Source organism: Cryptomeria japonica, chromosome 5 (assembly GCF_030272615.1).
Source record: "Cryptomeria japonica chromosome 5, Sugi_1.0, whole genome shotgun sequence".
Lineage (NCBI taxonomy): Eukaryota > Viridiplantae > Streptophyta > Pinopsida > Cupressales > Cupressaceae > Cryptomeria > Cryptomeria japonica.
Genome location: NC_081409.1, coordinates 476,288,072 through 476,432,250, shown reverse-complemented (window position 1 = coordinate 476,432,250; position 144,179 = coordinate 476,288,072).

Genomic DNA, 144,179 nt, shown 5'->3' with positions numbered 1-144,179 from the left:
CATTGACAAAAGTTTCTTCATGTCACAAACTATATGAAGGTTGTCCAATTTGTGGGTTAATGTTTTCCAACCTAAATCATCAAAAGGATCTTCAGATAGAGAAGGTTGATATTATTAACATGATGCCAAAACACATAATCAATATCATAGAAAGTGGTACCCAAATATTTCAAGAGAGCCCAAAGATTTATGATGAGATATGGTTGTTTGGTATGTTGTTCAAAGATATTTCTTATCTTATACATGTTGATCTTCAACCTATGGAGCTTCAAGGTGTTATACAAATACTCATCACTTTTTTGGATAGGTTCCTATTTCTCCCAACCTATAAATGGCTTTGTATGACTATCTTCAATAAATTTGAGGTAGGCTTTGCCTGCCATGTACATATTTTAGTTAGGAAGTTTTGGTTGTGTTTGTCCCATTTTTGGTTTGTGTCTGGCCTCTCCAATTAGTCTCTCTTGTTCTCTCCTCTTTTTGTGACTCTATTGCCCAATTCTTAAGGTACTAATCCTTTGTGAAGATTATGGATTCATCCTACATCTCTTGCGATGCTTGTCCCCAATCAAAGCCAGTTGTTAGTGTAGTTTTTAAATTTGAAAAATATTTAACTTTTGGCATGTAAAATATCATGTGGGATATGTTGGTAGTGGGCTAGCGTCCCTCGTGGGGATTTGCGACATGGTTTAACAGCCTCCTGTGGATTTTATAAGTCTGGTGGTTGTATCGGGCATTGACAAGTTGATCTTTTGGTGCAACGACAACCCTAGCTTGTAAAAAGTGGTATCAGAGCTTGGTCATAGGTTCAAATCATGCAGGCCAGAGTGAGTGATGCCGGGAGGGGGGTTGTTGGCAGTGGGCCAATGTCCCTTGCGGGGATTCACAACATGGTTTAATAGCCTCTTGTGGATTCTATAAGTCTAGTGGTTGTATCAGGCATTGATAGGTTGATCTTTTGGTGCAATGACAATCCTAGCTTGTAACAAGATAGTTCTTTAAGTCCCAAATCATCCTCAAGTGCCAAGTCTCTTTCCATTTTAAATTAAAATAGCTAGCTATTTTGATGGAAGATCCTAACGAGCATTGGTGTGACTAATAGAAAATCATAAAAATTATTGGATTTGAAAATTGATACACTATGGTGTAAAGCCTAATTCAATTATGTTCTCCAACATTGTCCCTTCATGACAAAAGAAAGAATGGGTAGCCATGGCAAGTTTTGGATGGTAAGGAAGTTAATCAAAGTTGAAGAATCAACATATAACTTGATGATAGCGGGTGGTTATAAGCTTATTCAGTGCCTTTGAGTAAGTTTATAATATCACTCAAGACACTATAGAAGCATAGTAATTGGTCTTTCCGCATAGTTTTCAAAGCTATCCAAATAACCAATGGAAATGAAGTCGTTCGCAATGCCAATGAAGCCTTTATTGAATTGGTTGTTTCTTTCAAATTGGTTTTGAAAGAGCCCAATAAGGATGCCAAAAGAGTCCCATATCGACAACTTGCAACACTTTTACAAATGGCCGATAAGCTAAAGAAAGATCGATTCAAAGTTGTCACTCCATCATCCATCTTTATTGGCAACTTGGCCAACTTTCACAAATCACCAACAAAGGGAGTTTCTCATTTGTTTTCAAAGGCCAAAGTGGAGGTAGTTATAATAACTACTTGCAAATAAATACTTCATCAAAGAGTTAGGTGCAAGATTCATAGAAATTTTTTTAGAAATTTATAGTAAATGCAGTTCCAAGCTTAGAACTGAATTCCACAACCCTTTTCTAGCATCCTTTTTGCCCGTGCCAAAATGTGAGTTTTGGAGTAGTGAAGAGATATCCATCAAAGCATGATAAAAGGCAGATCTCTTTCAGATATTATAGTTAGAAATGCTCAAGTTGATATGCACACAGTGAACTATGGACATGAATGCAAAGTCTACAAATAAAAACAACACACTTGACTTGTTGACAGAATGTCTTATAGAGGTGTCATCCCACCACATGCCTAGAAGAGTGAAGACAAAGCCAACAAACTATTTTAAAGAATTTCTAGAAGAGAAAGTCCACTCAGTTTAATATGGTCTCTGAGCTCGATATGTTGTAAAGTATACATGGAATGTGTTTGTTGATAAAGGCTTTAAAAACTTTTAAGCAAATGTAACCAGGAGGAGAAAAGCCAAATTCAAATTGCACAACATGGAAGCACAAACTAGGAACATGAAGGTTTGAATATCATCTCATGGAGTACAATGACTGCAGCATAAAGGCAAAATAGAGTCATTGAGAAAGATTTAGAAATTATCGAGCAAATGCACTTGGTAGCCGCAAAACTAAATTCAACAAGCTCTACCTACAATCTTCCTTTCACGTACAAAAATGGGAGCTTTGATTAGATTATAGAAATCCATCAAAGAACAAAGGATAAAGTACTTTATCAAGTGTTGTAATCAGAAATGTCTTGTTGACATATATCTAGAATTTGAAATCATCAACAAGGCACAATGAACTGTTTGACAAAATGCCTCAAATCAATGTCATCTCATGACATGTGATAATTGCAGCAATTGTACAGTGTTATGTTGAGTGACTTTTAAACATTCAAGCTTATACAATAGGCAGGTATAAACCTAAGGTCTGTGCACAATGGGAGCTTTTGAACTAGTTATAGAAATGCATGCAAAATGTGGAGCATAACTAACACATTTGAATTCTTTTATAGACCACCCCAATGAGTTATCATCGCATCAAATGCAATGATTGAAAGATTTGTAAGAAACACATTCAATGAAAAGTTTTAGAAACTTCAAATATATGCAATTGATAAAGGATGCCTCAGGTGGATGTATCAGATGGAACACAAGTTATTTGTCAGAATGGCTCGAGGGAGAAGAGTATTATATCAAGGAATGAAATGAGATGATTATAAGATGAGTTTGCACAAAATGAATTGATTAAAAATGTTGTCTCACAACCTTTGTCAGCACTTGCATTATTGAGGACGTATTTTCTTGGTCCATATAGAAGATAGTTAATTATTAGATCCTAGACAAGACATATGAATGTTGGACAGATTCCTTCAAATAGACACCAACTCATGAACAAATGATTGTAGGAGATGCTCAAATTAAGATGCAATTGGTTGCGGTGTATGTGTGGATGTGCTCTCTTGGTGCATGCAGATTTTACATAAATATCAACTGAAATGTTGAAAAAGCTTTAAAAACCTTCATGGAAGTAAAATTAATAAGTGTAAAGCTCATTCTACAACCTATGTCAACATCCTTGGAGCCCATGCTGAAGTGAAGTATTGTTATCCATCAAATATGAAATGATGCCTGCAAAATAGATTTGATGAAAGGAGATTTGAAAGATTTCATAAAAATGTGTAGATAATGGATGTAAAGCTATTCTCTCTAGCATTTTCCAGCATCTTCTCACAGTTGAATGGGTGTCTTGAAACATTAGCCATGCTATAATACCGTGGTATACATGTTAAGAAAACATGTCTTCAAACTTGAGAGATTTCAAAGGAAGGTTAACATATAAGAATGAGACATGCGAGCCCAAAGTTGCTAGAGCCTAGAATGTAAGGGTAAGTTGTGACACCTAATGAATATTTGAGAGGTTGTGTTTGTGAGCTTAATTTGAAGCGGGATCCAATCCAAATCTTTAGTGATAAGTAGAGATGACTAAAGTTCATTAATTCAATGGTTCTAAAGGCATAGATGTTTGAGTATGCAATTATATTTTGTAGTACAAACAAAGAATTGATGATGAAATGGTCACAAAGATGAATGAAGAAAATGAAGATGGATAAGCACCTCGCTACAATCCTAGCTTGAAATTTATTATGTTTCAAGATGTTTTTTTTTTAAAATTTACCATGTCTCTCATTATTATACAAGTTAGAATTCGAAATCCATTTTTGTAAAAAGTTAGGTAAATCCTAACTTGTCTCCAAAAAGGGTAGTTATCCCAAGTGATTACAATAGGTGGTTATCCTAAGTGATTACACTAGGTGGTTATCCTAAGTAGTTACACAAAGTGGTTTTTCTAAGTAGTTATGAGGTAGTTATTCTCTCAAGCCTATAAATACAAGGCTTTTGCACTGTAAAGGGAGACTGGGATAGAGGGGAGACTATGGAGAAATTCTTAGACAAGTAGTTTGATGGATTTTGTGTTTGCACTTCGTATAGAAGAGTTCTTGAGATTGTTTAATTTCATGAAGATAATAAAGGATGAATTTAGCTTGTATGTGCTAGATGTGCTTCTTGAGTTATAATTACTAATCTTTCATATGTCAAATTAATATCTTTTGTCTATGTGCAAATCATCTGTCATCTATTGGAATTCTTATAATTCATGCAATTGATGTAATGGAGCACAATCAAGTTTTGGTATCTTGTTTGGATGTGCTAGAGTTACCCATCTCTTCGTATGTTGAGTTATGTCACTATTCTTTCATCATCATTGTGAGTTAAAACTTGTTTTGTGCTTAAACCCCCTATCTATCTATCATCAATCGTGAAATCTCAGTGTGTATTCGTGTGTCTGCCATTGGGGTTTATGTTATCTACTTTCTTTAGTTTTGTGTTTTCCTTCCTTTTTGTACTTTCAGGTAAAACATACACAAAAATCCCAAATACCCCCATCATACGAGGGAGCTGCCCCTCTCAAATGCAGAGGAAGATTGTGGCTTCACCATAATCTCTCCAACTATTGGAACGTTTGTCACTACTCTTCGAGAAAACAGGGTCAGTTTCAGATAAACAACTGTAGTGACAAATATGTTTACCAACAATATATATATATATATATATACATATATGTATGTATGTATGTACATATACATACATACATATGTATATACATATACATATATATACATATATATATATATATACATATACATATATGTATGTATGTATATGTACATACATACATATATATATTTATATATATAATTAATATATATATATATATTGATATATTTAATATATATATATTTAAATAATTATTATAATGTTGTTATATGGGGCCTAATTAGACTCAGAGGTTAAATTTTTCCCTTTTCTTGGTACACTTTCCCCCCCAAATTATTCAATGGGGGTTTGAGGGTAGTGCCCCCAAGAGGGGCAACCTTTATTATTTTATAAATGCGTCAAGAGTTCTTTTTCTATTGGACGACATATTGTAACCCTATTTTTGTAACCGACATAAGTCTTGATAAAGATGGCTAAGGGTTTGGGTTTTTTGTGAGAATTTTGTAGCATTTTGCAGCGGTATTGAGTTGCAAGAGATTGCTAGTTGTAATCATGTTTGATTTGCTAGATAATAATATTGGACACTCTGTTTGGTGGATGTAGCTCGAGTTTGGGTGAACCGCATTAAAATTTGTACTTAATACCATTGTACCCACCATGGAGTTAATTTTACTTAATTATCTTAATTCATTATTTATTTTTTCTAGCCAAAACCTCATAAGTTGAGTATTGATTTTCATCCATCAGATTGCTTTGATTTCCACCATTGGATCTTAGGGCTTCATTGGGAAACCCTAACTTTTATTATGATGGAAAGAAAAGGGGAATTCTAACCTTATTTTCTCATTTGAACAATTTCTCTATATTTTATAACCCTAGCCTCCTTCTTGGAAGCCATTGATGCAAGTTTTTCAAGGGTGTTTTGGCTTCATCAATTCAGCCATGAAGATCAAAGGTTTCTCCCAAATCTTCTTTCTTCCTCTCTGATTTTTTATTTATCTTTAGCTTTGATTTTGCTTTGTTTTTTTTGTTTTTCTTTGCAGATCTCCAATGTGTATTGAGGAGGAATGGAAGTCATTCTATATCTCAAGGGTTCAAATCCCCATTTTTTGTATTGTGCAAGGTTTTTTTTCTCATGAAATCTATTGTATTTTATTATTTATTTATTTTTGTTTAAAAAAAAAAAATTTGCAGAGAGGGGGATTGAACTCCCTTAGCCCATGGAATGGAGGCAGCCCCTATGGGGATGCAACCCTCATTCCGTGGCACCCATGGGGACACAACCCACATGCCATGGGTGTTGTGGCTATGGCCCCCCTCCCCCACGCTATGGCCTACAACCCTAGGTTTTTTTTAATAATTTTTTAAATATATATATAATACAATATATATATACATATATATATAGATATATATATACATATATATACATATATATACATATATACATGCATACATATATACATACATACATATGTATGTATATATATGCATGTATATATGAATATATATGTATACACATATGTATATATGCATATATGTATGTACATATATATATATACATATATGTACATACATATAAACATACATATATGTATACATATATATATATATACATACATACATATATATATACATATATGTATATATATGTATATGTATATGTGTATATATGTATGTATGTATATATATATATGTATGTATGTATGTATATATAATATATATGTATGTATGTATGTATGTATATATAATACATACATACATACATACATATATATACATATATATGTATGTATATATATACATACATACATATATAGATGCATATATATATATATGGATATATATACATATATATATATATATGTATATATACATACATACATACATACACATACATACATACATATATATATATATATGTATGTATGTATATACATATACATACATACATACATACATACATATATACATACATACACACACACACACACGCACACACACACACACACAAAAACATATATTGCAAAGAATACTATATATAAAACTTAGGCATATTTATGTGTATGCATCTTTTCATATATATTTACTTGTTTATATGTTCTCACACTTAACCAAAACTTTCCAACATCTAGATTAAATGAAATGGTATTCAAATGACAATTAATGATTATAGTGACTAAATAAATGACTACCATGACTAAATAAATGACCAGTTAACAAGAATCAATAACTTAATTAACCATTAAATATACTACCAAATTGATGACTAAATTAACCACTAAATATACTAATATACTACCAAATTGATCAATCAAAACAACCGATAAATGACCAAAATGGTTTAGTCATAAATTTGGTTGCATTATAAATGACTGGCAATAAATTACTAATGGTCACGTTATAATGCCCCGCCAAGAAACCCAAAAGGAACACACTAAAACATAGGAATAAAAGCGGATTTTTTTTTTTTTTTTTAAACATAACATATAATCAAGGTGCATTAGGTTATAACATTGCACTAGTTAATTACACTAGCAGAAGACTTATCCATACTCCTAAAAGGTTTCCAACGAAGATTACTTTAAAAAGAAACTGAAAGCCTATGGTTCACTTAACCACTTATGATGCATGTTAACTATCCCTAATACATTGTAATGATATTCATTTAAAGAACTAAACTAGACATGTTAAAAGTTACATACTTGCATTTGATTTCATTACATACTAATGATTACACACATCTAGTTTACTACAATAAATCATTCAATAACCTCATAATTATCATTACAAAATTTAACAACTTATAATATCTCACATACATTGCATTTAAATTACAGGGTAACATATGAATTAAATAAAGATCATATAATGAATTACATGTTTTACAACATGCCAAGAAGGCATAATAATACAATGATACAACTAAACCCATAAGGTTCAAATAGGTACAATAATGAATCCAAGGAGTACAAAAGAATCCAACTGGAACAAGAAGATGATCAAGACCAGAGAGTAACTGGAACACCTGCAAAGACAACCCTCACAAGAAGGAAGTGAACATGATACCAATGGAAAGTCGCACTACCACCTGACCATGTGGCTCAAAAGAACCACCCCTCCATGCTAGGAGATAGCAGTAAGACCCACTAGAAAACAAAGGAAAGAATACATGGTTTCACAAAACATCGGATCAACTCACAGACAATAAACTTGCAAAACATGACTCCACATCCAAACATGTGAAATCAACAAGACTAAACACTAGTGACCATATGGAAAGAGTGTCATCACATTGGTATGGTTATCCTGGCATGCCTCCATAGGTCCCGACCCCCATCATGGGTTATCCTAGTAACCTCTCCCGAGCCCCCGACCTCATCCAAGTCTCATGTGGACACAAAAAATCCTTTCATGAGGACAAGGTTGTTGGTTTGGCATTCCAGGCCTTCTCACCACATCCTGAGTCTGTACTAGCACTCAACCATGAGTGAGACATAATTATCTTAATTAGTGTTTTATATACCAAGCCCCCTAAATATTATTAAGTTACCACTTACTTAAACAAACTTTCAATGGGCTACCCAACTAACCAAAATCACATGAACTCCCAAAACCAAGGTATACACATGAAAGAGTACACAAATTTCAAATGGTAGAAAACCCACTTGGTTGAACAAGCCCTTTCTCGACATGACCAACTGATAAATCCTCATCACGAGACATAAACGACCACGTAAACCACTACACGACAAAATTCACTAATACATTTGGCCTCAATTTTGACAAGCATTTCAGACGATCTATAGGATTTCATTTGCTTTGTCGGATTGATTTGTTTTTTTTCAAAAATTGCCCTATGTTCGTCAGAATTCCGACATGGTAACATCGAAATTCGGACTAAAAACCGACATCTTGAAATTTCACCTCGGCATTCCGACAAACATGGATTTTACATGTTGATCAACATATGTTGGTTTGATGATTTTCAAAGCCTCTGGATGTCTTCTTACTCATCAAGACAACATAAGCCAATGACCTCTCTTCCTGCTAATCGGTGCGAGTTATCTTGCTAGTCTCATCGGCCATCGGGATAACTTAAAATGTGTTCAAGCGATGGGCATGATTTCCCCGATGTCTTTTCCCTCGACGTAGCTCCTCTCGATACATTTTGTCTCCTTAGCATAAGATTTGACCCTATATCATATTAACCTTTGCCGATGCTTTTTACTTTTGCCAGTGTCCATCAGGAAAAGTCTTACCGATAGCATCATTGGCTATCGGCAATACAAGATCTCTACTTCTTGGCTAGTGTGCGTTATGCTGATGGACTTCTCCTGTGTATTATATCCTGATGACATTCTTCTAGTTGTGTTACCATCAAGTTGAGTTTTGCCAATAGTACAGATTTCATATTTCACGTTGGAATTTCGACAAACACGTGATATTTAAAAGAAAAAAGTAATTACACACCATCATTATATGTGGGCTCATCAGGGTGCAAAAATTGGGAGGAAGCGGGCACAATTTATGTAGATAGATGATGATGAAGAATTCACCTATGGAAATGACAAGTGACCTTTTCTTGTTCACAATACACTCTTTCTCTTTCTCATGAGTCCCTGATGAGAATCGAACGTGGAACCTCTTCCTTGCAAATTCACTGCGCATGGGAAGCAACCCATTGGAACTGGAAACCCTAAACCCTAGGGAATTCACTCTACTTTTACTCACCAAATTCAAATTGAAGAAAATTGCAGCAGCAGACAATGGTGCCATTGACACAATGGTTGTCACCATTATTGTTACTACCTCTTACCTCTTGTGCTTCATGTTGTGTATTGTACAAGAGGTTGGTTCTTTCATTCTTGTCATTAAGATTTTTTGCAAGTTCCTTTGCTTTCCTTGCATTCTCTTGTTCACTTTGTCTAATGGTATCGACTTTGGCAAAATATGGATCCTCAACCTCCTTAACCTCTCCATTTTGCGGCTCCCAATTATAAAGACAAGTCATTGGACATACCAATCGCCCTAGTTATGATTCACTATCTTTCTGTCATCAAAATATTTAGGTCTTGATTTAGTTATAATTTGATCTTGTGTAATGAGAATCTCAAATAGAATTCCATAATTGAACATGTTGCTCCTCCCCTTGGTTGTTTCTGACGTTAAGCCTCAATTCCTTGAGCCACATACCCCTAAAACGTCCATAGAATAAGATTAAATGCATCAATAATGAGTAAAACTTAAAATTAGGGAAATTATTAGGGTACAATTTCTGTAGATAGATGCTCGACAACAACTGTACAAGTGGTTGGTCCTTTCGTTCTTGTCATCAAGATTTTTTTGCAAGTTCCTTTGCTTTCCTTGTATTCTCTTGTTCACTTTGTTTAATGGTATCCACTTTGGCAAAATATGGATCCTCAACCTCCTTAATCTCTCCATTCTGTGGTTTCCAGTTATAAAGACAAGTCGCTTCATAGCTTCTAGAGGGGTGAACAATTCTCTGCGACTGTAAACCCTTCTAGCCCTCAAAATAGCCCTTTGTATGGAAGCAACTTTTCTAGGTCCAAGGCTAGCTACAAATTGCAGAGGATAAAACATCCATTCATGTGATGCTGCTAGGTTTATGTCAACACCAACTTGGTTGGTTACTATAACCATTACCTGTTCGATAATTCTCTGTGAATGTAAACCCTTCCAGCCCTCAAAATAGCCCTTTGTATGGAAGCAACTTTTATACGATTATTTAGGACTCTATGGGCAATTAATTGTACAATTTTCCCCATTGAGTGGGTCTCTTCATTTTCTCCAGTTAGCAGATAAAATTCCTCATCCTGGGATGACTCTTTATATCATAGTAGCCAAAATCGTTTGGGGAAAAAATCAGCAAACCAAAAGTATTAGATTTTTTTTGAAAAAATCGGGAAAAATCAGAAAAAAAATCAGATTTAAAAAAAAACATAACAAATTATAGAAAAAGAGACAAAAACTATTTTAAAAAAAAACTTAAGGGTATTTCTATAGCATAGAGATATAAAGAGCAACTAATATAGAGTTTAACCCATGAATTGTAGAAAATTATTTTTTGTTGTTTATATTCATATTGTTGATTCAATCTTTATGTCAGCAAGAGTTTCCCGCTTTTTATTGGATGTTCGTTGTTCCACACTTCTAGCATATTCATCAATATCAAGGGTCTTTAACACATGGGGATATTTTTTGACACATTCAACTACCATTTCTTATGTTTCCTCATCCATATCATCTATATCCTGTCCTACATCTTCACAGTATACATCCTTAGCCATTGTCTTGGTTAATTCATATGACACAAGGTGAAATGAGTCCTAATGGATATTGGTTCTATCATGCAAAATCATTTTGAGTTGGAGGCTTGAAATATGAATAATTTATCTCATTTTATTTGTTAGTTGCATATTTTGTTATGGGTTAATAGAAATCTAGCTATTGTATAGAACTTTAAAAGAAAGTATAATCTAGTCAAACACTATATTTCATTTGATGTTATCAACAATTTTGATTAGTTTTCTTGATAATGTGTATCTTGTATAGTTTATCTTAATATTGTCTTTCTTGTATCATGTAGCAGTTTTGGAAGAATTATCATAACTTTCATTTGAACCATTGGATCTTTCTATAAATTGGAGGATAAGTTTTTAACAATGATATCAAGAGACTGACCAGAGCGATTGGATTCACTAGAAGGTAAGGGCAGCCTTTTTCATGTTTGTCTTCCTCAAAGTATGGCTGGTGTCTATTAAGTTGTCTTGTAAGGGTGTTTTGAAGATTGAGAAGAGACTTTTGATGGGTATTCATCCCATTGTTACCAAGTATTCTTGATTGGAATTGAATGTTTCCAAGGTTTATGTGCATTAGAGGGCAAATAATTCCTGAGATTGTCACTTCAATTAAATAATTACTGAAAACTTTGAAATACTTGTTTGTAAATGAATTCTTTAAATAAAAGGTTACTTTATTATAAGTATGATTTCTTAATTAAGATTACTCTGAAAGCACCTGATTAAATTATATTTAAACAATAGTAGAGCAGTACCTTCACCCCTGACATAATGATGTAGTTAGTCTTAGTGATTTAACTTTTCTCTGAAAGACCAATAAGACAGAATGAAGCTTGACATCCAATCCTTCAAATAGATAATCAAACAGAAACTTAACCCAAACTATAATAACATAGGATAGAACATTGAAACGATATAAATGGATAAATTTATCATAGGGAACTAATCAAACAATCAAAAAGATAAATACCATCAGAGATGAAAAACACTTGATCACTATATTGAAATAAAAATAAGATAATCAATTGATTACATATAGCATAATGGCTTTTCACCAGTTTGGCATTTCTAGAAAATAAACCAAGATCATCACGTCAAAGGCATTATTGAATTTATTGAATTTAATATGTAGTTAGTCTTATTGAATTTAACTTTACTCCGAAAGATCAATAAGACAATTTGAAGCTTGCCAACCAATCCTTAAAACTGATATTAAAACTGAAAATTAAATTTCAATCACAATAACATAAGATAGCACATTGAAGCAATCTAATTGAATAGATTTATCATAGGGAACTAATCAATCAATTGAAAAAGTAGATACCATAAAAAATGAAGAACACTTGATCTCTATATTGAAAATAGATAATAAAACCAGTTGATTCAATAAATATTGTCATCCACCAACTTGATATTGTGTTTCTTAAAAAACAAACTTGCATAAGCACTTCATAAAACATTATCTTGATAGAGTAAAAAATATAGCCGAGATTCAGTTCCACAATGAAAGGGAATACCCTTTCATTTGGAATTAAACTTAACTAAGACTAACTAAAGACTAACTACCTAAAAAACTAACATTTCCTTGAGACCTTTTTAAAAATCAAGTCTGATCTCCCAACATCTTGCCACATTTCTGAATGTGCTCTAGGTATTTATCCGACTTGTATGTATCTGCATCATGAATTATGTCCCTGACAATGATCTCCAGTGTGACAAAATTCTCCATCTGTTCTATAGTCTTTTTTAATTCAATTCCATTAGTCCAAGCAATATTAAGGGCGACATTGAGAAGACTTTGGCATTCTGAGATCCATTTATCTTTATCTTTAATCTCACCTTTTTGATCAACCAATTCTAGGAAACCATGCTGAGTTAGTTCTTGCACTCATCATACTCAATTTGTAAATGTTTATCAAATTTATTGTGTCTTGCCAACAACTTCTTTATCTTTTCAATCTCTCTGGTTTCTACTTTGGCTACTATTCTATCATGCAGTCTGGTCCCCAATATGTTTTGAATCCTATTGTGTAAGACTACATTATCCACATTCTTCTAAAAAACTATCCAGAACTCTTCCAAAAAGCCTTGCAAAGTCTCAAATCTTTTGGTTAACAATACAGAGGCATTATCTATCCTCACACTTTGCATCTGTTTAAGAATCTTCTTGTTTTCTTGTTGTAAATCCTCGTACTTTCTTCCACTGTGAGTTATCAAAAGAAAGAACCATTGGTACTAGTTGCCCACTTGTTCTCAACATTTCTTCATACAATCCTTTATATTGGTTTCTTTCTCTTACTATCCTGACCATTTGTGCCTTGTTAAACTTTGAGATATATACTCCAATATCTGCAGAAATGATGAGATCAATCTCCCCAACTTTAAGCTTCATCATATGGCCAAAGGCCTTAACATCATCAATAATCTTAGGTCTTTAATTAGGAGGATATAAATCCCATAACAATAAGGCTTCCTCATCTTGATCGAACCTTGACCCAATGAACACATCATTTACACCCTCTTTATCTAATTTAAACTCCTTTTTCTTTGAATGTAATAAACTATCAAAAATAAATGAAGCAATAAGATTCCATCTAGGAAATAAGATCACTCCAGCCTCTGTAAGCAGTTGTGTCCCCTTTTGAGGAGTCATTGTGGCCAATTCAACATCTAATTATTCTTTTAACTTCCTCAATAGTTCAACTTCATTTTTCTGGTGTAATGTTGGGAATAGAATCCCTCAACTTCTTTCCTTTGAAATTGTACAAAAATGATTTAAATTCTTTTGATTTTATAAGGACATCATCTGCAACAAAGGCAAAATATTCCTCCAACCTGGAATCAGCATGAACCTCCAATTTTGTCACAATTTTCTCTTGCACATTGGGCTCTTCTTCCCTTTCTAGTACTTGATACCTAGAGATGGCTGCATTTTCATTTGATTCACTTTCTGCTTCCTCCTCCTCAGTTTCCATTTCCAGCAATCTTTGTCTCTTTTCTGCCAATTCTCTGTTTAGTATATCAAAATCTCTTGGGCTTTTGCATCCTCCATATTCCTAAACATATCTTCAGCCTCCAGACTTGAGTGAAGATAATCTCTCAAGTATTTCTTTTTCTTGCAAGAATGAATATAACCTTAAGGATCATAATTCTTCTTGGTAGAGTGCTCAAATAAGTTGTTGTCTTCCATCAATTTTCTATCAATTATATCATAAGCTTTAGTAGACACTATTGTAAAATCACCAAAACTTAGTGTTTTAGGAAGGAAGGCTTCTTTGTGCAGATCCACAAAATGTTTAGCATTTGACACACTCAACTGCCTTACAATCTCTAAGTAGGATATTTTGTCTGGAAATAATTTAGGCAACATTTAAGGGCTTCCCTCAAATCCATATATTTTGAAACATGTGAAATATTTATTTACAAACCAGTCTCCCTAGTTATGATCAACAATTCGCCTTTGATCACAATCCTTAGGCCTTAAAAATATCTTAATTCCATCAGAGATAGATCCTTCACATGGAACCCCATATATCTTGTATAGTGGTTTCACTATAAGTTCTTCAAACTTAATATAATTGGATCTCATATACCGAGAATCCCAAAGAGATGTCCATAATTGCACGAGTTGTTCTTCACCTTCCCTGTTCGTTGTATTCAATTTTAAATCTTCTGGCCACAAACCCATCACATGTCCATAGAACAAAACCAAATGCATTAACATTGAATAAAATTTGAAGGTAGGGTTCCTATTATCTTTAAGGTTTAGAAAAACTTCATGTAACTTCTCTAGTAGATATGCAACAAAGTCAAAAGGCCTGGGCTCATACATTTGTATGTTAGAAGCTAAAACCAATGGCCCAATACTCACCAAATCAGTCACCTCGACTCCTCCTACTTGCCCGCATGACATGTATGTATATTGCAATTAGAGTCTAAATAAATCAATGCTAAATGGTAGCCCATCTTCCTTAGTCAATTTCCCTGGCTACCTTTTATGAATAGCAATTTTCCAACCAGTGTATGTAGTGTCCATCCTAAGATATTCTTCCTCTAACTCCCCAAAGGATAGGGGTTTGTTGGGGTTGGGACCTAAATTAAAAACTTCATTCACAGTACTCATGGAAAACCTAATGAATGCATCACCATTTGGGAATTGAATGTATCTCTTCACAAAATTGTAATTTCTAACCAAAACCTCCAACAACCTTACATTCATAAAGACATTTGGGACACTTAACTTACCCAAATTCGTCATCCAAGGATTAAAAAGCGACATTTCCTTGTTTCTTCTCAGATAATAGAATAGGAACAATTCATGTCCCCTCACTTTAGTCCAGACATCTCCGACCTCTTTGTATCTATCTTCCAACTGGTCCCTTCTAGGCAGGTGTTGCTTCAACCTTTTGGACTTTGGGGTGGGTGCTTGCATTTGGTAAATCATGTCTTGATTTAGTATTCTAACAGGAGGCACATCCTCTATCTTACTCTTCTTTCCCTTAGATTCTAAGCTCTTTGCTGCCCTTTTATTTACAATTGAACTTGAAGCATCCATCTCTATAATCACAATTCTTCGCTCTGGTTTTCAAAAACTCAAAGTATTCTCTTTGTGAATTATCTTTCACTTGTGTGACACTCAGATTAGGAAATTTTAGTTTATATGCCCAATACATCTACATACAGATTTGTATTGATTAGTTTCTCAAAAAATTGCCTCGTGTGAACCATAGATGTACCTGTTGCAAGCATTAAATAAAAAATCACTATTTTAATTTTGAGTTTAGATATGGCTATGACTCGATGACATGTGTCTCTCTGATGTATACTTCCTTTTGGAACCACCTACAGAACCCTTCTTTTATTTTGGTAATTTACTCTCCTTTATCAGAATATCCTTAACCGATAACTAATCTTCTGTTGTATCGGTGTAAGTCAACCTGATACTCCCATTGGGCATCGGGTTATATCATTAGATGTCATAGCGATGAGCATTTTTTCCTCGATGACTTTCTCCTTTGGCACAAATCTTGCCGTTGTAGTTGGTTGTTGGCACTATGGATATGTGTGGCATTGATGTTTTATCATTGATGTCAACACTAGCTGTTATCGACAGACAAATTTATACTGGTTGATATCGAGGGTTATTGGCAGATAGGTTACCGGTATAAGATCTAGTGTTACTGGTAGAAGAGATTATCTGGTTGGCACTTCCGACATGTTTGGATCAGTAAAGTATATTAGATTTCATGGGTTATATGCTCCATAAGAATGTATTGGTCAGTTGGTATTGGATTGATAATTCAATGTTATCATACACACTGATAAACCCTTACCAACATTGGTTTAAGGCTTTACCGACAAAGCTTTCATTGAGGAATCATGACAGGATGCACAATTGGTGTTGATGCAACTTCTTCAAGGATTTCAGGATGTTGAAGATGTTCATTGATCATGCTTCAATTGCTTGAAGACATTGCTTTGGTGTGGTGGACCCAGAATAGGTCTGGTACCTATCTAGGTTATGGACCGATATCATGCTAGCGTGTACTCTACATGTTACCTGGATGATTTGATATGTTTTATGGATTTGTTATTATTGTTTTGGTCTTAAGACGACATGACATATCATTGTAATAAGGAATTATGTAATGATATTATTGTAATATCTTTAGGTGGCTGACCTAATTGGTTTAGGCCTCAGGGTTTGTATAAATAAGAGGTAGAAACTCTTTGTAAAGTATCATGATTATGGAAAAAGGTCATGGTCAAGGAATTTAATGTGCGAATATCGTAATATCATTTAGGCAAAGGAGTTGATCGATCATTGGTGATCGGATTGGTTTCAGAAGAGGATTTAGTCCTTTGGCATTGAGCTTAACCGAGACTATAATTAGGCTTAGTAGATGCTATTTCCAGTAGTTCACTCGATTGGATTGTTGTCCATTTATCTTGAGAAGGTTGTATCCTCTTTGTAGTCAGTGAGAATCTTTTTTAATAAGAAGTATGCTCTAGGCAGCATGCCTTCCTGCAAGTGCATGCCTGTCATTGTAACACATACTTTCTGTAGAATTATCATCTGACTGTGGGTAGGCTTCCCACCATGGTTTTTCCCTTTCCGGGTTTTCCACGTACAAATCATGGTGTTATGTGGTATGATTGCTTTGCATTGATTATCTGGTTAATTGTTAAGTTGTATTGTTTACTGATATTTGTTAGTATCAACATCTGTTTGTACCGGTACTTGATTAGTTTAAGGTTGTATTGTGAATTAAAAGTTATAATCTGTTAACAACTGATTCACCCCCCCCCCTCTCAGTTGTTCACTGGTTATCCTAACATCGGTTCCATCATCATAAGTCTTCCCAATGATATCCTCGTTCCACTTAATTGACCAACTCTTCCATCAGGTATAGGAATAGCTTGGAATAAATTACAATGATAGGCAAAGAATTCTCGATGAATTATGCTCCATCGGTACATGCTTTACCGATGTCTTTTTCGGGCATCGGGGTAACTCAAAATAACACATCCTGATCCCTTTGGTTATGTCGATGACCTTCTTTTCATTATAACCTTCATCGATGGATTTTCTTTGTTTCCTTTATTGGTATATGATACCCTCATCGAATGTTGGTCTTTTTTGTTCAAGTGCTCTTATCAGGATAACTTAACCCGATAATGCAATTTTTAATTATTTGCAACTTTTACTTCTTCTTAGGAATATGAATATTAATAATCTACTTAATGGATTCAATATAAATTGAATAAAACCTCTAACATACATAGGAGCTCTGATTTTTCTCATTATGTTCCCTGAGATGCTTTTGAAATACACATTTTGCCAAGTCTTGTCAAAGTGAAAGCTCATCAATGTCAACCATCATGTAAAACCTAGTAGTAACTATTGTTATGATATAAAGTGTTTAATGTATAAAATCAAAAGAAGAAATATAAGAGAATAGCATTTTAAAGAGCATAATTAATTTGAAAAATTATGTGCTATCAGATCTTATCAGAGTGCTTTAACATTGTTGTAATATAGTTGTTGCTCTTGTGATCTATCAATGACTGTTGTTCATGATGTTATTGTGTGGAATGTTCAATGGTTTCAGTTCATTTTGCAATTTTTCTATGTTTAAGTATTTAAATTTGGTATATTATATTGAAACATCATTTCATAACTAACATTTCAAGCTCTTTATAACTAGTTTTAAGAAGACTACGTGTGACATCATTTTGCTTAGTTTGTGAAGGTTATAGACTGAAGCTTTTTAATCTGAGTATGAAATGTGAGTCTACAAAAAGACTCAGTAAGGGCCCTTTCTATCCCTTGATACTTCTCTAAATTTCTAATCCTCCAAACGTACCAAAGAATTTCACATGAAAGCAAATTCTAGAACTGATTAGTGTCTTTTTTAAGTCCTTTAATAAAACTAGATACAACATCAAGTATGCTAATATGCCAAGGAATAATAAACCCAAACAACTTCCAAACCTCCTTAGCTACAAAGAAGTCAAAGAAAATATGTCTAACTATCCCTTTAACCTTGCAAATGTTACACAAATCATCATTAGAATGTTTAGATCTGATAGGTAACTTATCAAAAACAAGCAACCATTTAAAATATTTCATTTTAGGAGCAACAAGAGAGTTCCAAATATTCTTAAACAACTTGCCCCATTGAGTAGGGGATGAATTAGAATACCAAACAATATTAACATGATTAATAATACTCTCATTATAAATCAAAGAATTATAAGTAGAAATAGATTTAACATCGCATCTTTTGGGTAACTGCAAGGAGATCATACAATTTTAAGCATTTGCCCCCTTGATTTTTGGTAAATTTGCAGTTTATAAATGTGGACTGTGCCTCTCATGGGATGAAATTTTTTACTCATTTTGATAGGAACCCAGGTTCTAATTATTTTTCATTTTGTCCAATATTAGGGCATTTACCTTAGGAGGACTTGAATCAAATAAATTGGGAAGGTGAAAAGGCCCTTTATTCAAATTGAAAATTTAGTTAGCAATTACATACTAGATATACAAGAAACACCACATGACAAGGACAAAATGCAAGTGATTTACCTTGTGGAAAACTGAATTAGGAAAAAACTCTAATAAATAATGTATTATCATAAATATACTAGTAAGATCCCCTCTAGGAAGAAACTCTAGACACCTTATAAAATTCAAACATGTCCTCACTTCTCCAAGTAATTTTATCTTACTTGTAACATAGTGAATTACTAAAATTATGAGTTCATTCCATTCTCAAGGATAACTATGAACACCTTAAGGCACCCTCTCACTTATATAGAAGGTGATAATTTTAGTGATCAAAAGTAATAATAAAACTTAGAAATAAACAATGCAAGCAAAAAAAAAAGACAACACACGTAGATTACCCTAGGAAAACCTCTAGATTGGAGGAAAAACCCAACATTAAGTTCAGATCAAAGATTTCAATATAATGTTCAAATTACATGAGCAGATATTAGATATACTTATCTGATTGGTGACTAATCACAGTCATTGAAGTCTAATGTGTTCAGTGCCTAATCCAATGGATGCAAATCTGACTGTTGAATTGGCTATCCTCAATGAATGTGCCCGATTCACTCAAGTTGACTGCACATGGAATAATTCTAGTGCATAATTGATGGCACTTATAATCATCTCACTCCAACTGTTTGCCTCCTTATGTATTTTTTTAGACGCCATGATGAGGGCAATTCTATTGATTCCATTTAGCATCTGCACTCATCATCTTTTGCTGGGAGGGAGAGAAAGAGGGAGGGAGGAAGAGTTGGTGGGAGAGGAAAAAGAATTTATGTTGAACATCTAATGATTGAACATCTGTCTCAAAAGAACTTGTAACCACTAGCTACATTAAATACGTTCTCTATTAAGTTCAATGGTTTAAGATGGAAAAGAAGAGTTAAAAGTTTTTGGTTTGATTTGCAATTTTTTCATAGCCTGTGAAGAAAGACCATGTCAGAGAATATCAGTGAAGAACAAAATAAGGAGACAATTGCTAGATTGGGGTCTGACTTGAAAACAAAAGGTGATGAAAAATGTTATTTTCCTTGCAAAATTTGTAAGGGCTTAAAGACTAGAAGACTTCTAATCAAAACAACTAAGAAACATTGGAGGCAACATGGTCACATTGAAGGGGGACATGATTATCATCCATTTGTAAGTTTTTCATTATATCGTTTTAATAATTTATATACATATGAATTCACTTGATGATGAGATCATGATCATGGTTTATTTATGTTGATCATTTTTATATAGGTCAAGCACCCTAGGGCACATGATATGGACCAACACAACCCGAAGAATATGGTTTTTGAAGTGGAGGAACATGGAGGTGTGAATATTGAAGCTAAAGATAATGATCCCATGGAAGATGATGATCATGCACTAGAAAACATAATTGAAGATGATGGTACAAATATATTGATCCATGACACATTTAGTACTGGAATAGGTGATCATGATGATCAAGATGACCTTGATGTTGTTCATGATTTACCTCTACTTGAGAAGGCATATGAGGCCCTTTACGAAGGCTCCCAAAAAACTCTTCTCTCCGATGTATTGTTGTTGGTGAACTTGAAGGTTACGAATGGTTTATCCAACATAAAAATCTCACGTATGCTAAGGTATATCATATATGTTTTTATAGTTAATAAATGGTGAATCATGTACCATTAATATTGTTTATATTAACAAATTATATTTTTTTCTTTAGATTGATAGGTGAGTTTTTGTTACCACCATCAAATATTCTACCTCGCTCATACCGAGAATTATCTGCCATTATGAAAGATATTGGAATGTAGTATCAAGGAATAGATGCTTGTCCCAATGATCATATTATATATCATAAACAACATGAATTTAGAACATAATGTCCTGAATGTCATATCAATAGATATCGAATGATCAAATAACAAAAAAGGTGTCTCACAGGGTTCTTCGTTATATTCCCATTATTCCACTTATGCAACAATTATTCAGGTGCACTAGCTTGGCACAATTTATGAATTACCATGCATGCAATAGAAGTCAAGATGACATTATTCGAATGCCTGCGGACGGTTCAAAATTTATGGACATAGAGGAAAAGTGGCCACACTTTATAGAAGAACCTCGTAATCTCAAGCTTTCACTGGCAGTGAATGATGCCAATCCATTTGGAGAGTTGAGATTTGTTTACTTGGTGTGGCCTATTTTTGTTATCAATAATAACATTCCTCCATGGATGTCAATAAAGATGGGGCACATAATGTTGGAAATGATTGTTCCAAGTATTTTCTCATCTAATAGTCATCTAAATTTAATTATAAATATTGCAGTAAAATAGTTATAATAATTATGTAATGTTTTTGTTCATTCAACTAGGTAAGTACCAAGTTAAAGATATGAATGTATATATTGAGCCTCTTATGATGAGTTGTTGGAGTTATGGAATGGTGTCACCATGTATGACGTCTCTAGACCAATAGGACAAAGATGATTTTAATTCGATGCAATGCTTGTATGGACAATATATGATGCCCCAGGGCTAGCACATTTTTGTGGTATGTTATAGTGTTCAAGTTGTGCATGATAATTATAATTATAACAATTTACATATTTAATCGAATTATACATTATCTTATAGGTCTCCAAACAAAGGGAAAATTTACATGTCCAGTTTGTGGTCCAAAGATGAAATCTTGTCATTCAAAACATTTACTAAAGTAGGTGTTTGATAAGTATAGGCACTTCCTCCACAAAAATCATAAGTATCAGAATACTAAAAAACATTTTTTCAATGGGAAAGAAGAGTCTACATCAAAGCCACGAAGAATGACACCTCACCTATGGAAGTTGGAATATAATAGAATTAATCATCAAGGTAATGTCATTCCATCTAATGGTTTATGTTTGGAATTTGTATTTTTCTATCGTGTTTTGTTTACTGATGATGTAATTGTTGATCGTGAAGGTCATCAAGGCATGGATGACCACCTTCCAAAGGGACTAAAAAGTTATCCCAGACAATTTAGTAGGTTGCACTACTATGAGAAGATACAAATTGTGCATTTGTTTGATACTATACATATTGGAAAGAATATAACAGAGACATTATGGAAAATATTGGATGGAAGGCGCGACAAAAAAAAATTGTCAAAATTTTTAAGGACATTCAAGAATCCAATCATGTAATGAAAAATGTCATTCAATCAAATAGCAATGGAGACCGGATTAATATAAGTGCCCTTCCTTGGTTATTAACGGAGCAACAAAGCAATGCTATAAAAGAAGTCATATGAAAAATTTGATTTCCCATAGGATTTGTTGCAAACATAAACAATCTCATATCAAAGAAAAGTGATATTGGGCCAGGGATGAAAATGCATGATTGGAATACCTTCATTAAGGTAATTCATGTTCTTGTGTATTTACTATATATTTGTATACTGCATGTGCACTTTTCATTGTATTATGTTAGAAAACAATGAAAAGATCATTTTATAATTGTTGCAGTACATTCTACCTCTATCTCTCCCAGACCACTTCGATAATAATGTCAAGCAAGTCATATATGATCTTGGAAAATAAATGAGGTAAGTAGTGATGTTTGTTCAATTTGTTGTATAGATATTATATTTTGCGATTTGTTTTACTTGTTATGTATTATATTGTATATTATTTTGTAAATTCTCGTTTATATATTTTTGCATCTTGAATCTCTTGTAGGTGGTTGTCATCTAAAGAAATCCATAAAGAAGATATAAAATATTGGAAGAGAAAAACTCCTCATCTAATGTGTGAAATGTAAAAGTGTCTACCTTCAACTTTTTTCAATGCCCAAGAACACTACCTCATACACCAAGTTGAGGAGATTGAATTGTGTGGACCTGTACACCCTAGGTCAATGTGGATGGTTGAGAGACACTTGAAATTTTTGAAGGCTTTGGTTTGACAAAGAGAACATCTTGAGGGTTCTATGGTGGAAAGATATATGGTATACTGGAATATGGTGTATATTACTGAATATCTTCCTAAGTTTGCAACAAAGATCCACATAGATCGCATTTGGGATCCCAACCCCATTAACAAATTTGAAGGGGAGTACTTGATGGGGAAAGGTAGATTGAGGAAAGTGAGAGGTAATTATAAGATTTTATTGTAATTAACTAATTCTTAATCTTCAAAATAAATTGATTGTAAGTCATCTATTTATTTTTTGTACAGTGGGTCGAGAGTGGAATGCACTACATTTGTATATTGCAAACAATCTTTATTGGATGATGGTATGGATTGAATGATGTCAATATTTTGGTCGCACATTAACATGGGAAGGTGTGTCTTCATTGGTTAAAGAAGCTCATCGTAATGGAGATTCCAATGTTATGCAAAGGAAAATTTATTTAGCATATGGTTTAAGAGATAAATAGGTACGTATAAATTTATTAATCACCCATATGTTTATCAACTCATGATGCAATAATTTTTACATGTTTGACATATTGCAAGTCAAACATCACAACACTATGTGCTTCATTGGTCATAAATTTTGCATCAAAAAGTTGGATGAAACGAAGAAAACTTGTGATTTTGGGATAACTGCAGTCTTTGAGGTGACCAATATTTTATCGAGAAATTACATACATTCTCAAGAGTCTCAAAATTGATACAATGGCATTTTGGATGATATACTTGAGTGTGACTTTAATTCCTTCAAATTAGTTATATTCATCGTCAAATGGTATAGGCTACGACTGAATAAAAATGATCTTGATAGAACTACTATTGAATGATAATGGATTTACAATGGTTAATATAAGGTCGTTTGAGCCAATTGGGGATGAGCCCTATGTTCTTCCTGTCATGTGTGTGAAGTAGGGTGCCTGTAGCTATAACACAAACACTCAATAGATCATTACAATCATGGTTAGAAAATTGAAAGAAAACGGAAGATAAACTATGACAAAGCGACCTATCACCTCCTAAGAGATGCGAGTATGGATTTGCTCTCAGATTTGGATAAGCAATCCCAGTGACTTGACTACACCGAGACAAAGGATTTGAAATGATATGATATGCAAGCTAGATGAGATTGATTATGATAGATTAATCCAAGAGTCTAATTAAGCTAATGATATGCATGATTAAATGATGATGCAATTAAGCTATAAAAGAGATTGATTAAGCTACATGATTCAACAATTATGCTAGAAAATGATCAAATTAAACTAGATCTAAGATGAAATTGCCTATAATAACAATGCTCAAATGATATGCTAAAATAGATATGCCTATAGTAACAATGCCTAAATTGATATGAGATGGGATCCTTTATGCTCCAAAATGAGGGATATTTATAGGACTTCCAAGGCTAGGAGTGAGGTGGTTGGAATCAATGGTCAAGATTGAGTCTGAAGATATCAAGGGTGAAATTGGAGGACGTTGGACAAAAGGTTGGAGGTAGGGACACTTGTCATCTCTGTGGTGACAAGTGTCAAGGAGCCTTGCTCATAAGAGGGAAAATGTCCAAGGGAGGAGACATGTGGCCTAAGTGCCATGTGTCTCAAGGGGAGAATATCCACACCATAGGAGGTTAGGATAAGGAGGTTAGGATGTGAAAGATAGGATAGGGTTAGTTAAACCTAGGGTTAGGTGAAATGGGTTAGGTTAAGGGATGATTAGGTTAGGTGGTTCAAAATTAGGAGGCATGTGGTTAATTTGAATTTAAAAATTCAAATAATAGGAAAAGGCTAATTAACTTTCAACAACTCACAAATTGATTTGTTTTAATTAAGGGATTAGAAGAAATGAATTAGATGGGGGGAGGATTGATTAATTTAGATTAATTAATCAAAGGGGACTATTGAAATTAACATATTAAATAAATCCTTAGATTTATTAATAAGTAGATGAAAGGGATTTAATCAAATTGCTAATGGATTCAATTAAATTAGGAAGGGGGATTAATTAAATAATTGCTTATTTTATTAATTATCTTCAAACCATTTTCAGGTGTATACATTTTTCCCCTCTTTGAAGTGAGGTGTGATAACGCGTTTATTAAAAGAATAATCTCATTTTGATGATGATATTGGTTCGATAGGTTCCCTAGACATTGATTGATAAATTGCAGTACGATGATGGCCCCTCGGGAGATCAATTGACATAATTGACCTATGGAGTGTTTGGATCATTGTGAAATTGATTTCCTAATTAGAATTTGATTTGATTTCTGTAATGTTGATTGATGAAAGTGTGAGCTCTTTGATCACGGTGATGTGATTCTTGATGTGATGATTGATAAAGCTTGATTGAATTCGACAAGATTGATTAGATTGATAAGATCAAGATTTAGTCTGGTTTCAAGAATGACACCTCCTGTATAAGACAAAGATGATCAAAGCATCTAGTTTCAGGAACGATATATCTTGTATAAGACTTGATTAGAACGTTTGGTTCTAGGAAAGATACATCCTGTATAAGATATGATAGAATAGATCAGATGAGATCGATTGATAGAAATGATAAGTTTGATTGGATAAAGAACTACCATTTTGTTGATATCAAGTTGTAGGAAGATTCAGATATGCTGATGGTGGCATATTTGAGGGAGTAGCATAAGATTCATGTTGGGTTGACAACATCGAGAGATTGATGAGTCATCAGTCTGATTGTGTATACACTTATGATGATATATTGATGATTCCTGTGATAGATTTGACCTTGGATAAGATGAGCTTGTGGGTTCCTATACAAGAATCAAATGCAAACAAATGTACATGCGAATGCAATGCTACGATCAGACTACTTAGTAGGTTATTGTGTTTTGTCATCATTGAGATTTTTTAAAATGTGGGAAGTGAGTGCAAACATCGATGGTATAATTAAACCATGATGACCTGAGCACTACATTCCTAGATTTTGATATTGCAAGTTATCACAACCATCAAGGTATAATTGAACCAAGATGACCAGAGTGTTATTTGCATAAAATAGGTAGTATTAACCATTTCTATATGCAAATTGGAAATTTCTTCAATGATACTCTGATGATCATATCTTGAGACAAATTTGCACATATTAATAATTAATTTATAGACAACAGACAAGAAAAATATCATGTTCCTTCCTTGTTCCTCTAGTCAAAGACACCATGGAGTCACTTAGACATCATGATAGTGAGAAACAAGATAGAAAAGTTGAACAATCATTGATTAAAGTTCAAAAAAATCATTAGTCAAAAGATATCATTCATTGATATGTGTGTCATGCTTAGACTGACATGTGATAGTTTTGATGATTGACAATTTGATCTCATGTTCAATGTTGGAAGTGTCTCAATTTTGCTTGACAAGAGCTGCCTAACTATTGTTCTTCTTGTTTGATTAAGCTCAAAATGATCAAAATGTTTTACCCCCAACTAGGTGCAGGATTTTGCCCCAAGCCTAGAAACAAAGTCATTATGATATACCCAATGATCCAAACCATGGTGAGAAATCAGCCGCGATGCCTGTGTATGTACAAATGCTTATTATGGATATGAACAATGCTGATGGAAAATGAATACAAGTGGAAGGATGCATGAACTAATAGATGGAAGAGCTAGCAGACAGATAGCGTCTGTTTGCCAGGTTTTTACCATTTGTTTTTATTGCACTTTTTCTCATATTTGATTCTTTTTGTTTATTTTTCACTGTTTTTGTATTTTCTGATTTTCCACTATTTTTTATTTTTCTGTTTTTTCATTGTTTTTGGATTTTCTACTTTTTCACTATTTTTGGATTTTTCTGCTTTTTCAAACATAAAACTTCTTCAGGTGCATGCTATTGATGGGTTCCTTGAGTTGATCCCCATCCTGTGTTGATACCTGATATGCTCCTGACCCAAATAATGTTGTGACCATAAACAGACCTAACCAATTTGGTTCAAACTTCCCTTTCTTTTCCTGATCTGCTTGGTTGAATGAATTTTCTTTTAGAACTAGTTCTCCAACTAGAAATGCTCTCAGTTTGACCTTGTGATTATAACTTCAGCACATTCTTTACTGATATACCTTCAAATGATCAAAGGCATTTTGTCTTCGTTCATGGATCAATTCTAGTTCTTGCAGTCTAGATACTATTTGTTCTTCATTAGGGATAAGGCCTTTTAATGATACTCATAGAGAAGGTATCTCTACTGCTAGTGGCAGTATTGATTTTGATCCATAGATAAGAGAGAAAGGTGTGGCACCTGTTGGTGTGTGGATACTGGTATGGTAGGCCCATAAAGAAGGGTTCAATTGAATATGCCAATCTCTGCCAACATCATTCACTATCTTTTTGAGGATTTTCAGAATAGTTTTGTTTGATACTTTGGCTTGTCCATTTCCTTGTGGATAGTACGGTGTGGAGAATCTGTGTTGGATCTTGAATTTCTCACATATCTCTTATAGATTTTGGTTCTTGAATGACCACCCATTATCAGTGATAATGATCATGGGTATGCCATAGCGATAGATGATGTAGTTCAAGATAAATATAACAATTTGTTTTCCTATGATATTGATGAGAGGTACCGCCTCAATGCATTTCATGAAATATTTTGTAGCTACAAGGATTCATTTGTGACCATTGGATGAAGAAGGATTTATCTTTTCTACTACATCAAGACCCCATTGGCAGAAAGACCAAGATGTTTCCAAAGCATGAAGTTCTTGTGCTGGTGCATGAATTAAATTTTCATGGATCTGACAATGTTTGCATGTTTTAGCTATCTGAAAAGAATCTCGTTCCATAGTTGGCCAATAATAGCCCAAGCGTATGAGTTTTTTTGAAAGGTTTAGACCACTTGAATGAGTGCCACAAATGTCATTATGGACTTCATTTAAGGCTTTCTCAGATTCTTCTTGCTCGAGACATCTTAAAAGAGTACTGTCCAGATCTCATTTAAAAATGGTATCCGCGACAAGAGTATAATGGGAGGATTGGCGAATAAAGTTTCTCTTTTGGTTCTTTAATAAGTCAAGAGGGAGGATATTATCTTTTAGGTATGTCTGAGTATGTCCATAGTGGGAGAAATCATGCCCAACAAGGTGACAAATAGTTTGGGAATCAGGGCAATTATGTGCAGGGTAAAACAACTCTTCCATCAGGAATTCGTAACGCTCTTCATTTTCCTGTGTCTATAATAGAGAAGCAAGTGTTTCCATGGTGTCTACTACTTTGTTGTCATTCCTCAGAATCTCCTCAAAAGTTATTTCTACAAAATATTTCTTGACATCATCTACCATCTTTTTATAAGGCACCATTTTTTCATCCTTTGTTTGATAATCATCATTGATTTGATTGATGACGAGCTGAGAGTCTCCAAAGAGCTGTAGGTGTGTAATGTTCCATTCTATAGCCATGTTGATACCTGTAACCAAAGCTTCATATTCTGCTATGTTATTGGTGCATGGAAATCTTAATTTGTATGCTTTTGGAATTGTATGACCTTGTGGTGTGATGAATAGAATGCCTGCTCTTGATCCATATTGTGTTCCATTATTGATGCCTGCTTCTAGACTGATATTCGAGTGATATATTATAAGATCTGGATCGAACCTTGGAATGTCTGCATATGACCATATTTCGATTTCCCTTCTTTTGAAGAGTTCCAAATATTTTTGCCCTTCATGTTCTAATAGAGAGATTGCTGGATGTAGATCAATTGTGCCAATGGTAATTGCCTCTGTTGGTTCTATCAGGATAGATGACCTCTCTTGATAGTATTCAGGTAAGGTGTCAAATCTCCCATGTTCCGGTGCCTTGAGGAGGTTTTCACCATTAGATGCATCCTTTCTTTTTACTTTTTCTAGGTCAAATGTTGCCAATAAATGGTTTTCAACATTAGACTTGATATTGTTTTCTTTATTTTTACTTTTGCAACTAGGAGATTTGGCACCCACTTGACTTGAAGATATGTTAGTGAAATCCCTGGTGAAATTTGTTGTGGGTTTGATTGCATTAAGATATAAAGATATGGCATGGTCATTAATTAGGAAAGGCATCAATGTTAGTATGTCTTTCATTTTCCTAGTCCATAAGTTCAGGATGGATTAAGGGTAAAGGATCATCATGTTGAATTGTTTCAAAGATATTAGGGGTCATGATAGAGATGTTATAGCTTTCAATATGCATTTTAATGTCTAGAATTATACTCTCATCAGAATGACCTCTTGCAGGTAGCTCCTGATCCTCCTCGATTAAGTCCAAGTCAACTGAATGTAATTCTAATTCAAGTGGGCTAGTTCCTAACATTTGCCTTGCATACACATGAACTACATCAACTCCTACAACTTCTTCTTCCCTTTCAATTTCAAGTTGCTCTTGTTTGTTTTTCCATGATAGAAATATTCTCCGTTCCCTCGATCTCTTAGTTGCATTTGTTTTTCCATGCTTGACAAATTGATGCAAATGATTGTTCCTTGGATTGTGTGCTTGAAGATGCTACCTCGCTGTTATGTGGAACAATGACCTCTTGAGCTGGTTTTAGATTAGTACAACACTGCAATAGATTTGAGTTTGCTAAGATCATGATTTCCTACCCATTGTATGGAAATTTTAGGCACTAATGACATGTTGATGGAATAGTCTGTATGTCATGTATCCATGGTCTTCCCAAGAGTATGTTGTATTATAAGTCCAAGTCTAGAACTTGGCATTCTGTGTCTTTCTGCAAAGGTCCCATGCTGATGGATAATATCACAATTCCTTTAGAGGAACACTCTTCTTCATCATATGCTTTGATGGTGATCTTTTTCTGGGGATCAACTGCATCTTGGGAATAACCTAGAGCATGGACAAGACTCAAAGAGCAAGTGTTTAAGCTAGGTCCCCCATCTATTAGGACATGTTTAACAAGCATTCTATGAATGAGGGCTTCAATTTTCAAACAAGTTTTATGGGGATGTTGCAAGGAATCAACGCTTGGATACGAAAGAGATGGGCTTTGAATATGATCCTTTCAAATAGGTTTGATAGTAATTATGGATATCCCTTGGGGAACTTCATCTTTGGGTATATTGTTTGGTGATGATGCTATGGAAGGTTCTTGCAAGCTTTCAAGAGGCATAGGAATAGATGCCTTTGAAGAGTCAATTTGCATATGAGGGGATGAGCCATTTCTAGACATAGGTGCATGATTTTGATCTTCCTTAGCAAAATACCTTAGGGATCTCTTTAAGAGTTGCATAAAAGAGCCACCTTTCTTTGGAGATGTATTTGAATCCTTGTTAGGTTTTGACATAGTTGGCTTTTGACTTTGGACTTGTTTTATTTCTCTGATATGTTGGCTTGTTATGTCTTCTTCTTGTATTTTTCTTTGGTATATCACGTTTCTATGATCTTCAGCTATTTCGAATGTTTCTATTTTTGTTTCGGCAATCTTATGTCCCTATGCTCTAGTTAAAATAGACATATACATGTGTTGAATGTTGTGCAAGTATTCAATTGTCTAAGAGGTGTTTCAATAAATAACCAACTGTCAATGTAGATATGATAGAGTTATATGACACAAAAAGATAATTCAAGTGTTTGAAAGTTTGCAAGTTTTTTGATCTTCGATTTTTGGAGTGCAATGATGATGATTTTGATAAAACCAATTCCAATAGGAATGATATATCCTACTATGTGGGACAAGGTTATCCTAACCAAACGTTGTAGTTTCATGATAGAGGATGATAGATCCTGATGAGAAACTATGTTTTGAGTGGTCAGTTTATCAAAGAGGGTGATAATGCACTTTGAGATGTTTAGATCTTGAACTTGATGAAGGTGAATAATTGAAAATCTCGAAGTGTCTAGTCCTAGATTTTTTATCAATGAATTTTGATGTTTTGATTCTGTTTTCTAGTTGTTAGATGTCTTATTTTCTATTTCAGGGATGAAGACACAACAAACACACGATATGATAAGTGAGCTCAAGGACAACATACTAAATCCTAAGGAAGTTGGCTGAGAGAGAAAACATTTTCTTGCAAACTTAGGTACACACCCAATAGCTAATCAAAATATGACCGCTAAGTCTCACACAATGGATTCTCAATGTTGTATTATTTGATTCCAAATGCTAATGGGGGCATGATATGGCAAGTGTCTTGGGAGAGTAACTATCTCTCTTGCACAAATATTATCCCCCTTTCAGAGGTGAATCGAGTAGCTTCTATATTAGGGTTTTTAGTAGGGGTTTCTGTTTAAAATTATCCCTTGTAGTCACGCAAGCGTGATTGAGGCCTATAGCCCAACAAGGTACCAAAATAAGAAGTAGTCATGCAAGTGTGATTAAGACCACGAGGCCCTACTAAATGTACGATATGAGAGATCTCAAAAGAGAAAACTCAAATAATCCCATCCTCCGAGACTTTAATCCTGAGAGGCCTTTTTTTTTAGAGTGAGTCAGAAAGCTTAGGTCTAGTTGTACTCACTTGGGTCATTCTCATAGGGTGATTACTTTTTTGCACTGTGACAGACCCACTAAAGGTAATCAAATCTCAAACATAGAAGCACTTCAAGGGTCAACATTTCTGATTGTCCAAATGGACAAGAGCATATTGTCCTACCTTTTAGAAAACTTCTCAAGCATAGAAAACAAGATGTTCATTTACCATTAGCAAAATAATTGTGCCTAGAAAACTTAAAAATACACAAAGTCTTGTTGATTTTCCTTAGGCAACCTGCAAAACAGATGCATTAGTAGTCATGTTGTTTTGATGAAATGAAGCTTTGGCAAGCGTAACCTTCGACAATCATCCTGCAAAAACTAGTTAGGCTGCTAGAAAACTCACAAACAGACCAGGGTTAGCATTAGTAATAGCCAAATTGAAGCATAAAAACCTAAAATGCAATCTATTTTGAAAACACAGAAGCAAAAATTCATACAAGTATTCTCACCTGCTCGTACGAGTATTCTCACATACCCGTATGAGTGCACAAAGAAAATTGTATGGTACTGTAAAGGTACTCGTACGAGATTCTGAAACAAACATAACCAGAAACTTGTGAGATTGAAGATTTGATGATGAGAGAGGCCAAGAATTTAAGCTAGAAAATAGATTGATTAAGCTACATGGTTCAGTAATTATGCTAGAAAATAATCAAATTAAACTAGATCTAAGATGCAATTACCTATAATAACAATGCTCAAATGATATGCTAAAATGGATATGCCTATAGTAACAATACCTAAATTGATATGAGATGGGATCCTTTATACTCTAAATTGGGGGATATTTATAGGACTTCCAAGGCCAGGGGTGAGGTGGCAGGAATCAATGGTCAAGATTGAGTTTGAAGATATCAAGGGTAAAATTTGAGGAGGTTGGTGAAGAGGTTGGAGGGAGGGACACTTGTCATCTCTGTGGTGACAAGTTTCAAAGGAGCCTTACTCATAAAAGGGAAAGTGTCCAAGGGAGGAGACATGTGGCCTAAGTGCCATGTGTCTCTGTTGGGTGAATATTTTATCACCAGTGTACTAATGACAAAATATATAATTCACACAATGCTATGCTAAGAAATTAATCTCTCCTCTCATCAAGGGGAGGTTCCCTATGAAATTTCTCCTCTAATTAATAAGAAATTAAATTTGTGGATTGGTGTCAGACATATAACTCTCTTTTTTCAGAGTTTATGTATTCTCCCTTCACCTAGTTACAATTTGTCTACCTCTTCAGATACTTAAAGAAAAGAATTATTAATCTAACAAACTACACCAAGAGTTACTATTAAGTAGCACAAAGTCTCCTTTATGGTAACACTAATTCACACTGAATGTTACAAATTAAACAATTAGAAACTTAGCTTAAATCTCAAAGTCTTCAAGTATAGATTTCTAATCCATTAAACTACAAATAACCGCAACAATACAAAGCTTACCACAAGTTACTTAATTTATTAGCAGATTTCTCAAGTATGCTAAGAGCACAAAGTCTACTTTGCAAGATTTGAGAGCTCTCTAACCACGTAGCAATATCTTAAAGATCAAAGAAGTAAAGATAATATAGATTCAATGGACATAGGAACATCAAATTATATAAATGAGTTTCTTGATACAACACAAAGTTTGTAATCGACAAAACTATTTTCTTTATTTGTTTGATAGGATTTTCACCACAAAAAGCCCAAAGTCTTAGTTGGGATAAAAAATCAGCAGAGTTTTGCTAAGCATGAAAAAGATAAAATATTTACAAAAAGGTCATCCTTATATAGGAAAAGAAGTTGAGAAAAAGGTGGGCACAGTTGACTTATTCAACTGCACAGTCCCATTTTACTACAACTACTACATAAAGAAAATGTGCAGCTGCAAAAAAATTGACAACATTTATCGATGTGGCTGCATGAAGAAACGATTTTGGGAGGGGGAACTTCATTCTTGATTCCCATCTTCATTGGATTTCTGGAAATCTTCGAATTTAGTAAGGATGGCTTTCATTTTTTCTTCGTTCAACATCAAGGTAGAACTTGTGATGATTTGGACATGGGACATTGCATCTTGAATCTTCACCTGTTTCTTTTTAACATCCTTCAACATGGATGTGAGGACTTCAAAGCTGACCTGAATTTCTAATAGTTTATCAAATGTATCAAGAGAGAAATCTTGTCTTGTGCATTGATCCATCAAAGAAAGGAATTCTTCTGTGACAACTTCAGCAGTGACGAGATTTTGATTGCTATCATATAAATAGCAAGGGAGATCACCAACTTTAGAAAAAATAAGGTCAACCTCATCATCACCTTCTTTCTTCTCCCAGTCCAACTCTGCAATCATTAACTTCATTGTCTCTTGTTTATGAGACAATAAAGACAAGATTTGAATGTACTTCTCCCTTGTGGTAATTACCTTATTCTCAACCAGGACATCTATCCTGAAGTCCTCCATTTTTCTCTACAAGGTAGTACTTTTCACAACCTCCTCAATCTCCTATGATAAAGAGGTTTTGAGTCCTTGCATCTGACTCTGGATTACTTCATAATCGGACAATAGTTCCACTATTGAGATCAAAAGATGAGAGCCTTCTGACCTTAGCCTTGAAATCCATTCATCCATCACTCGCCCTTTAGCTCCCACCTATTCAATCTTCTTGAGAGCTTCAGTATCTATTGAGGATCCTATAGGCTCTATCTCTTGAGAAGATTGTGTGACCTTTAGAAGAACATTGGTCAGTTGTTCACACTTTTGCTTCAAGATATTTTTCTCATCCCTCTCTTGATCCAATCTTCTCAATAAAAAATTAAGGGCTGTGTAAGAATCTAATTTCACACTCTCATGTGTTTCCACCCCAAGCCCTATGACCTGCATGGTATAATCTTTAGATTGTATGTTGCTTTTGTCCTTGTCTGATGATGGTACCATAAATTCAGCGTATTTTCTCTTGGAAGCTATGTCTATTACCACCCAAGATACCATCTTTGGTTTCTTGTTTCCCTTAGGTTTTGGGGGAACTAAAAGTTCAAAGTCAAACTCATCTGGGGATATCACCTATTTTTTCCTTTTAGGGGCGACTACTTCCATCCAGGGGGATAGTTCTGGATTAGCTGATGGAGTAGTAGCTCCTTGTTGACTTGGAGTTGAATCTTTGGAAGCAGGGAGACTAGAACTTGGAGTAGTTGTGAGTGATACTGATGGTGTTGATATTGAGGCATCTAATGGAACATTTGTTGCTGCTACCTCTTTAGTTATAGATGGAAGAGTAGAGGGTGTTGTGAATGTAACCTCAAGACTTACCAATGGAGGAATTGTTGTGGTGGTGGTAGTAGTGACAAGTAAATCTATTGAAACCTATTCTATAAGTGCATCTTGCAAGGTCTCATTAAAATCCATCATGGTGGATTCAAAAGTAGATGAAGGGATATCATCTAAATTAGAGAAGTTGGTTATTGTAAAAAACTGACCAACACTCTCTGATTGCATCATACCCATACTTAGATCTCCATCTTCTTGAAAATATTCATCTTCTTGGTCAGAGTCAGAGTCAGAGTCAATAGAATGGATGATTACCTGTGAGGTAATCAGGCCATCAACTTCAGCTAGATGTGATACTTTGTCTGCCTGTACTTCCTCTTGTTGAGGAATTTCACCTTCTTCAACCTCCTTTTCTTTTCCAGCTTCACTGGCTGGCAATTGTCTTGGCTCCTTCGCCACTGCTTCCTATGATGCAGATGATGATTCACCTTTCTTTGACCCTTTAAATGTAAATTTGACTTTGGGTCCTTTACCTTTTGATTGTATCATAGGAGTTGAGGATAGTGCTTGTGAGTCTTCCCTGCTCTTTGTTCTTGTTTCAACCGTTGCTATCTTGCCCAATGGGCCATCAACATTTTCATCATCTCCTGAACTAGTGGGAAGCTGTTTCATCCCAAGGTTTTGTTTTAGTAACCAAGCATTGGTGTTTGCTAAAATAGGAGAAATCCTCTGTGTAATAGATTTGCTTTCTTTCTTTGACCATTGCACAAGTGGAATTGGGGAGTCAACAATCTTCTTCTCATAATAAATAGGGTCCACTATGTCATCTGTGTCTGCCATGGTCATTGGGATCTTAGCTAGATCTAAATTTTCAATTTGTTCCAGAGTAAGGCGGCTGAAATCCATCCTTCTTATATCCTCCTCATTCTGACAATCTGCCCAAACATCCTCAAACCTATAAAAATGAGTATAAGTCCTTTTGAGTTTGTTCTTTATACCTCAAAAATTAAAATCAGTTCAGGCCTTGAATCTTCTCATGGTATTCCACTGCATTTCCTCCTCCATATTTTTGGCCTTGGGATTGGTTAGCACTGAATACCTACCAATTCACTCTGGGAATTTTAGCCCAGTCTTATGTGCTTGGGATTGTTTCTCATGCACACTAATCAGTTGTTTGCACAACTCCATAAGGACAATTTTGTCTGAAGGGAACCTTGGAAGAATGAAGGGGTCACCTAAGAAACATCCAATTCAGATATAGGTGAATGTGGGAAACTGTAGAAATACACACCCAAAATGAGACACCCTGTTGTAAGCAACCTCTGATATTCTTCTCTTCTACAGGCCTTTATCAAAAATGCACTTCCATACAACAAAGAAGGCATCATTAACCCTTGTGTAATGATTACCTTGATTCTTGATTATCAATTGGTCATAGTACTCCCAAACGGGCACCACTCTTCTGTCACCCTTGGTAAACAAGGCTGGATATTGCCTCATTGAAGTAGCTACATAAACCAGGTATGAGGTCATGTAAAACTTCAATGTTACCTTGACCTCCTTCAATTGAGCACAAAGCACATCACTGATATGTTCCCCCCATCAATTCTTGCAGCCCCCTTTCTGATTATATTTATGTAATAAGACATCCAGCTTTGAAAATAATGAGAGTCCTTTAATCCTCTCACTCTAGATAACATGGTGACCATGTCGTTATATTCCTCATTAAAATCACTCCTGTGGAAGGACTTAGGCCATCGTGAGGTGAGGGAAGTTCTTGCACTAGAGAGATAAATAGTATTGATCACCTTTTGGCATTTATCTTCATGTTTCTCGTAGTACTCTTAAGCACTCTCTTGAGAAATATCAGCTACTTCTTCAACTGATGAACCTTTAAGGACACTATTGAAGAATACACTGTCTAGAGTCATGATGACATTCTGATCTTCATCTTTCACTTGCCTTGTGCTTGGATCAGAGTGATCAGCTACTGCTAGTACAAATTCAGGATCATGAGCCACAACTGGGAATGATGCATACTTATGCAGATCAGATTTGATTAAACTGGTTAGACGTGTAGGAGCCTTTTGAACCCAGTCAACAAATTCTTGCATATCAACATGCCCAATTTGGGTGTCTCTTATCTCCTTAATATTTGAGTCCACTGAACTTTTTGGGTATAGATTTAGGTACATGTCATACTTGTATTTCATCTTTTTTGATGATGCTTTACTTGGAGAAGGTTCCAACTGACCTGATGAAGATTCGGGCTTGTTGTGAGAGGGCTTTGACATTCGTGCACAATGACTGCATTCAACATTGATGATTAGCTATTCATCATTATCAAAATCAATTTTTCTCAAACGGATCAAAAAATGGGACTCAAAACAGGCTTAGGAGTAAAACTACCAAAAACAACAGGTTGGGGAAAAAAGTCCGACCTACTCTTTTGAAAACAAAAATTGCACATCAGACTTTAAAGTCCAAAGTGTAATTTTAAAAACACCTTGATCTACACATCGAACTTTAAAGTACGATGTGCAATCTTGTGAAAGGGTTATCAACACATCAGACTTTAAAGTTTGATGTGTTAATCTGGGAAAAAACATTAACACATCAGACTTTAAAGTCCGATGTGTAGGGGAAAAACATTAAACAAGCACATCGGACTTTAAAGTCCGATGTGCTTCCTAGAAAAGATTTAAAGGCACATCAGACTTTAAAGTCCGATGTGCTTACTAAGGGGAAAGGCAACTGGTTGACATGTCGGGTTTTAAAACTCAACATGTCAACCTACTCCCCTCCGCATATCGGATTTAAAGTTTGATATGTGAAGGTTAATATCCCACATATTAGAGTTCAAAATTCGATATGCAGAAATACATTTCTCCAGCTGCACACTAGATTTTAAAGTCCGGTATGTAGCTTTAGAAGGGGGCTCCAAAGGGCAATCAGGTTTTGAAGTCTGGTTGTCCTCTGGAACAAGGGAGACAATCAGACTATAAAACCCGATTTTCCTTTGAAGAGAAGTCCGAGAAAGGAAAACACAAACAAAAAGAAAACAAACAAGAACAAATAAAAAACCCGAAAAGAAAACAAAAACCCTACCTATTCCGCTATGATGATCAAAAATTCCGAGTATGGAGCGATCCAATCGAGCCACGGAGAAGAAAAACCAAGTTGTGATGGAGAAACTAAAGAGGATGCGCACAAGATAGATGAAAATGAAAACTAAAAATGCAAAAATTAACTTTAAAAAGCTTTTAAAACAAACCCTAATTAGCAATTAATGCGGCATTAAAACAACACACAGTTGCATGTCGGGCTTTAAAGTCTGACATACAAGCTAGGAACACTTGCACATTGGACTTTAAAGCCTGAGATGCAAGCCATGAACAAAATACATGCAGTTCAGACTTTAAAGTCCGAACTGGATGCTAAACAACATGTAGTTCGGACTTTAAAGTCCGAAGTATAGGCTAAGACCACATATAGTTCGGACTTTAAAGTCCAAACTATGGTCAAGAAAACATCCAAATACATACCGGACTTTAAAGTCCGAAATGTATTTGGTAGCAAAGAACCCTGCACTTTAGACTTTAAAGTCTGAATTGCAGGTAAAACTGCAAACTTAAGGAACAAGGAAAACAATAAAAAATGGGAAGCAAAGAACAAAATGAACTAACCAACCAAGTCGATTAAGCTCTCCCAGAGACCGTAAGGTATGAAACAGACCAATTTCATAGGGTTGCCTCATGATTTTGGCCATGCTGAAATCGAGGACAATAGCTGGCTCCGACTAGGGAACAAGATGCACCACTTGAAGCTTATAGAATATAGAACTCCGAGTGCCTGTATCCATTGGGCTATAGAGTCAGGTGATGAAAAGACTGAAAAGAAAAGACTATACATATTTTTACAAAAAGTACAACTTCCTTTAAATCGCTCTCTATTGAGTAAAGAGCTTCAAATGTTCTCCGTTATGAGGTAGCAAGAACGGGGTACCATCTGCATATGCAAGTAAGTAGCTATGCTTTCCACATACTTCATGAATAGTGAAGGGACCTCTCCATAAAGAATCAAACTTTCCATGTAAACCCTTTGGTTCCCTCCTCTTGTCCCATAACAAGACTTGATCACCAATTGAGAAGTCACGGGAAGTTGTTTTCCTATCAAACAACACCTTCACTTGGTTTTGGTGTGCAACAATTGTATCTACCACTTCAGCCCTTGTTTCTTCCAGCTAAGAAAGAAACATGATTCGCTTAACTAGTGAATCTTGATATGTTTCGTCTTCAATGGCCTTGGTGAGCTTTAATGCTAGAAGTTCTACAGTGATCAGAATCTTAGCATTCAACCCATACAAAAGTTGAAAAGGTGACATACCGATTGCTCTCTTTTGAATTATACGATCCATCCATAGCGCATCATGAAGAGCTTTATGCCAAGTCCATTGTTTCTCATCAACAAGTTTCCTCATAATAGTAACCAGATTCTTGTTGATTGACTCATCCTGACCATTTTCTTGCGAGATAATATTCATATGAGTGTCAAAGAGTAATACTATGATCAACGCAAAAGCCAATTATCTCATAAGATGAAAAACATGAAGCTACAATCTTATGAGGAACACCAAACCTTGAGACAATGTTCTCCTTCAAAAATTGACAAATCACCATCGAGGTAGATTGCTTAGTTGGAATTGCCTCCACCCACTTGGTGAAGTAATCCATTGCTATGAGGATATATATGTGACCTACACTTGATGTTGGATTGACAGGTCCAATGAAGTCCAACCCCCACTATTTGAAAGGCTCTTCAATTATTACTTGCTTTAGTGGGAGAGCAGGTAATTTAGGCTTGCCAACAAATTGCTGACATTGCTCACACTTACGAATCCAACTGTATGTATCTTTAAACAATGTTGGCCAGTAATACCTTGCATGTAAGATTTTGTGTGCAATAACAGGGGTAGAAAAATGTCCTCCATAAGAAAGATCATGAAAAGCTTGAAGTAATCTTACTTGTTGTTGTTTGTCCACGTAGCGCTGGAAATTATCGTCCAGACCCTTCTTGTACAAACCTTTGTCCCATAGGACAAAATTCACTGCTTTAAGCTTTAAGGTTCACTTTTCTTTCCTTGATAGGTATGCAGGACAATCTCCATATGTTAAGAGATATGCTAGGTCGGAATACCACTCATCAGTAGTGCTAACAAATAGAACATGAGGAAGATCTTGATTAACACCTTAATTTTCAAGCACCACTTCATCTATTGATTTGTTGTCAGCTATCAACTAACATATACCTTTTCCCCGAACCAACTTAGTGGGCTTGATTTCCATATCATATTCTTGAATCTTGGCAACCCAGTTGCCCCTTTTAGTCCCGAACTCTTGTTGCGTTAGAATCAACTTGACAACAACATCAGGAACAAGAGCAATCACATGCAAATTCAGAATATAAAACCTGAAATGTTTAACCACTTTCATCATGGCAAAATCATTCTTCTCCATTTCTGAGTATTTTAACTCATGAGCCTTTAGTGGATAACTCATGAATGCAAAAGGTGATTCTACACCTTCATTATTTCGCTATATTAGTATAGCTGAACAAGTATGATCTGACACATAGCTATACATAATGAACTCTTTGGTATAATCTGGGCATACTAAGATTGGGGCATTTGCCATGGCTTCCTTGATCTGATGGAAAGATTTCTTTCCTTCAGGAGTCCATTTGAAGAGAGAATTACCTTTCATCATATTAACTATATGACAAGTCTATTCAGCAAAGTCTGGAATGAATCTTCGTAGGAAATTAACTTTACCAAAGAAAGAAGGAACAACAGGCTTACTTGTTGGCAAGGAAAGGTCACGAATAGCTTTTACCCTTTCTGCATCAATTTTTATACCTTCCTTCGAAACAATATGCCCAAGCAATTTACCTTCAGTGACCCCAAAAATAGATTTCTTGGGATTGAGGGAAATTCCTTGCTGGCGGCATTTTTCTAAGATTCGTTGCAGGTGAGAAAACTGATCTTGACATTCCTTAGAATAAACTGTCAAATCGTCCAAATAGACCACAATGAACTTACCAAGAAAACTTCGGAAGGCCAAGTCCATTGCACATTGGAAATTTTAATCCAAAAGGCATCCTGCGATATGCAAAGGTACCCCAAGGTGTAGTGAATGCGATCTTATGTTGATCTTGCTCCAACACTTCTACCTGATTATAACTTGAAAAACCCATCCAACATGAACATCATTTCTACTCTAGTAAAAGCTTGGAGGACATGGTCCATGACAGGTAAAGGATAATTATCCTTCAAGGATGCTTGGTTCAAGTTTCAAAAATCTACACATATCTGAATTTTGCCATTCTTCTTACGTACAGGTACAATATTGGCTATCCAAGAAGAATGGTGGATGGGGAAGACTATCCTTGCTTTCAACATCTTTTGTACTTCAACAAAGATAGTGTCAAAGATTTTTGGGTTGTATTGCCTTTGCTTCTGATGGAAAGGCATAATACCTAGTTTCAATGGAATGTCATGGCGGAGCTCTTCAGGATGAAAAGACTTTAGATCTAGGAGTATGCTATGACGTCAACATACTGTTGCAATAATGCAGCAAATTTTTGCCTTTCTCCTTGTGAACAACACTTTCCAATGTTGATCATTTTTGGATTGTCTTTAGTCCCAATGTTTATTTGTTCATATTCCATTGACCCTGTAGTTGATCTTTGTTGCTTCTTAACATAGCGATCATGCTTGTCAAAAAGCTTTTCTAGCGAAACTAGACCCTTGGGAATCTTGTTTCCTTTTAATTGCAGAAATTTCTCTCCTGTTTCTACGTCAACACTTTCAATTGCATCCTTTGAAGGGAAGTGACTACCTTCAAAGTACGGATCATCAAAATTTTCAGAAGTCTGCAAGAAATTTATTACATGATGATCATCATTAAATACCTACCAATGATGAGAGTTGTTAGGAACGCTTGGCTGGAAAACTAACTCAACAACATAAGTTGATCCTGAAAAATCTTTGTGAGGAACCAAAGAAGTTGTTGATATTGCTAATGAGTCAACCTTGTTGTTGAATTCATGGGAAACCATAGATATATCAAAAGCATCAAATGTTTCTATTAGATCCCAGACAAGGTTGTGGTAATGCCGCAACCTTTTGCTCCTTGTTTGAAATATGTTTCTGACCTGACAGACTATTAACTTAGCATCTCCTTGAGCATGCAAGTTCTTGATTCCCTTCTTCTGAGCAACATTCATTCCCAGAAGGAGGGATTCATATTCAATAGTGTTATTTGTGTTATCCAACTATAATTTGAAAGAGAAAGGGAAAAAATTACCCTCAGGAGAAACTAAAACAATACCAGCTATTGATCTGGTAGAAGAATAGCTGCCATCAAACTCCAGTGTCCAAACATCATCTGGACTACCAATGCAGACGGTATCAAAATTGAGAATCTCTTGTTGTGAAGTTGAAGATCCTTCTAATTCCATAACACTACTTTCACAACTACTTTCACAATCAACTGGGAAATAATTGAGTGAAGTGTCAACTTCACTCTCACGAGTCACCTTTAAACCATCATTATCAGCATGCATGAAATAATTACCCATGCCTGATGATTCAAAAATAATTTGAGCCCGCTGATCGTCAGACTTGACAATGGTATATTTTGATTCTTTTTCTGGAAGTAACCTTTGGACAACTCCTTTAACTGGGATACGAGCCTCGGTCATATCCATGTTTAACTCACCCCCAACATCTCTACAGAAATTTCTTCCCAACAATAGCCCATAGGAGGCTGGTACATCGGCTACTAGTACTATCATCTTTATTTTCTTTTCTGGGAATGAAGCAAAGGCAAACTGTGCATCCTTGATTTGACCAATCAAAGGAACTTGTTTGCTATCCATAGAGAAACACCTTCCAAATGTTTTGGTCAAAGTTAAACCAAGGGCATTGGAAACTTTTGACGGCATAACATTATCAGATGCCCCAGAGTCAATTACACAGTTACTAAGCTTGTAACCATTTATTAACAAAGAGATGTAAAATGGTTCTATCTTCTCGACAGGAGAAGGGCAAGATACTAGGTTGTTTTGAAGCAAGTTTGATTTTGGAAGATTGCCAAGGGTAGTATCTTTTTCTTTAACAAATTTGACCAAATGGTCAAATTGATCTGGGTTAGATCTCAAAAATTCAACTTCAGACATTTTTATTTTGGTTTTCTTTGCATGATCTAAAATATCAAATGACTGAAAGGAATTCATTATCAAAGATGGATTTGATTCTCATTTTGAGAATTAAAAATATTTGGTAGACTAGTCTTCGATGCATGTGTAGAAGAATTGATAGGTGTAGAAAAATTGACAGCAGTCGAAGAATCACTTACATTTTTATCCTTCGTAACGTCCATTGAGATAGTGTTGTCCTTTGTAGGATTTGGTATGGGAGTCCCATGCTTCACAATAGAAATCGACAAACATTGAGAGTCCTTTATTTGAGTAGAATCATCACTCTTCACAATGACAGGTGGCTGAGTTGCCTGTGTTTGCGAATGAGGGAATATTGCAAAGATGTCTCAATCATGTGTGCCTAGCATATCATCTTCTTGATATTGCATAAACCTTATATTAGAGTCACCAGCCAACTCTGCATCACATTCTTGATACGAATTAGCATCTTCTTCACCAAAAGGAGGAAGATCATTTTGTTCAGCTTCATAATATCCAGTAGCTGAACTTTGGGGTGGTGCTTCCAATGCAAGCCTCTCTAGAGCAGGAGGTAATCTATTCTAATTATGCATGGCATAATTGGAAGCATTGTTTGGATAAGTCCTTCTTGGAACATCACGATAAGAAGTATTTCCTTGTAAGGAAATTTGCTTCTTAACCGCCAACAACTCATTTGCTAGCTTCTATATCATAGGATCAGCAAAACTAGTTGAAGGGAGAGATGCATCAGCAGCTTGATTACTCCTAACCTTGTTAGGATCTCTCCTTATCTTTCCAGAAAAGATAAGATCATCTTCAACCGATATGGCCATTTGTTGAGCTGGAGCCAAATCTGTAGGATTGTTCCTTCACAAAAGGAAACTCACCTCTGGCAATTGCGAGTTGATGAAAAAGCATTTCAAGTTTCTAGCAGTGGGTCTTGAAGCAACTGGAATATGATTATGTAAGTTGTCAAATTTTGCTACAAACTCATGTGTGGGTTCCTGAGGCTCTTTCTTCAACTGAGTTGATTGTGCCAATAAAGATGATCATCTTCGGTGGACTTGAATCTCACCTCAAACAATGTTCTGAGAGTTGCCCAATTTGTGATACAAGCATTAGTAAGATGATAGAACCAATCAGCAGCAGCTCCATGCAAAGTCTCAATGAATAATCTCACTGAAACATCTTCATGCTCAACACCTAGGACTCCACATGCGATGTAGAAGGCATAAATGTGTTCATTCGGGTGCTGAGAACCATCCCCAAAAAAATGGGGTAAATTTTTTTGCGTGCCTTTGGGAAGTTCATGCAAAGGTGTGGTCAGGTTCAGAGGACCAAAAGCAGTGCCCCAAGGGCCAGCAGCGGTTATCCTTAATGGATTATAAGGTGGTATTAAAAAATGATTTGCAAGTGGAACAACTGAAACTTGCAAACTTGATGCCTCACTTGGTACGGGAGATCACCATGCAGATGGAGGAAAACTTCATTTCCGCTGCAAGGGAGAAAGCATTCGTGGAGGTGTCACAAAGGGAAAATTAAATAGCTGCAATACTTCAAAAGTAGGATCAACAATTCCTGCTAATCGTTTCCCATGAGTGTAAATTCGATCAGCCAGATTATGATTTGAAGAAAAACAACAATATGGAAATTACATTAAAAGTGCACTGCAACCCAAAAAACAAACCGATTGCACGTCTTTCCCCAACAGAGTCACCAAAAAACTGTTAGGTGAATATTTTGTCACCAGCGTACTAATGACAAAATATATAATTCACACAATGCTATGCTAAGAAATTAATCTCTCCTCTCATCAAGGGGAGGTTCCCTATGAAATTTCTCCTCTAATTAATAAGAAATTAAATTTGTGGGTTGGTGTCGGGCATATAACTCTCTTTTTTCAGAGTTTATGTATTATCCCTTCACCTAGTTACAATTTCTCTACCTCTTCAGATACTTAAAGAAAAGAACTATTAATCTCAAACTACACCAAGAGTTACTATTAAGTAGCACAGAGTCTCCTTTATGGTAACACTAATTCACATTGATCGTTACAAATTAAACAATTAGAAACTTAGCTTAAAGCTCAAAGTCTTCAAGTATAAATTTCTAATCCATTAAACTACAAATAACCACAGCAATACAAAGCTTACCACAAGTTACTTAATTTATCAGCAAATTTCTCAAGTATGCTAAGAGCACAAAGTCTACTTTGCAAGATTTGAGAGCTCTCTAACCATATAGTAATATCTTAAAGATCAAAGAAGTAAAGATAATATAGATTCAATGGACATAGGAACATCAAATTATATAAATGAGTTTCTTGATACAACACAAAGTTTGTAATCAACAAAACTATTTTCTTTATTCATTTGATAGGATTTTCACCACAAAAAGCCCAAAGTCTTAGTTGGGATAAAAAATCAGCAGAGTTTTGCTAAGCATGAAAAAGATAAAATATTTACAAAAAGGTCCTCCTTATATAGGAAAAGAAGTTGAGAAAAAGGTGGGCACAGTTGACTTATTCAACTCCACAATTCCATTTTACTACAACTACTACATAAAGAAAATGTGCAACTGCACAAAAATTGACAACATTTATCGGTGCGGTGGCATGAAGAAAGGATGTCGGGAGGGGGAACTTCATTCTTTATTCCCCTCTTCATTAAATTTCTGGAAATCTTTGAATTTAGCAAGGATGGCTTTCATTTCTACTTCGTTTGGCATCAAGGTAGAACTTGTGATGATTTGGACATGGGACATTGCATCTTGAATCTTAACCTATTTCTTTTTAACATCCTTCAATATGGATGCGAGGACTTCAAAGCTAACCTGAATTTCTAACAGTTTATAAAATGTATCAAGAGGGAAATCTTGTCCTGCGCATTGATCCATCAAAGAAAGGAATTCTTGCATGACAACTTTAGTAGTGACGAGATTTTGATTGCTATCATATAAATAGCAAGGGAGATCACCAACTTTAGAAAAAATAAGGTCAACCTCATTGTCACCTTCTTTCTTCTCCCGGTCCAGCTCTGCAATCATTAACTTCATTATCTCTTGTTTATGAGACAATAAAGACAATATTTGAATGTACTTCTCCCTTGTGGTAATTACCTTATTCTCAACCAGGACATCTATCCTGAAGTCCTCCATTTTGCTCCACAAGGTAGTACTTTTCACAACCTCCTTAATCTCCTATGATAAAGAGGTTTTGAGTCCTTGCATCTGACTCTAGATTACTTCAAAATCGGACAATAGTTCCACTGTTGAGATCAGAAGATGAGAGCCTTCTGACCTTAGCCTTGAAATCCATTCATCCATCACTCACCCTTTAGCTCCCACCTATTCAATCTTCTTGAGAGCTTCAGTATCTATTGAGGATCCTATAGGCTCTATCTCTGAGAAGATTGTGTGACCTTTAGAAGAACGTTGGTCAGCTGTTCACACTTCTACTTCAAGATATTTTTCTCATCCCTCTCTTGATCCAATCTTCTCAATAAAGAATTAAGGGTTGTGTAAGAATCTAATTTCACACTCTCATGTGTTTCCACCCCTAGCTCTACAACCTGCATGGTATAATATTCAGATTGTATGTTGCTTTTGTCCTTGTCTGATGATGGCACCATAAATTTAGCGTATTTTCTCTTGAAAGCTGGGTCTATTTCCACCCGAGATACCGTCTTTGGCTTTTTTGTTCCCTTAGGCTTTGGGGGAACTAAAAGTTCAAAGTCAAACTCATGTGGGGATATCACCTATTTTTTCCTTTTAGGGGCCACTACTTCCATCCAGGGGGATACTTTTGGATTAGCTGATGGAGTAGTAGCTCCTTGCTGACTTGGAGTTGAAGCTTCGAAAGAAGGGAGACTAGAACTTGGAGTAGTTGTGAGTGTTACTGATGGTGTTGATATTGAGGCATCTAGTGGAAAATTTGTTGCTGCTATCTCTTTAGTTACAAATGGAAGAGTAGAGGGTGTTGTGAATGTAACTTCAGCTCTTACAAATGGAGGAATTGTCATGGTGGTGGTAGTAGTGACAGGTAAATTTATTGAAACTTGTTCTGTAAGTGCATCTTGCAAGGTCTCATTAAAATCCATCATGGTGGATTCAAAAGTAGATGAAGGGATTATCATCTAAATTAGAGAAGTTGGTTATTGTAAAAACTGACCAACAGTCTCTTATTGCGTCATACCCATACTTAGATCTCCATCTTCTTGAAAATCTTTATCTTCTTGGTCAGAGTCAAAGTCAGAGTCAATAGAATGGATGATTACCTATGAGGTAATCGTGGCATTAGCTTCAGCTGGATGTGATACTTCTTTTGCCTATACGTCCTCTTGTTGAGGAATTTCACCTTCTTCAACCTCCTTTCCTTTTCCAACTTCACTAGTAGGTAGTTGTTCTAGCTCCTTCACCACTGCTTCCTGTGATGTGGATGATGATTCACCCTTGTTTGACCCTTTAACTATAAATTTGATTTTGGGTCCTTTACCTTTCGATTGTATCATAGGAGCTGAGGATAGTGCTTGTGAGTCTACCCTGCTCTTTGTTCTTGATTCAAGACTATTGCATTTAATGCAATATGCTCAATGGTCAGGATTGAACCGTTTGAATTGCTCAACCTAACAAGTTTTGGGTTTAGGGTTTATGCTACCAACCTATTTGTTTCCTATAAGGTCGACATTGTGTTTCTTTTTGAGGTTGTTGGAAAAAGTTGTGTGTGAGTATCCAAGTGAAGAGATACGTGACTCTTGCCAGACCAAAAGAGAGAAGTGATACCTGGATAGTGTAAGTGCAAAAGGTGATGAGGAGCTAAAGCAGATTTGCATTGGCATTGAGTATTGTTACCAGATCATTGTAATACCTGTTGATCTCTAACCACTTCAATAGTTGGGAAATCCCTTAACAGGGTAGCTTTAACCAGCTTACTATAAATCCTTTAACAGGATGACTGAAAACCATTGAGTTCTTGAAATCATCTAACAAGATAACCTTTAATAGGATTTAACCTTTAACCGGGTATTCTAGCCATCCCTTAACCGGGTGATCCCTAACAGGATTGGTTCCTAACAGAACCTATTGTATCAATCTTTAATCGGACAAGGCTCCTAATAGAGCGGACTTCTAAAGAGTTCAAAAAATAGCTTGTGGGTATTCATCCCCACCGTGGTTTTTCCCAGTTGGGTTTCCACGTGAAAATTCTATGTGTCATGTGTGGTGTTATTCATGTGATGGTTTAAGTGATTTGTTTCTGAAGGTAAATCATGTTAATCTAGCTATTTATATATCTTTGATGATAGATTACCTATTCATGCACTAGGGTGAAATGGAAATGAAGTATTAGATTGTATGAAAAGATAAGTGTCAATCGGTTTATGCTTGTCTCAGTTATTCTGGGTTTTGCCAGTTGTACTCTGTTTAAGACCGGTGTTACTGTTTGTCTGTCAGAGCACAGTGTCTGCTGACAAACTGGTTTAGGATTGTGTTTTTGTCTATACTGATTCACCCTCCCCCCCTCTTAGTACTGGTTTGGTACTATCCATTCATCACTGAGTTATCAATTGGTATCAAAGCGTCTTCCAGGTCCTCTGTGTTATAAGCTTAACCACTTGAGGAAAACATCCCAGTCTAATGATGAAGAGGGAAGGTCCAAAGTTCAACAAAGATAATTTCAGTATATGGAAAGATAGAATGAAGATATACATTAGAAGCATGGGTGCTCAACACTGGAACTATGTTGAGAATTCTTATGTTGTCCCTACCGGTACTCTCACTGATGACCAAAAGAGAGAGATGGAGGAGAATGGGCAAGTCATGGAAGCCCTAATTAGCAGTTTATCTGACATTGATTTTATTGATGTCCAAGATAAAGTAAATCCCAAAGAAGTATGGGATACTATTGAAAATATCTATGGTGGTGATGAGCATGTAAAACAAGCTAAGGAAGAAAGCCTTAGAGGGAAGTTTGAAGACATGCAGATGGTTGAAGGTGAGACCATTCAACAATATGGAATAAGAATCAAAATTGTTGTCGAAGATATCAAGAGTGCAAGTGATAAAATGGAAGATTCCACCATGGTAAGAAAAGTCCTGAGATCCTTATTACCAGTCTATGCAATAAGGGTTGCTGCTATTTAGGAGTTGAGATCAATAGACAAGACCAAGGTATCCCTAGACTCCATCATTGCAAAGTTGACAACCTATGAGCTAAATAGTTTTGATGGTAGTGTTCAAAAGATTTAAACAACTTTTAAAGCTTCTAGTGTACCATCTAGAATAGGAAAAGAAGCTAGCACTAGTGGTGAACCGAGACAGAGTAGAGAAATAGATGATGAGGAGATTTTGATGGCATTTGAAGCTCTTCTTGCCAGGAAACTTCCTAAAGGAACCGGTAAATACAGAGGTAAGCTCCCTTTGAAATGCTCTTCTTGTAACCGGATAGGACATATTGCTGTAAACTATCCTAATGGTGACAACAAGGACAAACCAAAAAGGTTCAAGAACTTCAAAGGAGGAAACTGAAGAAACTGTTTTGTCGCAGTTGATGAAGGTGTCATAGATGAGGAGTCAGAAGACGAAGAAATGAAGATATTGCGTTTGTTGTTGTCAAGGAAGATGTGTCAGACAAGAAGGCTCTTGTCTCCCACTTTGATAATTCCAATGAGTGGATTATTGATAGTGGTTGTTCTCACCATATGATAGGTGACCAGAGCAAGTTTCTATCCTTGGAAGAGTATGATGGTGGTGTGGTTCGCTTTGGTAATGATGCACCATGTATGGTCAAAGGTAGAGGGTCCATCTCTCTGAATGGAAAGAGTAGTGCTGACAATGTGTATTGGGTTGATGGTTTAAGACACAACCTTCTGAGTGTTGCCCAGCTGAATGATAGTGGTCTCACTCTGGAGTTCAAGAATGGAGTGTGCAGAATCAAATGAAAGAATGGTGAATTGTTGGCTACCAGCATGCAGACCAAAGGTAACCTATTTCAGCTGAATGCAAATATAAGTACATGTCTTATGGCTAAATTTGATGATAGCTGGATATGGCATAGGAGACTCTGCCATACTTTGATAACATTGTGAAGGCCAATAAGATCAAGGTAGTTAGAGGGTTGCCGGTGCTGAGCAAACCAGAAAATACCTTGTGCAGAGAGTGTCAACTAGGGAAAATGTCTTCCTCAACCTTTAAAGGTAAACCTTTCACTACTGACAATTTGCTTGATCTTGTGCATACTGATTTGTGTGGCCCTATGAAAACTAGGAATGTGCAGGGTGATAGGTACTTCATGATTCTCACTGATGACTGCTCAAGAATGATGTGGGTCACATTCTTGAAAGATAAGTCTGAAGCTTTTGTAAAGTTAGAATTTTTCAGAGGATTAGTGGAGAAGGAAAGCGGTAAAAGGATCAAGTGCTTGAGAACTAATCAAGGAGGGGAATTCACTTCCGGTGAATTCAACAACTACTATGAAGAACATGGCATCAAGAGGCAACTATCTGCCCCCCAAACTCCACAACAGAATGGCCTAGCAAAGAGGACTAACCAAACTGTGGTTGAAGTAGCTAGAACTATGTTGATTCAAGGAAAGGTAGCTCACACCTTTTGGAAAGAAGTGATGAGCACTGCAGTCTACACAATGAACCAGGTACTCATCAAAAAAGGTAAGGATAAAACTCCTTATGAGTACTGGACCGGTAAGACACCTATGGCTAGCTACTTTAGAGTGTTTGGTAGCAAATGTTACATCAAGAGGAGTGAACACCGGAGCAAATTTGATGCAAAATGTGATGAGGGAATATTCCTAGGGTATTCCACCAAGAGAAAAGCTCTCAAGTGTTTCAATAATAGGACTCAAAGAATTATGGAAAGCATCAATGTAAGAGTTGGTGAAACCTCTGAGAAAACTAAGGAAACCGACAGTAAGCAAGCGGTAAATAAACTGGTTGTAACCTTCTGGGAACTGGTTGCCAGTCAACCAAGTACCAGTAATAGTGTTCCTACACTGATAGATGTAGATGTTGATACTGATGGAGATGAGGATGAAGAAGAAAAGAAAGAGGAATCTATCAAGACCATTCCTCGGTATGTCAAGCTAAATCATGATCCTAATAAAATCATAGGAGATAAGGATGCAGGAATCCTTACAAGAAGAAAGGCCAGAGAAAACTCATGTATGATCTTTGAATTTGAGCCTAAATCATTCAAAGAGGCACATAAAGATGAAGACTGGTTCAAGGAAATGGAAGAGGAACTTGACTAGATAGAGAAAAATGGTACATGGTCTTTGGTACCCAGATCAGAGCATAAAAATGTCATTGGTACCAAATGGGTTTTCAGAAATAAGCTAAATGAGGATGGTACAGTGATTAGAAACAAAGCTAGACTGGTGTGTAAAGGATATGCTCAAGAAGAAGGAGAAGACTATGGAGAAACCTTTGCTCCTATAGCCAGATTGGAAGGAGTTCATATGATTCTTGCATATGCAGCTTTTAAAGGATTCAAAGTATATCAAATGGATGGAAAATCCGCATTCCTAAATGGTGTACTTGAAGAGAAGGTGTATATAGAGCAACCAAATGGGTTTTCCCTATCTAAAGATAGTGACATGGTGTGTAGGATACATAAATCCTTATATGGTCTAAAGCAGGCACCTAGAGCATGGTATGAATGCCTACACTCCCATCTTGTGAAGATTGGATTTGAGAGAACAAGCAAAGATAGTAATATCTACTTGAAGTGTGAAGGAGATTAGATCCTAATATGTGAGGTATTTGTTGATGACATTATCTTTGGTGGAGATGACAAGATGAGTCATGAGTTTGAGATGTCACTCATAGGGGAGATTAAGTTCTTCATTGGATTGCAGATTCAGCAGATGAAAGATAGAATATTTATCACTCAGTCCAAGTATGTCAAAGAGGTGTTAAAGACCTTTGACATGGAAGATAGCAAACCAGTTGGTACACCGATGGTGACTAGTTGTAAACTATCCAAGGAGGATGACTCAGCATTGGTTGATGAGAAGGAATATCGATCAATGATTGGTAAGTTGCATTATGTAGTGCATAGCAGACCAGATATTGCACATGCAGTTGGCAATACTACAAGGTTCTAGAAAAGTCCAAGAGAATCCCACTTGGTTGTAGTCAAGTGGATTCTTAGGTATCTGAAGGGAATTATTGATTATGGATTGTGGTATCCATATAGCAAGGATTTCAACCTAAAAGTATTCACAAATGCTAATTGGGCAGGTAATGTGGATGACCGGAAGAGCACAACCGGTGGTGCATTCTTTCTTGGTGGTAGACTGGTCTCATGGATGAGTAAGAAGCAGAGTTGTATCTCTCAGTCTACAGTGGAAGCAGAGTATGTTGCAGCTTTCATGAACTGCACTCAGACAATTTGGATGAAGCATGTATTAAATGGCTTCAAAGTTCCTGTATCTGAACCGATAAGTATATTCCGTGACAATACTAGTGCAATTAACATCTCCAAGAATCCGGTTTTACATTCTAAAACCAAGCACTTTGAGCTTAAGTATCATTTCTTGAGGGAAAAGGTTTAGAACAAAGAGATTGCACTGGAACATGTTTCCAATAAGGAGTAGTTAGCTGACATATTCACCAAGCCTCTCCCAAAGGCTACATTTATATACTTAAGAGGTGAATTAGGAGTGTTGCTCCTTCAAGAGGTACACTAAAGGTATATGCTCCACATCAGTCAAGTATTGTATAGTCAAATTTTTATTCAGGATTGATGTGTTGAAGGATGCTACTCCTTAGGGGGAGCAACATAATGGAATAGGGAAGCTTGTGCCTCCACTTTGGCATTGTTGTCAAAGGGGGAGAAGAAGTAAAGCAGAGAAGATATCTATAGAAATTGGGGGAGAAGATGTGAAGCAGAGAGATATCTTTGTATATTGCCATCAATGCCAAAGGGGGAGATTGTTGGAATTATGTGAACTAGTATGAGGACATGATGACATTGTATGTTGTCATTGATGTCAATATGCTGAAGAAGAGAGAATCAGTATGTTACCAAGAACCGATATATGTGAGAACCAATATAACATTGTGAACCAGTATATGTGCCAAAATGAAATGGTGTGTTTGTTCAAGGTGAACCAACATGTGGTTATGGGAACTGGTACATGGAAGCTTGGTATGACTACCGGTTGGTAGTCTCAACTTCAGGGTTTCCAGTTCAAGTGCCTCAAGCCTGTGTGACTCAATTGGTGACTTTGTGTGATGAGTTAGCATTGTAACAAAGAACAGATCATGTTTCCACAACAACCTTGTGCACGTGAAGGATCTTGCATGAAGGAGATTGTCCCTATCTACCTCAGGTATGTGCAAACTCTGTAAACAATGATAACACATGATGGGTTATCAGCCGCCATGAAATCGGTGGAAAACAAACGATGGATAACATCTTGAGATTGGTTCAAGACTGTTGCATTTAATGCAATGTGCTCGATGGTCAGGATTGAACTGTTTGAATTGTTCAACCTAACAGGTTTAGGGTTTAGGGTTTATGCTACCGACCTATCTGTTTCCTATAAGGTCGATGTTGTGTTTCTTTTTGAGGTTGTTGGCAAAAGTTGTCTATGAGTATCCAAGTGAAGAGATACATGATTCTTGCTAGACCAAAAGAGAGAAGTGATACCTGCAGAGTGTAAGTGCAGAAGGTGAAGAGGAGCTAAAGTGGATCTGCATTAGCATTGAGTGTTGTTACCAGATTATTGTAATACCTATTGATCTCTAACCACTTCAATAGTTGGGAAATCCCTTAACAGGGTAGCTTTAACCAGCTTACTATAAATCCTTTAACAGGGTGACTCAAAATCATTGAGTTCTTGAAATCCTCTAACAAGGTAACCTTTAACAGGGTTTAACCCTTAACTGGGCATTCTAGCCATCCCTTTACTAGGTGATCCCTAATAGGATTGGTTCCTAACAGAACCTATTGCATCAGTCTTTAACCAGACAAGGCTCCTAACATAGTAGACTTCTAAAGAGTTCAAAAAATAGCTTGTGGGTATTCATCCCCACCATGGTTTTTCCCAGTTGCATTTCCAGGTGAAAAATCTGTTTGTCATGTGTGGTGTTATTCATGTGATGGTTTAAGTGATTTGTTTTTGAAGGTAAATCATGTTAATCTAGTTGTTTATATATCTTTGATGATAGATTACCTGTTCATGCACTAGGGTGAAATGGAAATGAAGTATTAGATTGTATGAAAAGATAAGTGTCAACTGGTTTATGCTTGTCTCAGTTATTCTGGGTTTTGCCGGTTGTACTTTGTTTAAGATCGGTGTTACTGTTTGTCTATCAAAGCACAGTGTCTATTGACAAACCGGTTTAGGATTGTGTTTTTGTCTGTACTGATTCACCCCTGCCCTCTCAGTATCAATTTGGTACTATCCATTCATCATTGAGTTATCATTAAGTACCCATCGTACTTGTATTTCAACTTTTTCGATGATTCTTTACTTGGAGAAGGTTCCAAATGACCTGAGGAAGATTCGGGCTTGTTGTGAGAGGGCTTTGACATTCATGCACAATGACTACATTCAACATTGATGATTAGCTATTCATCATTATCAAAATCAATTTTTCTCAAACGGATCAAAAAATGGGACTCAAAACATGCTTAGGAGTAAAACTGCCAAAAATAGCAGGTAGGGGAAAAAAGTCTAACCTGCTCTTTTGAAAACAAAAATTGCACATCGGACTTTAAAGTCCGAAGTTTAATTTTAAAAAAACCTTGATCTACACATCGGAATTTAAAGTCTGATGTGCAATCTTGTGAAAGGTTTATCAACACATCGGAATTTAAAGTTCGATGTGTCAATCTGGGAAAAAACATTAACACGTCAAACTTTAAAGTCCGATGTGTAGGGGAAAAACATTAAACAAGCTCATCGAACTTAAAGTCCGATGTGCTTCCTAGAAAATATTTAAAGGCACATCGGACTTTAAAGTCCGATGTTCTTACTAAGGGGAAAGGCAACTCGTTGACATGTCAAGTTTTAAAATCTGACATGTCAACCTACTCCCCTCCGCATATCGGATTTTAAAGTCCGATATGCAAAGGTTAAGATCCCACATATCGGACTTTAAAATCCGATATGTGGAAATATGTTTCTCCAGCTACACATCCTATTTTAAAGTCTGGTATGCAGCTTTAGAAGGGGGGCTCTAAAGGGCAATCAGGTTTTGAAGTCCAATTTTTCTCCGGAACAAGGGAGACAATCGTACTATAAAACCCAATTGTCCTTTAGAGAGAAGTCCGAGAAAGGCAAACACAAACAAAAAGAAAGCAAACAAGAACAAATAAAAAACCCGAAAAGAAAACAAAAACCCTACCTATTCCGCTATGATGAATGAAAAATCCAAGTATGGAGCGATCCAATCAAGCCACGGAGAAGAAAATCTGAGTTGCGATGGAGAAATCGAGGAGGACGCGTGCAAGACAAATGAAAATGAAAACTAAAAATGCAAAAATTAACTTTCAAAAGCTTTTAAAACAAACCCTAATTAGCAATTAATGTGGCATTAAAACAACACACAGTTGCATGTCCGGCTTTAAAGTCTGACAGCAAGCTAGGAACACTTGCACGTCGGACTTTAAAGTCCAACATGCAAGCCATGAACAAAACACATGTAGTTCAGACTTTAAAGTCTGGATTACAGGCTAAACAACATGCAGTTCAGACTTTAAAGTCCGAACTACAGGCTGAGACCACATACAGTTCGGACTTTAAAGTCCGAACTGTAGTGAAGAAAACATCCAAATACATACTGGACTTTAAAGTCTGAAATGTATTTGGCAGCAAAGAACCCTATAGTTCGGACTTTAAAGTCCAAACTGCAGGTAAAACTGCAAACTTAAGGAATAAGGAAAACAATAAAAAATGGGAAGCAAAGAATGGAACGAACTAACCGACCAGGTTGATTAAGCTCCCCTGGAGACCATAAGGTACGAAACAGACCAATTTCATAGGGTTGCCTCATGATTTTGGCCATGCTGAAATCGAGGACAACAGTTTCAAGGGGAGAATATCCACACCATAGGAGGTTAGGATATGGAGGTTAGGATGTGCAAGATAGAATAGGGTTAGTTAAACCCAATGTTAGGTTAAGGGATGGTTAGGTTAGGTGGTTATAACTTAGGAGACATGTGGGTAATTTGAATTTAAAAATTCAAATAATAGGAAAAGGCTAATTAACTTTCAACAACTCACAAATTGATTTATTTTAATTAATTAGGGGATTAGAAGAAATGAATTAGATGGGGGAGGATTAATTAATTCAAATTAATTAATCAAAGGGGACTATTGAAATGAACCTATTAAATAAATCTTTAGGTTTATTAATAATTAGATGAAAGGGATTTAATCAAATTTCTAATGGATTCGATTAAATTAGGAAGGGGGATTAATTAAATAACTGCTTATTTAATTAATTATCTTTAGACCATTTTTAGGTTATACACTTCTAAGCCAATGTGAGTAGGTATTTTAATTAGAGGTTCCACATAAACTGGGTTGGTCATTTGTTGTTAGACATGATCCAAGAGGAAGGCCGATAAAGTATAATGTGATGGAAGAAGAAGATGATGTAGATGATGATTACGGTCAATAGTTAGTCGATAATGTTCCTAACATAAATGTTCACGAAGAAGAAGAAGTTGATGATGATGATGATGATGTTGTTGATGATGATGATAATGGTGATGGTGATGGTGATGGTGATGGTGATGGTGATGGTGATGGTGGTGATGATGATGACAAAGGTGATGATGGTGATGGGGATGATGATGTCGATGATGATGATGATGATGATGATGATGATGATGATGATGATGATGATGATGATGATGATGATGATGATGATGATGACAATGATGATGATGATGATGATGATGATGACAACAATGACGATGACGATGATGATGATGATGATGATGATGATGATGATGATGATGATGATGATGATGATGATCATCATCATCATCATCATCATCATCATCATCATCATCATCATCATGATGGTCATTATGATGAGTTGGATGAATAAGAAGATCAATGACATGAATGAAATGTATGAGGTATGAGATTAGTAAATTATCTATTTAATATTGATTTCTTGATAGAAATGTATTTGACTTATATGGTTACATAATTAATTCATTATGTGGGTTGTTTATTAGCTATGTGATGGATGATGATTTATGATATATATTTGATGGATTACATGTTTATGATGATACATATGTGATGCGTATGATGCTTATGATACATATGTATTTATTGTTTATCAAATTGCAAATGTAATGCTTATGATACTCAATTGTTGGTGCTGATTTCATGTATATATTTTGTGTGATAATGCCACCCTTGGTGGAAATAGGTAATTGACTACAGACATCATCAACCCTTTACTTGAGGATCCTGCACAGTCTATATAAAGTAAAGGTAAGCAATAAAAAAATATACAATGATTATGATGACTGCATATTGTTCATGGTGTGTACTATGTAATTTTTAGTATACGTATCATGTAATTTTTAGCTAACATAAGATAATTGAATTACATATGCAAGAATCTGAACTCCTCTAACGAGGATCCTACACAATCTCATGAATCAACAGGTATAAGTCAATACACCCTATAGAAACAGTTTATTTTTTAAAAATTACTAGGAAAACAAACTTCCTATGTTTTTCAAACCTTGACATTAGCAGCAAATCTAATACAATTATCATCAATTGAGGCCCCAGTTGGACTTATTCAAATTTTAATCTCAACATCAACTTTAGGGCCGACTTATTCATTATCATTACCCTCATTTGCAAAATATCTCTCTCATTACCAACTAACTCTCTCATTTGATGGAGTGTAGGTATCACCAAATAGGTATTTGTCAGAAGTATCTTCCTCAAGTGAGGGAAATGTAGGATTAGAAGACAAAAGTGAGACATGTAGTAGATCTAAAATAGGGAGATCAAATAGAGGTCAAAAGATTAGAAGAAAATTCAATAAATGCATGGAATTTTTTATCAAGGGGGGTCATGTTCTTACAATGATGAGACCAAATGCCACATCAAGGTGCCCTTGAGGTACAAACATCTATAGAAACAATGGGTACCCAAGGAACTTCCTCCAATAAACATTGATTTTTGTGTTAACGAGAGGATATATCGCATAGAACCTTCATTGTTACATGGTTTGAGCCTATTTTCCATGGAGGACATAAAGGTCTGTTACAACAAATTTGTTGAATTGATGGAGTTTGTCAGACCTTGTTACAATTACAAAAATTGGATGTAAATTGTTTGATATAAAAAAAGTATGCGTAGGTATGCACTGGCAGCAAATTATATAGAATAGAAAGATAATGATCAAAGTAAATGAGTCGCTCTATACATTGATGGAAGGCCAAAATCAACATCTAATATTGCATGTTTTATAAATAGTACGCGACCTAGGTCAACTAATAAGAAACCCAATTGCATATTTGAGGCGCATGAGGGAAATAATTTTATTCGTATGTGCGATAAAATCAATGAGTGCATGGGAAGAGCTACTAATCGATTATAATTTGAATCGTATAGATACAAACAAAGTTACTATCATGGGGGTGGTACGTACTATATACCATTTAAACTAACCTCCAATTAGTGACTCCAATATACCATTTTATATATTTAGTTTTTTTGCTAAGTCTATTGGTTTCATTTTGCTAATGTTTTTATATTTTTTCTTTGTCATAGGGTGACATAGATCCGTCACCTAGCACAAATACGGATATAGGTCCTGACACTTCTATCGAGTAGGTAAACCTCATTGTAATTATACAAATTAGATAGAAGCAAACTGTTACATTATTATGTTCTTTTCTTGAGTGTTTTGGAGTAATTTTGATAGTGTTAATAATATTCTTGTCACAGACAGATGTTCGGGGAAAGGGAAAGGGACCCGCAGTACCTCAGCACCTCTATAGGGATGTGGACTCAACAGTATTATGAGATGATGACATCACATTTACCACAAACCCTATAGAAATGATGAAAAAGTCTATTAGAAAAATTAATAGAGAGATTCTTGCTTTGACATCCATGAGCCCTCAGACTAATGAAATAAAAGAGAGTGTGCAACAATTGATGCGAACAACACATAACTTGCAAGTAAGCAGTAATGAAAGCTTTAATTATAATAGAAGTTCAATAATGCTTTATATTTTATTCTCTTTTATGTCATTAACTAAAATATGTACATGCTGTTTTTACAATATTTTATGCATCCTCATCAACTTGGTGGCCATGATCAGGGTATTGTAGGTAGTTCAGGTGATGACCATGTTATATACATTAAAACTACTTCTTTGGACTTGTGAACTTTCTTTTTTAATGCTAGTGTTATTGATCATATATTTATTATGTAGTTGATGTAGATGGATCTATTTAATTCTCTTCATGACTGATCATTGATATCTTAGGGCAAAAAATCCCCTTACACATCCCTTTACTTGTTCTCAACAAACCCCCAACACATCCTTTTTCTAGATCCTTGACTTGGATCAACCTCTCACTTCATCACTTATAATTTTTGAGAGCTTCATACTGTGATTTGTTCTTCACTGTCAACTCACCTCTCACTATATGATACTATCTCCTTTTAAATTTCATCACATTCTACTTGAGCTCAACTTCCAACAAGATAAGTTACATGTTCAAGCAACTCCATGTTAGCCTTAACATTGTGAAAATACCAAGTATTTCAACCATCATACCTTAAGTATTTCATTGTTCTTTCACTATCCTCATCTCATTAATGTCTGCTCCAACTATCCAAGAACTCATAATCTACACTTACTCATAAAATCCTTACAAATTCCAAAACTACAAAATAAGGAACCCGAACTACCATTCATTGTGACTGTAATGATCAAACAAGTAGATTGAAAATTTCTTGGCTTATCAATGTACATCACACTAGGGAAGGTTATTTAGAGTTTTTCCAACCTTATTTAATCCACACAGTCCTATTTCAACCCATTAGACATCACTCAACAAAACAATATGGTTTGTTGTCCCAAAAAAGGGAAAACTTTTGTCTCAGTTTGCTAGGGCACTAGTTTTCTTGACATTTGTACAACCATTCGACATAAGAACAATTAAATATGAAAGATACTTGAGTTGACAATAGGAATCCATAATTTGAGAATTTTTGAATGACTACATCAATGGATATTAACAAACCCTTGTGACTGACCCAGAATTGAGGGTTTTTGACAGTTTAGAGAAAAACAATTCAAACTCTCCTCATTCTTCACGACCATTGCTCTAACTTGGCACAAAACAAATTTAATTCATTACACTTCACCCTCCAATCCTTTATTAGACATTTTTAATCTATTTGCTTGATGAGAAGAAACTTGAAATAGTGCATGAAACGTGACTATCATGGAAATTTGCAATTAACAATTTCCAAAACATAAAATTTTATTGATTTTATCAAACCATAATACATTACAGTGTTCTTCAAGGTGTCTCCTTCCTTCTTCCTTTACACTGCCCTCTTGTGACAAATTTACCTACCTTTTTCCTCCTTCATACTTTTCTATCATTAAGATTAGCATCAAATACTTAATAAAGGTTCATCTTTCTTTACAATTCTTAATAAAGGTTCATCCTTGTTTACAATTCTTGCAGTTTTCATATATTTAATGTATTATTCTTTAGGTGCTATCAATGTTTTTGTGCAAATGCCACCTCATCTGAGGTTAGCCCCACCTATATTGCCAACTGTAATGTCGGCAACACACAACATGCAGACATCGTCTATTACACGTCATGTTGACCCGCCCACTGTTGGTAGATCCCTCTTTTGCTCTCTCTTTTGTTATGTCTTTATTTCCCTTGAAGCATTCTTTCTTGGGGGCATTTCATAGTGGATTCATTTTGTGTAGGAGGAGATGCACATGAGGATGTGCAAGAGGCGACTACTAGTGATAACATACCATCATTTCCTAGATCTTCCCGTATTGCTAGTACGGGAACGTTGCAGGCCACATTGGTGGTGAGCGATGAAGAATTGATTCTCTTAAATATATAGAAGGTTCCAGGTACTTTAAAATTATTATTATATATAATCTAATTGTAATTTACTTACTGATCACTCATTTTGGACTAATGATCCCATGACTTTTTTGTAGGAAATGATATTTTTTATAAAAATCTTAATGACATTGCATTGCAAATATTTGGGCCCACCATACATAAAAGGTGGAACATCATATGTGACCTAACCCTAATCCACTATTTTGATTTCATATCATTGGTAGAATAGTTTTCCTTTGATCCTTTTCTTGAACTTTATCAAAGGTAGCTTCAGTTTATTTATGAATCTAATAAGTTTGTTTTTGCTTTAAAGGTGGAATGACCAAGAAAAAAAGTTAAAATATGAACTAACAAACCGTATGGTTGGGTTGTTCAGAAATGACACATTCGACAAAACCAAGGTCCTTGAAAAAGTTGGCACATATCTAAAGTATGTGAGGGACCAATATAGGACACATTTAGAGAAGTACATAAAGTACGAGCGTCCCCCCATGATTCCAGAGAGGGAGTGGAAGGACCTGATTTTGGATGTGAAGGAGAGAATTGAAAGGAAAAAAGGAAATACACCACCAGATGCCAGAAGAAGGTATACGATACTATTAAGAATGTAATTATATACTAATTACTCTTTATATTTATATAATCTAACATATTTCAAACTTTTCATAGACTGAGTGACACGTCAAAGAAAACCAAAGCAAGACAAGAAAAACACGGGCAACATAAACTCGACTATGGTGGTTATATGAAACTTGTCACATGAATTATAAGAATCAGTAAATGAAATATCACATCAAAATATTTATAAATTGCAAACATTTTTTTTTATCAAACTATACAAGAAAAATTCACGATACTAAGCAAAAATGTAGGGCTCTGAATTCAATAGAGTGCCCACAGAAGATGACAAGAGAATTGCCTACCAGTAAGGCTATACAACTGTGGCTGAACGGCTACAAGAATTGAGTGGGAAAACACAAGATTCTGATGCATCCGTCACAAAGGTAAATAAGCTAAATGAAAATGATTTCAAATTAAATACTTTACCAATAATCTATTTGATGTTAAGTTCCAACATAAAGTGATTATATTCTTTTTAAATAAGCAAGCAATGATAGCAATGCGCATGACATTGGAATGCAGCTTGTTAATCATGGAGCACAAGCTGGACATGAAGGTCTGGATGTGCATTCTAGTAGTGGAGGTATTCATTTTCTATTCAAAATGTTTTATGTAATTATTAATACAATTAAACATCTTAATTAAATTGTAATTAGTGTAGTAATTAATGTAACCTTTTTTTGTTAATATTTTAGAGCATGTAGTCGGTGGTGACCAAGTGGAGCATGATCCAGGTAGACAACATCAGGAATGTGATGTTCCCCAATCAGGTAAAGAGGACCATGGTTATTCCTTTAAACAAATTTAATTGCAATTGGTGTATTGATTAATGTAACCTTTTGTATTTCAACTCTAGAGGATCTAGAGGGTGTTCAACATGTTGAGATTGAGGCTAGAAAAAATGATGTGGAAGATGATGTCGCCCCATCAGGTAAATAGCACCAGGGTTATGTTCTTTAAATTAATGAAATACTTGTAACAATAATAAAAAATGTTTGAATTTAACCCATTTCTTTGTTATTGCAGATGACCCCCCTTTGGTTCAGTGTCCTCATCCTCTGTATAGGACTAGGTATACATCAAGATCATGAGCAGAGGGCAGAACAACTGAAGATAGGGGAAATGATGAAGAAAATGATGCTCCACTTAGTTTTTACATAGCTTAAAAAAAATAAAAAAATAAAAAATGATTGTAATCTACCTTATTTGATAATGACTGATTTTTATGTGTTAATGAATGTAATTATGTGCTAATGAATGTTCATGAATGATATGTGTTAATGAATATTGATGAATGTTGCATGTTAATGAATATTAATGAGTGTTATGTGTTAATGAACATTATGTGATAATGAATGAATACTATATTTTAATAATGGATGAAAGAATAAATGAATGTTAGATGTTAACGGGGAATTTAGAGTGATGTTAGGAGGGGGAGGGGCCAAATGAGCTTCCACCTTCACATGGGTGGCCCTATTAAGTAGAGAATATTAAACTATTCTCAAAATAAAGCGAAGCTCAATAAGATAACACACTTTTCAATATTTCATTATGTTGCATAGTTAATTTTATTGAATAATGTATATTGAATCTTAATTGCAGGGTCCAATAGAGCCAACATGAATAACAACACCACAAGTTGCTGGGTATAATGAACTCCCATATTGTCTTTTATGTACACTAAAACTATGAGTTGCTTCTAGTGTTGATATGCATGGCGTGACTGCAAAAGTTATGAATATGCTTCATCCTTGTAAGTTTTTTTATTGGTTGACATTTCTTTAGCATTTTTTAATTTTTCTTATCATTTTAAGTCTAACCACTTTTATATGGAATTTATTGTTCTAGTTTTTTACTATCTACCAAACATTATTGATACAAGGACTTGCATTGCATCCATTTTTTCAATTAGGTATTATAAAGGGCAGGTTGTATTTGTAAATGTCTCTTTGAGTTCATCCAAATTTTATAACTGTTACCTCACATCTCGTTATTGCTGCAACAGGGATTATGGCCAACATAGGCTACGATTGCAACATGTCGGTGCCATAGAGGCTCTTTGTTCTTAAAATTATAGTGGACTATTAGGCACATTCCCTCTTTTGCACTCCAAATTGTAGCGGTCAATGCACATGACCAAATTTCCTTTGACATCTAGAGGATAGTATTAACTTTTAAGTAATTAGAGGCTTCTAAGGTGTATTTGGCCAGTATTTATTTTTGTGGGATATGATGGTTGTGTTTTAAGTCATCTTAAGATGATCTCAATGAGTAATTATTTCACTAATGACCTTTTTTCATTTTTCTTCATGAATGTTGGCAATTTTTACAAGTTAAGAGACCCATTGAGAACATAGGCACCTTTCAACATTTGTTAATAGGGGGAGGAACAACTCTTTCTAATGCTAAAGAGGATACAATGAAATGCACAATGACCCATTTGTAGGTCTCAACCTCCAAGAGACATAATTAAGATGCTTGAGTCATCTATGTGCATGTTAGACAACCTAAATCTATTAGAAGAAGATGTACCTCTATCCTTTGAGGAATTGGAAGAAGAATACAAAACCATGGACATGACCTATCAAGGATGGAACTTAGCCATCCACAGGGTAGAGAAAGGGAAGCTAACTGATGAAGATGGTCCACCCTATGATGTAAATATTTTGAGACAGTATTTACAATACACATATATGGCTTGCAGATAGGTAGGGGGAATGGAAGCTCCAGATGTAGCACAAATGGGGATATTGGTTCTTGCAATAAACATTCAAAAGCATGAACCAAGACAATTTGATTATGATACCTATCTGGTCAAAAAATTGCATGAGGGTTTTCTGAATCTTCAGAATAACCTGACAAGTCCTTCAAGCATTATTCACTATTGATGCATATTGTGTTGTTCTATGGAAGATTGAAAGGACTATGGCCAGATGGCTTAAGGGTAAATCCTCAGGGCAAGGATGGAAAGGATCAACCTATTTAGTTGTGGGTGTTGCTGTGGGATTCAAGGTATGATAAATCTCACTATGTGAGATTTGAGGAAGATTTTGTTAAACCACTATTTAGGGTTTATAATGTTCCATGTGAAGGGTCATTCTCAGAAGTGATTAAAATATTTCTTAGGCCACATGAATACAAGGATACCAGAGTCAACCATAACTGGGGAGATTGGTATACTTGCAGAGATTTCACATTTGTTAGGGGTTTTGGATTCGAAGGTTCTCCCTATGTGCTACCAAATCCTGTGCCAGACCGAATTACTTACTTGGAGATTATGAGATAATTGAGTGTCTCTAATGCACAACACTTTGGGGGTGCCCACAAGCAAGCCTTATTACCTAGGACTCTTCAGTTTGGAGATTTCTTAATAGTCTCTACCAGAGCTTACGAAGTCATAAATAAGAAGCTAGTGGATGAATTCAATCTGTATATACACACGCTAAGGAAGAACTATGACCGAGAAGGTTACATCCACATGTGCAGAGAAAGACAAAACCTAGGAGATTATCTCCATGAGTATGATGACTATGAGGATCTATGCAAGAACAAAGAGTTAGAAGAACTTGCAAATGTTGTTGATGACTTGGAAAGAAGATTGGAAGAAAGGAAGAAAAGACTTGGGGATCTAGAAGGAGAAGAAGAACAAGATATGGAAAGTGATTCTGGAGAGAATAAAATAGTTTCTAAGCTTCAAGTACCAGAAAAAGAAGATGAACCAGATGCTCAAGACAAAATTGTAGCAACATTGAATGTAGATTCAAATGCTAGGCTAGAAGAGCATACATCTTTTGTATCAGATGAAGAATTTGTTAAGTCAAAGGAGTTTAAGTCCATTTTGTATCATTTTAAAGGAAAGAAATTAAGAGATGCAATGCCAGATGTGACACCAAAGAATGAGACATAAATTAATTCTGAGTTAGAGAACATGACCCCTTAAAGGGGAAGACAATTTCTTATCGAGGCAAGAACCATTGTTTTCCTAGGCTGGGACCTTAGTGCATCTTTTTTTTTTGATAGCTTGTTGCACTCAGATAAGAAAGATTTTAAGTTGGACATTCAGGGTGTCAATGATATTTTTATTGGATCAAGATATGATCTAGATGATGAGGCTATGCTTTTATGGGCCCTCTATCCTCCAAATAAGAGGCCAAAGATTATAGATGTTGACAAGGCCTTTGGCAATATGATGAAACTAAAAGTTGAAGAAATAGATCCCATGGTCACAACATAGATGGGGATAGATCTTTCAAAGTTGAACAAAGCTCAGATGAAAATAGAAATTGCAAAAAAGGAAAAAAACAAAGCTTTGTATGAAGAATTATTGAAGAGAGGTGGTCATCCAGTGCCACATATTACAGATGGTTCAAAGATAAAAAAGAGGTATGATGAATTGTTACAGGAGTACAATAAGTTAAAGAAACAAATGCGAATTGTCAGAGCGGATGCAGTGTGTGTGTTAATCACTAAAAGATATGAGAATTTGTATAAAGTTTTAGAGGAATTCTGGATTATTTATCAGAAAAATATGGATAATATTGTATCACACCAAAGAAATTATGACAGATTAAATTTGTTATTGCAATATAAAACATAGAGTGACAAAGTTGTAATTAAGGTCAAGAAATTAATTAATGCTCATGAGAAATTTACAACTGAATTAAAAACTGAATTTGAGGAGTGTCAGGGGATTATCCAACATGGATTCCCAAGTGTTGTGGATGATATAGGGATGATAAAGAATAAAGGCCAATGGATTTCTGATTGCAGATCACTACTCAGTGTAGCCCTTAACATCGCCCATGCGGATACCTTGGACATGACTAAAACAGGGGAGAACTGGAGAATTTTGTTACATTGGAAATGGCAGTCAAAGATATCATCTTTAACGCTTGCACCTAAAAAGATGAAGGATATCTTCAGCATATTTAGGAGTACGGTTAGAGGTTGGATGGAAAAAGTTAATTTGTGTCATTATAATATGTTTGTAAGGTTTTTGGTTGTCATAAAAGTTAGGGAGTTATTAGTTAGGTTTTTGACAGTTTTTAGTTTATACTGATGAAAGCGTGTGTCCTTTCATTTGTCTCTTTTGACTCACATATGTGTAAGGAGTCATTTTGTATTTAGAGAAGAGGGAGGACTTTTTTCACATTGTCTATTGGGATTGCTAGTATTATGTTAAGGCAAGTCTATAGGAATGAAAAGTTATATTTTATGCAAGCAAGAACATCATGAAGTACCTATGAGTTTTCATCTTTTGTACATCTTTTTATTCCAAAACTAATATATAAGATTCATTGTTTTATCTTCAGATCATTTTGTGTTGCATTGTGTTGATGAATCAAGTCCTTTGGGTAAATCTAATTTAGATTTGTTGTAGTGTGCCATCACATGCTGTTGTATATGAAACATAATTATTTTTGGTTTTCTTGCAACACATAATGAAACCATTGCAGTGACAGTCTTACATATTGTAAGTTTTTTTAAATTGTCTCAAAGTTGCTTAAAATATTTGTCCACTAAGTAACACATTAATTGTCAGATAAGGCACTGGTCTATTGTTAGTATTTGTGAGTAATTCTGGTGTGCATAAGGTCCTCATCAGGGAAACAAACTTCTTATTCCTATCAGTATTGTTCTTTCATAATTTCTTAAAGTTCCAGCAACATTCTCTTATAAATATTCAATTATAATCAAATGCACTCTATTCTTCATATTTAAGCAATTAAAAGCACACAATATAGAAAAGTTGCAGGCCAGTTTGCCAAGCATGTAAATAGCTTATGCATTAAATTTAAATCTACTATAAAGAAGTCTCTTTGTGCTTTGGAGTTTAAGGTATACCTGCCTAGGTCTAGTGGAGCCTGAAGTGCAGAGGAATTTGGTCTTCGACCATTCCTATTCATTGGCCAGAATTGATTGGATCAATGAGGATTTTGGCAAGTTCTTTTTTATTTCCAATCTGTGGTTTTGGGAACCAACACCTCCATGCTGAGGAATTTATTTCTGTCACTGGTCATGTGGTGAGTGTAACCATTGTCAATTACCCAATCTCCACAATGGTTTGAACTATAAATCAGTGCTATATCACCTCCCTCTGTGTTATATTCCTTTACTACCACAAATGCAATTCCATCTCTACCAGATCCTTCTGATTCTTCATCAGTAACTCCTTCTTCTGCAAGATAGCACTCCTTCTTGCTCTTGTCCTTTTAGCTTCTAAAATTATCCTTCATATCTCTATCATTGTCAGGACATCTGGGTGCAATATGACCTATCTTATTACAAGAGAATCACTTTAAGGGTGGTTTACCTTTATACTTTCCTTTTCCTCTTGGAAATCTTCTTGCCAATAGAGCTTCAATCTCATCTTGTTCCTATTCTTCAAATAATAGGTTGTCACTTTCATGAGAATGACTGGTTCTTGTAGTAGAACTGCTTCCGATTTCTTTTCTTCTCCTTGTTGGTGCATGCATCATGGAAGATTTGAAAGCAACATTAATCTTTGGTAAACTATTATCATAGTTGCTCAGTTCAAAGGTAGTTAACTTACTGATCAATGAGTCGAGTGAAACACTAACTGTTCCCAAGGATCCGAGTTCCTAAATTGCAGAAACTCTTATGGCATATTGTGGTAGCAAGGTTTTTCAGGATTTTGTTGACCACAACATCCTCTTCAATCTTTCCTCGAACACTTTTAATGGATTTTACTACATCCTTTATTCTTTTGTAATAGTGCTCTATATTTTCTCCTTCCTACATCCTCATCTCATCAAATTTTCCTCTCAAGCTATATACTTTAGACTTTTGAACATGAGGATCTCCTCCATAAACAGTCTTTAGCTTATTCCACATCTAAAAATCTATTTTCAAATCTTGAACCTCAGCATATTCATTGTCACATAGAGTGCTGGCAATCAGATCCATAGTAGCAGTGTTATCTTACCTTTCTTTGATCTGATCTAGAGTGATAACCCCTATAGGTTCATTGTACTCTATGATTACATGGTTCCAGTATTGTTCTCCTAGGGTTCTTAGATAGAGATTCATTCTACCACACCATAAGGTGTAATTCTCCTTAGAGAACTTCAAACCCTCCTTTCGCATCATCTTGGATCTTTCCTTAAGCTATTAAGCTTCTTCTAAATCTAAGGACCAAAGCTTTGATACCACTTGTTAGTCCCAATCGGTGCTGAGAGGGGAGGGGCAAATCAACACTTTACCAGTTTTACACAATTAAAACTTTTTACTCAAATCTGCACTCACTTAATATTCATCAATACAAACAATTACTGTAGAAGAATATGCATGTATGAAAAGATACACAATGACACCAAGATTTATCTCATGGAAACCCAAATGGGAGAAAACCATGGTGTGAGTAGAAACTCACAAAATTTTTACTCTTTTGGAGTACGCATGGTGAAGAGCCATTCCTATTAGGAGATTACAAAGACACTGTTAGGTGCCACCCGGTTAAGGGATTTTATTTAAGGCTTGCCAGTGCCTTTACCCTGTTAAAGGTAGCCTATTTAAAGGACTTAGAAACATCAATTAAGATGTCACCTGGTTAAGGGGTTTTACAAAGGGACCTATTAAAGTCCACCTGATTAAGGGATTTGAGTTGCAATGGTTAGACAACAACTGAAAGATGATCTTCTAGAGTACCTACTGATAGATTGATCAAATCACAATGAAAATCATACTTTATCTGCACTGGTTGTGTCTACTCTGCACAACATCGATTTTCTGCTTACACCTTTGGCTCTTCACTCTGTCGGTCCTCTGATCCTCGGTTTTGCACTCTGTCGGTCCTCTGCTCTGCACTCTGCCGGTCCTCTAACCCTCGGCTCTGCACTCTGTCGATCCTCTGACCCTAGGCTCTGCACTCTATCGGTCTACTTCATACACTTATTTCTTTACTAAATATTTTAGCACTTCCTCTCACTCTACTCTGCACTTTGGATCACCTTTCACAGGATCTTCTCTTTGCAAATTTTACAATCGAGAATTTTTGAATGAACTCAAAAATACTTTATACACTTTCTGCCATCACCTTCAGATGTTTCCTCAATCAAAGAAATCATATATTTTAGAGGATTTTAAATTCAAAATCTCCCACTCTTTCTTTGTGTGCCCTACAACAATTCCACCAACTACTCAACTAATTCTACCATTGTATCCCCCCAAAAATAGTGACTTTTGGGTCGAGTTCAGTCTTTTAAATGCGAACCAGAAAATCTGCAAGTAATCATGGCTTGATTGCATGATGACTAAAGTTGACTTCACAAAACTTTAGTTTGGCATAGACACAAGCTCACCAACTTACCTTTTGCCACCGTAGTTGAATAACTAATCATCACTCCAAAATTTTAGGCAAACACCTATCTTCCTTCTTCTTAATTGGTCTACCGATATACCACTACGCTCTTCATTGTTGATTCATCCCTTGATGCCAGTTTGTAGTGCTTCTATAAAGTCTCTTCTTCTGTTTTCCAATGAGGTTCTGATTTGTATACAACCTCAAGCCCTCTTGCCTAAGTCACCTTTGGTGACTTCATTATCATCATAATGACCAACCTAAAAAATGTGACCTCAACACCGATCTTCTTGAGTGATAGACCGGTTAGCTTAGTCTGTCTTCCCTTGAGCTGATTGAACCTTGATCACTTGTCTCTTATGTTTCTTCCATGTTTTTTACAAGTCATCACATTTTCTACTAAGATACACCACTCCATCGGTCAGTGTTAGACATCAATGACAAATCTCAACAAATATACCGGTTCTCTGAATTAACTGGGTTTGTCAATGCCAACAGTCTATGCATATTAAATTTTCCATGATTTACCTACATTCATTGACATCATAATTTTATTGTTGACATCATACTTCATCTCTAACAATAGTACTCTTAATCTTTGAGATTTTATTCATTCCTTTCCCTTAATTGATGACAATAGTGCTCTTGTGGTTGCTAATACAATGGTTGTTCTTGTGGATATCCTTAATCATGATAATTTCCTTAAGATTAATAATTGTTTATTTTATTTACTCTTGATAAGGGACTTATTGCACATTGAATCTAGAGTTGCATCTTAACTATATCTTATTTATTTGTTGTGGTAACATATTGCAATCTTATTGCTAAGGATATTTATGGGTGTATTTATTTCAAAGAAGATTATGATGAGTGACCAATTCTTTTATGACATTCAATAATGATAAAACATACTATTAGCATTATTAATCTTCCTATAATTAAATGCCATTACCATTGAATAACAGAGCATATCGTAACTATAATATGGGAATGTGTATTGAATGTGGTAATAAAAATTCACCAACAAGAAGTTCATCAACCAAGAAATTTTTATAATATGTATCCAATGATCTTTATCAACAACATAATATCTAGGAACAACACAACATTTGCAAGTCTCCATATTATCAACAATAAACTAAATAGTCATTGACAAGTTTTTCAATCATAACTATGCATCTCAAGCTCTCACATTAAATATCCAAATTTAGAATAGGTACAAAATACTCAATTTAATATATGAATTTACATCACAATAGAAGTATCCATAGAAATATACATCACATTAGAAGTATATAAGTAAAACCACAATACAAGTCCTCTCAATTTAGGTTTAAAATGAATATGTTGTGTAAGAAAATATTTTATTTTGGTCTTGAATCATTTTTGGTTGTCTCTTGAGTTTAGAGTTTTGAGTGGGTGGGGTCTTTTATTGTTTAGGGATCACATTCAAGTTTCTTCTAGGAGTCTCAATTGGGTTAAGAGGTGTTTGACACCTTTCCCCTTCACCCATTTTTCCATTCGCATTGTGTTGAAGACTTTTGTGGTGTCCTTATTGCTTGGAATTTATGTTATTTGTGTGATAGTATAAGGTGATATCAGATGTCTAGGACCATGTCAGTTGCTAAATTGCTTTCATTATTTTAGATGTTTTTTGCCTTGGTTTCATCCTTGTAGTAATTGAGTGTTGTGGATGTCCTAAGGATACAAACTAATTTTAGGTTTTGTCACTAGCCATGACTATAGTGCATTGGTTAGAAATCCAACACTTGTCTCAGATTCTAGTGCCAAACTTGTAATGTATATGATTGGGTTAACTAATTATTATTTATGAGGATTTTCAAGTAGTTCCCATATCACCAAGATTGGTTTGGGTGGATATTTAGTTATATCTTTCCAAAGTTCTTAATTCTCATACATGGAAATCCATCTATATTTTTTATGGTGCCCCTCTTCCCTTTTGTACTAATAACAACAAAACTTGTTAGGGAAATCAAAGAAAATGCATGCATGAATGATTTGTGTGATATAAAAAATGTGAGTTGTTTAGATCTCTCTATTCACAAAACATTCATCAATGATATAATACTATAAGGGGAATCTTAGATGGGGTGTTCAGTTCCTACAAAATGCCTTCCGTTGAGATTAACAAGAAAACCATTAAAATTTTAGATGGGATAATGAATAGATTTATATGAGATGAATAAAATACAATTGTGAGAATGTCGTTTGTTATTTAGGATACAATAAGGAAAAGTGAGATAGATGGAGTACTTAGTATTTGATCTATTTTACAAAATAGCAAACTACTTGGTGGAAATGTGATGGGGAAGATGTTTGACAATTTAGGATCTTTATGTGGCCATGTCCTTGAAAGGAAGTATCATGGTTGAAAATATCCAAGTTTAGTCCTAATATCAATTAATATGTAGAATTTTGTGGAGAACCCTCCTTATAAATCACATATCTTGTGTCATTAAAACTAGAAAATCATGTTATTTTTGTTACCTATTTTTCACTTTCAGGTCAAAAAGTAGAAAAATAGCCTTGTAATTTGTTAAAAAAAGAGAGAAAATGTCTCATGAATTTCAAGCATAAAATATACTAAAATATTAAATCAACTATCTTTGATTTAATTAAATTGTAGATATTTAAAATTCATTTTTTAAGGGGGAAGAAAGGGCCTTATTTTAAACAAATTTATAAAATAATCATGCAAATATCCTTTATTTTACATTTAAAGCTCCCAAAGGTAAAAAGGGGTATTATTCAAGAAAGAAGAACTCCACATTGCATGGTTTGGAGGGAAAGTTCACTTGAGTAGGCATTTTAATTCAAAATATGTAAGAGGTAAATAAAATTATTTACTTATCAAAAGCTTTCAAAAGTTACCTCTCCATGTGGAAAAAGTCCAAAATCATTTGAGAAAAAAAAAAAATCTCAAGTTTAAGCATTCATTCATTCAACATCTCACAATTTATTAGGGTTTTATTTGTCTTCATATAGTTTCATATTTAGTTTTGCATAGGAAGATGAGTATTTTTCAGCAAGAGGATTTCCATCCAAGCCCTTTTGGATCATCATTACAACATTAGAGCTCATTTATTCTCAGATTTGAAGCATGCACAAAGAGACAAGGCACAATGATTTAATAAGAAAAATTATCTTCAAAATATCACATGCAAGGCCTTCTACCTTTCTATTCCACCGCTTAAAGGCCATCAACAGGCAATTTTCAGAAGCCACACAGGTATTCATGCAAGGTTTTGAAAGATTTTTTCATTTTCATTCAAATTTGTAAGTCTATTATGTCCTCATCTTTGTTTCTCACAAATAAATCAATAGGGGAAGAGATAGATAGGTGAATATTATTTCTTTTGAAATAAATGATGAAATGGTGGATTCTATTTGAGTAAGAACTCGATGCATGCTGATTATAGGTCTTTTATGTAATAACCCAAATGACTTAATCCAAAATCTTATCTAATTTTTTTTTTGAAATAAATATTGATTTCTTATTCACACTTATACTTAATTGTGTTTGATTCAGTCGCATACTTTAGGCATCTATCCAAATGGGATAGGCATCCATCCAGCCAAGATGTGCATCTAACCATACGGGTTAGGCATCTATCCATATGGGACAGGGGGCTCCATCTATCCAATATGGGATAGGCATATACCCAAACGTAGTAGGCATCTATTCAAAGAATAGGAAATACTTTGGCCAGAGATATTAGACTCATCGGGACCATCAAGGTCATGAGTCACTCTCTAAAGACTACACTCCTCTACTCGGAGTGCACCGAGGTTGTCATCTTTAGGAGTAAATAAAAATAAGATAAAAAAAGCTTGAGTTCCACCTCAGAATTTGGCCTAAAGCCTTGGGAAGTCAAGTGAATCCATATGGGATCCCTTCCGAGTATGCATTGAAATACTTTTAATCTCCCAATTACCATTATCTATATCCTTCGATTGAGGGACTAAGAGGCTTTGAAAATTCTTCAACTCACCCTTAACCAAATCCTAATCCCCATCCCTGAATGCCTGGGTATAAGGAACAACTCTGTCCCTAGACTACCTACATACCTGTTTCGGCACGAGATCAAGGCATAAAGTATGTAGTTCTAGTTTTTAACTATGGTTTAATGTAAATTATTTGGTGGGTATGCAACCCTTTCTAGGGTCAATGTCCCAGACAGTTTCTCTGCGGTTGCTACCCACAATGGTAGCTTTATAGCAACAAGGCTCAAGGTGGCCTTTCGCTTGTGGCCTAAGATAACTAAGTCCTAATTCCTATTAATTACATCACCCTTGATCTGTTATCATTTGCTAAAATCATCAAGATAAAATAAATTTTCAAAAATAATCACTCACAACCAACCCTAATGGGGTTTTCTAAGGTTTAACTAAGCAGATGTAAAATCATTTAAAATTTATCTTTTTAGATTATCAATCCAAGGGAGATTACCTGCCCCTTGGATTTTAACTTCAACATGACCCTTATTTCTCCCCAACAATTTAGAGGGATGATGCCACATACATCATTGTTGCAGCTTTATTAGGTGTTAAGAGCAGTAGTTCAACACGACGACATTACCCGTAAGCATGACCTAGAGGCACCGTAGATATCGAACGCTGCTAAGGTTTTGGGTTTCAACTCCTCTTATTTAGTTGTCTAACTAGGGTTTTAGCTTTGAAATCATGAAACTTAAGCAAAGCAATATACTAATACAACTTGAAAAAGAAACTATTATATACAAGGAATTATTTCTTGAGTTATTACTAAGATTTTAATTTTACGTAATTGAAAGGAATATTTTCTTGGGAATGAAAGCAAACAAATCAAATTCCTTGAAGGAAAACTATCTTAATAATTAAAACTCTAATTCTCAAACTAAACACATGAAAGTACTCAATGCTTGAAAACTATGGTACTTGTAAGAGATAACTTATGGGAAATGATTGAAATACTTATAAGATACTAGTTGTTTTGAAACAAAAATATTACTCTTTTAATTATGTATCCTAATACTTGAAAGGTACTAAATTGCTTGGAAGAAATAAAATAAAATAAAATATTAAATAACAAGACTTTGGAAATAAATTTAATACTCTCTTCTTTGAAGGGGAAACTATTTAACAACATTCTTGATAACCACATTACTTTTAATTACCAATGTTCGAAAATAAGACTAGGAGAGAGTCTAATTTCTTACTAATTAATCGATATGAATAAGGCTTCTAAATAGTTTCAATCAATCTACTTTTACTCTCTCTTGGATTAATGTTAAATTATTCACAAAAATTATAATTGATAAACCATCAATTCTTCCACTTGAGGCAACATTAATTTTATAGATGTTTTCTTCTACAAAGGATGACCTTGTCGATTTCAAAACTCTTCGAAACGAGCTAATGCTTGCTCCTAAATTTTACTTCAATTAAAATCAATATTTAATTTTCTAACAAGTGATCATGGATTAGGTTTCTCAAAAACTCATATTAAGGTAAAAATCCAATAATAACAAATTATAACTTATTTCATTTACAAGCTAAGTTTCATTAGACATTCACAAAAGATGAGTACTAAATTTGAGATTCCACCAGATAAGTTCAAGTTTAACAATATCTTGTAAATTTTTTACAAGTTTGGTTCCATTTCCATTTGCTAAAAACTATTTTAATTTTAAATAAAATTTCTTTACATCCTAATTAATACAAGTGTTCTTCCAAAATAGATTATATCATTTAGGTTGTATGAAGGTTTAACTATGAAATTCTCCTCTAAATTTAAACGTTAATTAAATTCACCTATACAAATTACTTACTAGTCTTAAGTGTCTTTAAAGCCAAAGATACTATACAAAAATTATCTATTAGAAGACTTGACTATTTGCAATAGTCTTGCGTGCTCCCTATCTTGAAGCCTAACTTACGTAAAGAAACAATCAGATAATCAACTTTTTGAATTGAAGGGATCCTTAACTAAATATTAGTTCATATTACTTGAAAAACATAAAAGGGGGGTAACTATGTATCTAAACACATTAACTTGTGAGGTTAAACCTTTTATCCTTTATTACTTGCACTAATTGAAATATACAAAGAGGTAGTTTTGAAGTCCAATAAATAAATAACTTAAATATTTGAATTGTATTGAACATCTTGAGAGAATTTATTTACTACTAGGATTTGTTTGAGACTAATTAGTGATACTTGATGAAAAGAACCATTACTATAGAATAAGTTTATCATTGATGAAATATCATTTCCCTTTTCTTTTGTTTTCTCGAGTCAAACTAATTTATTTAATAAGAAGATTAAACTGTTATATCTACATCCTAAGAAAGATTAATTCAAGATAATAGATCCTTTAATTTTCTGATTATCAATAGAAATTTCCCATGTGTTAATTGACCCTTTTGCCTTATTGAGGAGATGCTAAACTCTTCTAGAAATAAGATACTTGCTGAAGGAAAATTTGAAATTCGCAACTTAATTAAATTTCAAGATAAGTTAGATTCATTACTAAATAACAAATGTACTATTCATAGGAATAAATCCCCTTTTATTAAAATAAATTGTACTAAATTTCAACTATTAGAATTATTGTAATAATTAAATTCTATCAATATAATAAAATTTAATTAACAAATGTACAAATTAATTTTAATGATACAATAGATTTAATTATTTTAGCAACTCAAAATATAAATTGATTCAACTATCTAAATAGCATAAATATTTATTTTTTATTTTTTAATAAATTTTTAAATGTAAACTAATTTTTTTTTATCAGTAATAATTATATTTTATTTATTTAAACTAAAACGTACATATGCATCAAACTTCCAAAATGAAAAACCACTACCTCAAACCACCCCCAACCACCATGCATTCCTACTGCCTAATACCATGGTATTCCAAGATGTTTACTACTTAGACCCTACCCCACCCCCACATCATCTGAAACAAAGATCAAAATTATATCTTGCCAAAAGCTGGCCGTTAAGTTTTTAGCTTAACATAAATTAAAGTTTCAAGTTTATCAACTTAAAAGAAAACATCTAAATAAAAAGATGTGCCTAGAGGTACCCCGATTCAGTGAGATCCTCTTCTTCCCGCTGAGGCGTGTGAATCTCTAGTTCTTCCTTTTACATCCTCGGCCACTGATCCTCATGCAGCTGGTCTTTCTGTCTCACCCCCACTTCCACCCGCCGCACCACCCACTACCTCCTATTTTGCCAATTTCATTGATAATTTTTGCGTAATCAGCCTCCTATATCTCAACTCCTCCGCCACTCTCTCCCCACCCTCCTACCGAATTTCATCTTCAATATCCATAATCTGGACAAAAATTGTTAGCCCTTCCCATCCTCACTTCACATTGTCTTTAAAGTGGACTCTGGCTTCCTCACAATGGTGAAGGAATTGAATTTCATGAGTGCCTTGCCTACAGCTCCTCATTCTCCTTAGGGATGCCTTTAGCAAGGTTGAAACCCCATCCTGGCACAACCTATTCCAACAGGGAATCCAAATTTAACAAGTACTCTTTTGGAATGATTTTCTTCAGCACTTTTCTTACCTCCTCACAAGTGTATCACAACTCTAGTCTCCACACCATGATAAGCAAGTAAATATCTGCTCTACATCTATATCGGTGGCCAATAACTGCCACCTCTTTGCCCAAAACCAGTTGAATTGCCTCTAAAAATAATGGATCTTTTTCCAGGAACATCTTCGCAAGCTTCTTCGAGGGGATGAGTCCTTGAAAAGCTGGCATAAGTTTGGAAGACTGTAGGGTGAAATTGGCTTCCATTTCAGTGCTCACTGAAGAATTGCAGAGAATTCCAATGTAATCTATCAAAAAATTGGCTTCACCAACTTACCAACTTTTCTGATTAAATGTGCAGGCATTTCAAAATTAGAATTCAATGCAAAACACTCCACCATCACCGCCAGTTCAAAAAGCATTTCACAATAAATGCTCATTAAATCGACCTTACACAGAAGAAAAGTCGGTTGTCTGACAGAGAATTTGAATTTTTTGACGTACCAACTTGGCAAGTAGTTTTAACTCCATCTAACTACTTCTTTTTTGCTATCATGCCACCTTACTTCCCCTAGCATGAGCTCACACGCATCATTCGACAACCCATCCGCAATGACATTTCCTTCTCTTTTCGCGTGTGAGATGCAATAATTTTTGAGAGATTTCAGCTTTTCACTTTTATTGTGTACATATTTATTCAATTTCCAGCACAGTGTGTTGCCTTTGATCAAGGCCTGGACTACAATTTGGTAGTCACCCTCCAAGTGTACCTTCATCACCTTCATATTTGTTACTAGTTCAACTATTGGTAAGGCCGCCTGAGCCTCTGCCTCATTATTAGTGTCATCTTGTAGCCCCTTCTTGCACCTATAAAGAGGATCTTGCCTTCATCATCACAAGCTACACATCTTGTGCTTGAAATCCTTGGATTACCTTTTGACACCCCATCAAAATTTATTTTCACCCACCCCTTCTCTGGTTTTGATCATTTCACCATCTCCCCATCCAAAGGGATATTTAAAGGATTAACCCTAAGGAACCCATGAACGGGTCAATGTAAACTATATTTTAAATTTTAATTAATAATTTCAAATTAATAACTCCAGAATAAAAAATTAAATTTTTTATTTTTCTAGTATAATAAATCTTAATTATTCTTATCTACTAAAATAAATTTTATTTATTTTAATTAATCAGAATTTAGTAAACAAAAATAAATTATAATTAAATAAAAGAAACATTAAAGAAAAAGAGGGAGGGGTACTACGAGCCCCACACCCTATGGGCCCCTTTTCCCCACGTAGGTTGCATGAGAAAATATTAGTATGTTGGAGATGGACACGCCTATTCTAGCTCAAAAAGTGACCTGTCGTACCAACGACATGCATCAACATACATGTTCGAGACATGCATACCATGCCAATTTGGCACAGCCGCTGGATCCACAAAAAATGACGTGGACTTGTCCTGGACTCGTCAGTTTCAAATGTTGGGGCCTACACAAAACTACGTGGACATGTCGAAGGACGATGGATCATGGGTCGGGGCTTGCGACAGTGTGTTGTGCATAACATGCACATTAAAAGCCATGCAAAAAACAACCGGTGGCAACTACAGATGACTGCGTTCGGATGACAAAATGGTGGCAAAAACAAGGCATGGGCTTCCGAAACTAGTCGACTCCCTCCAAAATGGACAAAACCTCTCGTACGTGTTAGTGACAGGTGGCTTAGTCCTTAGTCAATCTCAGTCATTCATTGAAACATCGATGATGTACAATGCACCACTAACAGCACTAACATGTGTGTTAGGCAAACCCTACTACCTCGTGCACCATTTTCTGCCTCATGTGGAAAAAAGGACTAATGGGACTAATGCAATTGCAACCATTCATTGAAAAATCAATGATGTACAACATGCCAATATGTTAGGTAAAATGTACTATACATCCCTATACCTCCGTTTTCAAAATACCTCGTGCCATTTTCTGCCTCATGTGGAAAAAAGGAGTAATGGGACTAATGCAATCGCAGCCATTCATTGAAAAATGGATGATGTACAACACGCCACTAACACGCGTTTTAGGTAAACTATATTACATGTCCCTGTACCTCCGTTTCAGAAAACCTCGTGCCATTTTCTGCCTCATGTGGAAATAAAGAGGACTAATGGGACTAATGTGCGATTAAGCAAGTGTCCTCATTGTTGAACTCTTCTGCTATTGTTGAAGGGAAAGAAGGGCTTGAAGAAGGAGGCAGTGAGTTATTATTGAAGGGCAACCTACATTATTGAAGGAGGCTTCATCTTCTGCTATTGTTGAAGGGAAAGAAGGGCTTGAAGAAGGAGGCTGTGAGTTATTATTGAAGGGCAACCTGCATTGTTGAAGGAGGCTTCATTTTTGAAGGTTGTCAAGTATGTGGACAAGTCATTTTTTTTCTATTTGTATATTCTAGGTTTCAATTCTTTGTTTTCATTTTTTATTTTGCTTTATATGCAGTGGGAAAAATTTCTCATTTTGCTTTATATGTAGTGGGAAAATTTTCTTGTTTTTCTTTAGTGGGAAATTATTCTTGTTTTGCTTTAGTGGGAAATTATTCGCCTTAGGGTTAGATATCGTGCAGGACGCTTGTTAGTCTCGCTAAACTACCATTTTGGAGCCAGAATAGATGTGACCACTGCATTAGGGTTAGAATTGGTGTTGGGATGCCCGTGTCTATTTGGTCTATCATGTCTGGGTGAAGCTATTCAGACTTTCTTTTTGCTACAACCTTCACATTTGGCGACATTTCCATTATTGCGCTTTTTGGTATAAGTCTTATTGATAGCCTCATCGGTTATTGGCAAGACAATTTTATGCCTGTGCCGCTTATGTTCACTATACCGATGAGCCTTATCGGTATATGATTCTCCGATATAACCACCATTGACTTCATAATTTAATTGGAAAGAGTGATGCCGATAGGTCTGATCTTGGATTTCCATGCATTGTTATCGGTATATGATATGTCGATCAACAACTAGTATTTGTTGCGTGTTTTTATCGGGGTTACTTATCCCGATAGTGTAACTTTCCATTATTTGTAATTTTTACTTCCATAATCAAGTAGGAACTTCTTCCATCCATAAGGGGGCACCTTTTCTCATTATGCTTCCTGAAATGTGCACTCATCTATTTGGCTCCAAAACCATAGTAAGGATTTACTAGAATAGCCACACGCATGTTAGTCATGCAATAGCCGCGGCGACTTCATCATACGGATTGAATAAGCAACGTGTTAGTCCATCCATGATTAACAATTAAATGAACCCAATTATGTTGACAAGCTCGTAGATCTAATACCACTCATTTTAAGACAACAATATACGTAGAACATATAGCATAACCCTAATATTTAAATTATCTTCAAATGATTCAAATCAATATGTAGAAATACCCATGTAAATTTGTAGATAATTTTACACAAGTTTTTTTGTCTTCTTATTTTAATATGATTTACTATTTATTACATAAATATTCTACAATAACAAAAAAATGTCTATTTTGGAGCTACGGCCAAACGCGTCTATTCTGGCTCCAAAAAGTCAATATGGATTGACTAACAAGGGTGTTAGTCGCACATGCGTGTATTGTGGTTCAAAAACAAAGTTTGGATTTACTAACACACAGGTTAGTATAGCGTTTTACACCGTCGATTTTGCAATTAACGGCTGTGATTGACTAACCTGTTGCTAACACGTTGTATGAAAGGTCCGCTTTGGAGCGGGAGCACCTTTTGTACAGCGAGTTAGCGTTGTGTTAGTCAATCGCTGCCCATTGATTGGAAATCGATTGTGTAAAATGTGCGACTAACAGGCATGTTAGTCATTGCGTACTACCATTTTGGAGCGGTCGCATAACGTGCCTTGTTAGTCAAAAAAAACTTTTTATTAGCTGTGTGCATCATATGAATCAAAGGTCTTCGTAGGATAGCATGATATGGATATGTGTAAGTGTACAAAAATATCCACAGACTATCATGCAGAAACTTAGATTCTAGAATAACATGGAACATGTGGTAGATGAACTTAGTTATTAAAAAGCACTAAAAAATTAAGGCATAGGTTGATAAAAATTCAAATAATTTATAGACGTTGTTGTTAGTTTAACATATTTGCATGTCCATTTTAGAATCACAGGTATCTCAATTTCAAATATGGAGGCCAACTTTTCTTTAGAGACAAGCAAAACACAGGTCGCATTTTGGGGATGAGTAAGTGATGATAGGTTAATGAACTTGTTTATCTATGAAGACACCACATTCCTTTCCGCAACAAATTTGATCCTTGGACTTGAGTACGTAGATGGTGGATGGAAGTACAGAATGAATGCAGACATAGTGTCTTTGTTTATGGCATGGTTTTTGGAGCTCCGAGAAAGTCAGAGAAATCATGAACAAGTGTGTGAAGAAGGAATGGCTAGGCAGAATGAAAGCTCTATTAGGTTTGGCACGAGATGTAATGCCCCACCAGGAAACCCCGAAGGGTTTAAGCTAAAACACTCAATGGAGTGTAAATTTTTTTTTTAATATATAATAATAATAATAAGAGTGTTAATAATAAGACACAACATCAAGATACATTGGAGTTATCTAATGCTTAGATAACACAACGAAAGACTAAACAAACCTAAGGAGTTTCCCAACGTGATTACATAACCTTACACCTAACCTAACTAATGACATTTGATCCAATTAAGTTGGATTTCTTAATTACAAGTTAGTACTTAAGACATGGATATATAATGTTTGATGAATTGACATTTTAGAATTTAGGAAGCATTCATCTATTATGATTGGAGATGAGGCTAACATGAGGGTATTTACTCGATGAATTTTAAATGTAGACAACTTAATAATTCTCCCATTAAGGTTTAAATATGGTTAACTTGGCAAGCCATCCATTTTAGATACAATGAAACTAATATATTGAAGTTCATTCATTTAGGTTTAAAAGTAACCATCCAAATGAGATCATCCTTTATAGTTAAAATATGGCTAATAAGATGAAATTCATTCATTAGGGATTAAGATGTAAACAATAAAATGAGGTTCCATCATTTTGGTTTAAACATAACCAACTAATAAGTCGTAGTTCATTTATAGAGGATAAAATGTAAATAGTCTTTGAAGATCATCCATTAGGGTTAAGATATAGGTAATTTAATGAGTTCACTCATTTTAGTTAAAATAAAGTTAATATGAAGAAATACATTTGCTATGATTAAGATATAAACAACTGAATGAGTTCTCCCGTTTTAGTTCAAATATAGATATTATGATGATGTTCATTTATTAAGGTTAAAATGTGGATAACCAATTGAGTTCATACAATTATAAAACTAATTTGGTGAGGATTATTTTTTTAGAGTAAAACGTAAACAACTAAATAAATTCATCTCATTTAGTGAAATATAGCTAACATGACAATGTTCATTTATTAAGATAATAAGGTAAGTAGCCAAATGAGGTTCATCCATTAGATTTCAATTTAGATATTATGACAGTTAATCCAATATTTGTTACCCATTCAATACATTCAAATTACAAGCTTTATGACAAGTTAATCCAATAATTGTAAGCTAGCGAGTTTCTTTCCATGCTTACTTTTTTTCATTAACATTAACAAAAAATTTTCCATAATCATATTTACAATCTTTTATGACCCTAATTACTACATTTAACAAGAGGACTTTATTCATGCATTCAAGAAATAACTCCATTAAATCTCCATTATACACTTACAAAATGCAACCATACATGATAGCTTCAAGTATGAAATATGTGAGACAAAAGCATCGCATAACACAGATATGATCTCGGAGTTCACCCCTAAAGGGCTACTTCTCTGGGTGTGCTCAACTGCAAGACCCTTCTGACAATAAAATTAGTTTAAGGCTACATAAGTTTCATGTCATATACATTTCTGCCTTTTAGGCGAACACAACCAAAATACAAATGACCACTTTGGTCAGTAAATACATCTCTACAAGTTTTCCAACCAAGTTCACATAAATGTAAGCATCACTCGTCTAAATATGTTATTTAATCCTTAGATAAACATCATTGACATATTGATTTAGAACTATACACTAGTCCCCTCTCTAGCAACACAATTATACCCTATACAAAAGAAAATATACTTTAAAGGGAATCTTTGAAATGAAAAGAAAACGCTCCCCAATGATTTATAAATCTCTTGCGTATATATAAAGCAAGTATACATGTATCTCAATTTATATCTAACCAAATAAAATTAACGTCTGAGCACTAATGGTTGATTCACTGACAGTATTCGTTACAAAGGGACCCAAAAGCCACATATAATTAATAATATATAATAATAATATATGGATTATCTAAAATAACATTTATTTAAAATTAACATTAATCCATAATTAATAATTAATAAATATTAATGCTATATATATTAATCAGAGTTTAGCAAAAATCAATATATGATTAACAACATATATTACTATATGGATTATCTAAATATCAATTATCTAAAATCCAAGCATTATTTAATACTCGAATTAAATAATATAAAATAAAAACTGAATTTAAATAATTAAAACTCCATTTAAAATTAATTTTTAATTTAATATCATATCATTATTTTATTGTTTTTTTAAACAATAAAAAAAATATTAAAAAAATACTAAATTGGGGGTACCCACGTGGACCCCACATGGGCCCCCTTGGTAGCCCACACTACCATTGGTAGCGCTGCTACCAAATGGTAGCAGGCCGCTACCTTTGGTAGCGCTGCTACCATTTGGTAGTAGTTCACTACCATTGGTAGTGCTGCTACCAACTGGTAGCCCACTACCTCCCAGCCATGTGGGGGTTTTCAAACAAAATTATTTTATTATTTTTTTTTTAAATTTCAAATTATTATTTTTTCTTTAAAAAAAATAGAAATGAATACAAAGATTAATTGAATCTCTAAAGAGAAAATAGAGATTGTTAAAATCTCATCTCCAGCACTCTGAGAAAACAGAGTCAATTACATTCACATTATTAAATTTATTTTTTTTAAACTCTTAATAAAATATAAACCCCAAAATAAAGAAATGACAGAGATTGTATATTTTTCACAGTCACACCCAGAGGTTGAAATGAAAACCAAAATAAATGCCAATCTGAATACTTTCCAGAGTCTCACCGAGAGGCTGAAACAAAACAAAAAATAAAACTTATATCTGTATATTTCCCACAATCTCACTGGGAGGCTAAAATAATCCCATTTCAAATCTTGAATCCCCATGGATTACTAAATTGACAAATCTATTGTAAATAACCATTCAAATAATCAATACTTTTTCCAAGCAAAGTACATAGTTTTTAAATCCCCAAATCCAACATAAATCTAAAATTAATTTGTAAGATTTTTTCATTAACCAGCACTGATCTTTCAAAGCCAAACAGTAAGATTCTTTGGCAAGCAAGGAAATAATCAAAACCCTACCTCCATACGCAATCCTGGAAGAGTTTTGTTGCAGAGCCAAATCTCCAAGCTCCAGATTCTTGTTTCCTCAACATGCATAAAAATTTCTTCTTTCCACAGGCTGCCGCCTCCTTCCCGTGAACTCCCAAATAAAAATAAAATAGAAAAATATATATATAACCTAAACTTTTTAGGTTTTCCCCCAAAAATATTTACCAATAATAAAATATTTAATAAAAGGGCATTTTGTTTTATTTTGTTTTAACTTAAAAAAACAAATCAAAAATGCTTTTATCTCCCTCATGTAATTTCTAATTTCGAATTTAAGCATTTTTTAAATAAAAAGGAAATAATAATTCTTTTCAAACTATTTAATTAATTTAACTTGATTTTCTAATTAAAATGCTTCTCTCTTATTAAATTTTAATTTCTCAATATTAATAAAGCCAACATTTATATTTTCGCAATATTGTCAAGGGTAAATATTTAATTAAATTAATTCCCAAAATCAATCTTTCACACTATATCAAATTTACTTATAAATTAAACTTGCTTTTCTAATAAAATGTGATTTTTTTAAATAAGTAAAATTAACCTTTCTTTTTCCAAAATGCAAAGGAGGTTAAATTAATTATATTTCAAATAACTTTAAATATTTCTTTTTAAAAAAAAATGCATAAACTAATTAAATTCATTATTTAAAATTAACCATTAAATTAAATTCGCTACAACATAATTAAAGCGATATTTTTAATTAATGATTAATCACCTAAACAAAACCTATCTATTTTAATTTCTCAATTACTAATGCATAAATAAACACATTAAATTAAATTAAATACTTAGGATAGAATACTCTATTTACCACACGCAAGGCATGCAAACCAAGAAAGTCCACCAATCACACAACACGCAATCCAAATGAAAAAGGAGCCCAACGGACCACACACGACGCTCACCTGATCATGGCTAAGGCAAGAGGAGAGTTTTATGACCACCTAATATGAATTCAAAGGATGAAGGAGGTATACTCAACCCTGTGAATCCCGATGGAGATGAACCTCACACCTAGGCGGTATAGTACCTGCAATCTCCTGCAACTGTGAGTCATGAAAGCATACATATATATGCATATTCAATGAAGGTGTTAGCTCGAGATTTATAACAAGAATTAGGGAATAATTACATATACACAAGAATCGATGCAAAAGCACAATAATAGGTATGCACAATTATTTATATTATCTAATCTACAACATTACATCATGGTTAATCAATCATTCAAGAATGACACATAGGAAGTCAACCAAGGTCAAATGGGTTTTTACAAGGCCGACTAGGGTAGGGCATTACACGAGACATGGGTGGCTTTGAAAGTGTGTATGGAGCGTGGATTCACATGAGTGAATTCACTCCTCCCTTGCATTCGTTCTTGCTCAGGAGCACCACATTCAATAAAGAGGCCAGAAGAAGTGTAGCACAGGCTAGAATGTATGGTATTGTGCAATACCTTGAGATGGTCGATGTCTGGGAAGTGTGTGTGGAGATGGCAAAATGGGGACCTTGGTCGGAATATAGAACATTTGTGCAACAAACGGTTCCTGCACACACAAAATGATGGGGTCGACCTTGTGGAAGAGGATCAACTAAGAACGGTCATGTGTTGTAGTTCGGTGAAGGCTCCAGCAGGGAGACATAAATGAACCAAGTTAGGAACATGGAAGTGTTGAATGTTGAAGAGGGCACGGTCACTGTTCACCTGGAGTAGCGAGATGACACATATAGCCTTTATTGAAGCAAGCACTATGTTTGTTTTTTTTAATGTTTTTGAATGTGTTATGTATGGACCATTATGTATACCGGCTTCGATGGTCTAGTCGGCTAGCCATGGAGGTTTATCTTTTAAAATGTAAACATTTTCAGATTTAATATAAAATATAGCTTTACCAGACAAAAATAAAAATTATTGACACCAACTGATACTCTTATCTTCCCTGTTTTGAAATTTATGTTAACATTTAATTATATATGGTGATAAAACAAGTGTTCTTGATTGTATGTGCATGAAATTGTTCTATAACATCAAACTCAATCATTTCAATATATATGACTACAAATAAATTAAATTCTTGTAGCACAATTGAGTTTCTATTCTGGCTCGGTAAGAAATTGGAGGATTTCAATATATATGTTGGAAAAAAACCGATAACCTTATCTTCCTCTTCTATGCTCGACTTTGTCTCCCTCATTGTGTATCGACGTAACCCAAAACTCCTCTCACCGATTATTTGAGTTATCCTGATGACTTAGTATTTCTACCTTTTGGTATTACCTCATCGGAGTAAGTTATGTCAATGATACCACCTTTTCTGTCTAGCCCATTGGGTATCGGAGTAGCGTGGGATGACATTCTCTGATGACCCCATTGGTGGCTAAGTCACGATGGGTAAAAGGACTTGCATATTCCCATCATGGTCTCACGACCACCGTTTATTTTCCTTGGACCTAACCATAGTTTAAAGTTTCCTCTTCACACTTTTTGGGCCCACGATTCAGTCATTGATCCGCGAAGAGTAAAAGGACTCGCAAATCTTCATCACGGTCTAGCGACAACTGTTAGATCAAATCCTTACCACTCAAACTTTAAGATCCCTTCATCACTTAACCACCAGAGCTTAACTGCCAATGCTGGATCTTTGATTGGCCTCACCACTAGCGGTTTGTCTTTGACTCATGATGGGTATTAAACATGCAACTTCCCATTACGGTATCATGACCACTGTTGGATCAAAATGAACCTGCCCAACTTTTAGGAACCTGATGCATACGTTAGAAAACCATACTTATACTTAGGAAAATTAAAGCAATCCAACTTAAAAGATGAAACTCGCCTAGACTTAAACCTCAAATGGCCCCTTTTCAACGACATAAAGACCCTTCTGGTTAATTGGAGAAAAAGGTAATGGACAAACAGATTTTCTTTAGAGACAATAAGACATGAAGGGTTTTTTATCAAATGTTCTCGAAATTATTAAACCCAAAATTCATAATTCATGGACCAGATTGTTGCGGCAGTGTGAATTGACTAACAGGCATGTTAGTCGCGTGTTTTACACCATCAATTTTGCAATAAATGACTGTGATTGATTAACCTGTCGCTAATAGTTGTATGAAAGGTCCATTTTGGAGCTAGAATAGACGCAGCCTAGATATTCTAGCTCCAAAATAGACCTTTCGTACAACATGATAGTGACGTGTTAGTCAATCCCAGCTGCTTATCACAAAATCGATGGTTTAAAATGTGCAACTAACACGCGTGCTAGTCAAACTGCTCGTGGACCTTTGCTCAGGCGAAGAGCAATACAAATTTGTAAACACACCTCAAACCTACACCAAAAGAAATTAGAAACACCTCCTAAGCAATAAAAAAACATACACTAAACCACTATGAAAGAATAGTAGCAAGGTCAATCCTTTTGGTACAGACAACTGCTACAAAAATGACAAAATTACAAGGTAAAATCTGGAAATTATCTTCAAAATCTATTCAAACTTGCTCACAAATGTTCCAACCCATGTACAATCATTCTCAGAGAATCTTATATGCCATTTTATTCATAACCAACTCTTCATTGGTTTCCTAACCACCGATTTGCTCAAAAATGCAAAGTTGCTCAAAAAGTTGCAAAAAGTTGTCAAGCAACAATGACAACTTTTGCTGAAATGTGCATTTTTGCCTTTTATGCATTTTTACTTATACTAAACCTCCTAGCATAACTTCCTAACATTAAATTGACATGCATAAATGCCTAATCAGGCTTTACAAGTCATTTTAGATCATAATGCAAATTTATGCCATTTTAGGCTTACAAGGGCTCATAGGCCAGATTTGAGAAAAGTAACAACCTAGGTGGCAATCATCCTTCAAATGACTATCAAACACACATGTGGAGCTCTGAGTATTTCATTATTCAAACTCCTAATCCAAAACATGGATCATCACCTCAAAATATGGAAAATGCATAAAAAATGGTTAAAAGCTAGGTGTTCCTGCACCAATGGGTGTCCAACTTACCTATTTCAAGAACATTGGAGATTCAACATTATACATTATGATTGTAATTAAATGTAAGACTATGTAAACAAAAATTTAGAGATAGACTCATTTAATAGTATTTGGAAACCTTGGTAAATAGTTTCCTAACACCTCACTTAGTATGATGAATCTCCTTAGCATGGTCTTAATTTCCCTATCTCTTCCATTTGGTGGAACAAGCTATTTTAGTATAAGGAACTCCCTTTATGTCGGTGAATGTGGATCAAGCATGGGAGCTTCGTTTTAGCTAGAGGTAGGCCACACCTTAGTGGAAGGACAAACCAAAGACCTCTGTGTTTCTTCATGCACTTTGGCAGATTGGTATCAGGCCGGTTAGATAAAGTATGTATGAGTAGGGACTTGACAAGTTCTCATAATAGTAAAGATATGTTGTTCGGATGAACCTTGACCGAAATTCGGGCCTGTTCTGGTCTCTAGACTTCTCTAGAAAGTCTAAAACTTTTATATAAGGAATGGTTCAGATTACAGTCTTAAGCTTGGAAGTATCGATTTGAACTGATGGTGCATCATTTTGGTCTCAATTGCTTGTGTAGAGAGGAATTGATCTAGGCCCAATGCAACCGGCTATTTCAAGAAAATGATGTGCTCTGGAATGCTATATGGCAGGTGGCTAATGGTATATTGGGTGCTAATCGACACGGGTGTGATGGGTTTGTTTATGAGGCTGTCATTTGCGCTATGGTTGACATATTCGATTCAAAGGAAGCGACCATACAGAAGATCGACGGCTTTGTCTGCCCATCTGATGGACAGGCCCTAGCAAATGTCATTCTAGAGTTGAATTCTAATTGTTGGGTAAGAACCCTCATCATATATTTCAACCACACCAACTACATCTCCTCTGAATCAGAGGAGTCAGATAGTGAAGATGAGGAAATTGCCCAAAAAAGGGCAGCACGGGAGAGGAGGAAGAACTTCATCCAAGAGGTGTGGGAGGTGTTTAGGGTAGGGGTGAGGAATGGGAATGTGGATCCCTTCCACAGACTACTCAACTCTGATGACAACTGGCTCTTGGCACCAGCTGCTATCAAAGTAATGGAGATTGGAGAGAACATGGTTGTCATACTCCAATACATTGGGAATTAGTTTTGCTGTTTATCTACAATTTCATGTTTTGCATATGTCACTTGAAACTACACTTCCATGACCCTATTGCAGACAATAGGAATAATTTTGTAAAATTAGTAGTAGTACTATTTTAGGTACTTACCCACTATGTTATAAAACATCTTGTTATGGTAAATAGGAAAAAGTGTCAGCTGCCACTATGTTAGAAATGACTCACCATTGTAGGTGCATGGAGAGCCTTTGATGGTCATTTTGTAGACAATATTTTTATGTTTAAAGATGTCATTTTCATTTATATGTACTGACGATGGATGGTGGACATACAATCTGTAAAGAACCAATGCTTCTTATTTTTTAACAAAATATTTGTTAAGTATTGATGTAGTCAAATACAAATTTTCTATCACATGAAGTATTGATCTATAGTTGTTAGTTTTGCCTTTTTTGTAGTTTAATATTGCTTCAATCTCTCTGTTAGCTTCAAACTGTTATGCAAAATCATTGTACCGACTCATCATATATGAATTTGATGGATTAGAAGAATTTAGTCAACGCAAATCCTCCTATGATTTGCCTTGTGCGAACAACAATCTGCCCATTCTCTACATTTAATAATGGTGGGTTTAGGGTTTTGCAATCAGATTTTGCAAAGGCTAATCGGCATAGCTTTTCTGATAATTCAATTATTTGGCACCACCCATCCTTCAGTCAGCATAGGTCTTACCAATCACTTTGCCTCTTGTCTAGGTTCTACTTTCACCTTTATATCACCTCGGCATAGGTCATTCTGATACACCCTCATTTTATTCCTCTATGGTGTTATCAATGTTTTGGATGTTGTTGGAAGTTTTTCTTGGTATCCTTAATTTTCCAAATTTTGGATTTGATCCCTTTGAAAATATTTTAAAAAAAAAACCTTTGTGTCGCATTATTTCCAAATCACTTTTATTTTCTTGTTGCTTTTTTCACTTAAGTGGAAGGGTCACCATGTCGTCAAAAGGGGCCATTTTGAGTTCTAGGTTTGGGCAGGTTTTAGTTAAATTTGAAATGTTTCATAGTTTCCTAAAGTCCTAAGTATTTTCCTTTATGTATGCATCGGGTTCTTAAAGGTCGGATAAGTTTCTTTTGATCTAATGGTTGTCGTGACACCGTAATGGGAAGTTGCATGTTGAATATTCATCGTGACCCACTGACAAGCCACTACCGACGAGGGCCGGTCAAACAGTTAATCCATATAGTTAATGGAGACAGCTAGGGGTGATGGTTTAGTGGTGACAACTAAGTAACGAAGGACCTTAAGGATCGAATGGTTAGCTGATGATCGAACGGTTGTCTCTAGACCACTATGAGGAGATGCTTGTCCTTTACTCTTCGCAAACTAGCAACTAAATGGTGGCCCTGGCCAATGTGAAAAAGTCCAGAGGAAATCAATAGTTGTCGCTAGACTGCAAAGGGAAGATGCTTGACCTTTACCCATAGCGGATCATCGACAAAGAGTAGGTGAGTGATGAAATGATGGGCCCACTTTGAAGGCTAAACTAATTAAAGGGAGCGTTGAATCCACATGATCTAACAGTTCTCGATAGACTGCGATAGGAAGATGCTTGACCTTTACTCATTGCAGATCAGTGACTGAAAGGAAAGATACTCAGAAGAAGCCCTTTTGGTCCATTGGAGGAAAAATTTGAAATTTATAAGAATTAATTGCAGAAGTGCATGGCCCTATTGATGATAATTAATGATCTGTTGTCAATAAGGTGCTCCATAAAACATTGTTTTGAAATTCAAATTGCAAAAAGCTGTCAAGAGGATTAGTAGAGACTAGGTGTGCGGTTTTTGTGATTTCTTAGGCAACAAGTAAGTTTTTTTGTGACTGTGCTTTGCAATACCTGTTTGTGTGACATTGTTTGGTGCTGGAAATATAGAAGGGATTATTTGAATAACAATTGAAGTGATGATAGATTTAGATTGATAAGAAGGCACCGTGAAAAAGAATTTAAGGGAAAGATAGATTACCAAGAGAGGGCTATTTGCGATGACTTTCTCGAACAATTGGTTCAATCCACAAATAGTGCAACCAAGATAAAGGAACTTGTGCCCAAATCTCCCTACCTACGGATTGGTGATGGTTTATATGACAAGGGATGTTGGCTGAGAGATCCCCAGACAGGCATGACAGGTTTAGGTCTATTCAAGGTAGGGTTTGGCCAACGAAATACACCTGGTCCTATAAATAATATATGGGAATTAGATGTTGGGAAACTGGTGGTCCCTGGAGTTTTCATGGACATTGATTTGTTTACCCAAATTGCAAAAAGTTATGACCCTATCACTAGGATTGTGAGGAATGTAAACAGGGCCCCCCTAATTGAAATCACTGATGATGAACTTTGAAGGGTATTCTAGCTGAATGAAGCCTCAAGTTATTTGGAACCCATTGATTTTGAAATGCTCAAGAATGTCTATGATACCCAGAAGGATCATCTTAGGAATGGGCCATTGAAGGATTTTTTTGCAAAGATAGGAGGGTTAACATTGGTAGGCCCTAGCTCAATGGAGCCTTTCCCTATGAATTTCTTCACTTTAAGGGCTAATGGTGTATATTGGTCTCTATGTCAAATTTTTGGAGAAGATGCAAAGAATGCCATGCCAACTCATTATATGCTTATGATGGCACAAATTTTGAACCCGTCCTTAGCAGTGGAATATGATTTTGTACCTTATCTTGTAGATGTCATTCATGAGGGTTTAATTGGGATTAAAAATGCTAAAGTGGATAGACCTTTTGGATGGTATTCCATGTTGATGCATATGTTCTTGTTTAAAAGTGTGGAATATTTTGGAAAAGATATGGACCTACTAAGAGAAAGGGATGGTGAAGACATGCCAGTTCAGTTATGGAGTGCAGATCTATCTTGGGACAGAGAAGATGCTAGCTATATGAAATTTGATAGATGCTCTGCATCTAAGCTTATAATTCTTCTGTGTCAAGACAACCCTAGGATCCCAAAGGTTCTCCTTGAATTCACCAGACCTAAAGAGTTTGCAGAGAGCGTCAAGATTGTGCACAATTGGGGTGACATAATCTTATATCCCACTTCCACTATTTTTAGAGTATATGGTTTCAGTGGAACCCCATATTTTCTCCCCTATTAGGTCCCTTTGAAGATTGGTATTACTGAGATTATGAGGCAAATTGGAGGCCTACAAGAAGAAAAGCCGACGAATAAAGGAAGAGGGACAATCTTCCCAACAGTCACCATGGCACATCAATTTGTAGTCACCAAAGGTGGTTGGCTACATTTTAAGAAGTTCCTTCAACCATATAGATTGTCAGCGATAGTGGCTAGGTTTGTAGATCCTAAAGACTTCTTCAATGTTATGTTTAGGAAGAAAGTAAGGTGCAGTTGCAAAATTCATCAATTTCACTTCCCTAAAGATCTGATAAGAAATGAATTTAATTTGTATGAGTAGGAAGTCAAAAAGGAAAAATGGTTGGCATACAAGAAGACCCTTGATTTTGTCCAATTTTTTGACAAGAATTATGATCCTTTGAAAAGCTTTCACCCATTTAAGGAGAAGATCAATTATTTAATAGGATACTTTGAAGGTGCATTGTAGACTCTGAATGAGAAGAAGGATGCTTTAATGAAGGCAGACCCTGAGAAAGCCAAGCTTGTCTTCACTAAGCCCATTTTGGCCAAAGTCATTCCCCCTGGAGAGTATGTAAAGTATAAGAAATCAGGATATAATGTGGTAATGCCTAGGAGGGATGAAACTTCTACGTCAAAGGGAAAGAGGCCAATGGAGGATGCCCTTCAGTCGCAAGCTTCCCCAAAAAGGCAGAGGTTGGAAAAACAGGCACAGTCAAGTGAATCCCTATATTATCCTTCTCAATCCCCATTATTTATAGGTGATGAGCAGGAACTTGCTAAGCAATTACTACAACTAGGAAGCTTAGGGGAGATTGCACGTACATATGGAGAATTGCAAGAAGGGATGCTAGAAGAGCTAGTAGGTGCCAAATTGGACCTGACTATTGATGAATTTGCAAGTAGAGAACTGGATCTTGTCATTAAGCAGGCCAGTGATGAATTTTTGGCTGATAACAGTTTTGTAAAGATAGGAGCCTTTCTACAATTTGTTTGGTGAAGGCATATAGGGAATTTTAAAGAAAGGTGTGAAAAGGGGAAAGTTGAACAACACCATAAGGATACATCTATTGTTGAAGCAAAAATAAAGTAGGAAATGGTGAGAGAGTTTGAAGCAATTACCCCTAAGGAAGGGAGAAAATTGATTGCAGATGCTGGAGTGCTAATTCTCCCAAAATGGGACATAGCCAATGCAATAGTTTTTGATGCAGTAAGAAAGGAGACCAAGCCTTTAGAGGGAATGAATTACAGTATTGACCATGCAACCCTTGTAATGTGGTCACTTAAAAGAGATGAAAATAAAAGGAGGAGAGATTTCTCAGAATATGATTACTCAGGGGGCATGATTATGAAAAGAGTCAGAGAAACAGGGGTAGTAGAAGCTACTAGCACGACCTTAGAGTTTGCTAAATTTAGCATGGCAGTGGCTAAAAAAAAGGCCAAGGAGAAAGTTGATCTCCACACGAAATTAGAGGTAGTCCTAAAGTCTTATAATCAAGCAAAGCTTGAGCTAGCTTCTAAAGATGGCACTATTATAGAGCGGAAGAGTAAATTGGAAGGACAATATCATAGGGGTGAGTCTTCCCAACTGATGATTGCTTCTTCTCCTACTAAGCCCCCTCCTTCTAGCCCAATTATTGAATTCCCTCCTTCTCCCATGACTCCTGGTTTCCAATCAGTTGAGAACATTGAGGATGAGATTGAGAGATTGAGGGAAGCTCAAACAATTTTTTCAAATAATTATGAGGAAAAGATCAGGGGTACTGTTTTGAAGTTTGTTGATACTATTGGGCCAACAATTTTGCATATACATATGGGAAGGGTAATGAATCTTTTAGATTCTTTCAAAGAAGAAAAGGCTACTTTGGAACCAATTTTGGATAAATGGACTGCCTTAGAGGTGGATTTGAAGACTATATATTCTTTGTCCTAGGGAGAAGAAGGTGTTGATGTCATAATTAGACCTACTTGTGAATTAGAAAATGAGTTGTCCAGGTTCGCAACAAAAGGAGTTAACATCGAAAGGAAGGCAAACTTGTACTGAAAGAAGTATGCAAGTGAAAAAATTGAATTGTCTCCTAGAGGTTTTTTGAGCACCAACAAGATAAAAGATAAAGAAGTATGGATTGAGGAGCTGGGTCATAAATTGTGTCAGAGAATTAATAAAATTATAAACCTGGATGATACTTCTTTATTTATTCAGACTATTGAGGAAATTGAGAAAATAAAATCACATTTCGGCTTTTTGGAGAAGGAAGTTAAACAGTTGACAAAATCATGGAAGAGTTGGAACAAACTGAAGAAAAAAATCATTAAATTCTCATGGCCTGATGATGATACATTCAAAATATGGGAAACTAAATATATTTTGAAAGAAACAGAAGTAGAGGAAGGTCCCATCGATGCCCCGACATGTGGCACTTCATAGGCAGCCTGATCTGTAGAGGACTACTTTTTAGAATCAGTTGCACTCCTACTACTACAATATTTTGTAATTGTAACTTTTGGGGGGGATTGTGGTTAGGATAGGAACATTTTCTAGGGAAGTCCAAAGCTTGTCACATCCTATTTTTTATAAGTGGATACCAGGACTACCTAGAAGGGGATCGCAAGAATTTTGTATGAAAGCTCTAGCAAAATATATACAGGCTTTTGTTTTGGCATTTTGGAGGATCATTTTGTGTCTATGTAAAACTTTGATGGGAGAATATTAATATACAATCCAAACATTTATGATCCCATATCTGAATGTTGTCTTTATGTCTATATGCTTGTTATCATTTTGATTAAATGATCTAAGATTGTTTAGTTAAACAATTTGCAAGGCAAATTATGAGAATGTCTTAGGTTTTTTCCTCAAGGATGAAAATTAAGTATACTTAAAAGAAATATGCAAAGATTAGTTCATATAGAATTTGGGAAGAATGTTTCTCTATCAAGGACCTTAAATGCATGGCCAACCAGGACCTTACAAGATAAATAACAGACCAGTGTCTCTATCCAGGGGTATTTATGAGACTTTGTAGACAAAAATATTATCAACTCCTAAGACAATATTAATCATCAACTATGAAGGTTTCAGTATGTGTTACACAACAATGAAAAACCCAATCTCACATTTAATGTAATAACATGTGATGGCACATCATAGCAAATCATATGACAGATTTATCAAGAGGACAAAGACAACTCATCAACACAGGAGTATGTACAATACTTAGGAAAAGAAACAATGAACCTTCATATATTAATCCTTAAGAGATGATTGCATACATAAGTTGCACTTGAAAATACTCCATTACAGTCTATTTGCACAAAAAGATACTTCTTTGTTATATAGACTTCCCTAATACATATAACTTGCAATCCTTCCAGGTAGTATGTTTTTTCAGAATCCTAGATGCCTTTACATACAAAATGACTCATTATAAAAACATATTCTAAGATATACGAATGAAAGGACACACCCTTTCATTATTCTAAACAACTAATTGAACAATAACTAAACAACCTAACTAAAACATCAATTGCACTATAAACACAAAACTAAACAATGATTTAAGGTTTTCAATCGAGCCGTTGTCCACACTTCTGAATATGCCACAAATAGCCTACATCTTTGTAGGTTGTAGCATTGAATATTGCATCCTTGGCTGCGTTCTCTATCATGTAAAAGTTCTCCAACTGATCAGTTGTGTTATTCATATCAAGAATATCCGTTTTGGCAATGACTTGGGCTGCACTAAGCAAAGACTTACACTCAGAAAGCCATAGGTCTTATCCTTGATTACACCTGCATCATCTACCAAACTAGGAACCCCATGCTGAACAATTTGTTGGCATTCATCAAATTCAGATTTTAATTCCTTCATGAATTCATCATGTGTGACAAGGAAACCCTGAACCTTCTTCTTTACCTTTTCCCTAGTCGATGCATCTTGTAACAATCGGTTGAGTCTATCTCATATTCTGGTATTAGAAACCATAATGTCCATGTTCCTCTGATATAAATCCCAGAATTCATTCAATGCCTTCTCTATATTATCATATCTTTTACTCATTAATACACAAGCAGTATCAGCCCTGATGCTCTTCATCTCCCTCTTCAACTTGGTGTGTTCATAAGCTAGTTTTTCAAATTTCTTCTTCCACTAGCCTCCTGAATCAGTAATTTGAGGGATTGGATGCCCACTCCTCTTAAGAGTTTCTTCATATAAAACCTTATATTTATTTTTATCTTCTATCTTGTGTTTCATCTGATCCTTATTGAATTTTGAGATATTAATACATATGTTAACAGTGACCATAAGATCTACCTCTCCAAATTTCAGGGTCATCATGTGACCAAAAGCTTTATCCACATCCATGATTTTTGGCCCTTTATTCGGAGGGTACAAATCCCATAACAACATTGCTTATTCATCTAGATCATACCTCGATCCAATGAGTATATCATTAACCCCTTGGAAATTCAACTTCAAGTCTTTATTGTCTGCATGTAGTAAACTGTCAAAAATGAATGATGCACTCAAATCCCATCCCGGGAAAAGAAAAATACCTGCTTCCACTAGCAACTACCTTCCTCTTTGAGGGGTCATTGTCTCCATTTCTGCATCAATATCAGCTTTGAGCTTTTGCAACATTTCCTCCTCATTCTCTTGTGTGATATTTGGCATTGCTTCCCTCAGCCTCTTCCCTTTGAAGTGGTATAAGAAGGATTTAAACTCTTTAGATTTGATGAATTGATCATCTAAAACAAATGAAGTGTTCTCTATCATCCTTTCATCTATTTCTGTATTTAGCACAATGAGGAGCTTACCTTGTGCTTCTGGTTCCTTCACTTTCTCAGGTGCACCGAGCTTGGAAACTACCTCATTCTCCCTTGAATCACTTTGGGCAGGGTCTCCCTCCATGTTTTCTAGTCTCTGACTTCTCTCCTCCAATTTCTTCTCCAAGGTCTCCATAACCTCTACAAGCTCTTCTACTTCCTTATTTTAACACGTCTTCAAACTCATCCTCCTAATGAAAGTAATCTCCCAACTCTTGTCTCTTCCTACTTGTGTGGATGTAGCCCTCAGGATCATAATACATTCTAGATATGTGCTAGAATAGGTTGTAATCATCCACCAGCTTCCTATCAAGAACCTCATATCCTCTAGTAGATACAATTTTAAAATCTAAGAAATGAAGCGTGCCAGGGAGGAAGGTTTGCTTGTGTGCACCTCTGAAGTGTTTAGCATTAGAGACACTTAATTGCCTTACAATTTCCAAAAAAGCAATCATGTTCGATGCAGGCTTGAGTAGCACATAGGGTAACCTTCAAATCTATAGCACCGAATAAAAGTGAATTTTTGGCATGAGTACCAATCACCCCAATTGTGATTAACCTTTGGATTTTTGTGCTCATGAGGCCTAAGAAACTTCTTTACATCCTTAGAAAATGATCCCTACAGAAGCTCACCAAAGAGCAAGAAAATTGGATAAACAAAGAATTCTTCAAATTTGAGGTAGTGAAAATTTACATATCTGTAGTCCCAAAGAGAAACCCATAACTACACTAGTTGATCCTGTCCATTCTTCCCAAATGTACTTACATTTAAACCTTCTGAACATAACCCTCTAAATCTCCCATAAAATAAAATAATATGCATCAACAACGAATAATGCTTAAAATGCTTGTCTGGATTATCTTTCAAGTTCATGAAGCCTTCATGAAGTCTATCCACCAAGTATTAAGCAAAATCAAAATCTCTAGGCTCATGTCTCTAAATATCTGCTGCTAAAACCAATGGTCCTATGTTTGCCACATCAGGGGCTTCAACTCCTCTAACCTGACCACAAGCCATATATGTATACTGTAAATATTTCTTGAAAATAGTCATATCATACGGAGGACCATCTTCCTCTGTTAGCCTCCCCTTCTCTACTTTGTGGATAGTGAGGTTCCAACTCTGGTATGTAGTATCCATTTTTCTGTATTCCTCTTCCAAATCCACAAAAGATAAGGGCACATTTGCCTCCAAATCTACTATAAAAACTTCCTGAATTGTGGCTACTACAAAGTGAACTAAAGCAGTCCCATCGGGCAACAAAATGCATCACTTGTTTGTATCATAATGTCTTACCAGGAGCTTCAATAAATCAATATTTACAAAGACATTAGGTACCATGAGTTTACCTAAATTAGTACTCCATGGGTTTTAAATTGGCATAGGCTCATCCCTGCAAAGGTAATGAAAAAGAAACAACTTGTGCCCTTGCACTGTTGTGAGTACATCTCCAATTTCTTTGTATTTGTCTTCCAACTGGTCACGAATAGGAAAATTAACCTTATCTCTATGTGACCTAGCTCCTGGAGAGCCCATCTGATCTATCATGTCTTGATTTAATTTTCTTTGAGCCTCATTGAATTCACCCTTCAATTTTTTTGTCATGGCACTGGATATTTCAGAAACCTTTCATTTCCCTTTTGAGCTTGACCCTTCCATCTCTACAAATTCCTTTACTCTATGCTCAGTAGCTCAGAATATTTCTTAATAAACACTTGATATCTTTCTACAATAACTTTGTGTGAAATGTTGTTATGCAACACTAGCTATATATCCCAAGGAGTCCAATCTTGTACTTAATTACTACAATCTTGATGGATTTGCTTCATGTGGCAACCGACCTACACAACAGATGCATTTAATGGAAGTGATTTTGTGATTTTTTCACATCAAGACCTCCAATGGCTAATTGGCGAGACTTTTCCTAATGAATCAATTATTTGGCGTCGTTTGTTATGACTCTACTATTTTTCACCTTCTGATTGGCACAAGCTATTCCGACTGACTTATCGGGTCTCGGGATAGTAATTTTTCTCCTATCCCAATGGTTCACTTTATCCTGATGGGCACTCCTTCAGTTTCAACTTTGCTTTTTGTTTTCATGCTTCATCGGAATAACTCTCCCCGATGCATTCACCTTCAGTTTTCTTTTACTTAACCCATCGAGTATCAACATAGTTTTTTTTATGTCCCTCTAATGCCTCGATGATCTCAATATACCAATCTACATTCTGACTAAGCCCCCCATGTTATCGGTATAACTCACCCTGAAGAACTCCTTGCAACTCACCATCCACCTTAACAGTCCTATCAGGATTTGGAATAGCAAAAAAGTTCTTCTTCCAATGTCCCGATGAGTCCTCACTTAATGTTTACTTTATCGATATCCCTAGAGGCACTTTTATCTTCATCGAGGGTCAGAATAGCCCTTTTCTATTCCTCTCAAAGTCCCAATGAGTCTTCGATGCACTTTTATACTTTATACCTCCAAGTCTATTTTATCGATATAGGTGATACCGATAGTTCCGCCTTCCGATTCTCCAATTCATTGGGGTCGACCTAACTATTTTTGCACTATCCCGATATGGTCTCTTTCTCCGATGGACCCACCTTCAGTTCCCTTCAGTCATCGGGTATCAGGATAGATTTTTTTCATTATTTGCGATAGGCTGATACATGTCGATAGACAATACCCACATTCTGCCTCATCGGAACAAGCTATCCCGATGGTATGATTTTCCAAGAGTGCGCACCCTGTTTGAACATTACTCAAGTGCCTCAATGAATTTTCCCTCTGATTTATCGATATATATTATGCCGATAATCCTTCTTTTGCTTGCCAATGTTGTTTCATCAGGACTACTTATGCCAATAATTTAAATTTTACAATTTTGAACAAATGAGCCATTCACCTTGAATATTAGTGATCCCAACTATCTTAGGGACTACTTATCTTCGAGTGAATATTAGGGACTTTTTATCTTCCAATTGATCCTTGGGAAGAAAATAGGTTTTAGATCTCCTTGACTTAGCACCTGACAACTCCATTTGGTCAATCATGTCTTGGTTCAATTTTCGCTTCTGTACACCCTCCACAGACTTCGTCTTTTTAGATTTAGTGGACTATGTATCTGAAATCTCTATGACCTTTCTCTTCCCTTCTGAACTAGAAGCCTCCATGATTAAGTGCTTGAATTCTCAAATTACCCGCGCTTCCTGTCTGCAACTTCAATGTTGATGGCTGAGGAAATTGTGAATAATTCTATTACAAGAACTCTTTCTTTATGCTGGATATGCAACGGCTAGAGGGAGTCTTAAATGATCAAAACTCATCAATTTTTCTTCATGTGGATCAAATCCACCTAACCACTAGCATTTAATAGTGGCCATCATATCAGATATTCCAACGGCTATTTGCGACATAACCCTACCCAATATTTCAATTACTTCACGCCACCCAAATTTTTTGTTCCTTCAATTACCTTTTTATCTTGCCTATCGGTATAGGTCATTCCGACTAGTCTTTTCACACCTTATTCTCCTTATCGGGCTGCTTTGGTCTATCAACATATTATTTTTCGATGTAGTGACTTCGCTTGTGATGAGCTCATCTTCCTTATTAGGTGTCGGGATAACTCAATATGCATCTCCTTGATGATGTATGTTATCTCGATGAGTCTTCTTCCTTTCTTGAGTGGAACTACTTTATCAGAGAAAGTCTTTCTGATAGAGTCACCTTCTTTATTTGGTGCATCAGGTATTAGGGTAACACAAATTAGGACCTCCCAACAACCCGATGTCCTCGCTATGCATACATCACCTTGTCAGATATCAGCAAGAGTTCCACCAATAACCCCATCAGGTATCAGGATAACATTTTTTCCTCATTGTTGATAATGTATGTTATCTTGATGATACCGTCTTCTTGTCACACCAACATATCAAGAATTCATCGGGTATCTACGTAACACTGAACAAGTCCACCTTCAGGCATTAGCCCTTTTTTGTCATCAAGTCCGGCTGGATATTCATTGAGTAGTTTTCCACCACGGTATAGCGAAAATCATTGGATCTGCATCTAACCTGCATGCCCTTTATCTCTTCGTCCATCTGTGCCATGTGTCAACTTCTAGTTCACTTGTGGATCCACCTGGATTTCCATCTCAAGCTACCACTAGATCACCACCTCATCAGACACCAAGCCGTGATGGTTAACCAATGAGTATCTTCATCATGCAGTATAGCGACAATCGTCTGATCATCTCATACTTGCTCACTCGTTAACTGACCTAAGCTGCTCTTTTGTCAGGCCTTGCCTTGGTCGCCAAGCTATGATGGATAACGTTCATGCATCTCCATCATGTGGTATAGCAACAACCATTGGATCTGGATCTAAGTTGCACGCCTTTTATCCTTTCATCCATCTGATAACCAATGCTACCTTGATGACCGAAGATGATTTCGTTAGGTCATCGGGATGACTTCAAACCTGCTACTGCAAGCTCCAAAACGGACCTTTCGTACAACATGTTAGCAATAGGTTAGTTAATTACAACTGTTAATTACAAAATTGACGGTGCAAAACATGTGACTAACGCACGTGTTAGTCAATACTCATCGGGTATCGGTATAGAAGACTGAGACCGCTCCCGATAGCCGATACCTACTCTGATATGTTGAGGTCATCGGCAGAGGTTGTGCTAATAGAGCTCATAGATTTTCTTCACATTGTTTCATTGGTCAAAGTTAACCCAATCAATATGAACAAAGGTCAAGTGAATTAGAAGCATATTTCCAACACATACCACTGACATCTCTGAACATGTTCACGACCCTACTCTGTGTCGATCCTCCAAAAGTACCTTTGCAATGAAACTAATTGTCAAGATGAGGATTGCCAGAATGCCATAGTACTCAACATTCCATTCAATATGCCCAAGTGATGCTTTTTCATGAAGATACTACAACATATCACCTGTACATACAATCCACTAGTAAATGCTCTTATGATGAAACTAAAATTGTTCATATATAGCACAAAACTATTTTGTAAAAATATGTGCTAACAGGATGAAGGTCTAACAGTAATGTAGCTTTGTGAAGTCATTTGTGCCAAGCGACCAATATCATGGCAAACACATTTGACATCAACCACTATGTCAAAACATTATCACACTGACGATATCATCATTGCGACTGTTTACTATTGATGATATCTCTTTCTTTGTTCGATATATGTAGGACCACAATGGGAAAACACTAGAAATAGCAGGACATTATGGTATTGGAAGTTCAAGATGCTGGTGAAGGTTTGCGTCATTTTTGTTCAAGGGATATTCAGTGGATGCTAAATTTTTTTCAAAAATTATTCAAAGATAGACCTGTGTGCAACTATTCCACTGGGTAGATTGGATGCATTCATCAAAGGGGAATCATTGCACAAAGGTGTTGAAACCCAATTCCTCTGAAAGTGGCACACTAAGTATGAGAGTGTTGTACAGAACATGCATACAACAAAGATGTACAACTGGTTTGTAGACACATTCTTTCCTATTCTTTGTCTACATTTAATGACATTATGACTATTGTTGATAATAGGAGAGTTGTTTTTGAAGGTATTGGTGTTCATATGGACCAGAAGACAATAGGAAAAAGTCACCGAATAAGAAGTGCACCTGGACATATTAGAAAAAAAGAGGTTGTACATGCCACTTCATTATTAAGGTGGTATATGGTAGGCTAGATGTGTCCATCTTGATAGTGAAGCAACCATTGCATGTAGACAAGAATGGTGAAGCTTGTCATGGCGTGGATGATACCAGCAATGAGCTGCACTCTCAATTTGCACCAAACCTTTCTGATGAATGCAAAGTATATATAGAGAGGTTGTTTCTGATGGATGTGAGCATTGATGCTATTATGGACAAACATCTTGATGATCCTATTTTTCATGACATGTTGAAGAAGAGAGATTCATTCATCACATGCAAGGATGATATGAACGCGATGACGAGGGTCTATTCTATTCGGTCACGAAAGCATGTGCACGATGCCACTAGCATCTTAGAATGGAAAAAACAAGATGAGGCAAAAAAAAAAAAATTCCAGTAGCCACAAGGTCCGACAGACCTTTCATTATGGGAATACAAATGGTTTGGATGCTTGACATGATGGTTCAATTCTTGTATGACTCAATCATCTCAATGGATTTGACATTCACAACAAACAAATATGGGGTAAGTCTCTTTGAACTTAACCTATTTTCATGTAGCCCATTTGATTTGTGGATGGTCATGATCTTCATGTTTGTTGTTTAAAATAGTATCAATTGTATTTGTGTCTCGTCTTCAATGAGAAGAAATTGAGGGTACCTATTGCATGGGCTGTTACATCAAGGAACAAGATCAAGGATATCTAGGTGTGGTTGATGGAGTTGCAGAGATGAGGAAAGGAAAAGAGGCCTAATTGGAGATCAATGCATTTATCATGGATGATGTGAGTGCAGCGATTCAAGCAATAGAGTAAGTGCAAGAGGGAAATGTTTGTCTACATGAAATCAAATATTATGATACGTTGGTCTACGTTTTATTTCAAATGAGTAGGCTCCCAACTCAATTAAACATTTTGTTCATAACAAGAGTGTTTTTGAATGTCGTGTCATACTTTGTATTTGGCACGCGTGTCAAGCATGGTTGAAGAATGTGTACAAGTATGCAATGAAGGAAAGAGCAATGGACATTTTTCACCATCTAGGGGCGATAATGATTGCAATGCATGAAAGTGAAGAGAGCACTATGGAGGAGTTTCACACTTTCTTTGCCAAATTTAGTGATCAGCCACGTTTTCTAGAGTACTTTTATAGCACATGGTGTCAAGGAGAAGGTCGTATTGGTGAGTTGGACATTACATTCAACTGGTGACTTTATGACTTGTTACCCATTTTGATTGTCATTTGGTAGTTGACATCCTACTCCTATTTTAAATTTCTTTTTTTCAATTTTTTTTGGCCAGCTATGTGGGTGAAAAACTTTAGAAATTTTGCTCATGCTAACCAAGACACAAATAATGCCATTGAATCATACCATGGCAAATTGAAGTCACTGCACCTAAGAGATGATAAAAAGACATGCTCGAGGAGGATGGACAATTTGTATTTTATACTTGTGTATAAAGTGGAACCATGCTACCACCATAAGCGAGAATTGTAGCATTTTGGATTTATCAAAAACTACAGGTTGACACATTTTGCAAACTAGTATGGAGAGGGCAAAGGCAATTCCTGATGCCAATTGTGTTCTAGATCTACTCCTGGTTGGTACTAGGTGAAAAGTTAGTCCTTGTGCAACTGGTATGTGGTTAGGAAATTTGGGGATCACTTCTACATCTGTTAATGTCCGTGGAGTTTGTGAGGAAACATGTGCAAGCATGCATTGAAGGTTGTTGCAATGATGAACAATTCATTCCATGATTCATGTGTTCTGGGTAAGTGGATGTTTGTGAATGTTGATCTTTACTAACTTGAAAGATGTGTACTTCACTCTAAGATCTTGTTTCATACAGATCCTATTCCTATGTCGACTCTAACATTTGCTAATACTAATGAAAACCCAACACCTGAACCCATCTTCGATAGCATTTCTAATGCACATACAAATTTAGAGGATGTGGACACCGTAATGTGGAACGAAGCAAACAAAAAGTTAAATATATTGTCACAAACAATGCCAGGTTCAGGCGATAAACTAATGGCATTTGTAGGCTGTCTCGATAGGTTCATGGCTGATCTTCAGAATGTCGGTGCCATGTCATTTGATTTTAGTCTATCTAGTGATCCATCCAATACAACCACCAAATGTATGCAACCTTGGTTAAGTGCAAGTTAGGTCCATTGTCACAATCAGTGGCAACATAGGAGGAGTATTACAAGTGAGATATGTCATGATGTTCAGTAGCCTATCACCTTTGAGTTCCCCTTTGAGACTTCTAGGAGGAGAATAGGAAAGAGGCAATTGGACCAAGCACCAGAACCACATGTCCTTGCCACTACATCGGTTGTGTCTGATACAGGTTGGTACTCTAGTGTCACCTATAAGTAGTTTCTAAACATGTGAATGTTGCATGTGTTTATTTAGTCATCATGTCTTGTAGTCAATGAAAGTGATCCACACTTATGTGTGACAGTGTTCAACACCCCCTGAACACCTAGCCATAGGAGTCATTATCGATGATTGGCTTTTGATGGTCTTTTATGTGGATAGGGATAACAGAATGATCCTCCTTGATACTAATTTTGGTATTATTTGTTCAGATTAAGCTTTCTGTTTGTAACTGTGTCATATATGTGCTTGATGTTTAGCCATTCTTCATTCAACCTGTTGCGTAATATGGAACAACTTTGTTTATTATAGTTGCATTGTAATGTTTACTATTACTGTCCCTAACCATCTTTTATAATGTATCTTTGTATGCAGGTCCATTGTTTTTTGGCTTTTTTTATAACTAAATGGCTTTCACATACACGTCTAGCGACAGGTGCAGGTTTTATGCAACTTAATTTCTAGTATTATGCTTTTATGTCTTCAATTTACTGAATGCTCTAGTTAAATAATTAATACTCTTATGGTGTGATTATGTCTTGCATTTTTTTAGTGCTTAACACTATTTTGTCTTACATTTATTGAATGCTATAGTTATATTACTAACACTCTTATCATATGTATTTGCAAACTGCTATAGAGGTTGGTAGAGAATGATGAGGAGTTTGCCTTATTTCAGCGCCTCCGAGATACCATTGTTTCAGATATTATCCCAACAATAACTCCCAGATGAGCCGGTGAGTGGACCATTCAAATGGGAAGACATTATATTGAGGACAATATGTACACTGTCCATATAGAAGATGTGATCTCATTCACCAGATTGTCGACTCCAGTGACGATCACTTTGTATAGGCGACTATGGCCAGTGTATTTCGCCCTTGTGTACTGGCCAGTCACTCTCCCTCAGATTCACATTCAGTGTGATGATAGACCCCATTGGAGACGTGGACGGTCCCTGGTGCCATACTCTGATGACAATATCAAGGATGTCACAACATTATTTCCATGGAACCTCCTTATTATGGACTACACCCGCATTTTCATGGGTTATGGTAGACCTCGGCCAACATGAAGGTTTGTAAGGATACATAGTAGATTCCCAACATAGAGGAAGTCCTCTCATTAAAATTGTATAACTGCTCCTATATGGTCCCTCCTATATGACTGTTGTTTTTATAAAACAGTTCATTTCTATGGTTACATAGCCGATCTTTGTATGTCATTTGTCTCGATTGTTTATGATTTATATGTTTGTGTCGGTTATGTTTACAATTTATATGTTTGTCTCTATACACTTTATATGTCTACAAACCAATACACTTTATATGTTAATTTAAATCTAATAAATATAGTCCTTTCTCTAAAGGAAAGGCTGAAGCTATTCTAGATCCAAAACAACTACCATTGACTAACCTGTCGCTAACATGCTGTACGAAAGGTCTTTTGGAGCAAGCAGTCAACTAAGATGGCATGTTAGTCGATTTCATCGTTTCATGTGGCAAAAAGAAATGGTGGCCACCCAGTCTGCCTATCAGCGAAATAGACTAACACGCTGTGTTAGTCTATTTGTGTTAGTTGATTTCGCTAATTCGAGGACTGGCTGGCCGACATTTCCTTTTGCCTCATGAAGCGGCAAAATAGACTAGCACGTTGTCTTAGTCAATTTGTGTTAGTTGATTTCATTGATTTGCAAAATGCGTGGCCACCATTTCCTTTTCGCTAAAGAAATGGCAAAATAGACTAACACACCATGTTAGTCCTTTTCGTTGATTCACTGACTAGAAGGCCACCATTTCCTTTATGCCCGTGAAATAGTGAAATCGACTAACACAACATGTTAGTCTATTTTGCTGTGAGACAACGACATGGAATTGGCAGGCAACCAGTCAGCGAATCAGCAAAAACAACTAACACTTATCACATATATATGAAGTGTTACTTTCAATTTGAGTTTCTTTGTTTACGAAATATAAGTATAACTAACTTGCATGTTATACTCCACCTTACTCATGTGCTAAAGCTTAAATAGTTAAGTACTCATTGATCTATATTTAATATTTACAAAGAAGAATTCTTATTTAGTTGGCTATCTTATGTACTTGTGATTCAGTTTATCCATCATTTATAAATAATCATTTTTCAGTCTTCAATAAGCAACTATTATAAGCAGGTGGAAATGATTAACACTTCTCACATATATATGAAGTGTTACTTTCAATTTGAGTTTCTTTGTTTATGGAATATAAGTATAACTAACCTATGTGTTATACTCCACCTTATTCATGTGCTAAAGCTTAAATAGTTAAATACTCATTGATCTATATTTAATATTTACATAGAAGAATACTCATTGAGCTGGCTATCTTATGTACTTGTGATTCAGTTTATCCATCATTTATAAATAAGCATTTTTCAGTCTTCAAATAAGCAACTATTATAAGCAGGTGGAAACAACTAACTCTTCTCACATATATATGAAGTGTTACTTTCAATTTGAGTTTCTTTGTTTATGGAATACAAGTATAACTAACCTGCATGTTATACTCCACCTTATTCATGTGCTAAAGCTTAAATACTTAAATATTCATTGATCTATATTTAATATTTACAAAGAAGAATACTCATTGAGTTGGCTATCTTATGTACTTGTCATTCAGTTTATCCATCATTTATAAATAATCATTTTTTAGTCTTCAATAAGAAACTATTATAAGCAGGTGGAAGTTAAGAAAAAATTTCATCATACAACTACTGGTTCTTTTAAATCTGCTATATAAAAACGTTTAACCTACAGTTAGGTTTCAGGTATAGATTCACCCACCTTGGTTCGCCAAGACTGATTCGGAAGTCATTAAGAGAAGTGTGAAAACCATTCATCATATAAGACATGTAGAAAAGCCATATATAACCATTTCGAAAGCATGAAAAATTGTACAAGGAACCAATAATTAACCATTGAAGCTATTTAAGTGAAGTGAATCACATTTTTTTTTTTGAAAAGGTGGCAAGGCCACTTAATATATTTTATTAATATATATATTTTTACAACTGGTTCAAGAAGGGCTCCCGAAGAAAAGAACCAGAAAGAAAAACTTTGGTTATTCACATTTATTGAAAATAACCATTCATGAAGCATACAAAGTGTTTTCTTAAATGAAAGAATATGTCTGATTACAAACAATCTACACCACTGCTGACATTTTATTCAATAGGAGTTAGCAATGTACATCTAGAAAACTTTCATAATAGTACAAGCCTCTTATGGAGGCAAAGGTTGAGTATTTAAATGACTTTTGTTTCTCCCAGTAGTCAGAGTTAGGGGAGGCACATCATTCCCATCACCTTCATTGGTTACGGAGGTAGACACCTCCATACCTCTATTTCCAGTAGTGAGCGTGTTGCGCACAAACATCTAGCGTGCCCTGCATCTGGTCACTTATGATTTTGGTGTTTTTAGTGCACACCTCAGCACTACCTTCTATCTCTCATTCGCCATCTACAAACTATGCACTTCCAGCTCAAGGTTTGTATTCTTATCGTCCAAGTCCATGACCTTGTTATTGAGTTCCATACATTTCTTATTGATTTTAGTGCATTTCTTATTGAGTTCAGTGCATCTCCTTTTCACTTTAGTGAATCTCCATTCAAGATCAGAAACAATCCCCTTCAACCTTTCATTTTCAGTGTGAACCATTTCAACCTTCTACATTAGCAGTTCTACATGTGTGGCGTCAAACTTCATTATGTCTATCCCATCATTCCAGTCTACAAAGGGTGGTGGTGGTTGTCTTGCAGACTTCCCTAAACCATCATCGGAGGTGAGAACATCGGGCATCCCATTCTCCTTTGAATTCATAGCAGGTGTTTCATTCACGGAACAGATGTTTCAATGCCCTTTCTTTTTCCTATCTATGCTCTTCCCATTGCCATCCCTGCAAACAATGCCAAAAAGAAGTATCAGTAGACAGGTGGGCAAGACAACATGAAAAATGCAGGAAACAATAGTTTATGCCAACACAAAATGAACTATCTATTGCATTTTTTGCATGAATAACATTATTATCAATGCAAAAGTTAACGTGTTCACTAAATTGGGCACTTGGGTGGCAGGTTAGTTGCCAATTGGGAATCCATGTTTTGGGAAGATAACTCCATAAGTCACCACTCCTTGTCCTGCATCCAACTTATTACACATCTGCCATGAAACTCTAATGGAAGTCTAGTGTATTTTAATTGATTTTTTTTTTGTGATTTTTTATTCTTAATTCATTTCAGATACAGTGTTCAAAAACAAACAATAACAATCATATATTGAACTATTGTAAGCTACAGTGTCATTCTAGTCTGCAAAGTGTGGTGGTGGTTGTCTTGCAGACTTCCCTAAACCATTGTCGGAGGTGAGAACATCGGGCGTCCCATTCTCCTTTGAATTCATAGTAGGTGTTTCATTCACGGAACAGATGTTTTGACGCCCTTTCTTTTTCCTATCTGTGCTCTTCCCATTGCCATCCCTGCAAACAATGCCAAAAAGAAGTATCAGTAGACAGGTGGGCAAGACAACATGAAAAATGCAAGAAACAATAGTTTATGCCAACACGAAATGAACAACTATCTATTGCATTTTTTGCATGAATAACATTATTATCAATGCAAAAGTTAACGTGTTCACTAAATTGGGCACTTGGGTGGCAGGTTACCTGCCAATTGGGAATCCATGTTTTGGGAAGATAACTCCATAAGTCACCACTCCTTGTCCTGCATCCAACTTATTACACATCTGCCATGAAACTCTAACGGAAGTCTAGTGTATTTTAATTGATTTTTTTTTTGTGATTTTTTATTCTTAATTCATTTCAGATACAGTGTTCAAAAACAAACAATAACAATCATATATTGAACTGTTGTAAGCTACAGTGGAAAGAGCACATGGTTCACAATTTCAATGAAACATTCTGCTTGACCTATATACGTAAAAGAGTTGTGAGGACCCTATTGCTATGCAATAACATAACCTATGCATATGCATATGCAATATGTAAGAGACCTTGAACAAAACTTGAACAATAAACGACTATCATCGACTTTATTGTACCATCCACTATCATTATTAAAAATGTTGCACACCAAAGATAGGTTTCTGAAGTTATTGAAGGGTAGTTGATGGTGTAGGATCACCATGAAACAGTCCAACAAATCAAGCCTTTACAATTATGTTTCTTAAAATAGCAGGAAAGGTTGAAAACAAAGTACAATTCATTTAAAACGTAAACAATAATTGAGAGGGCTTAAACTATGGTAAGGTAAAAGCCATCTAAATATAACATCTCTGAATCCCATCTAAATAGTCTATCAAGATTGATCTTCCACCACAGTATCTCACTCTAAATATTAGGAAAGAGGAACAACAACTATGATCGAAAAATATTATCCACTCCGCTGTCTGGATTGCGCAATGGAGTTGGCAGCACCATAAAATGCTTTACGCTTCTTCTCATTCTTATGCAACTCAGGAGGGGTGATGCCAAATGATTGTAGCCTCTGACTTACCCATCTGATCATAGGGCCGCATTTAACATCCTCTTTTTGTGGCTGGACACTTTCACCAACTTTATCCTGCCACATACAAATGACATCATAAGAGTGTTGCCTATTTCATTCCATTGGAATAAGGTAAATGATGGAATGAGAAGATGGAGGAAGGGATCTTGTCATCTTCAAAACTTATTGTGGGTGGGTAACAAACCATGTCTTCAATAGGCCACACCACCCATGAGTTTATGAAATCTGACATGACATCAGTGAAAGGACCTGGGCAAGGTAGCTGGGCATTTGCATCAAAGACTTTGGCAATGCGAACTTTGGCACAATGTCATGGGACTGGAATAGTATGACACATTAAACCCTTCCCAAGGCCATCAATAATGCCTTCCCCAACCATTGCCCCATCCACTAGTAGGTGGACTTCAACTCCAACAGCAACAACGTGAGCATCTTCATTGGCACACTCTTCTTTGTCTTCCACAATTGCCTACATCAGTACCGAGTGGATGCGGTCGCTTAAATAAAATTCTTTATACATGTCCATCAAACATAGGCAAATCAATTCATGGAAATGGAGTACAATAGTACCGGAATAGCTGTCACTCCTGGCCTGTTGCCCCCATCACGGTCACAGTCTGCATTTGTACATCCATCATCATTTCCCCCAGACTCTTTCTCAATGCTTTCTTCTATCGGATTGTGCTGCAAAACATGACACATTGTATAGGAGTCTAAGTACACATTAAACCCATATGCCTAAAACACTACTGGACCAAAGCTGATGAATTTTACATGACTAAGGCAATAACAAGAACACAGATAATGGACACAAACCATAACATCATAAAAAACCCTCTCCAGTATAACACTGCCTCTCACTGCCTGTTGTCCAAAATAAGAGCCCAATACCTGTTCATCTCTGCTCTTATCCTCCATTGTCTGCCCTAATTGAGTAGACTCCTCTGCAATCTTCTCACCACTGCATGCACTCAAATTTCCATTCAGTGTCTCCTTCAACTTCTCCATTGAAATAGACTTCTGAAGTTTCTTGTCCAATACCATGGCCGACTGCATACAAAAAGAGTTACTCTATAGTATAACACACCATGTGATGATATAGCACTACATGTCATGCACAATAGCACCACATTACCTATTCATCTTTGCACCTATCCTCCAATCTCTACCCCAGTTCAGGAGACTGCTCTGCAATCGTCTCGCCACTACATGCACTCGGTTTTTCAATAGTCGTCTCCTTCAACTTCTTCCTCCTAATAGATGCCCAAGATTTTGGACTTGGTTTTTTGGGAACACCACACATGGTGTCACCAGGCAACTGCATTGACTATTCTTTACTCCTATCATCCATCGTCTTCCCCAACTCAAGAGACTGCTCCGCAATCTTCTCGCCACTGCATGCACCCAATTTTTTATTCGACATCTCCTTCAGCTTCTTTGACGAAATAGACTTATACCTAACAGATGACCGAGATTTTAGACTTAATTTTTTGGGCACACTACATTCCATGTCATCCAATACCATGGGATAGTCCATGCTCCCTCCATGGACCCCATCAAAATTATCCTACAATGACATGGATGAAATAGTCAACATACTACACAGTGGAGTACAAAGCATACCATGCAATGAAAACACACATATGGACAGGCCAACAGACAGTCACCTTCGATGACAAACGTGTTGCCTCATTTGAAATCGAACTTGTTTTTTCTACGGCATTCTTGTTTTCTTGCTTCCTTGACAAATCACATGCAGGCTCATTGACTGGCACATTTGTTTCAGGATGTGAAGTTCACCTTGTTTTTTCCGCAGTATTCTTCTTTTTTTGCCTCCTTGACAAAATAGGTGCACCCTCATTTGTTTCAGGATCTGAAGTTGGCCTTGTTTTTTCTGTAGCATTCTTGTTTTTTTTTCCCCAATGAAATAGATGCAACCTTATTCACTGGCATGTTTGTTTCACAATTAGCCTTCGATGCTAGAACTTCCTCGCCATGGCCTACACCGTCACTTAAAATCTAGGCACCAGGATAGGATAGGTCAATAAGTCATTCTTCACATGTTTAAAGGAGTTTAGTAAATTGCAAAACAATACAATCACTAAAAATTACCTCTGTTGCAATATTCTTTCTTTCTAGTAACTCTAAAACCTTCTTCCTTCTCGCCTCCCTAACCAGATTGTTGTTATACACTCGCATTGCTTCCTTTATCTCTTCCTTCCCTTCGGTAGGAAGCTCATCATGTGTTTTCTTGCCATATTTCATGCACAGTCAGTCAGTGACACATTTTTTTTGCATACTGTGTCGTAAACACATTTGGTAATCGATATTAGACTCCCTCTTTTTCAGGTGCATTAGTGATTTCTTTGAATGATCCATGTTGCATTGTCCACTACCACATGGTTGACGACTGCATTGTGCAATCCCCAATAATGGAAGTTGATTTTCTTTGGCTCTATGCATATTAAGCCTCCCCAAATCCCAAAACTAATGGCCTCCACTTTTGAAACAATAACAGAAGAGACAAAAGTAGTGCAACCTACCATTAATATGTTCTCTTTTGTGATCAGCTTGTTGCTATGCACAACCAACGGAGATAAAGAGTCACATTCAATTTTGCACTAATCAAGCATTATAAAGATAATCCAATATATAATGACTAATAGTGGACCTCCTTGTTACTCCTCCCTCCTCCTTGTTCCTATTCATGAGCATTGATAGAATCATGTTGCCATTCAGTCTCTTGCTCTATGCTCACCTCATGCTTTCTATGAACATCTCCCTTTTCACTCTCACCGCCTGGAGCATCAGTATAATTGCCCTCATCTACATTTCCAATTGCCTCATCTTCCTCACTAGCACAAACACTATCATAATGTTGTTCAATAAAATAGCACACATCATCGATGCATTTTATGCCCATGTATATATCTACACTTCCACTTATAAATCCGAACTTCCAGCAACCATGCCATGCAATGATGGAAAAAAAATATAATACAATGATAAATAATTACTAGTGTGGTTATGCAGTCATTGAGAAGCTGACTTGACAATGGGTTCAAAATTGGAGACCCAACTCGTGACTCATTCAAATTTGAATCTCCAACTAGTCCCTCACCTGAAGGTCCATCTCCTGACTCTTTCAGATTTGGATCCCCAACTAGTCCCGCATCTGAAAGCCCAACTCCTGACTCTTTCAGATTTGAATCCTCAACTAGTCATGGATGTGAAAGTCCAACTCCTAAATCTTTCAGATTTGAATCCCCAACTTGTTGCGCATTTGAAAGCCCAACTCCTAACTCTTTCAGATTTGAATCCTCATCTAGTCCTGGATGTGAAAGCCCATCTCTTGAATCTTTTATATTTGAATCTCCAACTAGTCGTGCATCTGAAAGCCCAACTCCTAACTCTTTCAGATTTGAATCCTCAACTACTCCCAGTGTGAAAGCCCAACTCCTGAATCTTTCAGATATGAATGCCAAATTGGTCCCGCATATGAAAGCCCAACCCTATCCTGGGTATACAAATTGCTTCTCCAATCACAAGCATTAAACAGTGACAACACCAAGAAATACTACATGTTGCATAATCCATTAAAAATACTTAGCTTACAGGTAGGCCGATGTCACATGTCATTGGGAAGCGAACATGGCCAACTCCCAGGAGATCATCTGCCTTTAGCTCCACTAACCCATAATCATGATCAACAATTTTCCTCAACCTTTTTTGCAACACAATTGACATGATTGAACTAAAACAAAAAAATGTAATTCATATTCTTCACACTATCAATAACACCACACACTCACCACAAATGACACAACCAACACACGACCGGTTATTCCCACATTGCAATACAAATTCAACATGTTATTTTGTTATGTACAACCCAGCTAATGGTTTAGCCATAAACTATCCATGGCATTCCACTGTATAACATATTTTGTTGCAATTGCAACAAAATAATGACTATGATCCATCGCCAACGCTGTTAAAAAGGCTTCCTGTGTTCTCCCCATCCAAAATACAACACAAAAACTAGACTTTGTTAAGGATTGATAAAGAAGGATGCAAAACATGCTTAGCACATCAGCTGTGTCTATTCTAGCTCCAAAATGAACCTTTCCTACAATTTGTTAGCGACAGGTTAGTCAATCGCAGCCGCTAATTGCAAAATCGATGGTGTAAAATGAGTGTGCAGTAATTAAGATGGTCAATCTATGTCAGAGAATACACAAGGATTCATTATCATTAACAAAGTCTTTGATGATAATTAATGGGTACAGAGACCTCCAATTCATTATTCCAAAGACACATGTCTTTTGAAATGAGTATGTATTCTAAAGCTTCCATCTCTTTGTTGATATGGGAATATTATTATTTATTAAAAACTTAGTCTTAAGTTATGAAAAGAAAAGAAAAACACTGTGAAGGATCATCGAACACATGTACTTCTCAAACATCAGGAACATCAATAATCTAGATATACAAATAACATCTAAAACAGAAGCCCAAATAACATTTCAAATCAGAGTTGGATCATCGAACACATGTACTTCTCAAACATCACAAACATCAATAATCTAGATATACAAATACAATGGGATGAACATGAAAACTCTCATGCAAATCAACAGAATATATACAAATTTATAACACAGTTCGTAAGAATCAAGATTTCTGGTTCATATATTCAACATTGTTTTCATGACTCGAAGATCCATAAATAACAATCGTACTGCATTCAGGTTGGAAAATAATATCTTATTGTCTAATATGGTGCATCTATACCATATAATATAAGGCATCAGCCAATTGCATTGTTCATTTTCATCATTAACAAATTCAGTAAAAGTAAGGACATTAATATTACATGATCAAGAACTAAAATTTATACATACATTTGTATCGCATAAAAAAATTATATACAACAAACTATATATATATATATCAAGCCCCTTTCAAAAAGTTGCACAAGCCCAAAGATTATTAATAAGGGGACATTATAGTGCAAGTAGTATTAAAGAAGGGAGAGAGAGCAACAACCTAGGAATGTCTGGACGTTTGCCAGGGGACTACTCAATAGTCCTTGAAAATTAACAACCTGCATGGATAACTAATGTTAGTGGTAGTCTACATTGGGAAGTAAATGCATTCCAAAAGACATAAAAGGAACCTACATGTTCATATATGAAAATGCAGTTTAACATTCAATATAAACTACCACTAAGTAATTTATATTACCTAAATTATATGTGTCAATTTTCCATAGTGCCAGAGTTGTGCCAGAGTTGTCTATATCAGCCACCTATTTCCATACTGTTGTTATGCGCTCAAGGACAGACGCCTCTATTCTGACTTGAAATCAATGCTATGGTCTGACTAACATGCAACTTAGTCACATGTTTTACACTATATTTTACATTCAATGACTACAATTGAATAATATGTCACTAACATGCAGTAGCATTTGTCTATTCTCGAGCCTTGTTATTGACTAACTCCAATTGTAAATTGCATCGTGTGTTAGCCTTTGGCTTTACCGCTGTTAGCTGCATCAAATCACAAACTGTACATGAACAATGGTCTGAGAGGTTGTGTCTATTCTGGCTTCAAAATAGACAAATCGTACAGACTAACAACGTTGTGTTAGACAAAAGCATCCATCAAATGCAAAACCTATGATTAAAAACCTGCCACAAACATGGGGTGTTAGTCCCACATACTATTTTTTGCAGCCACAATAGAGGCGTCCCGCTGTGAGAGTAACTTGAGTTTCGTGCTAGTCTTTTCTCTGACAAACATACCAAGTTTTGCAACATGCGACCTCTTCTTCCTGGTGAGATGTTGTCTAAACGTGATTCCTTCATTCACAAGATTTTAATGTGTGATATGCATAATAAACTGGTAGTAACCACAAAGCATGCCACAACCATCCTATGGCATGTCCACATAATTTTGCATGGGCCCTAAGGAGTGAAACTGAGAACTCGACAACAACTACACATCACATACCATGGGTCCGAGTGCCATGACAAGTTGGCATGGTATGCATGTCTCATAAATGTATGTCGATGCATGTTGTTGGTATGATAGGTCCTCTTTCGAGCCACAATACACATAGCCTCCCACATATATTTGCATATATGTTTATTCTATAGTTTTTTGAGTGTGATTAGGTGCTTCCAACTTGTGTTAGACATGTCTATTCTGGCTTAAAAATGAGATTGTACCAACGACATGAATCGACATACATGAGACGCATCTATTATGGCTCCAAAAAGGACCTATCATACCAATGACATGCATCAACATACATTTCCAAGAATAAATATATATGCAAATACAAGTGGCAGGCACCTAATAGCTCTATGAAAGAGAAAGTGAGGTAAAATGTTTTGTTTCAAATTGAGCTTCTTTTACGTGGTCTTGACCTCGTTTACATGTTATGGTTTGCCTTTTGATGCAAACGGACTCCTCAAAATCAGGTTGTTGCCTGGTTGATGCAACCATTCCTTGACTGTGCATGACCTACTCTTGTTTAGGAGTTGATTTGCGATTTGCTGACAATTAGGAGTTGATCTGTTGTTTATTTGACGATAGCAAACATGTCACCTTTTTAATCTACCTAACGTGTAAAAAGTAAGACTAATGCGCAAACGAAAACATTATTGTTGAAGGGCTCCTTGTTGAAGCAGACTATGTCTATTCTGGCTCATTGTTGAAGGGGGATTTATGGGACTGCAGTTTTCTGTGTCATGTTGCGGCTTGGGGTATGTTGAAATCCACCTCTATAACTCGTATTTTTCCTCTTTTGGTTTGGATTTTGTTTAAAATCATCAGGGTTTGCTTTTTTTGTTTGTGTTTCTTGTTTGCCTCTATATGTAGCCAGAATAGCTTCAACCTATGTCGAATATTTGCCTATTTTGGAGCCAGAATAGATGCATACCATTGCGTTAGGGTTAGAGACCGCTAGGGTTAGGTTTTCTTTTTTTTCATCTAATGAGCACCTGAGAATAATGGAAACAGAGCATAATATTTCCATAGTTTCTTTTATCTATATTTTATTCTATCATTTTCCTCTATATTGTAGAGGACATGTTTTTGTGTGTGTGTGTGTATTGCTTCATATTCACACATATATATACTAGCACATGCCAAACCGCAAACAAACAATGCAAACCTTGAAGGTTTTCAACAAAATACCAAAAATCAGCCCTCAACAATGAGCCATCAACAATCAAGCCTTCAAAAATCGGATGCCCTTCAACAATGAGCCAAAATATATGCAGCCTGCCAAACCCATATATATATATGAATATGAAGTAATACACACACACACACATGCCAACAGTTGTTTATTTTTTCTATCTTTTAATGTGTGTGTATAAGAACGAGCATTTTATCTTTAACAACTCTTCTGACTATGGAAAATTGACACATATAATTATGGAAATATACATACCTTTAAAATCTTGTAGATCTTCTTCACTTTGCCAAACCACAAACAGGGAACCTCAGTATCCTAACACGACCATGCTGCAAAATGATGCCTAATTTTTAGAGAGATCACAAAATGACACAGCAAAAAAAAAAAAATTTATTGAATGTCTTAGGGTTTCAAATTACCACAGCCTTCTAAGCCTCCACCCAAATCATTGTACTCTTGACACCTCCCAAGGCCACACTCACAACCACCTCTGCAATACAAAAATGATATAAAAATTTACAATTGAAAACATAGGGTTGACGAAGGAATCATAAAACTATCATTATTTGTTAGGGTTTGAATTTACCGATGTCGCCATAACCCTAAACGACAATCTTCAATCGTATTACCCCCCTATGCGAGCCCTATGATACCTCCTCCTTGCACATGAAAAAACTCGCATGTTAACAGGAAGCTCCATTATACCCAGACAACTCGCGTTATGCATGCGGTCGGCTTTTGTCCTCCCTTTTGGAGCCACAGATATTTTAACAATGCATACCTATAACTACAATTGAAGCACAACTCCTTCGCTCAATGATTCAATCGGGGACATTGTCATGCCACGATCGACATGAATTTACACCGTCGAATATTTTGTTTTGCCTCCACTAGTGTGTTCTGCATGCAGCTCCCAAACGAAATATATTTTCAATTTTCATGAAATCGAGTTTTCATTCAAATTTTTTAAAAAAATTAATTGAAAACTGTGCCCATAACATGTGACCGCTGATGTTAGTCGACTTGTGGACACAATAAAGTGGGTTAGCCAAAAAAATGGCCGTGTGGCCATTCAAAATAAAATAAAATCAAAACTGGCGGTCACCAAAAATGTAAACCACCTGGCCAACGATATGTTAACCGCCTCGCCTGATGTAACTATCGCATCATGGTGACAACTACCAGGAAAATGTTAACCACGAGCAAGATTTTCCATCAAACACAAACCGACAACAACATCCATGTCATCACCACCACAAATTCCTCCATGTCATTTGTGGGTCCTAGGAACGTCACTCTCATGGACTTGTCGTATTTGAATGGTATGCCTTCAGCATCATATGGAGGCATATGCCATTTTGGAGCCAGAATAGCTACAGCCGTTGGAGATTGGGGTAGTGGTTTGAACCCCTAACCACCCGCCACCTAATTTGTTTATGCACCAGCAAGCTAGGTAGGTTACTTAATACTTTCATTGACTAGTTTTTATTTAGAGACTAACAAAGCTGCATCTCCTAGCCCTTAATCAATGCAGCCATGTGGGATACTCCCACCCATTTGAAATTCAAACTGCTTTATTATTATTTTTTGTTTAAATAAATTAATTTATTCAATAATAACATTTAAATAGTATTTAATTAAATTTAATCATTCATAATTATATAAATTCAATTTGACCTTAAATAAACTAAAATTTAATAATAAATATACTTAAATTTACAAAACAAATTTTGAACATAGATATATTTTAACAAAATAATTTTTTTATTTTTTTTGATAGGTAATTGGCTGAACCCTGAATAGCTTTTGACTAGAGCTATGAACCAGTGGGGCCATAGTATGGGGCCCCATCCCCATTACATATCTTTGATTTATTATTATTATTATGTTTGATTAGATTGACCCCAAGACCTTCCCCATCCTTTGGAAGGCCAAGAGTCACAACTTAGAATTTCACTTTAGATGTCCCTATTGGGAATTGAACTTGGGTCTCCATAATGAGAACCCAGTGTTTTAACCAGTTAAGCTCAACCCCTTGGACTTAACAAAATAAATTTTAACTCTTACATATTTATATGTTTATTTATTTATTTTAGTCTTACCAATGGAAGTATATATATATATATATATATATATATATATATATATATATATATATATATATATATATATATATATATATATATATATATATATATATATATATATATATATATATATATATTTTAAAACCCTTAAAACAATAAATAACTAGTGAATGAAATGTGGATTTAATAGGTACACTTGAATATACCCTTCTTTGAAAGAAACTACTAATTTATTCTTTTCATTTTTATTTTTCAAAAATCTGAAAACAAAATGAGAAACCCTTTTTCTGATATGAGAAATGAATCTACTATTTTATTTAACCCATTAAATGAAATATTGATATCTCTATTAAAAATATTTTAATCCCCTAAATTTCTAAAGAAACTATAACATGCATGCATACATATTCCTTCTATCAAAATCTGAAAACAAGATGGTACATGCAAATAGATTTCCTTATCAAAATCTGGAAACAAAAGAGTGCAAAAACTCAATATTATGCAAATAAAAGTCCTTTCCATTTTTTATCTTTTTGGTAGAAATCATAAAGGTGAATATGGAAGAGGGGAACCTAATTTCTCAAGATGACTTAAAAAGAAACCTTGTTGTTGATTCACTCCTTGTTTTCCCTGCTATCCTCCAATCCTCCTTGAAGCTTAGTAATGATCTTCTCCAAAAGCCTGCAATACATCTATGAAATTTTACCTACAACTAACATGATATTGAAATTAATTTCATAAGAATTTCAAGACTATTTTGTCATCACAAAATTATGAATTCCCACTTTTTTGAAAATCTAGAACTCAATATATAGAAAAGAGAGTCATTTTCCCTCTACAAAAGAAACTAATTGATTTCCATATTCTTTTCCCAAAATAATTTTCATGCAAAATGATTAATTGTCATAGTGGGGGTTACATGCAAAAATTGAATTTAAAATTCTCTTCTATAATCTTCTCATTTCCTCCTACAACATGTGCTAAATTAACATATTGAGAAAATCATTAATTTCCAATTTAATTTTATGCAAAAATGATTATTGACATAGTGGAGGTTACACTTGACCATGCATTCAAGTTTTGAATTTGAGATTCTTTCCCAAATTATATTTTCATGCAAGACATATTCCTTACAACTTGTCATAGTGGCGGTTACATTTGACCATGCATTTAAAATTTGAATTTGAGTTCATTTCTAGAATCTTCTTATTTCTCCTACACCATGTGTTCAATTAAAATATTGAGAAAATAAATAATTTCCAAATAAATTATGACCTCACATGCAAGCCACCAATTCTTAAATCTTCTTTTTAAACTAATTCCATCGTTATTCAATTTTTTCATCTTTAACTAACATTGCTCATAAAATTAATAATAATAATAGTAGTAGTAATAATAATAATAATAATAATAATAATAACTAGTGATATCAAGGATAGCAAAGCGGAATGGAGCGGAATGGAGCAGAGCGAAAAGGAGTGAGAATCCCAAATTTCAAATTGGGAAATGGGGGAATTCCTGGGAATGGTGGTTTTCCTAGAAACTGTTGTTCCCCTAGGATCAAATCTAGCACGCAGGTAGGAGGTCAGACATCTCAAGGGTCAGAAGAGGACAAGGAAACAACAAAACTAGGAGAAGAAAAAGATTCGATCCCCGGGGACCCACAGGACAGAGGAAAATGGAAAAAATGGTCCTCTCTCTTTGGAGTGAAGCCACTGGTTAAATTTGGGCTTCCGGAAGTTACGAACATCTCAGACCCTGTCTCTAGTCTAGTTGCTATTTCCATTCCAGACAAAGTGGTCGATATGACTATAGTTGGCCTATCGATGACCTTAGTGGGATGATTCTTTGGCTTTAGGCCCAACATTGATGATGTTAGGAATTTCATAAGGAGAAAATGGATGGTGAAAGGACAAGTGGAAGTGGTGGCACTGCCTAGAGGGTTTTTTACCTTTACCTTCAACTCTGAAGAAGACATGAACAAAGCTCTCTATGAAGGCCCCTGGATGTTTGGCAAGTCTTCCCTGGCTCTCTAGAAATGGGCCCCGAATCTCATCCTGGATGAATCCTTCTTCATTTCTGCGCCAGTATGGACATGCCTCCTGGGTCTCCCGCTTGAATACTAGAATGAGGAAGTTTTCAAGGGCATTGCGAAATCCTTTGGAGAACTCTTATCGATTGACCTGATGACGGTGGCTAAATCAAGGTTAGTCTTTGCTTGAATTTGCGTAAATGTTAACCAAATGACAAATATGCCTCAATCCATAGATATCATATCTAAACTAGGAAAATGGTCCCAAGCTATTGAATATGAATCTCTACCATTTGCCTGTTTCCACTACAAAAAATCAGGGCATTGGGCAAAATCTTGTCCGCTTAAGAAAGGCAAGGAATGCAAGACAGATAGTATCTCTAAGAACAAAAAGATCTGGCAAATGACAAACAAAAAAGTAGATTCATCAATATCCGAGAGTAATCAAAAAAAGGATGCAATGGAACATATGAATGAAATCAAGAGGACTGGGAGTAGTAGCAATGATAAACAAGATTGTGTTTGCTCCAACGACCCACTAGAGAGCTCCAAAGAAGCAGAGCCAGGAACTGAGTTGATCAACAAAGAAATCCCAGAAGCCCAGGAGAATGAAATTGTAAACCAGGAGAAGGATGAATCCATTCCAGACCAAAAGGACAGATCAGCTAGCCAGGAGAAGGAAGAACCATTTCCAGCCTCTTCACTCTCTAAATCGGCTGACACAAACTTTAATGACTTTAATGAAGCCCAAGACCCTTATGATTCTAAACCCTTATTTCTCTTAACTAATGGAAGCCCAAAGCCTCTCCTTTGCAAAAGCCCTTCCCAAAGCATGCTTATGATGGATGAAACCCTCCAGATTCCTAGGTCGAGAGAAGGAAAATTGAACAAGGAGGAACTCAAGGAAGGAATCTCAACTAGAAGCAAGATTAAGAAAAAGGTAGATGTTGGAAGCCAAAATAAAAAGCAGGGAAGGCCATCCCTAAAACATCAAAGGGAACAGGAAAGCTAGAAGAACCGTGTTGATGGAACATAGTGTTCCATCGAGTCAGCCCTATCCCCAGTTAAAATATGAAGATTATATCCTAGAATATCAGAGGGCTAAACGCCCCCCATAAGCAGGATGTGTTACAAAACGTCATCAGAGATCATAAACTAGATGTGGTCCTTGTTCAGGAAACCAAGATGTCTAAAGAAAAAGTTGAAAGGATCGGAATTTTCAAAGAAAACGGAGTCATATGAACTAACTCAGAGGGTGCCTCTAGAGGAACTATGATCTTTTGGAACAAAAATACTATAATAGGAAAGGAAATCATCTCTGCCTTTAATAGGATCTTAGTTTTGCTCGAGCATATTAAGGACAACTTTGTTTGGGTGTTATCTAATGTCTACGCTCCTAACTCTAAATCCAGGAGAGCTAAATTCTGGAAAAGCCTTGCGGGTGACAGACTCCAGTTTGCTGATCAAAGCTGGATTATCATGGGAGACTTCAATACCCCACTCAGAGATGAAGATAAGATGGGAGGAATCCCCTTACATCTTAATGGAAAATAAGACCTTATGGATTTCATTAATGACCAAGCTCTCATTGATGTTGATCTCCAGGGCATCAATTACACCTGGACCAATAGAAGAACCGGAGCTGATTTGATTCAAGTCAGGCTTGACAGATCCTTAATCTCTCCTGTCTGGCTTTCTAAGTATAGTTGTTCCCTTGGTTCTATTATCAAAATTGGTTCAGATCATTTCCCTATCTCTTTTTCTGGCAACTCTTTTTCGGCTAAGAGAAATTTCCCTTTCAGATTTGAAAAAGCTTGGCTCTCCCACCCTTCTCTGGAAGCCTGCATTACTGAATGGTGGAACTTTGAAGTGGAGGGTAAGGATCTTTTCAGAATTGCTAAAAAGCTCAACATCATAAAAGCCAAAATCAAAATCTAGAACAAGGAGATCTTTGGGGACATATTCAAGAACAAAACTCAAGTTAAAGCCAACCTAAAGCTTGTCCAGGATAGAATCCAAGAGATGGGGTTGTCCGAAGAACTTAGGATGGCTGAAAATGATCTGTTATCTAAATACCACTCCATCATTTCTAACGAAGAGACTTTCTGGAGACAAAGATCTAGAGCTCTGTTCCTAAAGGAAGGTGATAAAAACACTCACTTCTTTCACTTAACCACCCTTAAGCACAAGGTAGCCAATAGAATATCCAGACTTACTTGCAATAAAGGAGTCCTAATAGAGGATTGCGACATCAGAAAGGAAGCTCTCGAGCATTTCAGCACCTTGCTGGGTGAAGTGGACAATCTGGATCACAGTAAGTAAAACACTCTTTTACAAGCCATTCCTTCTATCCTATTGGAAGCTGACAAGTGCCTCTTATCCCATATTCCTTCTAATCCTGAAATCAGAAAGGTGGTGTTTTCCTTTCAGGGTGATAAATCCCCTGGCCTGGATGGCTTTCCCATGTTTTTCTTCCAAAATTTTTGGCACATTGTGGAGGCAGACATATGCAATGGTGTTAAGGAATTCTTTGGCTCCAGAAGACTTCTTAAGGAACTGAATGCCACTTTCATTGTTCTTATCCCAAAGATACCCGGAGCTGATTCTCTCAACAAGTTTAGACCCATCAGCTTATGCAACTCTATCTACAAGATCCTTTCCAAGGTTTTGACTTCCAGGTTGCTTGATGTTCTCCCAAGGATTATCTCTGTCCAACAGAATGGCTTTGTCCCTGGAAGATAGATTTTGGACTCCATTATCTCTGTTCACGAAAATATCCACTCCCTGATAGTGGCGAGTAAATAGGGAATCTTCCTTAAGTTAGACATGGCAAAAGCTTTTGATAGAGTAAACTGGCAGTTTCTCCTTGGGATTATGGAATCATTTGGTTTTGGTGACAAAGTTATCCAGCTCTATTCTCAACTCATGGGAACTTCCTCTTCTGCTATTATTGTCAATGGCTCCCTGTCCAATTTCTTCAAAAGCTCCAGAGGTCTCAGACAGGCAGACCCCATCTCCCCCATCCTGTTTACTATTCTTGTCAAATGCCTGGGTAGATTCATCCTTAAAAATGTGGAAGAATGCAATCTTAAGGGTCTGAAACCCTCTTCTTCCAACGTTGTTTTCTCTCATGAACAATTTGTTGATGACTCTATCACCATGGGGGAAGCCACCATCTTGGAAGCCAAAAACATGAAAATAATTCTGAATACCTATGAATCGGCCTCTGGTCAAAAAATCAACTGGGATAAAAGCTCTTTGTTTTTCATTAACACCCCGGCCCAAAGGTAAATTAGGATTGGCAGGATTCTTGGTTGTAACATTTCTAAGTTTCCTTCTACCTATTTGGGGCTTCCTCTCTGTCTCAAGCCTGAGGATTCCTTCTAGAATAAGTTAATTGACAGACTCAACCTGAAACTTGCTGGCCAGAAAGGGGTTGTCCTTAGTCAAGCTGGTAAAGTCACTCTGCTCAAAGCCACTCTCCAAAATCTTCCCGTGTATGCTCTTAGCTTGTTCAAAATCCCCTCTAAGTTTGTAGAAGCTATTGAAAGAATCCAAAAAAAGTTCCTTTGGTCGGGAGTGGAAGTTAAAACAAGAATCCCCCTTATAGCCTGGAATAACATTTGTACCCCTAAGGCCTTAGGTGGGTTGGGCTTAAGGAGTATTAGCTCCATGAATAAAGCTTTATTAGCCAAACAAATCTAGAGACTCAAAGGGGAGGAAAGAGAACAAAACTATATTTGGAAAAACAAATACCTCTATATGAAACCTTCTAAGGAAGAATTCTTTGAAAATTCTTTCTCTGTTGATGGATCTGCCATTTGGAATGTAGTGCAATCTGCTAAAGGTTGGGCAACTGCTGGCAAAACCTGGAACCTTGGGGATGGGAGGAAAATTAGATTTTGGGAAGATAGATGGATCCTGGATAAACCTCTGGAGGATATCCCTATCATCAAATTGAAAAGATAGCTTCAAATGCAGGTATGGTGAAATGGTTAGAGATTACTAGAATAACGGGGACTGGATTGACTTTAGCTAGCAGAGCCCAAATCTCAAGTTCCTTCAGTTTGCTCTTTCTGCTAAAATCCCTAGAGACAACAAAGATGACATTCTAATATGGGGGAAAACCATGGATGGGAAATACTTTGTTTCCTCCACTGTAGCTATTCATAATGTCTCGGAGGAAGCCACCCCCATCTAGGCTAAAGTCTAGAATAAGAATTTAGTTCCCAAAATCAACATCTTCTTTTGGATTTTCATCCAAAATAAAATATTAACCCTGGATAATCTTCATAAAAGAGGCATCATTTTTCCTAACATGTGTTCTCTTTTTTGCAGGGAAGAAGAGACAGCTTGCCATATTCTCAATCAGTGATCTTTTAGCCATGATATATGGAAAATCATCCTGACCAGGTGGAACTTGAGCTGGGTCTTCCTGAATTCTCTTGGTGACACTTGGCTTCAATGGCATTGTCCTAACTCTAATCCTAAAATTGTGGAGATCTGGAGACTTACTCTGCCTATTGTCATCTAGAATATTTGGAAAGAGCGAAACAACAGGATTTTCAGAGATAAAAGGGCTATTCCTGAAGTGGTTGCTGACAAAATCTACAGGAGTATTTTTGAATGCCTCTATGGTACTGATCAGGGAATTGCTGCTAAAGAGGATTTCAAAGATAGATGGAACCTTTCTACCACCACTACTAGTAAGGAGAAAGGCAGAGAAGTTCTTGTCTAGTGTTTCCCCACACAGGGATGGATTAAGGCCAACTTCGATGGGGTCTCTAAAGGAAATCCGAGTAAAGCTGGATATGGGGGCATAATCAGGAATTTTGCTGGAAGTTACCTTAAGGCGGTGGCTGGCCCTCTGGGAAATCAAACTAGCCATTTTGTTGAAGCCTCCGCTACCCTGCATACTTTAATTTTAGCCAAAAATCTCAATTATGATAAAATTTGGCTTGAGGGGGATTCACTTAATATTATTAAGTGCTTAAAGGGGGAATCGGAGCCTTCTTGGTCCATTGAGAATATCATCATGAAAGCTAGAGAGATTATCGCCAGTTTCAAAGAAATTATTATATGATATGCCTACAGAGAGAAAAATAGTGTTGCTAACTGTTTAGTGAATGCAAGAGTTAATTCTGATGTTCAAATGATTTGGCACGAGGATGATCTCAATTTAAACATTAAAGAGATCCTCAAAAAGGACTGTTATATGGGGAGAGAAGGACAATTAAATCATGACAAGTAAAAAGCACCACTCACACCTCACTGGAAAGGCTATCATTACCTGGCACTGCGGCAGATCTCCCACTATTTCCAAAAAATTGCCGCATGCTTTATGGGTTACTCAGGGCGATAATTTGAGTTGCAAAGGGAAAGAAATTCTAAATTTGCAGAGAAACAGAGTCGACATCCTGCATCTAAAAATGGGAGGAGATCTTAGAAGCGAAGAACCTGACAACACGTCGAACTAGAAAGCAATGCCTAAAGTCTGGGCAAAGTTGGAGAAGGGCCATCTCACCAGCTTCATGGAAAAGCTTGAGGACTATGACAAAGGTAGGGTCAACCTCGCTGTTTCCAAGATTTCTGAAAACTGGTCTAATGGCTCTTTTAAACTTTACGGAGTTAAATTTAGGTTGGATATTGGGCTTATTTCTACTGTAACAAGTATGCCCCACTCCAGGCTCAACTTCTTTCAAGACCTCAAGGTCTCCAACAATGTTGTTACCCTGTTCCCGCATAAAGAGAAAGAGTGGGCCAAAATCGGCAAGGCTACTAGGGGCTACTATGATGCTGCAAACATCAAGAAGTTGTGGGACTGGGTCCTGAATGCAATCATGGAGTATATTACGATTGAAGGCTACTACTCTAGGGCCCACACTTACCACTTCATGCTCTTGAACCACTTCAGACATGACAAAAAAGTGTCTTTGCCCTACTACCTTTTTCAACCCCTCTCCAGGTCCCTAAACAAGCACATGACGAACCCTTCCAGCCTGATTCTCCACTGCGGGCTCCTGCTGCTCATCTAAGAGCATTGAAAAACCCTCACTCTGGAGGAAAATAAGTGGATTTCTGCCTTCCCTGGTAAAAGGAGGATGGAAGAGGGAGACACTAGCAAGGAGAAGGCGTCATCCAGCAAGAAAAAAAAAAGCTCCCCCGGGCTAGAAACTGAGGACATTGTCAAGGAAAGCAATGGTATGGAGATAGATGACTCTAATGGAGAAGATAGCTGGAAGGAAGAGGAACTGGGCAATGAGGAAGAAAGTGGAGATTTCAAGCCTGGTCAAGATAGCCCTATTCCAAATGATCACCCTAGTAAGGACAATAGCCATCTGATGGAGGAGATGGCTCCCAAGGATAATGAGGCAACCGAAGTTAATTTTGAGAAGGAAACAAACAAATGCTCTGAGAAGAACCTGGCTGAGGAAGGGGATAGCAAGGCTAAGGATAGTGCTGGTGAGGGGCTTATCCTGGATAATCTCAAGAAGCTCTCGGAGGCTAGAATGAATTTTGACAGACGGACTTACGAAACCCTGAAAAACTTGGAGAAGCATGGGATAAATTTGGATAAAAAGAGGGAGGGGACAAAAATAGAGAGCATGCTAACTGGAAGCAGGGAATGGAGAATAAGGTAAAATCACTAGAAGAGGGAAAAGAAGTGATGAAAAATCTAATGGGAATTATCCCAAGTATCCTCTCCGCTATCACCAAAAATTTGGAAGACATTGCCAAGGTCTTTGACCATACTCCTAAACTGATTGTGGACCTTGACCTGGAGGAGGAGACCATCCAGACTGGAAGTGCTAGTGATGCTACCCCGGCAGGTGGAACTACTAAGAGAACCAGGGCCAGTATCAAGAAAGTTGTGGCTGCTGCGGCCAAGGACCCCCCCAACCTCAAAGACAACATCAAAGAGCTGCAAGAAATTAGCAGCACACTGGCTAAAGCCCTGGATAAAATTTGATTCCTGGATGACCTACTGGCTTTTAGGGGCTTTTGTAGGCTTTTCTCAGTTTTCTGCTGGTTTTTTCCTTTTGTTCTGTTTCTCTCTGTTTCTTGTGGCTTTGTTGTTTTAATCTTGCTTGTATAGGGTTTCGGGGCCCCTTCAAAACCTGCTTTTTCATTAATCAAAAACTAGTGATATCAAGGTCTAAAAAGAGGGTTATGACATTTTAATCTTCATGTCAAAGTTGTTTTATGTTCTAAAGTATGAGCGAAGCTCCAAGAATATGCAAAGTAATTGGAAAAAAATGATTCTCAAAAGCCTTAATGCATGTAACAAACCAAATATGCACGTACCTTAGGATATTCTAATAGTATGTAATAAATGAGTACCCTCCTTGTTCAAAATTCCTCTAACATTTTTTGGATCGAGCCCTAGGCATTAAAGAAGCATGCAAAATATAATCCTAATGTGAGGTTGAGGATTAAGGTATTTGATAGAGAAGTCCCAACATAAAACAATAATTATGAAGAGATAGTGAAAAGATGTTTGCCATGAATGATTAAATCTAGAATAAAGAGCAGAGAACATGAGGCTTAAAGATAGAATTTCAATCATTAGGAATAGTCTTAAAGGTTAGAGAGAGCAGCCCAGACTTTGGAAAGTTGCCCTAGAATCCAAGACATATATGAAATAACCCCTTTATCAGACCATGACAAGCTACCATGAACATTCGAATCAAGAGTAAATCAAAAGTGTTGGGAAAAATGGGGTCTCAACCTTGCATTTACATGAGGTTACTATTTATAGTACATTTTCATTTGAGCATGAAATTGTGTGAAATTATCCCTAAAGCTTTTGGTTGGCTAGATAAGCATTCTGGTAAAGTTACATCGCAAGATCACAACTAGTTTTGAAGATATTAAATTTTCCATTTTGGAGGGGTGCAGTGAAAGGTTAAAATTTAATTTTCAGGATTTTGAAGGCCCTGAAATGCCTTGAAAATTGGGCTTAAGCAACATACAAACTTACGAGGCAATAGAGCACTCTCTCAAGATTTTTTTTCTTCAAATGGTTCATCAATAGGACACACGGTTCTCAAGTTATGGCCTTCAGAAGTTTTTACTCCTTAAATAGGAAATATAAAATACATCAGACACATAAATGAGCTGTAAAAGGGAGGGACACATGTTGATATGTGTTTTAACACTTCATAGGGCATCTAGAAGGGAGATAAGGCTGACTACACCTTATTGGGTGGTTTTAGCCCATGGTTTTGTAATACCGTTTGACTATTTCTTGTATTATATCTCCTATATATGAGGTGCATGAGATATAGGTTGTGTGTAAGAGTCTTATGGCTATTGAGTTACCTTTGAATCTTTGATTAGTGGTACTCCTGTGAAGAACTTTCTCTGCAAGTATATTGTAATATGTTTTTGATTGCTGAATAATATATTAGACAACTATTGGAGTGTGGGGTTTTTCTCTCGAAAGGGTTTTCCCCATGTAAATCACTGTGTTATGGTTTGAATGTTATTATGTCTATTTTTGTTTTCCAGTAATTGTTGTGACGAATTGTAAATTTTTTTGCATTACCCTCTTCTCAAGGTTAGTGTAGGAATTTGTTCCGCTAGTTAACTTCCTTACAAAAAGAGGCTCTTAGAATAATAAGTTTTATATTATTCCCTACCTACCATTTATTCTTACTGGCTGTGAATGTATTGTGGAAATAAAATATAATATATGATGGGTAGGTAAGATATATTGTTTTATGGTCTTTTCTTATTGGCCAGCTTTAGGCTAGGGTTTGGTTTGAAATTATTTTTATTTTGTAGCTTGAGCTTTGTGTGGGGTTGCCACTTTCTGGAAGTTTTCTGCAACATTTGGATTTCAATTTCGTTTTTGGCTTTGGATTGTAGGAGCTTGTGGTTTTGGATTTGGATTGGGAGCTCTTCGTCATTTTTCTTCCATAACTTCTATTTCCAGGTTGGAGCTCTTGTCTTTTGTATAAATTTTATTTTATTATCTGTGTATGCACCGTATCTGCAGAAAATGACTGTTTGTGGGTTTTATTTGGGAAAATAATTTATTATATAGTTTACACTATAATTTTGGAAAAATATTTATGTGCATATATTTTGATATAAAGTTGAACTATAGGGCTTGGGAAAAATTTATTTCTATTGGCTGGTTTGGTTTGTCGTGAACCCATGGCTCTGCATTTCTGATGATTTTGATTTTGTGAAGATTTGATTCTCTTCTTTGGTGAATGTTGTCTTTTGGGTGATTAAAGGGAGATTTTTTTTTTGGTAGATATTTTGGGAATGAGTATTATTTGGTTTGGAGCTCTCTATAAATATATTTTGGTTTGAATTGAGTTGGAAGCTCTTGGGTTTTGAGATTCGATTTCTCCTTCTTAAGTTAATGATTTTGCAATCTGTTTGTTGCCGGTATTGTGACTTTTCAAGGTGACTTTGAGCCATTTGATTTCAGTACTTAATTATTTTTTTGTGATTTTTAATTTAAGTTTGAAACATAGTCATTTTTTGTATTTTTTTGTCGTTTGGAACAAATGCGCTAAAAGATTGTGCAAACACACTAAAAGACTTAATGTATGCGCTAATATGTTTAACAAATGCACTACTATAATGAACAAACCTATTAGAACAGAGAACAAATGCACTTCAGAAGCTGATAAACGTGTTAAAAGAATTGACGTATGCGCTAAAACAGTGAACATATGCGCTAAACTGTCTTTTTTTTAGTATCTTTCTAGTTTGTCATTTGTGATCATTTTCAGATTTGGATTTCATACCAGAGGCATTTTAGATGTTTTATAATGTTTTCTAGACTATGCATTTGATCTATTTGATGAATCTTTTATGGTTTTCACTTCTATGTTGTTATAGAAATCTTTATATTGGATTTATTCCTCTATCGTGTTGAGAAGCCATGGTAGAGAGATTTGTTTATTGTGCTCCGTCCAAAAATTTTATGTGCCTTGTTGTTGATACTTATTTCATTTGATGAGTAGATTGATTATCTTATTGATGCATTTCTATTCTATGAGGCTCCTTGATGTTTATTTGGTTTTATGACCTTTGGATGACGATGTATGTGTGTGGCAGTATGATGATAATGATTTCAGATTTAATTGTTGATATGAGCCTCTTGTTGCATTTATTGTTTGGGCCATGTTAGGGGGAGTGGGCTTTCATGTGATAAATGGAGTCATAAGAGATAGGCAGTTAATTTGATAAGCCTTTTGTCTAGATAGCCAGGGCACGTGGAGGTTTTTCTTTATTATTAAACAAGTGATAACATTAATAATAAAATTATGGGTTTAGGAAAATTCATTAATCAAGATAATTAATAGTATGCACCCCATGACTTGATCATAGGGAGGATGTTTTAGGATGGGTATGGGAAGGCCACTGCGGTGGTAATTCATACTCCCTTGGTTCTCTCATAGGAAAAATGACTCCACATGTCTATTGAGCGATGATATGTCATAGTGTCATTTGGCAATGTTTGGAGGATAGCATGTGATGACACTCCACTCCTACATGTGTTCCCTTGATGATTTATGATTATGCCTTATTAGTTGTATTTATGTCTTGTTGATTTGTATGCCTCTGGGAGTTTATTCTTTTTGTATTGTGTTGGTTCTTGCATGAGAGTCCTTGTGTGATTAGCCTCTTTGGTTATAGGTACCAAATTAGGTTTAGAGTGTGTGTTGGGACCTTGTGTCATCTCCTAGCATGGGGGGTGGTTCCTTTTGTTCCACATGGTCGGGTGGTTGGTGCTTTTTAGCCATTGGGATTTTATCTTGGATTCTTCATGCTTGGATGTGGATTCTTCTTCATGATAGATTATGGATGATTATTGCAGTAGATGGATGTAATTGATTTCATGGTTCATGTAATGTAATTATCTTGCTATAGTTGTAGACAAAATTATGTACAAATAATTATGCTCTTCATATGATGGAAATATTCATGTATTGGTAGATGTTATCTTAGGACTTGATTAGGATTTATGAAAGAAGACATTAAGATGTAATGTAACACATCTCGTAGTTTGTGGACTAGTAGTAGATTGGAGTCATTGTAATATTTTATTGTAAATGGATATTTAATATGCATGTATTATGATGATGACATTAAATGAATGTTCTTAATGGATGCCTGCTATTCTTATTTACAAATGTGAATGGGTAATTGATAGGATGGATGGTTAGCTTTAAGGAAATAATATAGCTTGCTTTAGTTGATGTGGGATAAGTCTTTGACTCTAGTAAGAGAATAATTGTGGATGTAACTTATTCTATCATGTAATTGGAATTGGAATGGAAAATATTGTTATTGGATTCATGGATGTGCTTTTGGTACTATGTGTATGCTATGATGTTAAGAAAGAATTATAAGTGCGAATGGACTGTATTTCTATTAGGAAAACCATGATAGAGGAAACATATATGTTAATGTGAGAATTGGAATTTAAAAGAAACTAGGAATGTTAGATATTAGTGCTCTAGAATGAAGCTAATAGGGTATGATTAGATTTGCAAAGTAATGGAACGCTTATCATGCTAGATAGATAGTAAATGACTTGTATATGATGTATGCCATGTACTTATATTGAAAGAGATGGATTTATATTGTTATATGTTTGTAAATTAATAAATGGAACTATGGATGTTGTTCATGTTCATGCTTAAGTAAAGGAATAAGGAAGTTGGTTTATCATGTAGATTAAAGAATGAATTATAGTTTATACATCATGAGTAGAAAATCATAATAGATGGAATGAGATCATGTTAGTTTAGGAAATGGATATGGGGTTTAGGAACATTTGGATTGGATGATAAATGGTCTGAAGTAATGGATTGGGTTGCATTGGAAGAATAGCATATCATGTTGGCATAAAAGATAGTGATATGCATATCATGGAGGTTAGGAAATAGTGTCTTTTTTATTGGTAATGGAGATCTTAAGTGTTGTAATCAATATGAGTAGTTGTGTTGCTTATGTTGGTAGTAAGTAATGACGTTGAGATACCCTAGGGAGTTGTTAGTGATGTAATGTTATTCCGCTTGCGTAATTAGTTTAGTGTGTTTATAACCCATGTTCATAATGATTAATGTTAATGGATGTACTTCATAGATGATGTTATGTGTTGCAATAGATGATATTAATTTTTTTTTATCTCCATTAGCATGTTAGTTGATCAATTTTTCTAGGGTATTTTGGTAGGCATTACATATATACTGGAAGCCATAGTCATAAATAGGTTAAATGACAAAAGAGAATTGGGAGAAGACCAAAGTTTTGACAAAATCTAACCAGTACTGTGACAAGTCAATAGCAACAAACTCAAAGATACAAGCCCTACAAAAGAGATGCATAAAGCATTTTATTCCTCAATAAGTGTAGATTAGAGAAACCTTCAAATACCTAGGTTATAGAAACAAACAAAATATAATACTGTTAGTGACACTTGTTGAGCAAATAGAGTAACTAGAGGCCTTTCAACAAAAGTTAAGGACATCTTATGGCTCCTTATGTTTTATGAATGATTGAATTAGAGTTAAAATAGGATAATTTTTAGATATTTTAGAAGGCCTCTTTGCATGAAAGACATCAAATCCAACCCAAGACAAAAGCATCATGCACATCAGTTTGAATACCATCCTAAGAGTGAAAGAGGTGGATCAATGAGTTCAAGATCAGTTAGTGACCTAAAAAAAAGAGGAAGTTTGAGGTAAAATACAAGAGTGATACATGAATTTAAGACTTCACATGCGTGCATAATCAATTCAGAGGCATTTTAGGCCCACTTGCGCTTAATTTAAGGCAATTTTGCATGGTTTTAAAGAAAATTAGACCAAGAAGATAAACTCATACAAAATTCATCATGCAAATCAGAGATAAAGATAGAATAAAGAATAAATAATTGAGCTCACTTCTATTTCTTCAAAGGTACAACAACTAAACCCTTCTTCTCAAGACTTCTTCTATAAGTCTATTTTTCTCTTCCATTCTTAGTTAGTTCTTTCTTTCGTGCTTACACATACAATAGTAAAAGCATTGTAGCTCAACTATTTTCAAGTTTTAAGCATTGTAACAACATAATTTCTTTTAGTATTCAATAAAGATAACAAATTTCCTTCTCAATACCTTGTTGTTTTTCTTATTGTCATATGAATGATCTGATTTAAACATTGTGATTTACATTAAATCCTTTGTTTTGTCTCATTAATGCTTTGTGAAAACAAGAAAATTTTATGTTAAATTGAGGTTGTGGGTTGTGTTCATCTGATTTTCAATCAATTGCATGTTGTGAAAATTCATTTTTCCTTTAAACAATATTGGAAAACTTCAAACCTTCACATAAAATATTTATGAATTTCGTGATCTAAATTGAATTGTGAAATAAAATATTAGTCTTTTGCAGCTAATTATAGGTTTAGGATAGTGAATAGAATCACCTAATTTTTCTACAATCACCTCCTATAGCTTTAGGATTTATTTTTCAACAACCTTTCTATCCATTTTTCAGAAAAGTTAGTTTTAGGAGGTTTTCATTAGGGAACCAACCCTCTCTGGAGATTGATCCTCAAGATTAGGAAACCCATAGGCCTAAGGATCATTCCATGTTTGACAGGCTTGCGGAGTTTTATAATTAGCTTCAAGGTGTAATCCTTCATGACAATAGTTTTTGGCATGCCCGGTGTGACACGTTGAGCTATCTTAGCTCATAAGTGCTCCATTTTTAGTACTATTTTAGTATGCAACAATTATTACAACCTTTTGTGGTTTATTTTTCAAGTACTTGGCGACTTTAATTTTTTGTTTTTGAATAGATCAAGTCCCAATAGCATAAGAGAAAGATCCAAAAAAGGTAAAGTGTAGATCCTGTTGAGCATACTAAATTACCACCATCACCGAGGAAGAATAAAACAACAAGAAAAATATTGAATACATTAGGTGGGGTTTTGCCTACTCCTAACTCTCAACCTACTTTTTCAGTTCATACTAATCCTTTGTTTGCAATCTCTTCAGCTCAAATACCCAACATCCCAAATCAACCAGTTAATCCTCTAGTAAAAGACCAGTTAATCCAATGCCTCAAAGAGTTCAACCTTTTGTCTCTTTCAATTAGGGTAGCCCTCTAAATCTTACACAACATGATGTTATACCTATTGTAACCTTGAAAAGTTTATCCTTCTTCTTGGGAGAAGATCAAACTACACCTATTGAGCATATTAGAGATGTAGTTTCTTTGTGTGGAGTCCATAATATCACAGAAGAGAATGTTATAGTGAGGTTTCTTGCAGCCTCTTTCAAAGGGAAGGCACTTCAATGGTTTAGAGGCTTATGAATGGCTTCTATTGATACTTGGGATCAACTGGGTGATCCTCTTTGTAAGAAATTTGAAGAAATATTAAATCATCTATCATTGGTGGAGCAGCTCAACACCATCAAAAGACTTCAATACATGATAGACTTCAACTTCCATTTTCAAAAGACATGGAACAAAATACCTATTATAGTAAGACCCTCTCTAGAACATGCTTGCTTATACTATCTTAGAGCTTTCAATTGTAATATCTCAGTTATGATTTAATCCATGGGTGGTACAACCTTACTACAAGCCTTTGATATTACTATTAGAGTTGAAAATAACTTGATACAAGCTAGTAAAATAGCACCAAGGCCTCCAATGCCCATTTTTCTAGAAGTACAACCATCTATTCCATTGTAAATACCTCTTGTAGTTGTTATACTGCTATTCCAACATTAAATTATCAAGCTTTACCTCAAGAAAAAATTGTTCTAGTCCCATCTCAATAACTTAAAGAGTTCAAACAAGAGATAATAGGCTTGTTGAAGACTTCGAACAACAATGTAGTGAGTATTAAGAAGCAAGTAGCCCAAAATCCTAATAGGCCACCTTATCAAGCTCCTTATCAAGCTCCATATCAACCTAATAGGCCCAATTATCAAGCTGATTCTCAGAACAGAAGAAGGAATTTAAATGCAAGAGAATCTTGGTCTTATAATCTCAATATTCCTCTCTTCAAAAGAGATTGTACCAGTGCAAAATAATATTGCACAAGATTGGTGTTTTCCATGCAACCAAGCTCACAATCAGGCCTCTTGTTTGAATGCAATGTAAGATTAGGCTTTCATGGTTCAAAATAATGCTATGTCTTTTTAGGATGAAAGAGAAGAAGCTAATGAAGAGCAAGGTAATCCTAATATGGCATTAATGAATTGGCAAGGTGAGGAATTTTGTGGGGTTAATCACCCACAAACACAAAATTAGTCCTATACTGTTGCAACAACCAACACAAGGTCAAAAAAGATCCAATAGCCAACAAAGAATGATCAACCAATCAAAGAAGTCAAACCACCTCCTTTCTATCTAACTTTGATTATAGGCCAAGACCTAGTGCATAACTGTATGATTGATTTGAGTACAAGTAGTTCTATCATGCCAAAGCAGATAGTTGATAGGTTGGGTTTGACATATGAGCCTCTTTACAAAGGGGTTGTTCAACTAGATAGAAAAATAATAAGTATAGTAGATGTGATTAAGAATTTAGGTCTCACATTACATGCATATCCAAATTTCTTAATTCCATAAGATATCTACATCATAGATCTTCCACCTTATTTTGCCTTGTGCTTATCTAGAGATTTGACAGCTAATTTGGGTGGGTATTGATAGTTCTGATACTTAATATAAGTATAGATCCAATAGCCAACAAGATGAGAGGGGGGAGTGAATCATACAAACTTAATCTTCCATAAAAACATCAAATTCAACCTCGGTAACATATACTTCAGTAATATAACTAAAACTGTTAAACATGCAAAATCAAAAGCATATAAACATCATAAACCTCATAACACCAGATTTAACGTGGAAACCAAATAGGGAAAAACCACTGTGGGATTTCGGACCCACTAAGAAATATACTCTTCTAGAGTATGCTCGGTTAAAAGCAAATCCTATTAAAGATTACAAACACATTGCTAGATGCGACCCGATTAAGGGATTTCCCTCAGATCTGTTAGGATCTTAACCTTGTTAGAAGTGACCTTGTTAAAGGATTTCAAACACTCAATCAGAATGTCACCTTGCTAGAGGGTTTTACAAATAAGACTGTTAAGTCCACTCAGTTAAGAGATTTTCTATCACTTTCACAAAATAACAGTAATAAAAATCTATCTGCAACTTCACATCTAAAATGCTAAAGCAGATTCTTATTTGCTCAATACAATCTAGACATAGAACTAATCTTGTCCATCTACTGGGCTTCTATACTTTATTATTCAAACAGGTCTTCAAGCTTCTATGCTCGGTAATCACTATGTAGCATGTAGTACCCCTACCCTAGTCTATCTCTAACCTTGGTTTAATCTTGATTAGTTTATCATGATATTATGATTATAATCAGATGTTGATTTTACGCATCGCTGTTGATGTGATTTTCACACTAGTTGTATGCAGGTTATTCAGTGTACCTATTTCGTGATTTTAGTATCGGACTGACGCTTTCATTAGATTCTATAAATGTATGCATGTATGATCTTTTGTTGCAGGAGATTTCAGGTGCGAAGTCGCATGAGTGCAAGGTTCGTCGTCACCTGGTTTTGCAGGTTTGAGTGTACCCCTTTTAACCCCTAGAGTCGGATCAGGTGGTCGTAAGACCTTAGTCGACCTTAGTCGTGCTCTAGTGAGCATCGCCAGTCGTCGTCGGTAATCCCTTCTTGTTTGGGTTGTGAGTCGTCTGTTTGGTTGACCTTCTCGGTTTGCGTGCCTGGTGTGTTTGGTTAATTGATGAATTAGTCCTTAGTAATTATCTTGATTAAATATGCGTTTGTGCATTGATGATTAATGGATTAAATTAATCTAGTTTCCGTTATGTGATTTTCGTTGATATTGAATTGCCTAGTTTAAACTGGAAGTGAATTCGATTAAATGACTGATTTTGAATGTTAAATGCATTATTTATATATGCTGTCGAAAAAGAAAGTTTTGTTTTTATTATCGCAATAGATTGACTGTATTCTGTTGGATTATTAAATTTGAACGGCTAAATTTGATTAATTGAGAAAATCGAAATTTGAATTGTTAAAGCAAGTTAAATTGTTGCTATTGTTGAAAAGAATTAATTTTTAAGTATTATTTTTAAATAAAATTTTTATTCCAAAAATGGAATTTTTGGGTCAACTCTGCCATATAACCCGAATTTGGGGAAATTGGAGAGGATGGACAATTTTGGAGGAGATTTTGGGGAATCTGACAGGTGGGCTCTCCCTCAGCCATACCAGGATTGCGAATTGAGGTAGGATTCTGAATCGGTTATTGAAAATCAATTTGGTTGTTCATATGAAATTGGCTGGAAAATTTGGTTTTGAGTTTTTGGTTTTGAGATGCTGTTAATTCCTCATGTTTTGGGCGTTTGAAACCCTTGGGTGTTGGATAGAATGGGAAAACCCTCAAGAAAATGTGGTACTAAAACGTAGTTCTTTTAAAATCGAACTTTTATTCGACCGAAATCTGCCCGGTCCATTTGGGCGTTTTTGTTTTTGGAAGTTTTCGGACTGTGTGTTTACTTCCAACTGTGTTTCAAAAAAAAAAATATATGTTATATCGTTTTCAACTGTGAGTGGTTTATATTTATTTTATGCGAAGTTGGGCGTTTTTAATGGTTTAAGCGGACCGTGGGATTCGGGGTTTGGGAGAGCGGGGAGCGGAGCTCCACCCGCTCCCCTCCCCTTCCCCACTCTTCCTCCCTATCGCCGTGCGTCCTCTATGTTTTTCCCCCCCATTGCCGGTGCTTCGACCTTGGCCGCGGCACACTGCGGTGGCCGCAGGGCCGCGGTGGCCGCAGGGCGCCGCGGGCCTGCGGGCACCGCAGGGCGCCGCCGCCTGGTCGTGATGAGTGGTGCCGCCCGCGAATTCACCCAGCGTTGCGGCTAGGGTTAGGGCACGGCCCTTCCCAGCTCGCTTCGCCCTAACTTTTTAATGCGTTTTCGTTGGTGTTAAAAAAAAAAAAGGGGGTTTATTTAATGTTTTTTTTTGTGTTTTTTTTATCATTCAAAAAAAAAACATATGTGTAATATCATGTTATTATATGTTACCTTAATGCGGAGTTTTAATTAGTTTTAATTATGATCAAGGGGCAAGAGAAAAAAAAAAAAAAAGAGATAAATGTTAATTGGTATTGTTTAATTGCATAATGGAATTTATCGATTAAGCATTACTCAACTTCACTTCGAGACCTTGCCCCCTTCTAATTAAGTTTTTCAACTGTAATACTGCAATTTTTATATCATTGATTATATTCTGATCGATCTTGGATTATTAATCTAGATCTTACCTTCTAGCTGGTTAGCGCACTTGGCTAACTGAAGTAGTATTGTTTAAAGATAATAGAGAAAAATATATTATTGGAAGATCGTTGAAATACGATATTGTAGAGGTCGGTTTTAGACCAGTGTGTTAATGATGTTTTCTTTTGTTGAAGATTAAATGTCTTATTTAGTTGATTAATGGTTGTCTGAACTTTATTAATACGAATTGGTTAAAAACTCATCATGGCTTATATGTCTGTTTATACTTTGAATTTTAACGAGTTAGAAAACCAAGAACGACTTATCCCTTGACAAGGTAGATAACTGTAATATGTTTTTAGATCATGTAGAAAACTTGATCATTTTTAATGTTTAAATCAACTTGAGGGAATAATGTCTTTTCTGATTATTGCATTGCGAGTTTAATTACTGTATTCGCTTTAATTATGAAATGGCATGTTTTGCTTTGTAAGTAGGACCCTGTCGTATGGATGATTTGGTGTTCCTGTATCAGTCCTTGGATTCCGAGTTGATTGTTGTATTGTGATGTTGTCATAATTGGTCATATCCTCTTTGAGTGAGTCAAATAATGATTCGTGGTTAACCTTAGTTGTCAGGTCTCTAGTTAGAGTACCGTCAGTAAGTGATTACCGTTGGGTCGTGTTTGACCAGATGATTGTTCTTCTTCTTGAACTCCGTTCGTCTTACCATGTGTATTCCGTGGTTTGAGTTCGTTTGAGTCAGTCTAGTGTCGTATGGGAAAGTGGCTTTCGATTGGGGGCCGCGCCCAAAGTGGCTGCTGGGTAACCCGTCGAAAGTGAGTCTAATAAGTGATAACCTAAGTAGATTAGAAAATAAACTCTAAACAAGATAATGTGCCTCACACATGGGACGAATGCTATCATAGATTCGGCATGCTGTGAGAAGGCCTGAAATGGCAAACCATCTTCCTTGTCTTCACGAGAGGATGTGTGGGTCCACATGAGGCTTGGATGGGCCGGAAGTTCGGATTAGGTTGCCAGGGTTACCAGTGTATGGGCCGGGACCTATGAAGACTTGCCATGGTATCCATACCAGGTTGTGTGATGACACTTGTCCCTACGTTCGCCAGTGTGTTGTGGTTTTGTCCTGTTTTGAGTTCCTTTGAGAGTCGTCCCTTGTCTCTGCTCTTGTGAGTGTCGGTTTCGTATTAGACCCTTGGGCGGTGATGGCTCAGTGTTATGGATGCTCTCTTGGACCTCTTGTTTTAGCTTTGATTATGTTCAGCTGGATCCTGTTCTTTGTAAGGATCGTTTATGTATTATGGACCGATGTGGTCATCTGTATATTATTTATGTATCGCCTTGATGGCTGGATTGTATAGTGTAACCTCTTGTACTCTCAACCTTATTATTTATCCGAGGGGGTCTTGCAGTTGAGCAGACCCGGAGATGTAGCCCTTTAGGGGTGAACTCCGAGATCATTATGGTGTTATGTGATGTATTCTCTTGTGTTTCTTTTATTCAGCTTTATCATGTATGATTAATTTATGTAAAATGGTTAAGTGGATAATGGAATTAACTTTGAAATGCTTATATTCAATTCTATCTTGAATGCCATGTGGATCGAATGCATAATTGGTTGAGATGCGATTTATCGTAATGCATGGGTGATATCGTCCTTTTAATGCCATAAGTTCGAATATGAATGAATGTAACTTAGAGTAATGAATTATACTCAGTTGTTGTTAGGAATTTAAATATGCTTGGAAAGATCTCTTATGCTTTGATGAAATCCTAGTGTATTAGAATGTAGATGTATGGGTTGCAATTTTTAAATGAAAAGCTTGAATGAGAATTAGGAATGGTTCTTAATGGATGAATCTTTATTGTGATTTATATTTCCATCCTTTGAAAGAAATTATCCTGTTTATGAATTATCTCATTATTAAGATATTCAGCTTTTGGATTTATTGTGTGTGTAAAGTGTGTTGTGAAAATTTAAGTAATCTCGTTGGGAAACTCTTTAGGGGATTGTCGTTAATGTCTTCCGCTATGTTATCTGAATCTTTGTTATCGTGTTGCATCTTATGTGTTGTAACTTTAAAAAAAAAAAAAATTGCACTCTATTCTTGTGTTATTTTGGCTTTTCCCTTCGGGGTTTCCTGGCGGGGCATTACATAGCATCCCTATGCATACATTTGCCCACATTCATTGTTTATCAATAGTTCCCTATTTATAAACAATTAGCTAACTGCTTAATCTCCTTGATCACATTTCCCATGATCAATCATAGCCATCAAATCTTCAAACTTTGACCAGGTTCAATGTATCCTTTGATCTGAAAACATTTTACCCTGCCTTGGAACTTGCATACATTTCTTGGAACTTGTACTAGGGTATTGCGGTTGAATCTGAGTTGTAGATCTCCATGTTGATTTTCCTTTGCCATAGATTCATTAACAGACTTCATGCACGACATACCAATCATTTAATCAGTTCCAGCTCATTCGCTTCCTTCATTAAATAACACATGTAACCATTTAATGTATTCTA